Source organism: Erithacus rubecula (genome assembly GCF_903797595.1).
Source record: "Erithacus rubecula genome assembly, contig: SUPER_Z_unloc_2, whole genome shotgun sequence".
Lineage (NCBI taxonomy): Eukaryota > Metazoa > Chordata > Aves > Passeriformes > Muscicapidae > Erithacus > Erithacus rubecula.
The window spans coordinates 9,665,956-9,807,596 of NW_027635860.1; the positions used below are offsets into that span (position 1 = coordinate 9,665,956).

At 36.1% G+C, this 141,641-nt stretch overlaps 1 protein-coding gene across 1 annotated transcript; it reads right to left on the reverse strand.

Moving 5' to 3' along the window:
- Positions 1-14,689: 14,689 nt before the first annotated feature.
- On the reverse strand, positions 14,690-120,654 carry VPS13A (vacuolar protein sorting 13 homolog A). The gene is made up of 73 exons (XM_079331223.1): positions 120,473-120,654; positions 112,153-112,196; positions 111,591-111,633; positions 110,639-110,734; positions 110,254-110,355; positions 109,504-109,613; positions 109,191-109,250; positions 108,095-108,154; positions 107,801-107,881; positions 107,308-107,365; positions 105,224-105,351; positions 104,909-105,015; positions 103,441-103,612; positions 103,030-103,092; positions 101,237-101,369; positions 100,539-100,633; positions 99,607-99,749; positions 98,111-98,312; positions 97,914-98,028; positions 94,375-94,511; positions 90,564-90,696; positions 89,644-89,761; positions 85,915-86,053; positions 81,862-81,946; positions 79,985-80,157; positions 78,429-78,585; positions 78,035-78,114; positions 77,741-77,800; positions 77,507-77,663; positions 76,958-77,074; positions 76,773-76,876; positions 76,185-76,352; positions 75,243-75,550; positions 74,398-74,545; positions 73,310-73,457; positions 66,199-66,323; positions 65,315-65,484; positions 64,505-64,725; positions 63,143-63,375; positions 60,195-60,287; positions 59,381-59,737; positions 58,523-58,624; positions 56,997-57,155; positions 56,617-56,878; positions 55,586-55,746; positions 54,400-54,503; positions 53,449-53,743; positions 51,924-52,319; positions 51,033-51,137; positions 50,794-50,940; positions 47,352-47,390; positions 46,249-46,377; positions 45,433-45,563; positions 43,872-44,001; positions 43,289-43,524; positions 41,158-41,311; positions 40,157-40,303; positions 39,465-39,546; positions 38,170-38,239; positions 37,467-37,575; positions 36,993-37,106; positions 35,615-35,760; positions 35,417-35,498; positions 34,635-34,748; positions 34,138-34,213; positions 33,873-34,036; positions 33,456-33,501; positions 33,076-33,199; positions 32,038-32,152; positions 21,679-21,764; positions 20,958-21,081; positions 19,493-19,567; positions 14,690-17,539 (listed from the first exon to the last, which is right to left on the reverse strand). The coding sequence occupies exons 1-73, from the start codon at positions 120,570-120,572 to the stop codon at positions 17,489-17,491; spliced, it is 9,618 nt and encodes a 3,205-aa protein (XP_079187349.1). The 5' UTR covers positions 120,573-120,654; the 3' UTR covers positions 14,690-17,488.
- Positions 120,655-141,641: the final 20,987 nt, after the last annotated feature.

Here is a 141,641-nt window from a genome sequence, read left to right on the forward strand (position 1 = left end):
TTCTCCCACTGGAAAAGTTTGCTCCACACACAGGGCTGTACATGCAGGCTTTTGGATCTGTGAACCTTGTTACTTTCAAGGAAGGAAATCAAGGCATGGACGAATTTCCTAATCTTAGCCGGCTGCATTTTTGTGTTTTGTTTCAATTTGATATGAATGTTATCTAATCACAACTTTTTTTTCTCCCTGAATTTGTTTCCTTCCTTTCAGGAATTTACACATATTGTACCTTCAGAGACCTATTCATATTTTTCCTGATTCACTATGAATCTGAAAGAATTCTGTTATAGTCAGTAGTGGGATACATGTACAAACCGAGTCAGAAAACACTAGTAAATTTCTTCTTGATTGAGCACATATTTAGTGAATGTTGTTACTTGGAAACATGTTTCTTTTTCTTAGTAGAATTTTTCTTTAATTTACTGTGACTAATTAAAATAAGACTTTTCTATTGTTTTGTAAGGCTGGAATAAATTTAATAAGTATTAGGTCTGGTTTCTTAAGCAAGAAATATTCTGTGATCACACTGGGCATGACTGCCTTTCTTCACTCTTTGCAGGTTTTAAACCCATTGACATGTGTCAGCCCAAGTTACAGAGGAGAGAGATGTCAAATGTAATTAAGTTCTGGCAGATTTTCTGATAGAATTATTGCAAGTGTATTGGCGAAGGAAAAGGAAGTGACAAGAAAGTATTGAACAAAAGAGGCATATTTTGTTAGTTCTTGTGTATCTAGACCTATTCCTCTGATTTGACCTTTGAAAAAATAACAGACATTAATTTGTATCTTCACTAAACTTAGTTGCATTTTCTCATAGTACACTGTAAGAAAACCAGGAGCTATGTAGAGGATTAACTGGATTAAATTCTGTAACTAAAAGTCTGCATTCCAGGGTTGGATAATTAGAATAACTTATTCAGGAAAAAAGACAATTTCTGGTATGCACATATATTCTATGTTTTAAGGGGAATGAAAATTCAGTTTCATTCATTTTTTTAAGCACTGCTAGAAAACCAGATAGGAAAATAATCCCTTTAATTTTTCATGTCATGTTACTTAACAGTGGTATGTTACTGCATTGCTTACTATATATGGTTATTCTAATGCTGTTATTTTTTGCTAGGCTTTGAAATAGCATGGATTGAAACCTGTATTACTGCAGAAATTTGTTAGGGCTAGTCTAACTAAAACAAAATAAGGAATAAGGAATATCAGAATGTGTTCGCTTTTTAACATGCCCTTCTGATTTTCTGGAAGCCATCCTTGAGCAGCAAATCCTAAGGGAATACAAGACTAAGTTCTCTCTCTAGAAAACTTTCATACAAACAGAATAGAGACAAATGGAATTGATTCTTCTAATGATTGCCTGATATAAGTGATCAAAGTCAATTATAAATTTTGGCATCACAGCCACAAATATCCCTGAATAGAACCTTCTCGAATAGTTGACATCTTCTTGACATATCACTGCTTGAAGTTGCTGAAATGGGATCAATTGGAACCAAAGAACAGACTATCTGGGGAAGTGAGAGAGGTTTGTGAGGGTAAAGACTATGGAGCAAATTCCTCAAGTATTTATGCACAATATGAATTGTGATATATTGTGACTTTTCAACAAAATATACACTTTTTCTTTCCTTGTGAATGCTGCACGCTCTTGAAAAAAGGTGTGACATTAGTACATGAATGACATCTGTCAGATTCTGCACCGGGAATGCAGCAATGCTGGATGGGCAGATTGGGGAATTGGATGCTGGAGAGCAGAGCCATGGAAAGGCACCTGGGGGTCCTGGTCAGTGGCAAGCTGAACCTGAGCCAGCAGTGCCCTGGAGCCAGGAGGGACAACCCTGTCCTGGGGACATCAGGGACAGCAACACAGCTGGGCAAGGGAGGGGATTGTCCTGCTCTGCTCTGAGCTGGGGCAGCCTCACCTCCAGTGCTGGGGGCAGTTTGGGCACTGCAATATGAGAGAGGCATTAAACTGCCAGAGTGTCCAAAGGAGGGTGCAAAGGTGGTGAAAGGCCTCGAGGGGAAGCTGTGTGAGGAGTGACTGAGATCATTTGGTCTGCTCAGCCTGAAGGAGACTGAGAACAGACCTCACTGCAGGATCCCACTGTCTGGTGAGAGGAACAGCAGGGCCAGGCTCTAAGTTCTGCTCTGTGCTGACCCGAAGTTGGGACAGGACAGGTTTAAGTTGGCTATTAGGAATTCCTCCGGAGTGTGGTTGGGCACTAGGACAGATCTCCAGTGAAATGGTCGCAGTACCAGCTTTAGAGAGGTCAGGAAGTGTTTTGATGGTGTTGTCAGGCTCACTGTGTGACTCTTCAGGCTGTCCTTTGCAGGACCAGGAGCTTGACTTCAACAATCCTTGTGGGTCCCTTCTGACTCAGGATATTCTATGATTCTAGCTTTTGTCTGCTTCTCTAACAATATGCTAAATTCCTTACCTCTGAGCAGGTCTGTACTAAAGAAAGAATATTTCTTTAAAATATGAGTAATCTAGCAGTGTTGAAATAGAATTAACTGATGTGTAGTCAGTTACACTCGATATCTTCACATTTCCACTGTTGAAAAAACACAGTGGCAGTGGAGTAAAAGCTAACCTAATTCAGGCAGAATGTCCTGTAAGAATGTCAGTGTTTGGCATTTGCTCAATGACAGGAAACACCCTTTTTGTGCTCTTTCAGTACTATTTCATGTAGTGCTGACTAGACTAATGTGGTGGGCTGACCTTGGCTGGATGCCAGGTTACCACCAAGCTTTTCTACCATTTCACAGCTGAACAGAGAAGGGAAAATCAGATGGAAAACCTCTCATTAATTGAGATAAAGCAGTTTATTGAAGCAAAAGCAAGGTTTGTGTGCACATAAGCAAAGTGAAAAAAACCCTTATTTTCCATTTTGCCATCTGCAAGTCATGTTCAGTGTTCAACTTCTTCCTGGGAAGCAGGACTCCACAGTGAGTAGAGGTTTCTCCAGAAGGCAAACATTGTAAACAACAAGTGTCCTCATTCCCCCTCCTTCCCTTAATTTATATCTGAGAGGCATCCTGTGGTATGGAGTGTCTCTTTGGTCAGTTTGGGTCAGCTGCCTAGCTGTGTCCCCTCCCAGGACCTTGTCCATTCCCACTCTGTTGATGGGGCAAAATGATCAGAGACATGGCTGATGCTGTGCCACCTTTTTCCACCTTCAGTTGAAGGAGTTGTAAAGAGTAAAATGATCTCTCCTGAGCCTCTCCAGGCTAAACAACCCCAACTCCTTTAGCCATTTCTTACCGGATTTGTGTGTCGGACTTGCCCAACTCTGTTCCCCTTCTCTGGACACCCCCTCAATGTCTGTTCTGCAGTGAGGGGCCCAAAACTAAGCACAGGATTTGGCCTTGCCAGCACTGAGGGCTGGCAAGATAAAGAACATTTTATCTGGTGCTGCTGGCTACACTATTGCTGGTACAGGCCAGGATGCCACTGGACTTCTTGGCCACCTGGACACACATATTCACTGGCTCATATTCAGCCACTGTCAACCAGTACTGCCAGGCACTTTTCCTCTGGACAGCTTTCCAGCCACTCTACCTCCAGCACTGCTTGGGTTTCTATTTAATATCTAGTTTCCTAGGAAATAGGACAGAGGTGCAAGGTATCAAACCAGATACTCTTCGTTTCTGAGCATGGAGAATCAAACCCCCCTAAAAAGAATCTTTACTGAAATAATAGCATTACATATAGCAGCTGGAGATAAAATGTATTCATATATCTTCAAAAATTATATTATTTCACTTTCAGTGTTATTCATTTGTTGCTTTAAAAGATTGTTTTTACTGTGAGTTGTATTTCATATTATACTCATCACCTGGAATTTATGCCTTTCTTGTCACACAAAGCAAGGGAAGGCTGCTTTTACCCAGTGGTATTATGCAGCAATTCCCTGAGCCTCCCCTCTGGCTCCTAGGCTAGCTCAGTACCAGGAGAGGGCTTGGAATCCTGCAGGAATGAGATAAAAGACCAAAAGAGGCTCTTCTTCCTGAGATGATCCAAGCTTTTTTCCTGAAGGGGTCCAGGGAAGAAGAGAGCATGCATGGGGAACATGGGAGTATTAAACCTAAGGTGAGGGGCAGAGAAACCCTGGATCACAGCCAATCAGGTCCAGACAGGGAAAAAAGGTGAGGGGGGAAGGGTTAAACCCTGTAACAGACCATGGGGGAATCACAGGAGAAACCATTTCAGTGCAAAATATAGACCAAATCACTGAAATGTAACAGTATTACTGATTGAAGTGAAAAAGAAATAATCCAGACCCCTCCTGGTTATTTTGTTTCTTTTTTATATCACTTTTTGATGAAAACAGATGTACAACTGGATCTTGCAGTGGTGCTTTTTATTCATCATCAATTGCCCTTTTATTGCAGAATTAAATTTGATTCCCACCAGAGAGTAATATAACACTTTTAAAAGACACTAATAGGTATTTAGCATTCAATTTAAGTTAGATAGAGATTTTGAGTTTATCTGCCAAATGATTTTGCCACTGTCTTTATTGCACATGATCAGTTTTCTTCCCAGGACTATAGTTTTTGGAGGTTTTAGTTTGGTTTCATTTCTAATGTGTTTTTAATTTCTAATGGCACGAGCATATTCTCCTACTTCCGTGTATTCAAAGCTATTTACCCTTATTTTGTCACTTGTATTCTTTCCTCTACCTACACCAAGTCATGGAAAAGTTGAGGTCTACAAAAAACCCCCAAAAACCAGCCTGAAGTAAGGCAACTTTGGCATGGATATTTACAGTATAAAAATGTTACAGCATGTTAAATGTGACTCTTGCTGTTCCTGCTTATACTGTGTTTACAGAGAGCGTGTTATGTTATATGTATTTCAATTAAGAGTTAATTCTGGAATTAATTTGTGGCTTGTATTTCATTAACAAAAGTTTCTGCCAAGAAGTGACATTAGCATGTGCTGGTTTTTATTTTCCCTTTGTTCCTTGGTTTGCTCTGTAATGATCATAGATTTGCTTTGAGCCCTTTCTTTTCCTTCCATAGAGCAGCTACTGCTCATGTGTTTACGGTGTTGCATATTTCCATCAGGTCTCTTGGGCTAACTTCTTAGGGGTGAGACTTCTATAAAATTCCAATCTTGATGTAAATTTTCAGGATATTTAAACTCCTTTCATGATACACAGCTGGTGATGCCAAAAGATATTTGTTAAAATGTGAATTTGTGCTATTACTAAGTGTTGACAAGATTTAATAACCCTTTTCTAGACTTGCTAGTTTCGAGATTCCAGAGCAAAACAGCAAAAATCCTGTGAGCCTTGTGGGACATCTTATCTCATTCAGTTACCCTTTAGAGTATTTAACAAGAGGGGGGGAAAGGGACATTTGAGCATTTTAGCACACTAAGTTAAAGGGCTACAGAGCTATGGATTCGCATTAACCCTCAAAAGCTCTTCAGTGGAAGTGATACAACAATGTAAAAAACAAAAAATCAGTTAGCAGGTTAGCAGGACTGGTTCTTTTATCCTGGAGGAGCTGTGAATACAGCTTGGGCATTTACTTAATTTTACAATGGTTTAGAGATTTTTCAGTTCAGTTGCAATTATTTGTCTTAATCATGAATGCAATACAGAAAACCTGTAACAGCTTTATCTTATATCAAAGACTGAGATTCTATTTTATTTAAAACTAGATCTGAAACAAGCAATCAATTTCCAATTATAATCCACACTGGTATCTTCTAGCACGCCAACACAATTTTTTAGAAAAAGAATTTATTTCAATAATTACAGTAGTCAGGCTGATACAGCTGGCATTGCACTGGTCTTACAAAGAATGTTTCCTGTCAGTAGTAAATCATCACACACACCCACAAACACAAGGGCAAGCACAAGCACTCAAACAAAACACTGTGACACCTCCCTCTTGGTTAAAATGCTGATACTCCCCCATATAAAAATCTAGAGGACTCTCCTGCTGCCCAGTTCTAAGGACTTCCTGCTGCTTCTAAAGACATTTTAGAGTGTGGTGGACATCAATCCTCTCTTCCATCAGGTCCTGGCTGGATTATTGTAGGCTCTATCCTAGTGTTATGCATACTTGTTTATCCTGAGGACTTCATTTTAAGGAGCATGAAAATTCATATATCTTGCTTTCAAATACTATTATTCACTATAATTCACACAACAAGCATTTTTATTAATAGCATGCCTATTTACTGAGAGTGAGGAGAATATATCCACAAGTTTATTCTATAATCATTTGGTGCTTTGAGTAATTTTTCACTTCATTGTAGGATTTTTTCTTTAATTATAGCATGAGACTAGCTGTCTGTGTCAAACTCTTTTTGTTATCTTCTGTCAAATTGATGATTAATCCTGATGTTATATGGCACTGGGCCATGTAAGATGACTGGGGTTTGCAGATGTAGATGCTCATGAAATAATTATTTTCACAAGATCCTGATTACAAAGCTGGTTCTGCAGCTGCAATTACATGAAACCTCCTTAGATGTGCAAAGTTTTAGTATAGAATGAAGTCACAGTCAACCCCAGTCAAAATGTGCCCTTTCATGACACCGCCCTTTACTTTCTCTACAGAAGGATTTCTGTTTTGTGTCTTCAGTAAATTGAAGGAACAGTAACTCATAATCAAAATTATTCTTCACATCTTTCTCCTGGTAAGACTGAAAATATGGACAAAATGTACTGTCAGGACACAGGGCCTCTAACCTTTCTAGTCAGTGCTGATATAACACATGATTTGTGCTATTGCTGAGCAGGTTTTACACAGAGACAGAGCCTTTTCTGCTTTCTATTCCCCCACACTGAGGAGGCAGCTGGGAGGCTGGGGGGAGATAGTTTTCTATCTTTAACCTTTCCAATTCTCTCCCCAGTTGTACTGGGGGTGGGAGTGAGTGAATTTGTGGTTCACATCTCTCATGTAAATTAGATATTTCACAGTATTTTGTTCATATATGCACAGCCAGCCCTTTGGGACCCTCATCTAGGAGGTAAGTTATTGGCAGAGGGGATGGAATGAGCAGGAGTCTCAAGGCAGAAAAATTAGCTGACTCAGCATAGTGCTGTCCCAGCTCTGCAGGACACTCTCTTCTAATCACAACTCTCCTGTTACAATAGTCAGAAGGTTTGGAAAAAATGTGGTTATGCCTGGTCCTCCACAGACCCAGGAATTCACTGCTCCAGATCCAAACCAGCTCTGTATGTACCACTATTATTTGTGTCTTCAATAAGAGGTAGAGAAGAAAGCTTATTTCATTTTTGAAAAACAAAGACAAGCTGAGGCAATCAAGGAATTCTGGGAAGATTCAGGAAGTCAGTCTACGATTGGGGAAACAGCTTTAAACTGAAAGAAAATAGGTTTAGACTAGATATAAGAATGAAGTTGCTGACTAGTTTTTACAACTCCTATCCCTGGTCTTCAAGGCCATCCTGGAGGATTTTGAGCAACCTCGTCTAGCGGAACATGCTCTTGCCCATGGTAGGGGTGTTGAAACTACGTCTTTAAAATCCTAAACATGTTTCATTATTCTATTGATTCAAAAATTCTACAACAGAGGGAATAGCACCTCTTAGACTCCTCTAAGAAGTAATTATCATGCCTAATTATAGAAACAAGCAAGACTTAAAGAAGTTAATCACAGAATTGTTTCATTTTGAAGAAACTATGAAGATCATCATGTCCAAACCATGTCTCAAGGTCCCACTTCTGCACAGCATTCAAACACCTGCAGGGTTCATGACCCAACCACTTCCCTGGGCAGCCTGTGCTCTGAAAACATTTTTAGTTAAGAATTTTTTCCTTATATACAATATTAAACTCCCCTGGTGCAAATCAAGGCAATTTTGTCTTGTCCTGTCACTTGCTATTTGGAAGAAGAAGATGACCCCACCTCACCACAGCCCCCATTCAAAGGGATGTAGAATTCAAAGGGATGTAGAATGCAATAAGAAAGTTATCCCCCTGAGCCTCCTTTCCTCAAGGCTAGACAGGTTTTGTGCTCCAGACCCTTTACCTCCTCTGTTCCCTTTCTCTGGAGGAGCCCAAAACCAAACACAGGATTCCAGGTGTGGCCTCCACAGTCTTGACTAGAGGGGACAATCCCTTTCCTGGCCCTGCCATTCACACTATTTCTGATACAGGCCAGAATGCCATTGGCCACCTGCTGGTTCATAAAGAAGAGATGGTTTTACTCTGATTTAATTGGTTATACCTTTTTCTATGCAGAGGTACCTGTCAGTGGTATACAGAAAACTTTAAGCTGGAGACATGAAACGAACTAATTTTAGGCTTTCTAAACATACTAGAACCATTCCTCCCAATTCTGAGATCAACGCAGCTTGTACATAACTGAATTTCCTTTGGAGAAAATAATGAAAAGAAGCTGTAAAAAACATAGTCACAACAAGCAGACAGGTCAAATATTTCAGTTATATGAAATGTTTTGCATATAAATAAGAATGAAGATAAGTTTCTCCCCCAGTTTTCAAATAATTTAATTGTTGAGGGGGCATAGGAAGCAGGGGGAGCTTTATTTTGATAACAAAAAATTTACATTTCTATTTCTGTCAAGGCTAAGAAGTAACAGGGTTAAATATCAGCAAGGAATATTTACATTATGCATTTATGTTAAAATTTAACTTAAAACAGTTACATATAGGCAATCTGCTCCTCTGTGTCAAGAATTATCATTCTTGTAATTTGTTTGTCTACATTTTCCCTAATGATCCTACATTGAGGAAGAAGGATGCCATTTAACAGTTTACCATAGCATTACTTTCTAAGAAATCAGTCACAATAAGTAATTAGTTTAATTTTGAATTTTATTAAACTTTCCTTTTATAGTTACTTACAGATGAAATCTCAATAGTTTCCTATATTACTAAGAGGAGGAATTTTCTTATTCTTAAGAGAAAACTTTTCTGAGCAAGTGGTTACACTGTTTCTTATTCAGAAGCCCAAAGGTGAGGGATGCTGGGGCAGCAAGGGAAGAATACATCAAAATCTCTGCTTTCCCATAAAAGGAAAAGAGAAAGTAGTGCTTAAATCCAGGTGTAAGATTTGGAATACACCTATTTCTTGTTCTAATCCTCCTAGGACTTCTACCCTTTTTAGGGTTTGGATGATCTAATGTTGACGTCTAGTGGTGGGAAGATAAATTGCAGAGCAGAATCTTGCCCTGCTCTCACACACGCATTTTATTGAGGCACAGGAATGTCATCCTAAGATTTCAAACCAGACATTAAAACCATAAGACGTGTGGAGCTGAGGAGAGTAACATTAAGAATAACAGCTTAGAGAAAATAAATTAATTATCTTTTATATTAAAAAATATTTAAGTCTGAAGCATTCGTTTTCAGCCTTTCACTTTACTGTGTGATATAAACAGTATGGATGAAGAGACTGGGATAGAGTACTGTTGGCAGACATAACTAGACTGATACTTAAATTTTTCTTCAGATCTTAATCCATATGTTTATTTTGGGGCAATAGCAAAGATTATTCAAGCAAAACTTAAAGGGTTCTATTGTTTAGTGTTAGCAACAACTGGGAAAAGGCCATGCACCACTGAATTTCTATTTAGCTTCTTCTGTGGGAACACTATAGTGCTTGCTGGTTAGTACTTTGTCTTTGAGTCTGTGTGATTCATTTATGACAATGCCTTCATCATGTTTCTGTTGGGTGTATTACCTTTGAAGTTATTTCACTGGCCTTGGTCATATGGTTATGTCCTCATTTGTGCCAACTTGCTAAGGTATTCTTGGAGTAGTACTGCCAGCTACAGGAACTTTTAAGTGTCCTTCTTATTTAGAAAATACTTTACTTAGGTAAGATGACCTTCCAAATGATTCATGATATAATTGTGAAAGTATTTCCTTCTGTGGTCCTTTAAGCTTTCACATTCAATGAGTGTTGGATGTAAGTTTCCATTCATTTTACTATCTAAAGTTAACAGTCACTTGAATGGTGTTTCAAAACTTTTTTTTTTTTTTTTTCAGATTTACATTACATGAAAAAAAGCTTTCCAATTCAAGAAGCCCAATTATTGTGCATGCGGAACTAGTATTTAATTAAATTTTGGATGATGGAGAGGGGTGCTGCAGAGGCAAGGTATTTGTAGTAACCTGAGTACTCCTATTGGAATGTAGTTCAATTCCATTTAGAGCTAACAGTTTCTGTCTCCTGACTGTAGCTGTTTGGAAAAGAGGGCCCAAATAGAGATGCTAAAGCCTGGAAGTATGTTTGCAGCTTCCAGTTAGACAAAGTTATGGAAGCAAGCTGGAGACACTGAGAGAAGCAGGAGGGGCAACAAAAAAAGCAAAAAATCACAAAAGTAGATGCTTCTATTCTTCCTGCCATATAATAATTTAAATAATTAAAAGGAAAATTATATTCAGTGGACTTGAGAGAAAAAGTCAAAGTTATAAATGCAGTCTGAATAATTTTCCTTAATAAGTGTTACTGTTGCTTTACCTCACCAAAAAATTAAGTATCCTATTACATAATACAGGATCATATTCTGCAAGACATGTATGAAGCTTCCACCTACACCAGGGGAGCTTCAGGAACAGGTGCCCAGGGATGTGGTGGGTGGAGTCATCATCCCTGGAGGTGTTCCCAGAAAAAACTGGATGTGTCATGCTCTAGTTGACAAGGCAATAATCAATCAAAGGTTGGATTTGATGATCTTGGAGGTCTTTTCTAACCTAAATTATTCTATGATTCTACATTGAATCTTACTAACAGAAACTAAAAATATTATATTAATTTATTAGCTATAGAGAAAACACATGTTCCCCCCTTGGCAAAAGAGAATCCTATTTACTCTACGTCTTTTAAAAAACTTTATTTCTCTTATGGTCACAGTGCAGCAAACCATTAATATATGCTGGATAATTTTAGTAGGCTGTTGGAAAAAATCACTTTGACCTGTAAGGTTTGCTTGTGGAAAAAGCATACTCCACACATTTCAGAAAGCAGTGTTGCAAATAGCTTTTGTTCCATTTACAAAATGAAGAGGGTACTATGTCTTTATGGTAATTTGACATTTAAATAATACAAAATTAGCCTGTTTACTGTCCATATTTTTCTTCCTTAACACATAGCTTTTAACTGTTCAAAATCACAAATTGTGCTTTGGACTATGATTAAAAGAAGAACTCAAAGTCATTTACGGAGATGGAAGGAGGATTTATATTTACTGAAGAAATATGCAATAAAAGAATTTTAAAGAATTAGTTTTAAAGTTTACTTTTAATGTATTTAAAATATTGTGTTCATATTTTCCATCTCATTTTTGCCTGAGAGTTATTTTTTGGCAGATGTAAGAATCAGGTGTATTTAGAGGAATGTACATAGCTACATTGCTCTCCAGTTAGTATTTTCTTCAGTTTTTTTTTAAATTTAGCATTTACAGCCATAGCTTATAAAATTTTAAATAGTATTGCCTTAAAAATAACAAGTTAGGGTTTCTAAGGGTGTTAGACATTTTTAGGTTCTTGTTCTGAGCAATGTAGTTGAAAGTCTAGGGTAAGCCTATCATGCTTTATAGAAGTACCTCTCTGTAGTCTTGATAGACCAAGTCCTTGCATGTTCTAATAGTCATTACAAAATATTAATTATTGGTGACTCTCTCATATCACTACCTTTTTGTTCAAATGCTTTACAGTAACACTTTTCTCATAGGGCAAGGCACTTAACAATGTTCCCACAGCATTCACTGCCATGGAAGCTGAAAAGACTACCCCACAGGTACCTGTGATCAACTAGGCCTTAAATTCCTCCAAGTCACTAACATAACTTGCACTTTGCATTTCCCCTGCCATTAAGCTTCATGGGTAATTTCCCATACCTTATAGATCAGTAAAGGTCATTCTTTAGAAAATTGCCAGCCATTCTCATACTTCCTACGCTTCCTGCCCAACTACAAACAGCTCCTCTAAAGATGCCAACATACTAATAGCACAGTCAGTTCTCCTTCACTGGGTGAACAATTCGCAGACAAAATAATAAAGACATGAGGGCAATTTTGAAAGCTGTTCTTACCATGCAAAACTCACAGAGGTTACTGGCACTGGATCAGCTCGCCAAGCAACACTGGTGCATACAGCATGTTAACAAAATGGCCTTGTAAGGGCAGTAATTAACCTCAAAAGATGTGCTGAGGTTCTCCAGTGCTTAAATACATGAAAGCACCATTTTTTCTAAGGGAAAATAATATAGCAGTAGTTTTTACTATCAGCATAAGATAGCAATTTCTGTATAGCACAGAAAAAAAATAAAGTTCTACTGACTTTTCATTTTGAGTAGTGCTTTTGTGTATGCCTCCAGGTGATAGCTCTCACAGCTCAGTCCTGGGAAAAGCACACCCTGACCTTTCTCTGCTCATAAAAGATGTTTGCAGTTTCACATATTAAACAATACAGATCCCTTTTTCCCAGCAGTACAGAAAACAGTGTGCTTCCAGAAGAAAACACTCTGTAACATTTGACTCACCTGCTTTTTCTTTAGTGTTGGAAAAGCAGGAGAAGCCCCTTCTTAACAATGGTTTTATGTTTTTAAGGAGGTGAAGGACACTGACCTCTAACACTGCATCCATACTAGTGAATGGCAGTTCTCTATGCTGAGGGAACAGTGAAGAACACCCTGGGATGAAGGACACAGAGCCACTTGCTGAATGAAAGGCAGTCAAGGTGGGGTGGCAGAAAGCACAGAAAGCATACGAAGCATAGAGGAAAGCATACTAAAGGCGCCATGCCTGGACTGCTTGATCCAATTTTGAGCCCCTGGAACTTAACAGAAAAATATATTTAAACTCTCACAGATTTCCTCTGTGAGTCAAGATTTGCAGATTATGTGAGTGGGACATCTGCACCAAGAACGTGGGAGCCTGGCTTTGCTGGAGTAGGAGTTTTGCAGATGGTAGGACTGTTACCTGCAGGGCCCATGAGCACAAGATTGCTTTATTGTCACACTCTACAGCTGACAATCAAAAGCAAACATGAAGGCACTTACTAAGATAAACCTCTGCACTTAGTTCTCAATCTGCTTGATGCAACAAGGAGTGAACATGCACAAAGATAAACACTTGGAGACATTCAGCAAAAAGAGAATTTCATTTTCCCCCCTTTTTTCCTATTAGTGTCCTACCTCATCATGTTTGTTCTGGCATTCACATGTTTCAACTTTTGATGTACCATGACAAGTTAAAAAAAATTACATAACACATTCTTTTACTTCTTGTGGAACAGACTTAAAACAAATTCACTCTTCCCTTGAGGTATTACAAACATATTTAGAATTCTTGTTCCAAATTTGCCATGAAGACAATCAAATCCAAATTATAAAGTCTTGTGTGTGTGGTCAGTGAATTTTAGATTCTCGCAGTCACAGAAGCAAAACTTGTGACCAAGATCATAGCTGTACAGATTAGATAAAACTTTGTCTCCTAGGTGATGCATAGATGTACTTGCATATACTGGGCAAAAAATTCCCAAGTCTGCAGGTAAGAATAATTTTGTAAAATGTTGAAGATAACAAATAGCTAACAGCATACATACAGAATCTTTACTTGAGAGGATAAAAAAAAAAAAAAAAAAAAAAAAGATTTCACAAGAATTGAGTTATTCTATGTGCAAGCACAGGCTCAGTAGAGGATGCATTGAGACCACCTCTGAATAGGACTTGGAGGCACTGGCAGATGAGAAGCTGGAGATGACCTAGCCAAGTGCATTTGCAGCCCAGAAATCCAAATATATCCTGGGCTGCATCCAAAGCAGTGTGGCCAGAAGGCAGGGGAGGGGATCCTGCCCCTCTATTCTAGTTTCAGGAGACTGCACCTGGAGTGCTGTGCCAGTTCTGTGGCTCTCAACAGAAGACACAGACCTCCTGGAGATGGTCCAGAGGAAAGCCAGGAAGATGATCTGAGGGCTGGAGCAGCTCTTTTATGAAGACGGAGTTTGGGAGATTAAGCCTGGGAAGGTAAGATTCTGGGGACGATGTGGCAGCCTTGTGTACCTAAAGGGGACCCACAGGACAGTTCAGGAGGAACTTCTGCTGCCAAGAGCATGTAGTTACAGGACGAGCGGGAATGGCTTCAGATTAAGAGAGTAGGTTTAGACTAAGGTATCAGAAAGAAATTCCTTCCTGTGAGGATGGCAAATCACTGCAATAGGCTGCCCTGGGATGTTGTGCACTCTCCATCCCTGGAACTATTCAAGGCTAGGCTAGATGGGACTGTGAGCAACCTGGTCTAGCGTCCCTGCCCACAGCAGGCAGGCAAGAACCAAGTAATCTGTAAGGACCCTTTCAACCCAAACCATTTCACTATTCTATCATCTGGCAACATCACTAAGTTTTTTTCAATACACCAACAGAAGAAAAAAAACCAAAAAAACCCCCAAAAAAACCAAAAAAAAACCACCAAAGAAACTCCCACACCTCCAAAAAAAATTTTAAAAAGAAATTATATGTGTGGATCCAGCTACTAAAAACTTGTCTTAAAACAATAAACCAAATGTAAATTCTAAAAATTCTAATTCTGTTTTCCTGAGACAGCTGCAACAGAAGTTTGCCCATATGTTCTCAGAGACAGGATTTGGCTTGACCTATGAAATTCTGAGTAATGGTATTACCTGTTAATTAAAGCAGTACATAAAGAAGACAAGTAACACTCATATTTCAGTCAAATAAAATTCAGTTTCACTTTATTCAAGATTAAGAAGTGGGGGATAGGATGGGGTAGAAACCAAGAGAGCCATGCCATGAAAGCCATGCAACTGAACAAAAAAAGTGCAACAATCAGACTTACAAATGCTTCAGCAATTTCTTAGAGGTAATTGTAACCCTTAGCAAACCAAGAACCCAAATGACGTTTCTCAAATGTATTAAGGTTACATAACAGTCAGAAGAGGAGCAGTTTTTCAGCACTTCAGTAAAGGCCAAGATACACTTTCAAACACCACAGTGGGCAGAACTAAATGCCTACATTTCAGTTTTTATCGAGATCCCCTTTTCTAGTTGCATATACACTTTCAATAAAAATTAACACACCTACTCAGCCTTCTTGTTGAAAAAATATGCATATTGCAATAAGGAATGAGGCACAGCAGAGTAGACATCTCATACAACCTGCAGTAATCTAGAAAATTATGCAATGGCGCAAGTCCAAATACCTTTCTCTTCCCCCTGGGGTGGATATATATTTAAAGGAGACAACTGGTGTTTGCCAAGAAATGGCAAAATCCTTTCATGACTGTATGGAGAAAGCTTTATTAAAAACAAAAAGAAGAAAAACAAAAAAACCCCCCAAAAACCAACAAAGTCAAAAGACACAAATTACAGACTAGAAAAGGGACCTACAGAAAACCATACTTTCATTGCAAGTGGAAACCAAGGGACATGGAAGAGAAGTCCCACACTGACTTCTGGACATTTTAGACCCTGTCTTAAGGCTTAGTTAGAAGAAGACCAAAATATTTAATAGTTTTTAGGAAAAAATGCCTTTCTGGGGGAATTGTTATGTTTTCCAAAACATGAGATGCTTAACCACAAATATGAACATTTAAAATAAATCCTTCAACATTAACGAGTTAAATTGCTTAAAAACTACTGAAGAACCGGCTGAGATTTCAGAATCGGAGTTTGTTGACAAAATAAATGCTAGAAATAATTGAAATAGAGGCTCTGTGGAGAGGAAATACTTAGAATCAGGTAAATGGAAAACCTACACCCAAATGGGAATGTACAAAGTACAAGATATATTGTAAGTGAAATTTGTAGCAAGTACACAGTGAATGTTGGGGGTGCAGAGATCACAACTTATCAAGAACATTATGAGACTATTAAACGAATATCATGCCCAAGACAGAAATGACAGATGAAAAACAAGTGACAGATAAAGAATAATACTCAGTGCACCTGAAACCACCACTTATCTAAGGCAAAGTATGGAAGTTTGGCATGGTATAACCTGAGTTAATACTCTTGGTATGTACTTGGTGTACAAAATGATTGGAGTAACACCATCATTATAATAGTTTTGAATCCCCTTATAATATTTTTATTCAATTTAAAATTTATGGGGAAAAATGCAAGATTACCTGTATTTTGTAACCTGCTAAATGGTTACTCAACACCAATGGCAAGACTTACAGTAAATTAAGTATCTGCAACTACAGATTACATGCTAGTTGTTTTAGATTTACAATAACAGAAAAAATTGGATACTTCAAGCATCACCAGCAATATTAGAATTCTATCCTGTTGCTATAAATATCCCAAACTAATGTTTGGAAATAATATTTTGGCAGTATGTGCTTTCTATATGTACAAGATATTTTGAAGACTTTGATATGGGAATTTATGGAAACCTTCATGTAACACTATAATTTCATGTATGTTTTGTATCAACTGCAGTAAACAGCCATTCAACAATACTATTACTACTACATCTAAGAAATAAATAGAATTGCAGATATCCAAGCTAATAAAATGCTGCTGCCTGGGTATGAAACAAATTTCAGCAGGTAAGAAAAGTTAATAAAAGCAACTGTGACATATTATATTTATTATTTAATATAAATTTGACTTCAATAGTCACTTGCTTAGCACACAATATTGTGTAATTCAAGGCATTTGTATTTGGTATGCAACAGTGCACTTATAACCCCATAAACTCCTTCTCGAGCTGCAAGACTGTTACTAACTTCTATTCAAAATAATAGGCTTTTATTAATATCTTTAGTGCAGAGGTAATTCTCCCCAATATGCATTTTTGTAAACCATTACATTTTCTGTAATAATTGATAGAGGTGCTGCAACGTTTCCTTGAATAGGATATAAAAAAGTTTACACTAAAAGTGATACTGTACTGTAAATTAATTGTGACCTGGTCCATTCATTTACAAAAAGCCCTAGTACTGTCAACTAAGCAGACACTTGTGACCTAAATTCAAATTCTCTGATCAGTAGCCTCCTTCTCATATTTTAGTTGTAACATTGATGATTAAGTTAACATTTCCTTTCACAAAGAATTTTGTATTTCAACACAACCTCAAGTCACATTAAAACCAAAACAAAGTATGTACTGATTTCCACAGTCAAATCAAAACTTTAAGATTTGCTCCAAATAGTATCATAAGAATAATTCCATAGTTCAATTTCAGTATCAAAGGTTAAGACAAACTCACTTTATACTGCTTATATAAAAAATGAAATCTGAAATTCTTACATTAAAAAATCAAGCAAACCAAGACAAAACTTGGCAGGTTTTTTTTCTATCATTACATAATTTTTTTTAAGCTAACATAATTTACTTTTGCAATATAGACTGTTGTGACTGTAGTTAATAACTGGACAAATCTTCCCTCCCTCTTGTTTTTGCTTTTGTTGATGATATTCAAACAGTTCTGCTTGTGAAAGAGGAAATAAAAGGTAGCTGTTCAGTGTTCTTAATATCTTGGTGCTTCTCCAGTCATTACAATTTTGGCTGATTTTCTCGTACTTCTTCTAGTTTAGAAAGGATCCACTGTGTTAAGAAAAAAGTAAAAATTAAAATCTTTCTGCGATACAAAACAGACAAAGCATCTGAAAACAAGACTAGTTTTTATCACTGCCTTTACTACCTACTACTACTGCTACTACTGTTCTTTTCCTAACCAAGTTTTAGCACAGTATCAGAAATTCTTCTGTAGAGTATAAACCCTTGGCTTTCTAAAATGAAAATGGAGTCATTTAAGCTCCAGTATTTGACATTTGATACCATGTCTAATTAAACTTGTTTCTTGGTCTGCACTTCAAGAATTAAGATTTTCCTCCTACTGCTGTGTAGGGGTAAAGATGGATATGTTATTCAGCATTGTCAGAAATGGCAGAAACGCTAAAAATTTATTTAATCCTGTAAAAGTTCACTTGCAGTGAACTCAGAAATTCAGTTTGGAGGATTCCAAACCAGTATGGCTCTGACTTTCATGTTCCCTGCGATAGAAACAAATAATCTGAGTGAAAAAAGAAGACAACATTCAACCCCCATTCTGGGTCTGCTTTCATCTACAACTCCAGACAAATCACAGATGACAACAAAGAAGAAGCAAAGATCATAATAGACAGAAGACAATAATAGGTTGCAGCAGTGTGATAAGTTACTTAGGAAAAAAGCTTTCTTTAACTATATCTTGTTTCTTTTAAGGAATTTAATATTGGAATGTTTACAGTACATAGAAGTGAAATTATTTTCCCAAGAGTGTTAAAGAAAAAAAAAAAAAAAGAGGGTTGGGGGAAAGAGCATTGAGATGGAAATCTAGAGTAGGACATGAAGTTATATCAAGGGTCTGCCATAAAAAAATATGTATACCTCTTTGAAGAAAGATGAGTGGATCATTAAAAATCAGAACCTGTTACTGCAACAGCTTCCATTTCCTCATATGAACATTTGTGTTGGATTTGTGAGGTTCTTGGGACTCTCTAATATTTTTGTGAAAGGTGTGCTCAAGACTTGTAATAGGAAGTTCTAATTTCACTTTTGGAATTGTTCCTGATTTAGGTGGGGCATAGATGGGATTCCTTTCCCAGAGAGTCTAATGACCTCAGCACTGCCCACCCTTGTTCCACTACAGAAAAAACCAGAAAACTTCAGTACCTCCAAAGATTACAGACAAGTCAAATTCAGCACAGGGCCCTTTCTGATGTAAGAGTTACTTGCTATAATTTACCTGCAACTAGAAACTACCCTCACAAAGACAAAAGCAACATAAACTGATGAGAAGATGCAAAAGCAGCTTAAACTAATGAGAGAATGCAACTTTTGCAAGCTGTCTCAAACCACGACCCCAGGGAACCACACCCCACTGAAATATACACAAGACTCAGCCATTTTTTGTGAAAATTACTAGCTACACTAGCTAACTAGTCTGACATGTAGCTACCTTATAGTTCTGGTAGAAGGTCGGAACTGTTCCTACCATCTGTTGTACTCAAAACTATGGATGTCAAAATGAAGATGCTATACAGAAAATGTGTATAACACCTTTAGCAGCAATATCATATATCAAATAAACTACTGGTATTTTTATTAAGGATTTTCTTAATTCTTAAAAAACCCTGCATTTTAAAGAACAGAGCAGTAACATTCCACCCCTGTCCACCACCTAAAACAAAACAAGAAGTAGTTTACAAATATTTTTGTTCTATTAAATTGTACTATTTTAATTCATATTCTAGATTGTTTAGTTTTTGTTAGCATTACTTTCAATCAATCTTTTGTCAGACTGCTGTAATTCAGAAGATTTAGGGAGAGAAAAGTCTAGTGCTGGAATTGAGTATTTTTGAAACTCAGTACTGAGTAGATTATTGCTATTTCCATGATTGTAACAGATATGTGGAAATACTGAATTTTAAATACACAGTTTCAGGTTAAAAGTATTTCTGTCACACTTTTAAAGTCAAATTTATCACTATAATTTTAATTGTATTTTTACTTTACCTTAGCATCCTCTGGACTTCTAAAATTAATAATTTTTCCAAATTCTTTGGCATGGAAGACAGACTTAACTCGTTCCTAAAGAAAAACAAAATTCAAAATTGAAGTTAGTTACTTCAGGTTTTAAGACTGCAATGCTATTTATTATCAAGGCAGACATAATGGTTCAAACAGCCACATGTATCAAGAATAGTCATCTGAGTATGTTTGCATCCCATGCACATACCCTGAGAGAGACCATTTTCTGCATGAAAGCATAGTAGAGTGAACACTCCAGCAGTAACAGACTCCCCTTTTTACTATGGAGTCCCTGGATAAGGGTCTATAAACGTGTGTAGGAATGGAAGGCACATAATGTACATGTGGTAACAAAATCCATTACTCCCCAAGGTTTTAATTTGCAATTCTCCTTCAAGTCATTACTTGAGTGGACATTCCACCAATACTGACTTGCAAGTAGCGGACATAGGTAGTGAAAACAGAAACTTAGGCTTTCTTAGAAAGAAAAACATAAGGAGTTATTTGCAAAATATAGTTTTCAACCACAGATTTCAATAAAGGGCATATTGCAGACATGTTAATGGATTCTGAAATGACTGCTGTGTAGGGGTAAAGATGGATATGTTATTCAGCATTGTCTGAAATGGCAGAAATGCTAAGAATTATTTCATCCTGTAAAAGTTCACTTGCAGTCAGAAATCCAGTTTGGAGGATTCCAAACCAATATGGCTCTGCCTTTCATGCTCTCTGCAATAGAAACAAATAATCTGAGTGAAAAACTGAATGATGTTGTGCACCATCAAGATCGTCCTGACAACCAATATGTGTAATTACACACGTGAAGTTTATTAAAAACATAAACAAAACACTGACAGACAAATTTATTGAATGAAACTAACTTCAGTTAACATATCAATATGAATTTAAGACCATTTTTAATAAACCACTCTGTAAACAGTCATTGGTGGTCATCTTTCTCCTTATGTCCTTTACCACCTTAGCAGGGAAAGGAATTTTAAGGATTTTTTTTTAAGGAAAAATTGTAACTAAGAGCAACATTCTTCAACTTGCATTGAGAGGGAAAAATACATGTCATTATGGTCATTCTTGTAGACAATAAAACCTTATTATATGCCCCAGAGAGCATAAGAATCTGCAATCTTCTGAACTTTTTGTTGTAACAGCATTTTCCAGACTATGAATACACTATGGACTGGTGCATACAAAAAAAAAAGAATTCCTACAGCTCAAGGAATAATCTCATCTGCAAACACCAAGTCACCATGCTGCTTAAAACGGCCAGAGACTAGTTATCTGAGGAGTTAACCGTGCCAAATTTCAACTCCTTTCTCTGAGTGCATCTTAAATACAAAGGAGATCAAGAATTCAGAGAGTGAGCAGAAAGTCAAAGCTCAATTTCATAAACAGTAACACAACAAGACAACAGAATAGAGTATGAGCAACATACCTTGGCTTCAATGCGCAATCTTCGACCATCAACAATGAATGGCTCTTTGGTAAATTCATCGTAAGTGTATTGCCATTCACATGTCAGCTGTCCAAATGCCCCTTTTGTCACAAATAACACACCACTAGGCACCAGAAAATAAAAGTAGTTTTAAAAATTACTTTAATTTTAAAATACTTAGAAGTTATCATGTTTCCCTTGCTCTAGTGAATTCATCATTGCAAAATAGGTTTAATCTCATGATCTCTAACTACACAGCACACTTTCCAAAAGAGTGAATTTTGAAACACCCACTAACATTTAAAATACTCCATTTCATAGCAAAACTGTAACACTATGTAAAGCTACATTTGAGAAGGATGCCTCACACTCCACTGCTAGACAATGACTGTTCTTGTATAATCCTTTCTTTCCTTCAACACATCATTGCAAGCAAATTCCACAGTTCAGTTGATTTTAGCCTAACCCAGTTTATAACAAATTCTTCTCAGCTAAAGAAATCTTAAAAATCAGTATTTCTTTCACTTCTTGGATAGGAAAGAAGCAACACTGAACACTCTCCTGCTGAACAGTGACACTGTTGAAGATGATTGCCAGCACATTAGGCACACCTTCCCCATTATTTTGTCTACGTATACAGTGACAGTGCAGTTACTGATCAGCAATCAATCAATGCACATCTGGATGACTGTTTTAATTAATCAGAGGCAAAACTGTTTACCTTTTTGTTACCATTAAGAGATCTGTACTGTTGACCATAGCATGTGCAATATATCTGAGTTTTGCAAATCTTCCATTTTCAATTTTCTAAAAGAGATAAAAGTTTTATAGTTTTGAATATGCTAGAAATGTACTAATTTTGTGCTTTAAAAGTATTTATGCTACAAAAATATAAACTGTAACAAAACACATACTTTAAAATAAAAGGCTACTTTCATAAAATCATTATATAACTAATATATTAATAGCTAATGTTCATAACTACTTGGTTGCCATTAATACACCTATGTAAACAGAAATCAATCCTAACCAAAACTGACATGAAACAATATAATTTCTCAAAAAATTCCAGGACTCAGTTCTCTACATACTTTTGGTATACAATGAACTTCTAACTAACACATTTCTAAGACAACAAACAAAACAACAAAACAGAATTCCTTTCCTGTTTTATTTCATTGCCTCCAAAATATTGACTAACAAACTCTGAGAATAAATCTATACCTAACTGAATATAAGCACCATTATCACAAAGACAGTGGGACTTAGAATAATGCACTTGAGGTAACACTTAGCATTCCTCTATATTCTTTTGTTTCCCCATAAACTTAACCATTCCCTACAATTAATTTGAATATTGTAGCAGAATACTTTTAATGAGCAATATATTTTAAATATTGATGACATTTGATGACATATTGATGAGCAGATTAATAGCTTTTTAAAAACAAAGCCCTGTACCTTTCACATGACTTGGCAACCACTGGATTTCTGACTTTCTGAGCAGTGAGTGATTGAACTAGTGGTCAAATTAATGCTGCTGCTTCTTGGTTTGGAATAGCAACATGATGGCTTGCATGCTTTCCAGCTGCTACAACTTGGAAGCAACACCAGATTAGAAAGAACTGGTATGATTCAATAAAGACTTAACTACAAATCTGTAGCTTCAGATATGTATGGCAAAGTTTTTAAAATATTTAGATTAGTTCTTAAAACAGTTAAGAAAGCAAAGCCATTTAACGTGTGTTTCCCAACAGAGTAAAATGATGCATACATTTAATTAGTTAAAACCCCTCAATTTTGACTGCATGGATAATTCCATTCACCCGAGCAGACATTTTAAAAATTATGTCTTTCCTAATGATACTGATTCTTTTGTAACTAAAATGCATGAATAGTTGAGTAGCAGGCTACTCTAAAGAGAGCTTTCCAAAAAGCTCTTCGAAAGTTCAAATTATTTCTCTTTCCCCAGCTCTGATAGGCTACAAAATCACAGCTATTGTTCATGCGCCTACTTATGTAAGTCATTTCTTGCATTTATTTCTGCAAGAGCTAGTGTCAGGAGCAGGATGAATTCAGCAAGAAGAATGGCATAAGAAACAAAGGAACAAAGGGCTTGGAAAAATAAACTACTTTTTTTAAAAATTTTTGGAAACTTCTTATTCAAGTTTTATCGAGGTGTTGCTGTGCCTCTGAAATGTGTCTCTCCCTGCCTCTTGTATTAAAACCTTGGACTCAAATAAAAAAATAACTAAATAAACTCTCTAAAATGTAGCCCCTACAATGTTCCAGTATATAACACATTGGATGGTTAGAAGACAGAGGAGGCTGTATGGACAGACTCTGGACAGCATGGATAGGAGACCCAACCCACAGGACAGGCTAGTGATCTAGGTCTGTGCTCTGATGGACTAGTGGCCTAGAAGAAAAGACAGCGAAATAGAGGAGAAGGCTGGCAAGAAATTAAAGAAATAACATTTGGAAAGAGCAAGGGTGGTTCACAATAGGTATAAAATACACTTAACTGCCAGACACTGCAACAATGACACAAATTTCTCTTACTGACCAAATACATAAATATCACATAGAATGACCAGTATCTCTGTTCCATTCAAAGTAAGTACAGGGTAAAAGTTTTTAGCAATTTAGCCTTATTAGGATGAAGAGGATTTCTCATGTTGGAGAAAAAAACTTGCTTGTGTTTTGCATAGCACTGAAGTAAGGCTCTCAATCAAAATAATAATTTTCCTTTAATTGGGACTTAGGAAAGGGGTGTTCCTCATTCTGTCTTCTCATTAGCTTGCTAGCTAATTTTCAACAAAATATGTCCCCCTGCTGTAACTAACTCACTTTACAGATAAAAAATTGGGAATTGTGAAATTTATTATGGAAGTATATTACATATTGCACAAGTGACAAGCTTAAACAGAAGCTATTCTATCATATACCAAATTTCACAAGAAGTGTTTCATGCTGTTATGATTCCTAAATGTGTGATTTGTGGAGCTCAAAAACATTGTGGGCGTGTGGCATACACCAAGATAACTAGTCCTCACTGTTAGCATAAGGCAAAAATCAAACTCAAAAATCAAAATTATCTGTGTTTATAGTTTTGTAAACAACAGGAGTTAACTGGGAAATAAAACACATGGAAATGCTGCACAGACTATTTACAAAGAGAACACTTGCCAATGTTAAGCACCAACTATTTTTAAATTTTCTGCCTTTGGATTTCTCTACTCTATATTTACAATCTTTATTTCTTTTAGCATTAGACTTATACCTATTCATTAGAAATCATACAGGGAGACTGCTGACAATTCTTATAACAAGCTCTCTAGCGCACTCTGCTACCAAAGTGCCTTACACAACTCAAACATAAAACGATATACAATTGATCACTCAATACAGATGCATATACAGTTCTCAAAACTTCTTATGGTATGTAGCTACTGTTTGGAGAAAGACAGCAACTTGGATTACTGTCAGGTGATGCAAAACTATGAAAGATAACATTGATCACATTCTTTGTTTAGTGTTAGTTTCAACATTGTAATAAAACACATACAAATTTTTAAAAACACAATGTCTGTATTTCAAATTAAAAACACTTTAATAATCTGATTAAGTATACGCAAATCTATTTTGAAAAAGACACTTCAGAAGCTGCAAAGCATGAAGTAACACAAGAAGAGATGCCCTCCTTTGCAAATTATTAACTGTAGTACAATTATTTAGATGCCACTGCAGTAATCTAGCAGTAAATGTGATCAGTTATGCATATATATGCATATATTCTCAATGTCTTAAAAATTATATCTCTGCACTTGGAGAGACTTCTAACCACACCACATCCTCTTAATGCAATGAGAAGCAAGCAGAGAGGCCTTCGACAATATTAGAAGTGATACAGAGCAAAATTAAGTTAGTAGAGGCAAAAATTAAAATCTATGATTCTTCAGATTCTACAAAATGTTAGTAGTATGTGTGATCCTTAAGTCAGAATGTTTGATATCCTTCTTGAACTCATCTCAGATGAAACAGTATGTAAAAAATCACTGAAAAGGCTGTTACTGCTAAAACAGTGGTTATAAATCTGCTGTTCTCTCTTGATGTTCAGATTAACTTTCATCTCAACTACCAGTGTATTTCCCTATGAACTGATTACTGTTCAAATGTGTGAATTATGAAGGCAATCCACTGCTGTTGCTAGAAACTCCAACCCTGAATGCATCTTTCAGCTCAAATTATAAGGTAACTTTTTAAAAAGCTGTAGAAGTGCTAATTTCAGCAGGCTAACCTGCCCAGTCTTCCCCACAGAAACATTCAATAGTTCTAAGTAGTTCCCAGGTGACTTTTTAGATGTAGGATGAATGAGTGTGAAAAAAGGGGAAAAACTGTTAAAGAAAAAATAACATGTAAACCAGTAATTTTTTGCCATGCAAAATTCTCTCATCATTTATGAATAATAACCACCGATAATCCCGTATTACCTACATCCTCATTTCAGTTATCCTAACGTACAATATCATTATACAAAATGTAAAGCAATGTGCCATGTCCATGTTGTGTTAGTGTCTGTATTCAGGATTCCATTTAGCCATGCTGAACTCTGAAATCAACTTGGTTTTATTAAAATCAATGGGAATTTTTGGTCATGGTTAACATTTAAATCTAAGGCCACATTATGCAAGACAATAAAAATTAGGACAATAGATTTCATTCAAAATGTAAAACTCTTACTTCACAACAAAAATATAAATTGCCTATGCTGACTGGCAGAATTATCTTAATAAATTTTTGATCTGAATACACAGGAGAATTTGTTCAAGCAGCTGAAATGGAAAAAATATACTGATCTACACTTTCATCATGATGACTACATGTAGACTGCCAACACAACCAAAACTCTTGGATTCATACCATTTGAAGCATGACTACAGCATCAGCAAGGAAATTAAAGAATACTGTCTTTAAGCTTCATTCACAATCCAGTTAAAATGAAACTGTGTAGTGCAAGCTTCCAGGCTCCTCTGGAACAACCCTATTTAGCTGTTTTCAAATAGATTCCCATAAATGTCTTTTATTTGGAACTGGACAATGCCTATGCAATAGTATCCAAATGTTGCATATTTAAGTGGTAAGGATCTTAATTTTTCCTTTAAACTACATGAACAAGGTTATCCAAAGCAGGACAGGTCATGACATCTGTGTCTCAGTAAAGGGACCAGCAACTAGATGGCATGCATGACTGGTAAGAGTCTGGACAAGGTCAAATAAAAATGAAGTTACTCTGAACTTCATAAAGAATACAATTTTATGAAGTGAAACCTTAGTTTTAGGACTTAGGATATGGATGTTTATGTTTTGATTTGAACCCAAGCTCAAGAGTAGTGAGGGAAAGACAGAAAGGATTAGAATGACATATTTTTCTGACTCAGACTTTCTTCCTGGCAGACCAAAATGTAACTCCTAAGGAACACAGGCCTGCTCAAATCACTTTAACATCCTACCTGATATGAAGATACCTGATGCTCATGACCAAAAATAATCACTAAACCAAAAGCTGAACAACATCAATACAACAGGATATGGTACTGAAGCACAGCTTTGAAGGACTGCCTTCTCTGAAGCAACGTAATTGTGCAGCACCTTACGCAACACAGTATAAGTATCCTCACAGAATCACACATTATAAAAGCAAATTTAAAATAACAGTACAAAAAATATTCTGCGTATGTTTTGAAGTTGGGTAGACACTGACACAGAGAACCAAAGACTTGCATGGCACACTGCTGATGACTTAGCTTCAAAAGAACAAAACCAGTCTTGCAGTTTTATTTCCTGCCAAGACCTTGCATATCTATTGCTTCTGGAAATGATTAATAACAATTAATGCATAAGCTGTCTACTAAATGATCCCTGAAACTGTATGAAGTATCCCCTGTCACTGACTTATTTCTACAGAGCATCTTGAGAAAACCAGACCACCAGAAAGCCTGAACAAAATTGTAAAGGTAAAGAGCACAACCAGTTATTCACCTCAGCAAGGAGGAAGTTATACAAGTTACTGAAGGAGTAGAAATTAATTCCTGGGAAAAGGTGCATTGTTCATTTGTCAAAAGCACAAAATTTAGCAATCTGAGACAAAAGGAGGGCATTTAGACCTGGAGTTTTCAGGGACAGTACTGGACTTAATTCAGCAGTTAAAAAGGGAAGGGATGCAGGAAGTGAAAAGTTAAAAAAGGGAAGGGATGCAGGAAGTGAAAAGTTAAACTGTTAAAATACTTTAAATTGAAGAAAACAAAATTGAAAATATAATCTCTCTTTTTTGCTATGTTTGTTTTCCTTAGGGATTTAAAGTATCTCAAAGTGTTTTGGGGTTTTTGTTTTAGTTCTGGAATTTTTTTCCATTCTAAAAGAACATCAGTTTCTGCTGCTAGATGTCACAGCTTTTTGTTCCATAATCTAAAGAGAAATTAAGTACTAATATCCCAGATGATAAAATTTTTTTTTTATCCAAATCCCCATATCCACAGATTCAATTCTTTTTCCATGCATATTCAGAGATGCCTAGACTAAAGAGAATAACAAGTAAAATACTTGTACAAAATTACTATATTTTCTATTAACACAACAACTTCCAAACCAGAGAAATAGAACTATACTCCACCAAAGAGACAAAATATTCTAGGGCATATAAACATATTTTCCAACTCCAACTGGGAAATTTTGTTAGTTTTGTTTGGCTTCTTTTTTTTTAGTTAACATTCTACAACCTTTTAATCTAGCAAGTAAAGAACAAACTCCTTTCAGTTACACTGCAGTGTAACTTGAATTAGTAATATCTGATGCAGAAATACTACAATTCATGCCTAATTTTACCTCCATATTATGCATAAACTTGCAGGATTGTAAGTTAAGGTAATTTAAAAGCTAGGTCGATTTTTGTTAAAGATATTATTACATTTCTAAAACTATTTTTGAATGAGGAAGAAATACGCTTTTCTCACAAAATTTATATGCATTTTCTAGGAAGACTGGTCATTACAAAAGAAAACCAATTTCAGAGGATGAAAAAAGAAATGCAGTAAAACAGCAAAAAGGAAAAAGATAATGTTAACTGATATTATTCCAAATTTTCAATACCCAGTGAAGCTAATTAAATGTCAGAGAATCTTTTCATTATGTTATACCTAACAATTTCCCCAACTGTTTGATATCATGTCTTTTTTAAGAACTGAAGAGCAAAATTATTTCCTATGCTCTCAAGGAAATATAGGAGATCTATTTGTATTTGAAAAATTCAAAATCTGCCCCACAGCATTTTGGGCAGCAACTACAATTCAGCCTTTCATCTGTTTCTGCAAGGCATCCTTTTGAGGTGACAGCATTACAAAACAACTAGCAACACACAATCTGTAGCAATCATAAGCATCAGCAATTTCAGCTGAAACTACCTCCCTAATTTAGTTTGTCCCCCTTTTGTTCCATGACATTCAAGGCAAAGGGTAATTGCCCAACAGATCAACCTATACAGCAGTTTTTGAATGAACAGTGCCAGAATAAGCAATCTTAACAATTTCAACAGTTCTTCCCCCAGAATTTTGATAAATGGAAGCCAACAGATAATGAAAGATGCAACATTACCTTGTTAAATATGCAAGCATTTCAGAAGTTCTTATTGTTTTATGCTGACTGTTCAGATGGCAGAAGAATTAGTTCTCATTATAATACTTACAGGTACAGAATTATCTATTACAAGATATCTTTAAAGTGCTACACAAAAATCTGAATTTAATAACAAACCACAAAAAAAGAACAAGAAAATTGTGCAAGTATTTAAGTGAATATAGAATAAATATTTTTTTAAGAAACCAGAAACTTGCAAATGTATTTGGCAGAATTTATAATACCAAACTGAAGTCAATCATTATTGACAGTTTCCCCTCACCCCCCATGTCTAGGTAAATTAAAAAACTAAACACTTTTGAGTATTATGTACGTTTTATTACACAGCATCTTGAAGAACTGCTTGTATTCTTTACACCTGTCTTTGGTTTTTAATGATGTTTAGTTCTGGGGTGGATTTTTCTGGGGTTTTTTTTGTTGCTATGAAAATAAAAATATTGGCTTATGAAACAAATAATTTATAATCAAGATAAAGAAAATAAATAATTTAAGGATACCAGAAGATACACAAAGTAAGTATTACAAAATTATGGTAAAGCACATGATGAATGGAAAACTAAATAGTTTATGATAATATTTCTTGAAAAATGTATGTATGTTATCTATTAAGTACCTTTAAAAGCCATGAAGTGTTCTTATGCTATCTAGTTCCAGGAAACACGTGAAACAATGTTGGAACAGAACAGATGAATCCATTTTAGATACACTTTAGACATGTTTATTGTTATAGGAAAAGCAGACAAAATACTTTTGAAATAGTAATCGAATAAAACAGTCAAACAGCATTTTAACACCAATAAGGACTGTACAAATCAGTAAAGTTTTACTAAACACATTTAAAGCAATAAACCCTGTTAAACACTTATATAAATGCAAAAATATTAAACACAGCTGATAAAAATACATCTGGAAATAAACTCTAAGTCACGGTACTACTAATTTCTTCATATTATTCAATATTATTTTACCTAATGTCTGGTTTTATCTGTGAGACTATCTTTATTATATTATTTGCTTGTTTGCCTAGCACTCATCATAATACAGTTTATTATCCCCACAATTTTTCACAGTTTGAGAAGCAAGAATTTAGCATCACAAATCCCCGATTTCTCAGCAGGAATTAGAGCAGCAATATTTAAAACTTAAACGTCAAAAGAATGTGACAAAGCCCATGTATATCTGTTACAATCCACATTATCCTAACTGTCATCATCATCACTACTACTGTGAGCCATAGTCCACTCTTTGTAGGCCTGCCTTTTCTGAAAGCATGGTAAGGAAAGAAGAAAGCAGAAGTATTAGTTAAAAGAACTAGTTAAAAGCCTGGAAAGCTTGTTAATGAAAGGAAAATAAAACCACAGAAAACAAAGAAATTCTGAAGTCATAACCTAAGTTTAGGGCATAGTATGAGCACACAAAATAACTTATATTCTATTTCCTTTGATCAGCATATAAAATCTCAAAATCACCAAAAGAAGTTTTATTCCAACCTAACCCTACAATCTTTTGAAAAGCTACAATACAGTGACCGCAGTAGTACCAGTCACCAGACCTGTATGCAAAGATGCATTGCAAAAGGGAGAGAAATATTTTTCCATAAGAAAATATTATTCTATTCAAACTCCTTCAAAGAGTCGACATGCAATACACCCAGTCTCATGCAAAACAAAGTAACAGCTATAGAATCACAAACACTAAGAACTAAAAACATTAGTATACTTAAGGGTTAAATTAAGACACCAAGTATCCTATACCAGAATTTACTATCTGGGGAAAAAAATAAGCAAATCCCTATTTTCTTATTTGATTGTCTACAGGGAGATGTGTGTACTCTGCTTAGAACTTTGAAAACATTTCTTGAAGAGTAATTATGCCTTACAATCATCAATAGCAAAAACTAATATGAAGCTAACAATTCTTCAGTTTTAGCTACTTCTACAAGGTGACCCCCATCACAAAATACCAAAGGCATTACAAGGCCACACCTTAGTGTTTAAGTTGGATAATGGAACGTATTGTACTCAGCCATACAATACAGAAAAATTAGAATCACATGCTACATGGCAGATTTTTATAAAGGTTTCTCAGGAAAAAAAAAAATACAAACCCAAACAAATTTAAGAAGCAAAAGCAATTGAAAGTCTACTCATTAGTCCTGACTGCTGGCTAGCATTTGCTTTAGGAATATACTTTAAAACAGACAAAGGGATGTTTAAAAATTTATTTTCTTAACAAAAAGAGGATAAAGATTAGTAACAAATTTATTCTGTCCATTAGTAGTAGCTTCAAACTACCAGAGGGCAGAGGGTAGTTAAGGCAATACTGCTTTATAACACCACTTATAAATTGGAGAGCACAGGTTAAAGCCATCTCATCACAAGAAAGGCACAGTTACACTATTTACTATCAAAGCACTACACCACCAGTGAATGCAACAATGAACACAGCTAAGGTGTCCTTAACAGATCAATCATGTTCTATCAGAAAATGAATGACAAACTAATGAAATGCAGGAGAAAAAAAACCAAGAGTGGAACTCCACATGGAACAAACAGCTGTGGCAATAATCAAAATAGTAATAAAATGCTCTCCAAAGGCTACTGCATTTTTATTTATTTCTCCAGAAAGGTTATTCTAGTGACATTTTATGACATTTTCATGGCACACTGTGAATCCTTCCCTGCGTATTTTTAAAACTGCTTAAATTTATACAATCACTAATTACTACTTTATTTATAATAGAAAGAAGTTTTATTCCTAACAAAAGGAAAAAACAGAAACTCAGTAAGCTGTGTGTGTCACAACTGAAATTATTTCCCTTTCTGAGGGCAATTTTTTGAGTCAAATTTGCTTAAATGGCAGATGAATCATTAAAAAGTGCTGTTCAGCACATACTTCCTGCAAACAATATTCCAGAACTGGTTATGTTCTTCCAATGGCTTCAGTATGACATAAATACAACTATTTCTAAGTGTCTTTAAAATGCTGTTTCACACAGAATTGAGACTTAAAAAGTCATTGTTTAAGCTACGTTATTATAAAATTACTGGAAAAAGCTAAGTGTATTTATCAACATTTTTCACAAAAAAAAAAATTTAAAGGCATAAAACCTTTCATTTGCACATATAAACCTTCTTCTTTTTTCAGAATGCTCTGTGCATAAAGTTTTATAGATATATTGATTTACTTTACGGTGTTTTCCTCAAAAGTTGTATCACAGCAGCCAAATCCCCAATGTGGCTATATGCCTAAGAAATTAAATTAAATTTCTTGACTACTGAGTTATTAGGTAAGAAGTGAATGGGAACTTAAGAAGTGGGAAATTCTAAAGTATTTATTTCTACGTGAGTTTAAATGTATGGCAAAAGTTATCTTTCATTTTCTTCACCTGTAACATCTGACTTCCAGTTCCATCTCGTAATCTGTAAGGTCTAATAACTCCATCTTCACCAAAGAAGCGAGGTGGTCGCAGGCTTATCACATCTTCTGATGAATCTGCAACCCTGACAAAACAGAAAATTTAAGATACAGGTCAATATCTCCACTCACCTATACTTTTTAGCTAAGGAAACAAATTATTTTATATACAAATGAAATTCAAGCACTTGTACAACAACTGCTGTTGTCTATATATGCATTTTTGTATTGTAACACATTACATGAAACAGTACTAGACTCAGAAATCTATTTTTGAGAATCACTATTACCAAATTAGATGGCACAGAGTAGCACACACGTGCAAATACTTAGGTAGTGTCCAACTACTGCACTTCAAAATTTCAAAAGTAAAGACAACTGTACCATATAGAACTTCCAATCTGATATTTTTCTTGCATTTCTCTCCTAAATAACTTAAAGAAGAAAACAAAAGAGACTGGCTGGCATTTGTATGGTAACAGAAGTGATCCAACTCACTAAGAAGAGGGCCACTGAACAATTGCATTTAAAGTTACTAAGTGCCCCCTTTAAACACTGTCTCCTCCTTACTGCACATAACAGTGAGAGATCATCTTCAGGAACGAATTTATTTAAAGAGAGACTATCACAGTATTTAAATGTATCTAAACATAGTTCTGAGACTGGTATCTAGTGATCTTGGAACTTATAAAGTAGTAACAGTATATAAAGCAACTTAGAACACATCTGAGAAGTCCTTTTTTTCCCTAATTGTTTGGGGTAAAAGTTAAAAATCATCAATTGAAGGAAATCTCTTTGCTGAAATATTTAAACTAGTTCTTTCAGTAATGCTTGAAATACCTGAGATTTGTGTGTGTGGTTTTAAAATTATATCAAGTATGTATTTTGTTAAAGAGTCAACTATTTATTACATAGATAAAGCAGAAGCGGTGAAAAGACACAAGGTACTACTAGTACTACTATTGTCTCTTTCATACCACATGATATTCTATAAACTTATTTTACTTACTTTTTAATACCCTGAAATGTGCTGCTTGCCATATCTATGATTCCACCAGTGGGCCTAGCTACTGCTCCCACTAAGCCTTTTCCAACGCCTTTGAAAAAACCAGCTGCTCCTTCTTCCTGAGCTCCTAAAAGCATTAAAAGCAGTAGATCACTATAAACCACAGTTTCTCTTAAAATCTTACCAAGTTTTATTACCATTTAATTACAAATCTGTTTGTTACACAACTATGTATCTCCACACAAAGTTCATATAAACGACATTTAAACTCTAAGTGAGCAGGAATATAAAATTTTGACAGTTTGTAACTGCGATTTACAACAGCACATCAAATCAAGAATTTACCATTGTGTGAACAGTTAATGTATCAAGACCAAACTTACCTCTTATTGGTTTTGTAACTATTCCTGTGATCCCACTGACAAAACCCTACCAAGATAAACAAAACAGACATTACAAATATGCTTCCATATAGTATTTTTCATTTCTAACACCTTTTTCTACTTCACTGGTGAATGACCTCAAAGTACATGTGTTGGAAGTATCCTAGAATTTACTATAAGCTAAGAGAATTCGAGGCATCTGCTTCACAGTTTCTACCTTCTTTTCTACCCTCTTGCATTTTTCTATAGAACTATCAGTCAGTTGTAGCTATACACCTGAAAAACCAAAATTAAAATTAAGAAATTAACAAAAAACTAACTAAACAAATTTGAAAACCAAAAACTCTCTGGTGAACACAAGAAGAGCCTAGTATTCTTGCCTGCACAAAATTAATTAATTTTTGTTTTCCTCCTTACAGAAACTAGTCCTTTTCCACCACGAGTGATACCCTCTCTCAGACCAGTGGGTTGTTTATTCATGGCTTCTCTCCTTTTTTGCTGGTAATCCTCATCCATAGTTATTGCAGCTACTCCTTTTGCCATAGCACCTGTGATTCTCGAGGCAGCTCCCGCTAATCCACCTATTGGAATATAAACCAAATTAAAATTTCAATGCAATTTACAAATACTCACCTCTATTTTTTACTATTAGGCAAACTACCATCATGGTGCTGAAACTTACCCACAGCTCCCCCTACGAGGGCTTTAAACCCTAGTGCCATTCCTTCTATAAATTCCTCAGGACCCTGGATGGCTCCCTATGAGAAAAAAAAGGTACATTAACGACAAGCTTCGAATAGTGCGCATTAAATGCTTTTAAATCTTACATTTTTTATTGTGATTTATATGTATCAAAGAGGACAACAGCATGACACTGTGTGATAAAGTGTAAAAGCACCCACAAAAGCTCCTGTGACAGAAGGACAGACAATTTTAGAATACTTATTAATTCCCTGGACTCTGCTTACTTTGAAGGATTTATTTTAAGGTATGAATGGTCTTTTGGAAGTTAAGCTAAATGGACTTTTCTGTCCTTTTTAATCTAACTTGATTTTTCCAGGTATTTTCATTTGGAATTTTCAATTCTAAATCTAAATTTAAAACCAAACCCAGTATCAATATAGATTTTCAATACAATGTACATCTATCTACTTATAAAAGGGCAGTAGAGAATTTTACCTGGTATGGTTCATAGAAGAAAGCTTCTACTCCTTCAGACAAGCCTCTTATGAATCCAAATGGATTGCCCAACACATCAAGGCCAAGAATAAGAATATACATCTGTTTAATTGCCTAAAATGATAATAGTTACTTGTGAAAATATTTCCTAAACTACACTAAAACAAAGGCAAAGAGTTTACTATCTCAGATTAAAAGAGGTAAAGAAACATGAGTTCAATATAAAACCTCATAATTATGCAGAAAAGTAGAAGTACTTGTACTAATAAGATGAGAATATCAGTAAGTAAACCATATTTTGTCAGCCAAGAAACAAAGTTACTTAGAAGCATTTCAGAGCCCCTTATTACTAATGATGGATGGATAGTAGAGGACTAATTCTTTTACACAAAGGTATTTTTGTTGGATTCTCTCCACTGGATGACAGGACTTTCAACAGTATACAAAAGCCAAGAAGGGGCCACGATTCATTTAGTACTAATGTCCAAGAAAATGCCTTAGTATTTTAATGCTAATCACGTTCCATCAGAGCTCCATCGTGTTTGCTTTCCCTCTCTGTTGCAGCAAGCTGTTTTGTTATCCATGACACTTGGCAAGGCAATAAAATTCTATTAATGTGTAATTGGTTTGTATGCTTTTACTTAGCCTTTGTACATAGATACAAGGATGAAAGTAATTTTATTTCATTTAACAGAATCCAAAGTGCACAGTAACAGTTTCAAAATATAAATTTATCAAAATATTGACATATTCTTATTCTTATTTCTTATTTTTATTCTTACCTGTTTTGAATAATGCCTTATAACTGATGATTGGAGCTGCTGTGTATTACAGAAGCGATACTGGAGCTCAAAAAATGCCAACCTAAAAAGAGAGAAGAGAGAAAAAGTAAGTCCTTACTATGCAGAGCAAAATAACCCAACTTATGTAATATTGGTGTAGTTTTGATTGTCATTTTTACATTTGTACTTTTAACCTACTTAAAGACAATATCTTGCACATCTGTAAGGGTGGCCCCTATACTCTTCAGCAGGAGATTCAAGGACTGAAATGGTATCAATTCGTTCTTTCTTTCCTCTTTGTTACTATCTTCTCCACCTGTACTGAGTGAAAAGCTCAAGTGTAACTGAAGGAGAAAAACAAGATTAAAAATAACATGGTTAGTTGTTAAATGCACAGTATTTCTATCTTTCACATTATTTAAAAATTGAGTTAATTTCTAGTCTGACTGAAACAGAATACACAAATACATAATGTAGGCCAAAAAAAAGCCCACTGACATTCAAAGCTGAAGTGAAGAATTTAAACTACCTTTAAGAAAACAAGAACTTGAAATTGCTTACTCATGTTTTCAGAGAAGGCTTCTGGATTCTTTTAGCTATAATTTAGATTATTAACTTATTTTTAAAACATTTAGTTTCTCTAAATTATACTCAACATCAAAGCAGACAGAAAATGACAACACAGCACATTGTCCAAGCAAGAATGTAACATAAAAGCCTGAGAAAAAATGATTACTAACACAAGTTTTGCAGGTGCCAAATAACAACTGGAAATATAGGAAATATAGGCATACAGGAAAAACCCTACCTGTGCACACTTGAAAAAACCAAAGCATTTGTCTCAAAGAAATCAGAACAGAAAAACATTTAGGGAAATTGCTCTAATGGATTTTGTGGCACAAAATGTTACACATCTATCCACAGTTTTCAAAATCAGATTAAAGGAAGTTATGCCTGTTTCTGATTCTTTGAAGAGAATGTCATGCAACATTCATTGTTATAACAGAGCTTAACTATGGCTCATTTCAGTGACACACAGCTCACCTTGCAGAATCATTGTCACTCAATGCATAATCACTAAAAAAAATCTTTTTCTAAAACTTCAAGCCCATTTATTCCATCCTACTTCCTCTCTGCAATTTTTCTTGTCAAATATAATTTCTATATCTCACAAGATACTTCAAAGAGGTGGAACTCACTCTCTTAAGAATTGGTATAGAGCTTATCCCAGTTGTAATAATGTCAGCTATACATTAACCTCCTATCCTGGCTGTATATGTTTTTTAGAAATTACATCATTCTCTAATCCATAATACACTGTGTGCACACAAACCAGAGCATTTTTCAAGAAACTCTTATATTATTAAATGAAAAAAAAATTACTTATGAAGAAATTCACAGGAATGCAATAGCAAGTTAGTGGTTGTAACAATGAAAGTACTTTCCTAAAAAGTACTAAAAAATGTACCCTTTTTTTAATCAGCTGTTTTAACCTTCATTTTCATTGCCTACTATCCTGCATGAGACTAAAAATTTCCAGAGAACAAACTCAGTCTGCAATTTAGAAAAGGAATACCTTAATTGGAGACACGTGGAAGTACTCATACAAGCTGATTTGTGATGTGTCCATTGATGACACACTCATTAGTTCTTCTTGAAGAGATTCAACATCCTTTTTGAAACGCTGTAGCTGTAAACGCATTTGAAAAACATATTTCTTCAAAATTTGGAGTATATAAAACTACTAGTCATTTGTCACTGATACACTGACTAATACAACTTATACTCTCCTATGTATAAACACCTCTCATTGTCCCGGCATCATAAGGTTTAAAGTCTTCTTTGCATTGCATACAAGATGAGCATAAAAGAAAGATTCTACTACCTGTCTCAGGTAACAGTAATGAAAAACCTCATAGCTTCATATTATTCCCAGATACACAGAAATTAACCATTGATATGGACACAGAAAATTAGGGTTTTTTTAAAGACAAGTTGAATATGTACAAATTTAAAATCTATTTAACTTTAAAAAACAAAAGGTTTCTACCTCTTCTTGGTCACTTGGCACATCAGTCTGTGCAAAGAATTCACCAATGGCATATAGGAAACCAAGATCTAATCTGAGATCCATCTCTTGAATCAGAACCTTAAAATACCTACACATGAAACAAAAAATAATTATTAAGTGTTCTACAAAAATGCTTAACACTTAAGGCTTAGTATAGGGTATTTAGACCACTTGCACAAGTTCAGGTACTGGTTTTGATGGTTTTTTTTTAGTGTGGGTTTTGGTTTTGAGGGGTTGTTTTATGTGTGTGTTTGTATTTTGTTGTTGGTTTTCTTTTTTTATTTGTTTTGTGGTTTTTTTTGAGGGACTCATCTTTGCTGGTGAAGAAAAGGCTTCCCACTTAGACATAAGTTACATTTCCAAGTAACCAGAATGATTTTAAACACATAGCAGCATTTAACACTGTATAAAGCACCACTATACATAAGATTTTTTTTTTTCTAAATAAATATGACTAAATAGATGCATTAAAAAGACATCTAAAAATCCTTGATTTACTCTTCAGTTATGTGGATAATAAAGGACACTGAGCTTTCATCTCTGTTAAAATGCTCTGAATTTCCAGGACTGAGTTTATGTTAAAATTACCTTTCATTATGTTAATCATCTATAATAATTTTATTTTAAAGTCTGATTAAACATATCCAATAGCAATAGAGATGGAACATTTCAGAATACTTACTTAATATGAGATATTTGTGAGTGTCCTGCAGTTCTCATGACAATACTGACATCAGTAAACGGTTTCGGCGCTATGAAGTTGTCAAATAATAAGATATCAGCACAGACTGTTATATATACATAACTTCCTAAGATTTTTTAATGAAAATGTCATATTCATTCAGAGTTCTCAATCCTGTACATCAGGATTACATAATGGATATGACTGGCAAACAACTAAGACAGGGAAAAGAGCAGGAACGGAAAGTAATAGGAAGACAAGGACAAAATGGAACATCAAAATGCTATTTAACTGAAAATGCATAATTTTCATTTAAAAGCAAATTAATATTGATATAATCTTAGACTTATGTAATTTCCTTAGATGTCAGATTTTCCAATGGCTGGTGCAAAAATGCAAACTAAATAAACAAAATAGAATTCTGCAGATTCATGCACTGTAGTTTAAAACTGATCACACTTAGAACGAGCAACTGAGTGTTCTTTGTCTCAATCCAGAATCCCTTTTGATATTACTCAGGTTTTCCAAGTGACTTTGGTGTGAAAAAATTACCTAAAGACTCCAGTTCACAACAGAGTATAGTGACGCTAAGTTCTATGCTCCAAGTGATGGGGAATACTACTCAAAAACCATACAAAAACATAATTTGCCATCTGGAGAGATTACAAATGGTGCTTCACCTAACAACTTTGAGCTGAGGCACATTTCTTTTCTTACTAGTTGAGATTACTTCAGATAGGTTGCTAGATCATGCATTGCATGATACTAGATCAGTAGGGACATAGTGCAAGTCTAAAAATGAGAAATTAATCCTGACTGCCCCAAAACTCCAAATACAAGTAGCAGAGAAACAGTGCAACAGATTCACTACCATCAAAAATAAAAAGATTTATCTTATGAACAGACAAGTCTTCTTATATATTAGTTAGCATTAAATTTTAGTGGTGGTCTGAACTGAAAACCTCCTTTTAAACTTATGTAACTTTCATGTTATATGTTCTCCAAAATCAATGGAGTAAAATGTCAAAAAGATGCTCTTAAAAGGTATTATAATGACAAATAACAGTTTATTTTTTTCTATTAATTTTTAGTTGCTGAAATAGTTTTCTGTGTATCTTCTTTGTAGAGGTAACTGCTTCCTTACTGCTACCATTCTCATTTGTATTATCTGTAGCCAGAAAGCCCATGCAGACTTCAACTGATAAAAGTGATAAATCTGATAAAACGGTTAACTTCAGTACAAGCAAGTTATTTTGTTATTTTAAAAGGAAGGATTATGTTAAACTAGAACAAACCTGAATCCAAGGTGATGGACTTTGGAGGTTTAATAGGATAGAACACAAAGGGAAATATGGCTCCAGGAATCTGGTTTTGTATCTAGTAGGGGTAAGGACAGGACAAGGTGCAGCAAATTAGCTTTTCAATAGTGAAATATTTTAAAATCAGGAAAAACTCTAGAGATATGATCATTATCTGTGGCCTTTCACAAATCCAAAAGGAGAAAAAAGCCACTACTGTACTTAAAATATATCTATTTTCAAAATCTAATATCCAATTCTAATAATTTAGAAAAGCTTTTTTAAACTGGTAGTAATAAATGGTCCACAAAAGTTTTGCAAAGGATTTGTTTTTAAAATCTTGAGCATAGCAAGACAAGAAATTTCACCTCTCTTTCTGCTTGTTATACAGAAATGCTCCAAGAAAATGCAAGTATGAATGCAAAATATTTTTTCAGTCAAATTTAAGTAAATTCTTTTCATATGTCATTTTTTTAACAAAAGTCATAGTTATTTTCCTTTTTTCCAAAAAGCATTTAAGTAGTATTTTAAAAAATTGAGAAGCACTGATGTAAAAGCCAATGATTACAATTAAATTGAAAACAATTAAATTGAAAATGAGAAATCCAAACAATTCTAGAAATGAATCCAAGTTTCCATAAAAGTTGCTCTTTGAGAATAAATAACATCTACATTTTCACATGACTCACTTGGATCCTGTAAATTTGAATTCTGAAAGACTTCTGATGTGTAGAGGAACTGTATTCCACTTTTAAAGCTGGTAGATAATTTCTTCTGATAGGAATCTCATTTGGCTGTTGAATCGTCATGTTAGTTCCGTTAGGAGTTAAACATACCTATTGAATTATTAAAGAAAATTTAGTATGCCAAGTGTTTTAAAATCCTGCTTTATAGAATATACTTTAAAATTTACATTGTTTGTCAATATTGTAAAGCTCAGCAATAGAAATTCTGCCGCTTTTAAGTTATATGTCACACTTTTCCTTCATTTAAAGCAAACAAATTTTGCCTTAAATTTCAGTAGAAACAAAATTACACAATGGTGCATTATTTGGGGGTTACTATCATTTAACACATAGTTATCTAGAGGAAAAGCTGAACAGTGTAATGACCATGAATGGCTGAGATAAAGAGCTGGATTACTTATCTATTCAGTGTTTATTTTCCTACAGAACATTTCTAGAGAGTGTCTAGAATTTAACCATAGACAAGGACTGAGCATTTAGATCATAATGTACTTCTACATTCCAGAATAATTTCTGAAATTTCATTTTCAATTCTATGTGGTTGAATGATAGCTAAATCATGCCACAACAAATACAGGATTTCAGGCTAAAACAAACCAACCAACCAACCTTATATTAACACATTTACTGGTATAAGATATGAACCAAATGCAAAGCTTCCTTACTGTAGTTTTATGCTAATGTAGTAACACCACTTCCAAAAATGTTACATTTCAATTTCAAAGTCAGGCACTAACAATAAAAGGTCTGTAGGAAGACACTGAAAGTTTGTGGAATTTCTCCTGCATTTTTTAAACTGAGATCAAGAAGTGTTTCAAATGGTGTAGGTAAATCAATCATCTCAAATTTCACCGTATTTTTTTATCAAAGGCATCAAAATTAATGTATTATCTTTTTCTTGTGCATATATATAAGCAATAGCAATAGAGAACTATCAGTATTACCAAAACATTGGATTCCAACTCAATAATCTTGTTTTCTGAAGGACTTAGCTCACTGTAATCTCTGAATTCTTGTTCTAATTTATCAATTTGCTTAACACTCATTGGTCTCCATCTTGACTTCTTCTTGGGTTTTGTCTCCCACACCACATCAGAACTTTGAAAACAAAGCAAAGAACGAAAAGAGAAGGATTAGCTTTTTGAAAACACACCAACTAGTGTGACTTGTAATAGCTTGTAAATAGGGAATAAGAAACCACAACATAAAGCATTACTGTAGCAAATAGAAGCACCCAAATCATGCACTGCCTTCTTGGTACTAAGCAGTAGCCAGTCTCTGCAATATGATGAAGGAAAAAAAACCAAACTAACAAGTCTGTGTAACTCCCCATTTCACAAGGAAGGGTTCATAGTGATACTCAAGGAAGTTCAATTTCAGCAGTACTGCCATCCGTTGTTCTACAATCTCAATGTAGTTTTTGCTTATAGTCCTGCATTTTTTTGGCATTTTAAATTTACTACAAACTGAGAAGCTCAAGTCAAAACAAAAATGCCTCTGGCACTGTGTCATTTTTTTGACAACTTGTTCATTTATGTTTTTAATCTAAAAGCAATAGGTGGTGAATTTGTTTTACATATTTCCTCTATTTCATGGTGGGAGTTTTGGGTTTGTTTCTTGACTGTTTTTTAAAAAACATTATCCTTTCTTGGGTGTCTCAGTTTTGTTAATGCAAATAATTAATCAAACTTAAATGGCATTAGACATTTTTCCACTGCTTTTGTGAGAAGCTCTGTGCCAGATTTCACCTTATAGTCAAACTTAAAGCACAGAACAGGACACAAACCAAAACTATATCATGCAGGTAAGAAGGTCCTCCTTTCCACAAATTACTGTAGAGCCTACAAAAATACAGCTTTCCAGACACAGCCACATCTGTGTCTGTTCAGACACATCAACGGCAGAAAAGAGAAAATGAGCTGAAGTTCAAAGCAACAAAAAAAACCTACAAAAAAGAGTATTATCTCGATTGCTGACAGTTTCCTTTTTTTTTTTTTTTTTCTTTCCACCTTTCTTGGCTTTGTTTTTGAGTTTGGGGGCTTTTGTTTTTGTTGCTGCCAAAGAAAAGAAGCCAATTTCAGCAGTACTGCCATCTATTTGCAAGAAGTTTGACATCTCAGAGTTTGACAAGGAAACAAAACTAACTATAAGCACTGCTAGAGTGATGACTACAGATGACTGCTTTAAAAGAAAAACCGATTTAGTGAAATCTCAACACTTCTGCAAATCTTGGCAATTAGCTGCCACTTTTAATGGAGTCTTTCCACTGTCTGAATATCAGAGCACTGTTTCTCAGGTGAGGGCAGGGACTGGAATTTTTTTTCTGAATTATGAATGTGATTACGTGAAGCCCATGTGTATGAGAAGTTCACGCTTGTTTGTTTTTTAGTAGAGTGGAAAGAATTAATCGAGAAAAACAATCTCACTCTGTCAACCTCATTACTGTGAATAATAATAGGTGTGTGGATTATGGCAATTATATTCAAGTGTCCCTTGATGATTCCAAAGAGCCCTGTTTAAATACATGACAGCACATACTTCCAAAGCATTACATAATTTATTTTCTGCTTCTCTGTTATGAAATGTTATAGTAGGAAACTCAAGCAGTAAAGCACTGTATCACCATACTTAATCAACCAAACCTAAAGGGATCTACAAGCTTTTGCACCAAAATTTCCAGTGTAGAATTCAGCTGTTTCTGTAAGGAAGATAACAAAACCCACTGACACAAACCATTCACAGACCTTACTCCTTAAAACTCTATTATCACTTCTCAAACTAAGTAAACAGGTAATATTTTCTGTTCAGTGTATTGGGAAGTCTGCCATACAGAGTTACAAATACACACTCCAAAACCACATACATCTAAATACACTTAGCATATGCATTAGTGCAAAACACAATGAAAACATTTCTCTTGCTAGCAGGAAAATATAGTGATTAGGTTTGAATATTAACCCAGACCTCTTTTGCTCTTTCAGCACAAGCCAAAATAAAATTCACAGTGAATTTAAACATTAAAGTTAAACACTTAAACTGAAGTTAAACATCTCAGACCGTTGCACACAAAGTTACCTTGTAATTCCAATGTAGGATACCTCCTGTTTTGTGTAATTATTAACCAACGAAATTCCAACATCTTGCAAAGACAGTATGATTTCTTGTTCTGCTAGCTCTGCTTTTACACTTTCATATGTCAATTTAAATACATTCTCATCTTCAGTGATCAGGACAATACGCTGCAAACCTTCATAAAACGACATGAAATAGACCGCTTTTCTAGAATCCACAGTGAGTATGTCCATTTTGTCCTAAAAACAAGAGAGGAAAAATTTTTACACCTCTATTAATCATTGTACTTCACAAAAAATACCTGGTGTCTTAGCAACACAACAGAAGAAGAAATTCTTTTAAGGTACAGGGAAAACAGCAATTACAAAGTTTTATGACAGCCTCTCATCACACTCTGAGGCTTTTCAACTGAAGTCTGTGTACTGCCACAAGCTCCAACAAAGTGCTGTTACTCTTCAGTGTTTGGAACTCACATATGAAACTGCTGATTATATTCATTAAATACAAAGTTTCAGACATACACTGATGAACAGACATATAAAAAATTAGACACCATTAAAAGGAGATTTTGATTAAAAAATAATACCTCTTTTGGGCCGATTTCCTCAGTTCTATTTCCACATCTCCATTTTAATTTCTTAGATCCTGTTGGATCTGCCCAAGTATACAATACTGCCATATTTGGCTGAAGATAGTCTTCTAGTTCACTGAGGGAACTGGAACAAAGTAATTTTAAATTGAAGTATCAATTAATATTTTGTGTCATTTGCATTGTAGTATTTCAACACTAATTATATTTTCAAGTAATGTAAACAGAACAAAAATAACCTTATGCATGAAAAAACATGCACAAAAACATTCTCAGAATGATAATGAGGATTTGTACTTGAAAATACATACATATACTTAAAGAATAAGGTATACACAGTAGATTTTACATACTCATTTTCTTATCCATTTTGTGATCAGCATTTTCAGACAAATGTGTTTTAAACTCCGTCCCCCTTCCCATACCTTTAAAAGCTTGGAGAATTGTCTTCAACAGCTCTCTGCAAAGAGTTACCCCAGAAGAGGAAGAGGAGAGATGCTGATCTCTGTTTGCTGGGATTCAGTGATTTGAGCCATTCCCCTGCATCCATGCTGTGCCAGGGGAGGTTTAGACTGGACATTAGGAAGATGTTCTTTCAAAATACTGGGACAGGCTTTCTTGAGAGGCAGGAGATGCCCCAAGCCCTTGACTTGGACAATACCCTTAATAACATGCTTTAACTTTTGATCAGACCTGAAGTGGTCAGGCAGTTGGACTAAATGATTGGACCTTCCACTCTAAATATTGTAACCTGTTCTAATTAAATTGACACTAGGGATGTTCACAATTAATCTAAAAAGATAAAATTTACTAATCTTTACAGCGAAAAACCATACCAAACAATCATTCCTCAGGCAAACAGGAAGCAAACAGGATGACTAGCAACTCTTACACTTTCCAAATAAAAATCTTTAAACAACACTGCTCTGACTGACTGAAGGGAAAAAAAGATAGGTTGTTTGGCTTTTAAAAAGAAATAGTTCAAGAATGCTGCAGGTATACACTTCTCAGCATTGCATACTATCTGCATACAGCGGCAAAGCATTATAAAGACATTACAGATAGAAAATAGAGTAACTGTGTGCAAGTGCAGAAGTGAATATTCACTCACTGTAAAAAACTAGTATTTGTTAAAATTATCTTTGTTTCATCCTGGCTTGGCAAAATTTATATAACTACCTCTCACAGCCCCATCTCACATAACTTTAACCCATTCTTCCAGCTAAATCTCTTTCGTTACTTATTCTGTACAGTCAGTATCTGCACAATTCCAGAAAAGCACATCCCTTGCCCCCCACCAGGAATGTTGCTGTCACAAGCCCACAAAAATCATACAAGAGACATCACAAAACAGCTCACTTGTAGAACTACCTAGCACAATAAAACATTGATAACAATTCATTGTCTTAAATTTACCAAGCAAGAGATTTTTGAGTGCTCTGACAAAATTTGACAGCCATTACTTTTAAACAGGCTTCTTTATGCAGGCTTTCAATACACAAAATTACAGTTCACAGTCTCCATGCGAACACCCACAATAAACCTTTTCAATACGTACCTTTGTCCATACTCAATATCCTCTTTGGTGTGGTTTATCAACAGAAATGGAGCTGCACCATCATGGTAATTGGAAAAGGTAATCACCTTAGAATGTTCAGTCATATTAACATCCACTGCAATTCCTCCAAGCTATCAGTTATAAAAATTATAAAAATTAGTAATAGTGGAATGGACTTCCAGCAAAGCAAATGTAATTTAGATACTCTGAAAAACTTTTCCTCTCATTATAAGAAGAAACTATCATGGAGTAAAACTAGTCATTTTACCAGATACTCAAAATATTTCCTTGATCTAAATACCAGATAGCACGTACTGCACACAGTAATTTAAACTATGCAGGAGTTCTGTTCTGTGGAAAGTTAGACTGGTAGTAGAGTAACCTTCTTTGTTACAAGCATACACATTCATGTCCTCCAGAACATTATACTACAAAAGCCACTCATCTATTTAAAAACTACTGTTAGGTGATACTATCTACTACATACAAGTAAATTTATTGGAGTCAAAGTCACTTTTCAGAGCGACTCAGTGTTACTTTAGAACTTACATTAATACTTCTCACAAAGAATACTCGAAAAACAATCTCTATTTTAGCTCCTGTAGAAGTGCTCCCCAGAGAAGCACCTAAAACAGAATACCTACTTATATCTGTACACACACAAAAAAAGATAGCACAAGAATGCATTTGCATAAAAATTCCTAAGCTAAGGTTTTGCAACTCAATATTGCATGGGAAAACAAAGTTTTGAGAACAAAAATGAAAAAGTGATTTATGCTGTTATATCTAACATGTAAAAACGGAAGGCAATGTTACCTTATTGTCCAAATGCAATAAAAGACAGTTTTCTTGCTGATCAAAATTTATCTTCTTTGGAGGGAGATCAGAATTTTCAACTCTAACAAGCAGTTTGTTGGCATCATTTTCAGGCCAAAAGGGAATGCACTAGAAAAGAAAAATCACAAATTTCAAAGTGATAATGCAATTGAGGTGTTAAATGCCATTCACATTAGCCCAAAATTAATCTACTAAATTTCATCCAAAAGTGTACCAATTAGGATCAGAAACCTTATTAAAAAACCCTAGAAGTTATTACTTACCTGAATACAAAACATTGAAAGCAAGTCAAGAAGTAATTCAGACTACTGTCAAGAAAGGAATTAAGGAGCTAAAGAGGAAACAGCAAAACTTCATATTCACAAAAAGAAGTACATTTAAAATATATAAAATCCAGGGTATAAAATAGCTACAACATTGAAAATGCCAAGCTTGGTAAACTAAGAGACAAAACTGTTATTCCATTAGCAGACCTCCTTCCAAAAAAGTATAAATTTCAAATCAATCTTACATTGAAAAGGAATGACAAAATGAGAATAAATGCCACCCCAGAGTGACTTGAGTACACAAGACATCAGCTACCAGCAGTCCTTCTGAAAGTGTTTCACGTATATTTAAAAGTACATATACAACACAGGTGTGTGGGTACACAACACACAGTACAGAGCCTTAGGCAGCTAAATCAGAGAGCATGCTCTGCTACTCACATTCACAACTGAAATCATAACCATTAGAGATTTAAAAATCTGAAAGGCAATCTTTCTTCAACAGTTACTTGCTAAATAGAAATAACCAGGAGACAGAGAAGACAAAGTTTTAATTTTAACTAATGAAAAGTCTCTAATTAACTAATAGTCCTGCCATGAGAAGAAGCTATGATGAACAGTAACTGTCAGCTATCAACAGCCAAAGTCTTTTCAGACAGACATTCTTTCCTGTACTTCAAACTGTTGACATGCAGCATCCAAAATTTTAGAACCATTTTTCTCTAACATATTTTAAGAAATGAGACATCGATATTTAATTGCATCTGAATCCTAGAGTCAATTCTCCAGTGGTGAAAGACTATTTCACCAACTTACCATGCCACTAAGTTCCCTTTCCCATTGTTTCTCACACCACAGGAAGCAGGAAGACAAAGGAAAAAAATATAGTTAAACGGTATGATTGAAGGTGTTATTTACATCAACATTTATCCCACAGACAAAGGAAATTTAAACTGTGTTGTAAGCTACAATAAAACACAGCACGTAAGTCAGTCTCAAAGTGGAACTAATTGAGCCCAGAGGAAATTCAAGGAGAATCAGTCAACAGCAAATGGAAGTTTAAAATCCAAATTAAGTAAGTGAAAAGGATTGGCTAAACAAGACATTACTTAATCAAGTACAGAGAATTGAATTTTTTTAGTAGCAGACTTTAGCCACAGATTGTGTCACATAATGTTGTTTTCAAGCCTTTTACCACACGCTTGCTAAGCTCTTCACTAGATGTTATATTTATACAACAATTCTGCTTCCACAGTGGGATCTTTAATTTATATTTAGCAGTGACCTTATGAACAGTCTTCAGTAATGTTTTCTTTCTCTAAGGATAGTTGTTGATCAACTGTTTTGCACTATACAAATTTAAGACTGTCCTTAGCAAGCCACTGCACACTAATCACATTCCAACCAACTCTGTTGGCATATATGAAGAACAATAGATTTTTCTAAAAATAGTGATTAAGGTTTCTGATACAGGGAAGACATCTCAGAGATTAATTCTATATAATAATTGCTTTCTTTCCTGAAAAGACATGATATCTGTTACTCAGAAAGAAAAGTGATTTAAAAAAAAATCAGCAGGAAAGTCTCTGCTTAACTTAAAATGACAAGAAATAGAATAGTGGGAGAAAGGAGCAAGTCAATATATGCATTAACATTTCTTCAAGCTGCTTTGTGTTTTGAATATCAACCTAATGTAAGAGACTTATGTAAGAAATACTCAAAAGAAAACAAAAGCACAGGCATGAACCAAAAAAAAAAAAAATTAAAAAATCTAGACTAGCAGAATAGCAGAGCTCCCCATCTCAACAACAAGATCAGATCAAAACCTGCTCCTGGAAATTATTCTGCATTAAGAACAGAGATAGACCTAAGACAGACCAATACAGGCTTGACATAATCTATATTTAGAAAAGATGAAAAACATATTGGATTAGGCAACTGAGTGATAAAAGAATAGCCCTGGCAGACCAAGTTGTCAAAACATGGATTTTTAGAGATTGCCTACCAAAGGGAAAAATATTGACACATTGTGAAAATAGACTTTAGAAGGGGATACAGATTCTTCTGTTGACCTGCACTGCTCTACTTGGTAAACTGCCATATCTAATCTTTTAGAAGTTTTTAGGAGTCATCCTATGATCTGTGAGTATTCCCTAGATACTTTATTACCAAAAAGACTAAAATTTATTAATACAGTTACAAAACACCTAAGAACACTGACATTTGTGGGGCCAAATCCTGTAGGCCTACAAATAAAACAGCCAACATAGGAGACCTAGAGATTATATATGCAGAATGTATTTCATAACTATTACCTTTCAGTAGTTTTTGCAGAAATTTCAGAACTTTCTGCTAATATTTTGACTTACTCTAATAGCAAAGATATATCAAATATAAACCACAAAACAAGAAATAATACCATCTGACCATACTTTCTAGGAGTAAGAAATTAGATATGAAGGTGCCCATATCACTACACATACACTATTATAGTGATATCGTCGTTTCAGATCTTTATCAATAAACTAGATCAGAAACCATACATGTAAAGCACTTTAAAACTATTTAAGGCCAAGCAAAAGTTTGGTTCAGAGGAACATAGAAAATTAGGAAATAGAACAAACAGGTAGGCTTATGTTGTTGAGTAAAAGCAAAGAAACTTTTTTTGAAAATTATAAGCATCATGGAAAGCTGAACTGACTTCAACATCTAAAGGTCTAAACATCTTTACGCACACTTAACAAAAATTACAATGGAACAACATATAAATTTTAGTAATTAAAATAATGCTACTTAAATGACATGTAGATAATATACACAGCTAAGGAGCATATACTGAAGATACCAAAAAAGTAATAGAACGATCTAGTTAGGAATCTCACTGAATATATTCTTTTAACTTTTGCAATTTGGTTTGCAAGCATTTTTAGTAACTAATTAGACTATTTATAATGCTGATATTGAGGTGCTGGAGTGTGCCCAAAGAATGGCAATGGTGCTGCTAAAGGGTTTGGAGCACAAGTCCTATGAGGAATGGCTGAGGGAGCTGGGATTGTTTAGCCTGCAGAAAAGGAGGCTCAGAGGCCACTTTATCACACTCTAAAACTTGCCTGAAAGGAAGACGTAGCAAAGTGGGGGCTGGTCTCCAAGCATCAGACCAAAGGAAACAGCCTCAGATTGCTCCAGAGGACATTTAAGGTGGCTATGAGGTAAATTTTCTAAACTAAAGGGCAAGTCTGGCATTAGAATGACTGTCCAGTGAAGTGGTGAAATTGCTATTACTGGAAGTGTTAAAAAATTCATGGATATGGCATTTGGGCATCTATTTTTGTGGTGACATATTTACGGTAGCACCAGGTTTGTGGCTTGACTTGATACATTATCTTAGAAATCTTTTCCAAGTCTAACAATCTTATACTTCTAGGATTCTAAAGGAAATCAGCTGAGCCTTCAACCACACTATCCATCTGGCTAAACCCCGTTTTGGATAATGCTCTTGTCAAGGGGGAAGGGGAAGAATCTCACTCTTCACAAAAGGCACTACAAATCACTTTCACCTTTAAGAAACCTCCAACACTGCCCCACATAAGTGCTGGTTTTCCTAAATGCCCTGTAGAAAGGCATGATGGCCCCAAAATCCAACACACATACAAAAATAATTGTGTGATACCGTAGTGCCAACAGCCAAGATGCACACTGTCTGCAACAGTTTCTGCAGCACAGACAAAAGCCCTAAGCCCATTTTCATAACACTAGGCCTGAGGGCCAGGGATCCCTTTTTGGAAAGCATGCACTGAACACTTAAAAGCAGTAGTGAGATTAAATCCTGAAGAAGCATTTGGATCTCTCTGAACTGATCCACACGATGGAGTTTCTTCCCATACCAAGGTGGCTTTATGCATACCAAGCCAGCCAAAATACCCTACCACATACTACTGCTGAACTGAACAGAAGCTCTAGTGCAACTGCAGAGAGATAATACAGTGATAATATAGTATAGCAGAGGTCTTCTTCGCATACTATTTACGACACAGGGTGACTGAATAAAAAATTCTAAATACAATGTAAACCAGCCCCACAGTGTCCTAACGCAACACTGAAAAATGGCAAAGGACATGGACGGCTTATACAAAAAGCATGGTATAGTCAAGCATTGTTGCTGAACACTACATACAGCTCATGTTTTCCTTCAGTGAGTGTTCAAACCAGTTTTTTTCTTTAGAGACACAACTTGGAATAGGTTCTATTATAAGTTTACCTGTTGCAAAACAATGGGAATCCACTTTTCCTTGCCTTCTTCAGCTACTTCCAAAGTATATTTACTTCTATTTGAAATCATAAAAAATGGAGTGAAGGTTACAATTCTAGTAATATTGAAACTGCTGTTGTGTATGGTGATACCAACCTGTGAACAGAAAGACATTATTTCAAGTACACTTTTTACACCCCATTTATATCACCCGAAAATAATGCATTTGAAAGATAAATTTAACTCACTTGGTATTCCTTTTTGTGACTCTTGCATTTCACAGAACCATGACTTCCAACAGTGTCCAGTGAAAACTGATCAGAGAGTTCACTGTCAGTTACTCTCAGCTGCACCTGTGAACAAGCACCCTAAATTAATTCTCAATTTACAAGTCACTGACAACATTTAAAGTTGTATATACATATATATATAAAGTAAGCATAAACATAACTTTCAAATAGAAACACCAGTACTTCCATGTAAGACATAACAACTGCCAGAATTATCTCACAAATGTATTTTTTACCATGCTTAGTTATGACCCATGTGAAATAAGCATTTTAAGTGTAAGAATTTCCAGAGGAAGATTCCTTAAAAAACATAGTAATCAAAATTTCAATGGAAAGTCAATGCACTCTTTTAATCTCTCTCATATCATTCATCCATCAATAACATTAAAATTAAAAAACTCAGAAAACTCAAATAGTGAATTTAACCTTAGCATCCTGTGAACCCAGAGCCAATCTACCAACCACAACTGCAAGTATTAATTTTTTCACAGAGCATTCACTGTTAAGTACCACAGCTTTACATTTCCTACACAATTTCTATGTCTTACCTGGAATAAGAACCTTAATTGATCCAGTATAAATGCAAAAGGAATTTGTTTTATTTAGAAAACACTTCTCAGTGAACTTCTTTCAAAGGATCTGAGGATCTCTTCCATAACAACACCTCTGATAATGTAAATTTCCTATCTCAAGCATCTTTGACACACACTTATTTCAAACATTGTTTTTAGACAGAGATTTTATAGGTTTCAATCCCCTTACAGAGCATAGGATAGAGAAAATACATTTTAAAAAGTAAAAATGCATTTATACAACAACACAAGTTGTCAAGTTTGCAAAATACAATACCTTATTATTTTGAAGGAAGTTTTTAGGCTGAAAAGAAAAAAGGAGGGGCTTTTTGTAATCTGGAGGATGCTTGCGGTGAATACCATCCGCTTTGTATTGTAACATTCGACCGGTTTTATTCACCATCCAGTAGGGACTGTGAATTGCTATTATCATCTGCCCAGTTGTGTAGGTCACATGAACAGCAATATCCAGTTCAGTCTTATCCAGCTCTGTGGCACAGTGAAATGTTGTGAAGCTGATATCAGGCAGATTGCTTTTTATATGGTACTCGCTTCTCCAGTTTTGATCAAGGTAGTTAAGCAACTGCAAATCTAGTTTTGTTTGGTCCAAGACTGCATTATGAATCTGGGCAGAACATCCATCTTGTAGAGTGTCATATTTGTTCCCATTTCCCTTAAAAAGACAAGCAGACACCGAACAGGATATACTTAATCACACACAAAATTCATATCAACTTGTATTTTTTGCCTAGCTTTAAAAATTAAGATACAAGCTTTTAAGATACAAGACACAATTTTAAAATAATTTTTGTCCCTTTTAACTATGTTACTTCCCTCAAGATCTAGTTTAATACAACATTTTGCCAAGAGAACTTTAATGCATTGTCATCAATATCCAAATCGAAAAACCCACCTGTCACCAAATTCAAACACACTAATATTCTTAAACGACAAATTTCCTCAACACAGTATTTTCTTCACTAAATTTAAATTTGTGAAAAACATACAGACCCTTTTGCTTCCATACATTTGGTACAAGCCACAGACTCCAGTCCTAGTAATTGTTTATTTGTGATGAAGCTTTACTATTAGATTCTAATATTTGAGTTCAAACACTAAATATTAAGACCATCTGAAAAAAATCTGTCTCCCAACTTTATGTCTATTATCCTAAGCGACATCAGTGGGGCACAATTATACCAGATGCATAGAATGAAATACACAGTGCTAAGGAATCAGTGTCTGTGCTGCATGTTTTAGGTATTTTACTCAAGACTATCTCTCATCTGGCACTGGAAAGAATGCCTATTAACAGTCAAAGTGCATATGATGGTTTAATTTCATCTGGAAAGAATCTGAAGTCTGGCACTGGGCTGTTGGCAAAAAGGTAGGCCTATGAGAACTTGTTAAAAGCATGCTGCTGCTGAAAGTCAGTGACTGCACATAAAATGCTAACATAGGGGGATCCACTTGAGGCAGTCTCCACAGAAAAAGGTGCATTATTTAATTAGGCTGAAGTTGCACTCGGGCAACTGACTTCCACAGGGCCCAACTGGTATAGTGGTTTTATTTCGCATGTATCTGAAGTATGCCTTAATGACACCACATTTCACATTCTGTGATATAATATTTCAGTTCTGGAAATACAGACCTTACTGGACTATGTAAGACTTGCCCTTATAAGATCTGTGAACTTGCTTCAGAAATATTCCACCAAAACCCCTTTGTTTTAATTTCCATTTCAACCAGCCTTCACATTTTAAGTGGGAAAGACCACTACAATTCAAGCACTATGAACATACCTCTACAGAATAAGTAATTTGGTAAGGAAGAAGATTGCGGAGAAGAACAGAAGGCCATAAATGAACAACGTATGGAAAATCCCATTCATCTTCTGCACCTAATGAAGCTGTCAATGAATCTTTTTCAGGAACAATATTGATAATAAGTGATTGGTTAGTTGATGTCACAGATTGGCATTTCCTTTGCAATAAGCTGTCAACATTTTTCATAATTTCATCAAACGTAATTCCTTCACACATATCATATTCTCCCACTCCGTTTTCATTGGCTAATGGTTGCAAACTCAATACGGATCTGTAAATGAAAACATTTGTAGATACTTAACATTTGACTGAATGTTTCAGTTATAAAAAGTACTATGCAACAGGGATATTCTAATATTATTTTTATTTTGAAAGATTTCCAGGAGTAGATCATTGCCTGCCTTTATCTTGATTAAACCAGGAATTGAATGATGGACTGGATCCCAAAATTTCATACTATTGTAATGGTAGGGATTTCAAAATACTTCCACAATTCAACAATGAAACAGTAGAAAGAGGAATTAAATAGGAAGAAGGAGGAATTAAATAGGAAGAAGGAGGAAGGAAGGAGGAAGGAAGGATGAACAAACAGGCACCACCTAAAATTCTTCATCTTGTTCCCCACCTATTGCTATACTATAAAAACCTTAAATTTAAAACCATCACTATGTGAAAGCACACACTTTCAATTCACCACATATTTATGATTTTAACTTATTATTCATATTTAGAAGTTGTTTCCAAGGCCTTAAGTCAAAAGCAATATTCTCCAGGGGGTCCATGCCTGAAAGCACAGAAAGCACACCCCAGGTTTTTGGGATCCAAAATTAGGTAGCAAGAGTAAACAATTTTTAAGCATAATTACATGCATACAATAATCAATAATGTATAAACGTATTCTACAAAAAAAAATTTACAATAAAGTACCTGTAAGAGGAAAAGGGTATGTTGAACTCATTCGCTGGTGAAGCAGTCCCTAAACATCTTCCTTCTTCAAAAACATTTAACGGGATTGAAAAGTGATTCCTTATCTATGTAAAACAAAAATCCAGCAACACACATTAGAAAAAACTGTAAAGACAAAGTATAATTTGAACTTAATAAAGCAAAGATGAGAAGTCTTGTTTTTCATCTTACCCATATACCGTTCAATGTCAGTATCTCAGAAGAACTGTATCTAAAACAGTAAATCTTTCTAAATGATCTGGCTGTGCAGTTTAATGCTACATTTTATTTATTAAATAAATATACTAACTGCAAAATGCTTTTCAAGGAGAGTCAACAAGACTTTGAAAAACCAAAGACAAGTAAATCTCAACTACATGGTGACTTTCCAAACAGTGGTCTCCTAAAAATATAATAGATACAAGGTCCAAAAATCCATATAGTGAAAGTGTAAGGGAAGTCAGAAGTTTATGATTAAATAATTAATGTCCATTATGGGGCACATAGTTATCTATTCTGCAAATATTCCTTTTCATTTATTTCAAGGTAAATTTAATGGCATTAATTAGCAGTTAGTAAAAAAAAATAGAAAGTAATCAAACAGTAAAATTTTGTTATTCATCAAGTCATAAACCCCTTTGAGTGAAAAAAAGCAACTGAAATGTAATGGGAAAAATATCTCTATAAAACTGTAATATCTGATTCAGCACTGCAGCTATAAACCATGTAATGTCTATCAAAAATACAATTTAATCAAAAGACATATACACTCAAAGGTCTCACTTTTCAACTGACATTAAACTTGAAAAAATATATCAATTGTGCAGGATGAAGAAAATTAAATAACCTGACTGAAGAATAGCTTGAGGAACCAAGGTAAGATTAAAAGAAGTTTGATCACTTCATACAAAGCAAATAGTTCAAAATTCGAGTCAATATTAGTTAACATTACTAATAAATTATCCTGATCCAAAAATCTGATTGACGTCCACCCGCATCCAACCCACCTCTCACTTTGCAAATGCTTTTTTTATTCTTGAACAATCAAACACAAAGAAAAGTTATATGGACCAATCAGGTAAGTTTTAAGACATATTTTTAATGTTTATTTAAAGACGACAGGATCATTTTCATTCATTAAAAAATTAAATGTAGGATATATAATGACCTGAATAGGAGAACGTATAGTTATTATCTTGCTTCCTTCCACAGTGTCAATTTGACTGACAATGGACCTCTCAACACCTGATTCCTCGTGTCTCACTTTGTAAATACATCGACCCACTTTAGTCAATGGAATCTTTTCCACAGTAGAATGATTATGCGGACCTAGAATTTACAAGATGAAACATGAAACACTCAAAAGAAGAATAAAGAAATAGTTGAAAGACAAAAACATGCATTCAATACAATTTCCTGTATCATTCAATCTAATAATAAAAAACCACCCCCCGGATGAAGTAGAATCAGCGCTCTTAATATGCTGCTCTTGCAGTGTTACTAAGGAAACAACAAAGATTCTTTTCTTACCACAAGGAAAAGAGTAAATGAGATCATCATTCAAATATTTAAGTGGGTTTTGATACGGCAAATAAAATTAGTGCCTCACAGGAAATGTTTACAAGATGTAACGGCTTATTAACAAAGTACAGGTCTCATATTGTAAAAAACAATTCAACTAATACATTATATAGTTGAGACTGAAAAACTGCCAGTTGCTACAATAAATCAACTCAAATTGTAAAGACGTACACCATTAAAAATAGCTAAATTTTAATTTTAACTTTAGCTATGGTTTGTTTAAAACTATTTAAAACAATCTTTTTATAAACAGCCATCTTAAGAGTAATTTTTGTTAACATACATATGATTTCAATTTTGAAACACAAATTATTTTGAGCAGCTGAATCCTGCAATAACATATAAATTCAAACAAGTATCTGACTGCAATAAAGGTTATTACATGAATAATTTATCATAGTAAAAAACCTATGCTGCAAAAATTAACAGGTATGATAAACATAACATTAAGCTGTAAAGGGTAAAGCAGGATTTCAAATACTGCCACGCATCTAGAAGTCAAAGAGACACTTCTTTCATGTTATGCTGTCCTTCAAAATTTATTGACCTGTACAAGATATTGTATTAAGCATGATAAGTATTTAGAAAAACAGAAGATGCATGAGCTTTGGAACTTACAGATCTGAATGTAAAATCTCTTGCTACTCATTGTTGTCATTGCTGTGAACTGGTCACTCTCATCTCTAGTTCTCACAAATTCCATATTTAAACTCTCTTTGTCTTCCAAATGAAATAGTTTTGCTCCAAACTTAACATTAAGGACACTAAAGGAATCACTAGGTGAGACTGTGATGGGAACTCCTAAAGAATTTATTATTACAAATGGTGCTCGGTCCTTTTTGAAGATGTCTGAAGTTTGACTAGCAGCTTCAGCAAATGCCTAGAAAGCAAAGAATCGATACAAAACATAATCATAATGAGTAAGGCTTCACCAAGATGATCTCTGCAAGTATTCATCTAGCACTTCTTACACCGCACAGTTAAGAAATTTTTCTTACCGTGCCCAAGTTGCTTAACATCTGCAGTCCTAACTTGGACAGTGTGATGTTGAGCTGGTCTTTTGAGGAAACATTTATTACTGTCTTATATTCTGGAACTTTGTAGCTCTCTTCTTCCTCATCATCTGATTCAAACAGCGCTTTTTTAGCCTTCTTCATCTGAAAGGAGATGTTTAAAGAATTCTTATCTGACCACTCATTCTGTAGAAGAAAGTTTCACTTCAAGACTCTCTGTGTCCCTCTTTGCCATTTCTATGTCTTGGCATAGCTTTCAATTTTTTTGTTGTTTGTGTTTTCATTCTCAAATAAAAACCAAAGAATGAAAGAATAAGAAAAGAGACAAATCATATATTCAGGAAGTCAATGAAATTCCAGTAACAGTAGCTAAATTTATGATTGCTCAGAAGTAAAGAAAATATATACTAACTACTAATACATCCAGTAAATACTCCATGTTAACATTTGTCTTAACCTTGAGTAACACTGTGTAAAATGTTACTCATAATCGACTTCCTAATGTTAACAGTCCTCAAATTTAGTCTTTATGCGTTTCCAAATCAAATACCTATTTTGTTTTCATTTGTTGAAAGAAAAAATAATAAAAAAACTGATGAAATACATTTCTCTACCCTTCAACACTTCTGAAAATTATGTATTTCCAAATACTATATTTCATATCGGGGTGAGAAGACATGAGATTTGACTCACTATCTTCTACCTGTCTCCTGTATTTTGTCTTAGACCTTTCTGCAAAATTGTCAGGGGTATTTTTAATAGCAGTTTCTTAACTGCAGTATCTCAGTCCGTAGTCTTTATTCTTCTGAGGTTATTACTGTGAAAAGCTTTTGATAATGACAATTCTAGGAAAAGGGTGGGTCTTTACTTCTGAGCAAACTCTCAGGTTAAAAATACTTGAACAGTTTTGACAAAAGTCAGGAAACAATGAAATAAAACAGTTAAGACAGAAGACAAACAAAAGGTACCTCTCATCCTTTGGTAACAACCTTATCTAGTTTGAGACCAGAATCTAGACCATTTCCAGGAAAGTTGAAAATGAAGTGGTAAAAGCACAACTCCCAGAGTACTCTTTGTGCTACACAACAGCTATCAGTTTTTTCCAGCACAATTTTTGCTACACATACTATTGTGGAACAAGAGCAGTGGCTTGTCTTTCCAAAGTCTCTGAATGCATCATTAGCACATGGTCTATATGACAAACTGATATAAAGCTCTTACGATTACCCTGGTAATCTAGTAATCTGGTAAACTAACCTCAATATCTAATAAATACTCAATTTATTACTAGAATAAAATTTTGCCACCTGAAAGACAATATTTAACAGATCTGTGAATCTGGATTTTTCCTTGTATAAGAACTGGTTTCATCTACTACTTGGGAAAGAACTTTCAGTAACCAACAAGAAGATACAAAATTGTTAGATTAGTCTAGAAATGAAAGCTGAAGTGCATTTGTTTTTTCTAAGGTATCATAATGTTATATTTGAGTTCAGCTTTGAAAACTATACCTTGATATCAAGAGTCCATGGCTTGAATAAGTCAGTCTTCTCAACTTCCAGTGGTTCAAGCAAAGGTTCCCACACGCCAAACATCTCATTAAAATAATGCACCTATCAAAATACATAAATCAATTAGGAATTTACATAAAACTTAAGTTAAAAATTCAGATTTAGAAATATATTAATTATTTTAGTAATCTAAAATATTACTAATCACTAATTACTAATTTCAGCTGCTACTACAAAATGAAACAAATGCATTAGAGAAATAAATGAGACAGCTAAATCTCTACTATGAAGTGAGTTCTAAATAAGTAGCAAAAATTGTGACACAAAATACAATTTTGGCTTAAATAGCAGGTGCACTGGAATTCAAAAGCACTATAAATAAGGAAAAATCTACCTACAACAATCACTGAATTTTGTCACTAATTTCCAAATATGAGTCAGTTTGGATGTTTTATGAACTTGTACCACATTGGATTTTAAAGAAACAACACATTATATATTACTCTGTAATATTAACTGAAGATTGTTAGACTTTCAGACAGTTGCGATTCCAGCATTTAACACTGATGTAACAGCTCTTGAGGAACTTGCCAAGAGTGTCAACGAGAGGCTGCCTAACACCAATTACTGTGCCATTAATTAACATTTCAACTTCATGCATCAGATTTTCATTTAAATTCAGGTATCATGACCCCTCATTTCCCATCATGCTCCCCACAACACGTATCTGCAGGAGTTTAGTATCTAAAATATAGTGGCAATTTTTCTTTTATTGTCTAAACAACCTGTATGTAAGATTTAGACAATAGGGTTTAGCATCCTAGGAAAACTTCTGTTTCATTAGGCAAGACTGCTCACCTCTAGCTCAAGACGAGAATGTAAGTTGATTAGAGTACTCCAGTTCTTGACTTCCCCAACAAATGAGGACTTGGCTAAAAGCATTGGCACTGTTCTGTGCCCAACTCCAGCTTCAAGTGTTAGAAAAACAGACTCTATATTAATTTTCAAAGACTCTCCTGTGGGAACCAGCTCAGTCTTTGGATTTTTATCTTCATTTTCATTAGTCTCTTCAAGAAACCACAACTTCAGATTTTTTATATCTTTCTTATTCCACAAATCAGGAGGAATTTGACTAATCTCTTCATTCGTTGTTTCTGTAGTTTGATAAAGGGCTGATGTAATAGTGATTACAGTGTTGATGATTATTGGTGAAACCTACAAATATGAAATTGGAATAACTGGAAATGAGTATCTTTTACACAAACAGCTAGTTTCAGACACAAAAGCATAATGAGTACATTACAATAACAAAATACTTCCATTTTCTACAGGAATCTCATTCAAACATGCCTCCCTTCTACATAGTTCATTTTTTTCAGATTTGCAACCCCTGCCTTATTTCCAGATGGAAGCTTTGACATCATTCAGTGATTTATCCGAACACTTCAAAACTTATCTCTGCACACTAGCCATTTTATAAAACAGGGATTTCAAAACTGAAGCACAGTGACACAGTCGTTCACTTTCAATTTTATTCATTTTGACATGCTTCATTAGGTAGGTGACCTAATGATGAATTGGAATGATTCCCCACTTCAGTCATTCCTGAAGCAACTTCATAACCTGCTCAGTGGGAAGTAGAAAACTAAAAACACAATACAAGTCTACTTACTTCTATTGTAAGAGATTTAATGGTTAGATCGGCTGTCTGTGGATTAGTACTTGACTGTTTCATTTCGAAGAAGAAGTCACAAGGGTGCAATACCTACACAAAAAAGTAAAAACACATGTCATATAGAGAAAAATATTTTTTAAAAAAATTACTTTGAAATCATACACACAGAAAGTACTGAAAGAAAACTTAGCAATATTTGGCTCTTCAAAATGAAGTGAATTCTGAACACTAACATGTTGAAAGAAATAACAAGTATCCAGATGCATCATCTCATTCTCAATCATTAAAGATTGAAACATCAGCTACAGTAAAATACATCACACTTCCATAACTCCATTCTTATGGTAAAATCTGCAGATACCTTCAATGCACTGCACCCTCATGTCCCTGACTTTTAAGAACCAGTTTTTCAGTTGCAACACAGCAAGGACACAGTTACATTTTTCCTGAATATAATTGTTGGAATCACAATCACTCAGTTCCAACTTTGTTTTGCAATCAGTCTCTGAACATTTACACTTGCCAAAGCTTACCAAATCAGAGGTATGCCATAAACAAAACCAGAGCTATTCTATTAATACATAGAGAGCACGCAGATGTAATTAGACTCTACTGACACTGCACAGACAGGAAAATTCGCTTTCCAATCCCCATCTGAGATGATCAGTCTTTCAAAAACTCTAATTTCAAACCATATTGATTGTACAATCTTTTCTGACATCTCTGTCCATATCAGTTTGACGACACTTTTACCAAATGAGTTTGATCTAACATAAGTTTTTGTCCATAATATTATTTTTAACCTATTGCTCAAGTTACCTTTTTTCCTTACTCTGTATTACATTCAGGAATGAAAAATAACAGATTCCTCTTTAGACCAACACACATATAAGAAATACATAAAGACCCCTTCATTATTAATGCTATCTGGAGGTTAGTTTCCCTGCTTGGCATCTGGACATGACACTTGGGAATACTGTTTAGGGGTGACTGTGGTAGTGCTGGGTTGACAGTTGGAGTAAATGATCTTTCAGTTTTGATTATTTTGTCATCCAAAGGATAAATTCATCCAACCCAATTATTTTCTGTCTTAGGTTGCAATGTAAGGTGCATCCAAAAGTACATATTCTATTACCACCTTCATAAACTCTTAAAAGCAGGTGGGTCAGTGTTCCTTATCTCCTCTATGACTCATCCCTGGTAACTCCCCTCAGGACGATATCTTCTGAAAATGGGCCATGAATCCTCACTGCATGGCTGATAAAATTACATCACCCCAGTGTGAGTTGCTGCACCCAGCGGAGGAAACAAGCATTCCTATCTGGATATAATCTGAAGTTTGGAACACCACAAGTGGCCTTATCCACTTATTCCCAGAGGACAAGAGCTCCTTGATCACCACTGGACCTTCAGAGGAAGATCATATCCTTCCACAGGACCACTGCTTCAACAGAACAACATCTACCACTTCAAAAACATTGCAGCCACCATTTAATCAGACTGCTACCAAAACCCTGACTAACAGGGTGTCAGGTTGTATCCTGACTCTGACAGTGTTTCTGTATTACTGCATTTATTTTAATTTTCCTATTAAATTGTATTTCTGACTTGGAATCTCCCACTGGCTTGCTTTCAAACTAGTACACTTTCCCAGACTAAAATTAGATTGTTTACTGAAAACCTGGGTTCAGAAGTTTGCCTACACATGTTTTCAAAAGGAGCAGTTATGCTCCTACCTGCAGGTAACTTTTTTTTTTCCACTCTTCTCAAGAACTATCTGCATCTTTCAAGGAAGGTGCTGTTATAAGCACTAAAACTAGTGTACTCTGAAGTTTTTTTGCCATGTATAGCACAAGCATCCTGTCAGATTCAGGTCTTTCCCCACCCCTCCCCTGCCATTTCTAAAGTCTGAGATAAGAGATTCCATCAGAAGATAATCCTGTAAGAGGGACAACTTAGTGAAGCCTTCCAATAGCTTTCTACAAAGAAAGTAATGTTTATGCCACATTTGCCAGCTACAAAAACAGAAGTCGAACAACTTTGCATTGTATTGTGGCTATCAATGCTGGTGCATCACTTTCTAAATGACTAGAGTAACATTTTAGTGAAATTAAAGACTGTTTATACCCAAGGATTAAACTGAGGTGCTATGAAACTACCTGAAATTGAGACGAAAGGGGAGCCCCAGTCCTTTCTGCATATAGCTTTGGTCTTTCCTATATCACTCCATAAGTAAGCAGGCTTTAACAGAGAGCTAAAAAGATTTGCTCTTCACAATTCATCTGTGGTATGAGGACATAGGTAACTGTTGCATATACAGTCAATTTGAATTTTTTCTCTGATGCAACATTATCATCACAGAACTAACTGAGGAACAGTCTGCTGTAGAGGCAGAAAAGCTGTAAGAAACTCCAGGAGTCAATGCACTTCCACCTGGTCAGTAACTAACAAGTCTGATTCTGTTGCCAAAATACAAATAGGCAGTTTTAACATAATCTATGGACCTTAAAATAAAGGAATTTACAAACGGTATACAGTAAATAAAGTATTTCCTATATGCACTTTTTTTTTTTTTTGTGACACTATTATTCTCTTACATAGCTATTTAATACAAGGTTTTAGACTAATAGTACTACACTTACAATTTCACTGGCTTACATGGGATATGAAAGATAACTAACATTTTACTCCCTGGGGCTGCGAATTGTAGCTTGTTACACAAACCAAACCCCATTGTCACAGATCAAGATGATGCTTTAGGCATATCAGACAAAAGAAAACAAAATCAACAAAATGTTAGCCATAAAATTATACTTATACTGCAAATATGTACTACTATACTGGTATATACATCTGAATGATGAACATTTCAGATATGACTTGTATTTTAGTGGTATAAGTTAAACAGCACCTTTAAAATACACATTGAATGGTTGCAAACTTACCGTAGTAATGTTCTCTTTCCTTTCTTCTGGAAGAAATGGGCATGCTTTCATCTGTATCTCTCTAACAGCAGCTGTCATGTTGTACCTTTCAGGGCTACTTTTAATGAAGATCTCACACTGTGTTGCAACCACCAACGCAGGAGCATCTCTTCTCGTTAAATCGGCCACAAACACAATCTCTGGATTTTTAACAACAATGTTCATTTCCATCGTAGATACAGGCTGCACAGATGCTTCAGAAAGATAAATTACATTAGTTTAATTGTTCAAAGATTAAATTTCAATTACTCTCTTGTTGTGATTTAATTATTAACATAATTAATATCATAATCAATAATATTGATTACAATAATTATTTAATTCTTTATAACTTATAGGGAGGCCTTGACTATTTAGAGGTAAGATCTAGCATGACTAGTGCTAGGAAATCTGTAGATCACTGCAACTGACATTTCTAGGTCCTTCATTGCAGGCACAAAACCATTAAATTTCTAATTACTCTTGGGTATAACAAAAGACTTCAGGAAGCTTCTCTGTCAAAATGAAAAAGGTTAACAGTATCACCAATGTTACTATCTCTGGCATTAACAAATGTATCAGCTTCACTCCATAACTACATCTGCCAACTCTGAACACAGTCTTAAGAAAATGTTCGCTTATTTTCTGCTCTCTGGAGTAGCAAACCCTCATTTTTCCACAGGATAATAATGCAGCATTACTGATGCCTAATGCAAACATTTGTAATAAAAATATACTTTCATATAAGACTTCCTTATCTGTTCAGACTTTGATCATCAGTAAATAATCACAACAGGCCTGGCTGAGAGGGACACTCTCAACCACGATACTTAGGAAAATAATACCACAGAAACTGGTACTTGCTTTGGTATACATGATGAGAACTACCTGAAGCCCGGAAGTATAAGAGGAATATTTCCTGTTTTAATGGACCAATCTTTGATGTCAGGTACTCCAGCTAAAAGTCTGGTTTTTGATGTAGGAAGAAATGCAAATCAGCGGACAAATGACATGCCATTTTTAGGCAGGAATATCAGGCAGGCCGATTCCATGTGTAAGCACAATATAATACACTCTATTATTATTCCCATTTTATTTTAAACATACATTTTCTGATGTCTTCTTTCTCTAGTAAGACCAGACTTCATTTGGAAACTAAGACTAAAAGGTCATGAATCTGTTTCCATGATGCAAATCAAGCAATGACAACAGCTGCAAGCTGTTCCATACATATAAACATAGGAAATAGCATAAAAAGAGTATTGTATTTATTGCATACTATTACAACACCAAAATTAAGCTGATCTTCATATACAGATTTTAAACTATTTCTGGTGTATATACCTTGGTCCTTTACAGGCAACGACTGTTTGAGATTTGTCTGTGCAGCAGCACTTTCTGCTTTAGCCTTTAGGAATATGTCTGCTACAGTAAGTAGAAACTCCATACTTGCACAAAGATATATCTCTTGAACAATAACATCAAGAACAGTGCCATCTCTCCCCTGTTTGTAGTTTACATCCACCATAACCTTCTTTTCAAATCCATGTTTCATTTCCACCATTCTAAAAGATAATTAAGGAAGCATTTAATGAAACAATAAAAAGCCAGCCAAGAATACTGAAAAAACCAGTCAAGATTCTCATTCCAGATGCAATCCATTAACAAGACCAAATTTAAAAAGCAACACAAATAATTTTAGAACATGACTGATACAAACATTAGCACAAATTTTATATAACTTTAACTGGAATCCCATACACTGGTAATTAAAGGTGCTAGTAACAAGACAAACCATCGTATTTCCTGGTTTTCACATCAAAAGTACTACATTTTACTGAAGTTTGTTAGTATACATGAAACATCATCTCAGTCTTACTTAGAACTTCATTGAAGTGGAAAGTGAAATTGTTTTCTATGTACGTTTATTAAATTTGTATTTAAAGTTCAGTTTATTCCTTTTTTTTGTATTTAGCACTGGTCTCATAAACATACATTGAACAAAAGGCACATGAAACACATAAATCCACAGTAACATGCACTTTAAGAACTCAAACATTAAACAATTGCAGTTTTAACAGAATATAATAAAAACTGCAATGTTATAAACTTTGTCTAACTCTAATAAACAGCAAATTATGCAAAATTATAGACCTTGGTGTAGCCTTCTGGATCGACTGTCTTTTATCATCTAATGTACAATTTGCCAGTTTGACTGAAGCATTCATTGAACCATCTGATAACATTTTCAGAGCAGCTGACATGAGAACTAATTTAAACTCTGCAAGCTTCAAAAGGTCATCTCTCTGATCCAAACTGTTAACCTGTTTAAACGAAACATTTGTACATTGCATTACAGGTAGGAAAAAATAATACATAGGTGTGATACACAGTTTTATTCTAACTGATCATATTTTCAATAATAATAAATTAAATAAACCCACTATTAATTCAAAAGACAACCACAATCAACAACATACAAGAGATTCAAAGAGCAATGCTTTGCCATTCTATCATCTTTCTAAAGCAAGCTTACCTAAGTGAGAGATCTAAGTTACAAATAATAAATACAAACAATAAATACAAATAATAAATTACAAACTTTTAGTCAGAAATCTGGTGACAAATTTTGTATGTTTAAACCAAGATGAATATAAATGCACTCCTATTGACAAATTTAAGAATCTTTCTCCACCAGTTTGTGCCCATGTATCCATCTCTATGTGTAACTAATGAATATGTTTCATTCCTCTGCATATTTTTCTTCTCAAACTGTATTTTAAACTAATATAAATCCTCATCAGATATTTAGTCAGATGACAGAAGATGCCATGTATTTTGGCTACAACTGGCTATTTCCTATAGTATCTGCCAAAAGCAATTTAGCTAAAATAGCTGTTCTGTCATTTCCATCGCATTTGTTATTATTGCTGGAACACACTCTCTGTCATAAAATAAACTATTTTGGTTCGGACTTTCCAGGACTCTAAACAACCTTAAAGCTGCTGATTACTCTTAGTAACCAAAATTATACTTACCTGTTTTGAATTTGAACTATACAACACTAAAGTCAGTGAGTCAAATCTGAAGTCCAGTTTTAGTGTTGTTTTTATTTTCATAGGTGAATGCAATTCCACCACAGCTGATGTCACAACAGTTACACCTTTCAGGAATCAGAAAAATGGTTAATATTAAAAAAATTACCTGACTGCAAGTAAGGGAAAATACAAAACAAAACATCCTCACTTACAACCATAAAGAAAGCAACTTACCTTTTTCTCCACATGTAAATCCATCCACACTTAGTATGAGTTTATCATGCTTTATGTAACTACTTTTGGCAAAATCACACAATGTTTGAGAATATAAAACACTTTCCTTACATATTCTACAGGAGATTTTTACCATCTTTAAAACACAAATGTACTGCATGGTACTATACACAAGAGTGTTATGAAGAATACAAATTTATTTTCATTCTCTTTTGTTTATCTGCCACACTGCTGCTGGTTAATAAAGGAATTCAACAAAAGATGGCTTTCTTTACTTGCTTTTCTTTTTAGTATGTGCTAAACAGTCGATAGGCACCGACATATATTGAATACAAATACAAATTTCAGGGATTTCATCATTACAACAAACAGATCTAAATCAGAACAACAACAAAACCATCATATACAGGAAGGAGAGTAAAATGGAATTTTCCAAAGTCAGGGTGTTAACAAATGTAATCGACAGACTTTTAAGTGCTGCCTTGCATTACGGCTAGGAAAAAAAGACCCTTACATTACAAACTCACTACAGTGGCTCAGTTGCTCCTATTCATTATTATTACTGCCAGATATTGCTCAAACCGCAATGCCAAGATAATAGGTCCATACTTAATGGCAGCAGCACCAACAGCCAACAGCAGCGGCTACAGTTGCAGAGCCTGGTAGAGGGCTCCCAGAGTCAGGGAAACCAAGAGGTGGCAGAGACCTGGCAGGGCCCAGCTCTCACAAGTGAAGCCTTCACCTTGAGAGCCTTGCCAGAGCAACCCAGGGAGATTTAAACGGCTCTAGCAAGTATGAGCAACATGGAACATAGTGAAAAGGTGGGCAAACAGGACATGGCACATCAGAAAGATGTGGCACAGCTGCAGCAGTTCGTGTGGGCAGGGCATGCAGGAGGGCAGAGTGACCCCTCCCACCAGCTCCTGAGGAGAGCTCACCTGGTGGTTTTCACCTACCCCATGAGAACAGACACAACAGTGATCTCCACAAAGCCAAAAGCCATTGCTAGAAGGAGCATAGCAACCCAGACTGACCTCCCTCAGAAGCATGCATCTGGTCAGGCCTGCAGTTGCAGGGAGTGTTTGAGCTTGGCATTAGCAACGGAGGGCAAAAGAGACTAGAGTTCTGTACAGTGGGACCAGGTGGATAACCTGCCGAGCTTGGAGAGGAAGTGGAGAGCCTGAAGAGTACCACGGGGTCTGATAGAAAAAGACTGGTGAAAACCTCTGAGAGAAATGCAGGGGGTGGAAGCTCAGCACAAGTCAGAGGAACTCCAACACACTTGTCATCAGACAGAAGGAAGGGATCTGAAGGACAAGGAAACAGGTCCCTGCTGGGGGCCGCAGGAGAATCACCTTCCTTGCCTTCACAGGCAACCTTAGGAAATAGGTATGAGTCTTCAGAACCTGAGCATGAAGCAAATGATAATGAAGGTAAGGTCTACCTGGCAGGGTGCCCAGAGAAGGTCAGTCAACCAAATGCATCACAATTTCAGGTTAAGTAAGAGAAAAAGAAGAGTAATTGTTGTGACTCTCTTCTGAGAGGAACTGAGGGCCCTGTATGCCAGCTGGACCTATCCCACAGGGAAGTCTGCTGCCTACCTGGGGTTCAGGTAAGAAGTACCTTCAGGTAAGAAGAACATGGGACCTGGAACACGTTATGTTCTTTTCTGTCTTGTCAAGAAAATCATGCAGATGAACACCTTGGAATACAACTCTGTGTCACCATCAGAATCTTGGTTTTGTTCATCATGGTCAGTTTATAGAACACTGAGTCTGATGGCACCAACCAGGATCCTCCTGTCTCAGAGGGGAAAATGGACTTTATCTCAGGAGTTAGCAGGGCTTGTTGAGAGAGCTTTGAATTAGATTTGAAGGGGAACAAGAACAGAGCCACACTTGACAAGATAAGGTGTAGGAAGGGGAGAATGACAGTGATCACTCAAGCAGCAAAAGGAGACTTTAGAGGGAATACATTCAGTGAGTACAAGCATCCAAAGACAGTCACAAGAAAGACCGGGGGAACCCTTTGCACAATCAAATACTTCTATAATGTGCCTGTACACCAATGTACACCATATGGAAAACAATCACGAGAAACAAGACAAAGGACTTTGTGTAGACAAAGGACTTTGACCTAATTACAATCACAGAGATGTGGAAGGATAGCTCACATGACTGGAACACTGTTATGAAGGGTTATATTCTGTTTAGAAGAAAGATTCTATATGAGGAAACACCCAGAACGTATCAATCTCTGTCCTGCAGCGGACGATGAGCAAGTCAAAATTTTATGGGTCAGGGTAAAAGGGCAGACCAGTAGGGATGACACAGTTGTGGGTAATTGCTGCAGGCCACTCAAGCAGGTGAAGGAAGTGGATGAGGCCTTCAACATGCAGCACAAAGCAGCCTCAGAAACACAAAAACGGTTCTTGTGGAGGACTTTAACTACCCTGACATCTGCTGCAGAACCATCACTGTGAAACACAAACAGTCCAGCAGGTTCCTGAAAAGCATTTATCACAGCTCCCTGTCATCCTGTGGAGGATCCCACAAGGAATATTGCAGCTGCTTGACTTCACACTAACACTTGGAATGCATATACAGAGGTTGTCAGGGTAAGTTGAGACAATGAAGCCCAAGGCCCATCAGGAATTAGATCTGGCCAAGGATGTCAAGGAGAACAAGAAGGGCTTCTCTAATAACAAAAATAAAACTAAAGGTAGTGTGAGACTATTGCTAAATAGAGTGGGGACACTGATAACAGAATAAGCAGAGGAATTACTGTACATCTTTCCATCAGTCTTCACTGACTCCCAGGAATCTCTGACACAGGAGGCTATAGTAAAGGAATGTTGGAAGAAAGCCTTTCCCTTGATCAGGAAGGATCAGGTTAGAGAACACTTGTGCAGTTTTAACATCCACAAGACCATTTATGAATGCTGAGAGAGCTAACTGCACACAATCATCTTGGAAAGGTGGTGGTTAGGGAGTGATGCCTGGGGACTTGAAGGAACCAAATGTTATCCCAGTCTTCAAATAGAGCAGTGAAGGAAGACCCAAGGAAATACCAGCCACTGAGCCTCATTTCAATCCCTGCAAAGGTGATGGAGTACCCTTTTCGGGAGACCATCCCTATCCCCACAGAACATGAAAAGGTAGTCAGGAGTAGACAGCATGGATTCACCTAAGGGGAATAATGCTTGACCACCCTGAATGTCTTCTATAATGAAATAACTACCTGCATGGATGAGGTAGGAGCAGGGGTTATTGTCTCCAACAATAGACTTGACTCCAACAAGGCTTTCAATAATGCCTCTCACAATATCCTCACAGGCCAACTCAGCAAGTGCTGCCTGGATAAGTGGACAGTGAGGTAGACAAGGCAGAAAGTTATTGACAGGAAGTTCCAAACAGAATTTCTTTACTGTGCAGATGACCATACACTGGCACAGATCACCCAGAGAGGTTGTGGAGTCTCCATCACTGGAGATATTTAAGTAGTGTCTGGATACAATCCTGTGCCATGTGCTCTGGGATGACCTTGCTTGAGCAGGGAGGCTGACCTGCTGTGGTCTCTTCCAACATGACCCATTCTGTGAGATCCTCTAGATTGATTCAGTCCCCTGATTATTGTCCACTTCTGTTTCTTCAGGTAATAGCAATGGTGACATTGAGGAAAAAAGTCCTATAGCAATTAGAAAGGACTTCAGGATAACTGGTTAAAGGCACAGAAGCATAACATGGTGTTTTCCTTGATCCATCAGCAGCAGTGAAGAGCACTGAAATAAACAGGAGAACCCACCTGATGAACACATTGCTTGAAAGCTGGTGACATCAGAGGAATTTTCTTTCTGTGACTGTGAGACAACTGATGAAATACCAGGACCGCTGGGTACAGATGAGGCTCATCTTTCTCAAAGGGGTAAAAGGATTCTTGCCCATGAGTTGGCAGGGCTGATTAAGAGGGCTTTAAGCTAGATTTGTAGGAGGATGGGAATAAGACCAGGCTCACTTAAGATGAGCCTAGGTGTGGGATGCCAGGGCTATGAGTAAAATCCATAGCCCAGCTGAAGTGGCAACTCCATTGGCAACTACGCCAATGCACGTAATATGGGTTAAAATAGGAGGAGCTGGAGGCCACTGTGCAGCAGGAAAGCAATGATGGGATGACCAGAGTGCTGCACTGAAGGCTACAAGCTCTTCAGAAGGAGCAAGCAAGGAAAGAGAGGTGGCTCTGTACATTAGGAAGTGTTTGGACTTTACAGAGCTCAAGGATAGTGATGAGAAGGCTCAGTGCCTATAGGTGACAATCAGGGAGAAGGCTGAAAAGGCAGGTATCCTGGTGGGAGTCTGTTATAGACCACCCAACCAGGATGAGGAGGTAGCTGAACTATTCTACAATCAGAGGGCTGATGTTTCATGATTGTCATGAAATCCTGGCAAATTTTAACCAGTCAGATGCCTTCTGGAAATTTAACACAGCAGAGAGAAGGCAGTCTAGGAAATTCCTGGAGTGTCTGAAGATAACTTTCCAACACAGCTGGGAAGTGAGTCCACCAAGGGAGCTGCCCTGCTGGAACTGCTGCTTACAGAGAAGGGCTGGTGGGAGATGCTGTGGTTGGAGCAATCTTGAGCACAGTGACCATGTCACATGAATTTTCAATACTCTGGGGTGTCAACAAAATCTTGGACTTCTGGAGGGTGGACTTTGTCCTGTTCAGGACACTGGTTCAGAAAGTTCCTCGGGAATAAGCCCTTAAAACCAAAGGGGTCCAAGAAGTTTAGAAGTACTTTAAGAAGGACATCTTACAGGCACAGGACCAGACATTCTCTATGTGCTGGCTTGGTTGAACAGGGAGGAATTCAGGGGGAAAAAAATCCGAGTTTACGACCTTTGGAAGAAGGAGCAGGCAACTGGAAGAAGAGTACAAGGATGCTGTTAAGTCACACAGAGAGAAAATCAACAAGGTTAAAATTCAGTCAGAACACAATCTGACCACTGCTGTGAATGAAAATAAGTTTTTTTATAAATACATTAACAACAAAGAGTGGGCACAGGAATAATTTCCACCCATTATTGGATACGGACGGGTACGCTGCCACTAAGGATGGCTGCAGGAAAAGGCTGAGGTATTTCACGCCTTCTTTACTTCAGTCTTTAAGAGTGAAAATGATTATTCTCTGGGCAACTGGCCATCTGAGCTGGTAGAAAAGGTCAGAGAGCAGAATCCATGCTGCAATCCATGAGGAAGCAATAAGTGACTGCTGTGTCACTTAGACACTCATAAGTCTATGGAGGCAGACAGGATTCAACCTAGGGTGATGACAGAGCTGGCAGAGGAGCTCACCAAGTCACTCTTCATCATTTATCATCAGTCCTGGTTAACTGGAGAGGCCCAGATGAGTGGAAGTTGGCCAATATGATGCCCATCTACAAAAGAAAGATCCAGGGAACTGCAAGTCTGTCAGCTGGTCTCAGTGCTGAGGAAGGTTATGGAGCAGATCATCTTGAGTACAATAACATAGCACAAATTGGACAACCAAGGGATCGGGTCCAGGCAGAATGGTGTCAGAATAGGAAAGACAGCCCTGCTTGATTTCCTCTTTGACCAAATGACTCATCAAGTGAAATAGAGAAAGACTATGGATGTTGGCTACCTGTACATTAGTGAAGTCTTCGATACTTTTTCCCACAGAATTATCCTGGAGAAGCTGGGAGGCCAGGGCTTGGACAGATACACTCTTTGCTGAGTTAAACACTAGCTAGATTGCTGGACCTAGAGAGTGGTAGTGAATGGAATTATATCCAGTTGGCAGACAGTCACCAGTGGTGCTCTCCATAGCTCAATATTGGGACCAGTTCTGTATAATAATTTTATCAGGGATCTGGATAAGGGCATCAAGTGCCCCTCAGTCAGTTCACATATGACATCCAGTTTGGCAGGAATGTTGATATGTCGGAGCATTGGAAGGTTCTGCAGAGGGGTCTGGTCAGACTGGATAATAGGCTGAGGCCAGTAGCATGAAGTTCAACAAAGTGAAGTGCCAAACCCAGCACTTGGATCACAATAACCCCAGACAGTGGTACAGGCTGAGGACAAAGTGGCTGGAAAGCTGCTGAGGGGAAAATTACCCGAGAGTGCTAGTCAGTAGTGGCTGAACATGAGCCAGCTGTGCCCAGGTGGCCAATGTCATCCTGGTCTGCATCAGCAGTAGCGTGGCCAGCAGGACCAGTACAGTGATTGTCTCCCTGTACTCAGCCAGTACTCAAGTAAGACCATACTTCAAATCTCTTTCCAGTTCTCACAAAACAAAAGACCTTGAGGTCCTCAAACGTCCAGAGAAGGGCAATGGAACCACTGAATGGTCTGGAACATAAGTTATATGAGGAGTGGCTGAAGGAGCTGGAGATGTTTCAAGCTAGAGAAAAGGAAGCTCAGAGGGACCCTACTGCAGCCCACAACTACTTAAAATGAAGTTGTAGCAAGATGGGGGGCTGGTCTCTTTTCACAGACAGCTAGTGAGTAAGACGACAGGGTAAGATAATACAGCCTAAAGCTGAGACAGGGGAGGTTCAGTCTGGACATCAGGAAGGATTTCTGCTCAGGAAGGTGGTGAAGTCACCATCCCTACAAGTGTCAGTGGGACCTAAACATGGCATTTAGTGCTATGGTTAAGTTGACAGGGTGTTTTTTGGTCAAAGGCTACATTTCATGATCTTGGAGGTCTTTTGCAACATTAATTATTCTGTGATTCTACAATATTGGTATATACAAAGGAGTCTGGCATTCATTTTTAAATGCAATTCCAAAAGAAGCCATATATTGACAATAATACCTAAAAAAGCCAAATGATGTAATTTTGGAAGATATTACCTGCAGAGTGCTGAGTACCATGCATTTCACAAGAATGACTAGTTGATGCTTTTGATTCTTGCAAAGCTGTTGATGCACCAGAGCCTTCACCTGCGTTTTCATTTAGTGTCCTCAGTATTGTGGTAATATCTTCCTGACTGAGAATCAGCTTTAAAAAAGATTGGAATAGAAATCAGAACAACTCTGTTTGTGTAACTTTTGGTAAGTAAAATCTAAGCTTACGAATAAACAGATAAATCAAATTAATCTCATCTGAGTCCCTGTCTAGGATGCTGAACATTTTTTCTCAAATTCACACAATTCCTTACTGTAATTTCAAGAAATCAGAAGTCAGTCACACATTATTTTGTTTTCATCCACAAACTTTCGATACCAAGTTGCAATTTAGAAACTGGAATGTCAGAATATGTACACACACAGTTTAACTTACAAACTGTAAGTCAACTGTAAAATTTTTATCTGCATTTAGTCACAAGGCACTCTACCATAAGAGTTATTTCACAGTAATACTTTTGAGTTCTATTTCAAAATCTGGCAAATCAGTTTTCCTCACACACTTCACAACCTTCATATTTTTAATGTTAAACTTAAATTATGTTATGTTTAAATTTTAATTTATGCTAAATTTTGGTTTTTTATGCTAAATTTAAATTACCCTAGGATGAACCCCATCTGGTCCCATTGATCTGTGAGTGTCTATTTGGCACAGCAGGTCACCACTAACTATTCAGGCTTGTCATAGGTACAAATTCAGTACTGCTACTGAACAAACCAATAAACCACAACTTCTCCAATCTTTCAGTGAAAGACACTGACAGATAAAAATCTAGAATAGAACAAGCATTTTTAATTAGCAATAGTAATTCATAGTACAAAGTCTGCCTGGAGAATCACAGATGAAATACAGAGCTTAAATTAGAACAGAAATCTACTCATTTCCTTCTCCCCTATGAAACAACAAAATCTATTCTACCTCCGTATCTTGAAATCAAACAATACCTGAACTACTGAGCTGTGACTTTCATAGAGAAAAATGAATCTGTTTCCCACAAACATTTTAACACTTGCTTTCAGAAAAAACTGCTTACATTCATAGGCTTGAGTCTGCCAGATATTTCAATATCAGGAACTTCGTTATACCACGCAGCAGCTAAATTTCGTTCAACAGCTAATTCCAGACTGACTGGCTGCAGCAACTGTACTTCAGTTTGCAAAGAATCTTGCTCATAGTAAGATCTGTGAAAAGAAGCAAAATACTCTCAGCTTTCACATATTGCACACTCTTAAAAAAAAAAAAAAATCTGTTTTTTCCTCATCTTTTAAAATAATGCTATAAAACTGCCTTTATACTACTCCAAGTAGCTCTAGTAGACCTCTCTCCTTTGTAGGGAGGAGATATCAGGCACATACCAGGCATGCAACACACAAACATGTTGTAAGTCAGGACCTCTTACTTGCCCTCCAGGGGACAGCAATTTCTTCTTTCTTCAGTACTCTTCAACTGTGTTTGAAAAGCCCATTCTATTCCCTCTCTGCCCATGAACCCTCTGCACCAAGTTCCATTTTCAAAGTTCCTTATGGCTGTCTAAGTCACTACCTTTACTTCTATGCATAGCTTGAAAATCCCATCAAAACCAGTCTAACACAAATAGATATAGTCTGTCTTAAAATAATGAACAATGCATAAATCTATAGTACTACACAATTTACCCTGAACAAACATTTGCTTCTATTTAAAGATGTGCAGATTGATCTTTTTCCTAAACCATACATTTTCATTGCTTTAAATAACTATTAGTTGGCTGTTATATTTCAAGATAATAGTCTGTCAATCACCAATCATTACCTGATTATTTGACTACTCTTTGAAGCTTTCTAGCTGAAAAATCTCAAAGGGAATAAATGAATTTTAAAAATATTGATACTACATTACCTGTATAACTTCAGTTCACTCAATTTCACCGTCATAGAGTCAATAACAGGTGGGACACTACATCGCGTTTTTGTTTTAGCAATAAAGAATTGGTTCTTCACCGTGATTAGACCAAGATCAGCCACCAGGACATTTGCAGACATTGCTGACTGTGGAATTATCACAACAGGTGCTTTGATATTGATATCTAGCGCCGAACGGGAACTACGCTCTGCCAACCCTTTTACACCTGTAGCTGCTTTCTCTGCTGTTCGAACAGTTGCCTCAGTAAGAGCTTCCTTGGCAGCTTGAAAGTTATTTATAAAAGCCTAGGAAAAGAGTACAGATCTCAGGAATTAATTATTAAGAATTACAGTATTTCAAAACCACTAAGAATCATAGTCACTTAAATAGCAAACCATCCTAAGATGTTATTTTTTGCTATACATTTTGTCCAAATTCTTTCATAGGATAATCTTCCCTCAAATATGATAAATTATGCATATATAAAAATAAATTTCTATACTACATATTTGGAAAATTAGATGGTAATATAAATGACCTCATAATATGACTTCTAGGAATTACATTTTATTTAATCATATGAGCTGCAAAAGATTGATTTACTTAGTCGAATTTAAGAAAGGGCATGATTTTCATGGTTTCTTACTTATATTTCAGTGTTATAAATAATGAATGGTATGTATATTCAACATACAAGATGTCACAAATCATCTAAAAAAACCATTACCATTAACAACAGTAAACCTTTTCACTTACTCATCTGCTCCACAGAAACAAAGAAGAAAAATAAACAGCCCAAGTATTAATCCTTGTGAAGTTTTTACAATAGCGTATAAGAGCTCCTACATAAATAGACAACCTATAACACTCTTATCTCTTTCTTGCTCTGACAACTTCACCTGGATCCTAAGAAACAGCATCCAGAAAAATATAACTTACCAAAATAGATGAAACAAACTTGTTGACAAAAACTACTTGAATACACCCAACAGTTAGATAAATACGGTTGTCAACAACATCCATATTTGTATACGCAATGCCATCCGTAGCATTCACGTATGATACCATTCTGAAGTTGAAGACTTCTTTTCCTGTGATGTAAAGAGCCTTAGGAAGAAAAAAAAAAATAGTATCTTTACTGTAAAAACTTGCATACTAGAGAAACTTACCTTCAAAATAAAATGTAGTACCTCACAGCATTAAGACATTTTAGTTCAAGTGTCTTGACAATATACGACAAAAAAAATTGAATTTTAAAAATCAATTGAAATTGCTGAAAATATTCAGTTGACATCTCAACTTTGAATAATTCTCTTCACTAAAGTCAACTTAGTAAGAGGCACAATGAGTAACTAAATATCACAACTGCACAAATTAATATCAGTTTAATAATTACTGGTTGTGGGAGCAAAATCAATCTGTCACATAGAGATATGACTGAAAAAAGTCACAGTAGAGAGTAGAGCCTAAAAAGTTGAATTTAGCATCCATTAAAAAAAAAAATCAATTATACATGCATATAACTACCTTTTTATACAATGCTGACTCATCAGAATCCACAATAATGATGTTCTTCAATTTTGCAGTCACATCAGTTGCTGCTTTCTTCATGATCACTTGGCTATCCAGACCTCAAAAACAAGACATACAAAATCTATATACTATTATGGTTACAAAGTTTTGTACCTTTGTGATTAAAGTTTTGCCCCTACCTTCAATATGAATTTCAGCTATTCTGTGGCTTTTCTCTCTGATAAAAATACTCAAACATGACAAATCCGCACAGATAATGAGGTCAATAACATCTTCATACTTTGATTTTTTTGATGCTATGGGAAATAAAAAATAACAAAGTTAACATTCTTCAGCAAGGACATGTACAGTTTTGGTATCCCTTTGAACTGCAAAGGAAAGCAAGCAAGAGGTTAATGTTCCTCAAGTATAAGGTAATCACCATAAGGCCACCAAATGCATTAATTCATACCTGGAGAAAAACAATAAAAACCTGACAACAGTTTATGGGTTTTCTATTTACATTGACTTAGTGCCTCGAACACATAGCAAAGGTATGCCTTGACCTATATGTCAGAAAACTGTACATGGCTAAGGGCACAACCCTATAAATACATACAATTTTAAGCAAAATTTCTCATATCAAACATCACTGACAAGTTTGCAAAGACAGAAAACATATTTGTTTTATTCCTTATTTAAGTGAAGAGAGAGGAATGAAAAGAGAAAAAAATAATTTAGAAACTTACTTAATTTTTTAAGAACATCCTTTTTCTCCTCTGTTTTTTCATGGATTGGTTCTTCTGCAATTTTAGTTCCTTGTTTAGGTAAAAGATTATTCAGATAGTTGATAGCATTCAGCAGAGCTTCAGTATGCAAATGAACATCTAGAGAAGAAAAGTTCACCTAAAAGAAAAAATTTTGTTTATCCACATGCATCTCCTCCCAAACTGAGGAAATTATGTTATAAACAGGTATCATACCTTTATTTTCTGTAGAACATTTTGATAGACAGTCTTCAGTTCTGGTCCTTTAATATCAGTCTATTTCACCAAAAGTGCACATAAAACAAACAAATCAGAAGTTTGTAAATTCCATTTATGAAAGCTTATTTGTAAAACCACTACAATTTAAGATGTAAAAGTTATTCTGTTGAAAGAACAGACTTTGCATGTGACACTCAAGATATTAAAAACATCCATAAGTAACAACATGCATATTAATGTGATGTTTATGACATGCTTACAATTCAAAAGCAAAGTCTACTCTTTCCTAACCTTAATATACTCCAGAGTGAGAAGATCATCTTCTACATTATCCAATGTAGTAATTATGTAAACTGGCTTGTCATTATCATCTAAAAAAAAAAAAAAAAAGAAAAAATTTAAACTTTCTTTATCTAAACTGCCAACTAGGCTACTAGCTGTCATTACTGTTTAATCGCAAAACCTCTTTTGCAGATGTAAAATGGTTAAACATCTCTCTACAATCATCAGCACCAGAACATATTTACCAAAGCACTAATAAGACGATGAGGATTTACTTGCCTCCACACTGGATTTAACTTAGGATGCAAATCTTCCTTGTTTGACAAAAGATGTATAGAGTCTCTGAAGACAAATTGACAGTGTTCTTTATGAATAATTCCTTGACCAGATTACAAATGCTTACCAATATACTCTGGGCACAGAAGACCAACTTCACGAAGGAAAGCACTCCCAGTCATGTCAAATGTTCTCATTTTAAGTTCAGTACCTAAGCCCAAAATATCAAGCTGGAGCACAGGCAACTCAGTATCACCAGTAAGACGGCATAATGTAATTAAGACCTAAAAAAAAACCCCAAAACACACACCCAAAAGAAGTTAAAAAACCTCTTAAGTTTTTATACAGAATATAATACATTCACTTATATTTTATTAGTTAATGTCTATTTGTGTATTGTTAATTTAACTTTATACAGTAAATGCCTTGGAAAAAAATAGACAATTCTACAAGAAGTACTGGCTGCTGATATCATAACAAAAACTTCAAACATCCATGTATTTAATGCTAAAGTAACCATTGCACAAACTAAATTATCTTTTTTAAAAATACTGTACAGCAATGTTCAATACAGTCAAAACTAGCTTTTCAGTCAGCACAAAGTGTTTACTACTTTCACTGGAATTTCTCTGAATTTTTTCTGCTAAGAGATTCCCAAGCTGAATGTCTGGCAAGAGAATTTACTCCATTTTCACCAATGCATGACAATACTGTTGTTAAATAAATATGTGGCTGAGCTGTTGTATCCAGCTTTGACAACTGACAAATACATTTATTCTTCCTTAAAATATAATGCTGTCTAAAAACAAGGAAAATCAAAACAAAACCCAATAAGTAATCTCAAACTATGTGTCATTAGAAAATAATGCAAAACACAATATCCTCCTTTAAGACTAGTAGTTCTAAATAAGGTCATGTCAACACACGAACAGTACATTTCAATTTTATTTGTAGTAAAGATGTAGTATATAGCATGCTACAAGCTAGCTGTGGTGTGTTGAAGACATTTTGTGAGCTCTACCATAAAACAAAATTTGTAAAGTTAACTGAATTTGTACAATTTGTTTTGAAAATAAATTTAAAGTAAAATACCCTGAACTGCAGAAATAACAGTGGCACAGCCATGATAGTGTAATGACAAAGTTAATGATAGTATTGAGAGACAACCTCTTTTACTAGAAACTATACACTTAGCATTTGGATAAAATACTCTTTTTTCCCCCCATAGGCTTGAAACAGCAAGAACACAGAAAACTCTTACAATGAAGATGTTACAGATTTACATGTGTGGGCAACAGCATCTGGGGAAAACTAGAACCAAAAAATATGGTGCTTGTTACAACATAAAATATTAATGAAGTTTTCCCATTGGCCACAGTAGTATCTGCAAAGAAAGATGTCACAAATACATATTTAGCTAAAACAAATATGTAATGTAATTTCTGAGACATAGGTAAAGAAAATTCAGTGACAAAGTGAGTTGGGAAATGAAAAGGATAAATTGAAGCATTTCAGTGATGACAAGGATACAGAAGTACAACTATGACTTGGAAAAAACATTGAATATTTACAAGCTAAAATGGGGAATGAATATGTCTGCAGATATGGATTTATAAACACAACAAACATGGAAAAAATTAAAGTTCTGCTGTGCTTTGGGCAAATTTTAAAAGATAATTTTACCTCAGCTACTTCAAACTTCAGCTGGAAATCCGTCATATTTTTCAAAGATTCTTGTTTGTGTAGGGTTTTTCTCCTTGCACTGACAACCTTCTTGAGGGAATCAGCTGGGACTTCAAAAAATGGCACATCTTCCACAGGACTGCTTAGTGCATCATAAAATTCTTCTTCTGATTCTACAGATTAAATCCCAACAACATTACCTATGCAGTCAATTTACACAGCCATTATTTTACAGTACTACGACCTAGTTTTTATATCTATAAAAGCTTAAACATACAAGTATCTAGCTGACAACTAACAACCAACAAATTCAGTTTCCATAACCATCTCAAGTCCTGCCTCCACAACTTTACATCCCATCTACAGCTGCCTCCATCATGTCATCATAACTTCAGATCTCATCAGCTAATTCCGTCATTAGCATTCTCTTACTTTTGGCTTTGCAAAAGACAGCAAAAATGATGCTTGTCTTTGTCTTGCCTTTGGTGGGACTTAACAGCTTAATCTGGCTGCTGATTAGACTGTTGTTGACAACAGGACATTGACACGGGTCTCAATACCAGGCACTACTTGGGATTTCTGCCTGCTGTAGATCTCCCATTTCAGAGAGACTATCAAGAGCTATCAAGCTTTTAATCTACTTTACATTAGTGCAGAAATATAACCAAAATAAACAGATTGCAATGCCTTGTGAAGGTCTTCACCTAAAAACCATACACTGAAATATAGGGTAACTGTGTGGAAGAAAAATCCTTCTAAAAAAAACTCAACAAATTATATGAAGTATTTTGTAAAGCTTAAAAGCAGCCCTGAGTTCTTGGACGGTGAAGGATAGAGAATTTAAAAAAATCACTTAGAAGGACTGTATAGCTGTATGTATATTATAGATTAAAAACCAGATTTGAATCAAATCTAAATCTAGCTATTACTTTCTCAAATTACTTGTTGCAACAATGTATTCTCACTTCAGCCTGTTTTTTAAGAACTGAAAGACATTTCCACTCTACCTCTGGACACTTAAAGGAACTCATATAAAAACAGATGAAGATGTTCAAATACATATTTTTATACATCATGCATACACACTGAATTTTAAACTATAAAGTACACATAATAACTTTGCTGATAATTTTGCTTGTGTTTGCTAACCACACAAATCATTAACTTGAGAAAGGAGTAGTAGCCTGGTTTTCTGTTTCTCCAGTTGAGTGTTTTGGCATCACAAACATGACTGACACTGATATAATGAATATGACACTGATAAAATGAATAACACTGATATATTTGATTATTTTTCTAATGCAACTACTAGATGAAATGCTAGGATCTAGCTAAGCTGTTTTGAACAGCTAGGCAGTATTGAACACAACTGGTTGTCCCACAGTCAATCTTCTGCTTTACTCACTAGAAGTCAAAATGTTTGTTTATAAAAACACAGCAGTTTCTAACAGTCATCATTTCACTACTCATAATTTAAATCCACCTAAGTAGAAGAGAAATCCTTCACCATAAGAAAATAATTAAAACCATCATCAGAGGACTTATGTACATGCTAAAGTTAAAAATTTCATTCTACTTCAGATGCCTTCACAAAAATAAACCTATCATACCAAACAAAATTATCCTGCTATGCCCTCAGGAAGGGAATAACATAAAACAGAATACAGAATTTTATTTTTATGAGAAAATACTCAAGTAGTTTGTGCATGCAGTATGAATTATAAGCTAAACACAATATAACACTACTCATCCCTCAAGAACTTGAAACAAAGCCCCATATCCTTGCTTACAGCAAGAATATTAAATTAATTCAAAGAACTCAAAAACTTTCAGCTTGACCCACTTCTTAAGCAAGACTTTAAAACAGATTATATTACCTGACTCAGCAAATGAATGAAGATCCAAAACAGGACACATGCCTTGCGATACAAGTGGTGTTGAAAGCACAGGGGTCAGTACAGCCTGAAACAGGAGATAACATAATTTTTTTTTGTATTTATTGGTCATGCTATTGCATGCATATATGCTGCATCCAAGTTTTACAACTTAGGGAAATGTAATGTGCAAATCAACAAGTGTGCAACTTAAGTGCAAATCAGAGTTAAACACTTACATTACTAAAATTATAAGCATGGGGAAAAATTAGGCCTAAATATAGGTAGAAGCAGCAGATATTGCACTTGCATCTAACCAGAGGAAACACGAGGAATCACAGTGAAGGGTTCAAACATTCTACTTCATAGATCAAAAGATGGTCAGAAATGGCACATAATATGAAAAATCATAAAAGACAAAACCTAGTCCCTCAAAGGACTACAATACAGCAACTTCAGAGAACCAGAAAGATCAACGGCTCTTTACAAAAGCAATGTAAGTGCTGGGTGGGGAAAAATGAAAGAAGAGATACACAGAACATTAGAGCAAAGAGGACTGCTTTGTATTTCATAGAATCATAGAAGCATTTAGGTTAGAAAAGACTCTTCAGATTACCAAGTTCAACTGTAAAGCTACCACTGCCAGACATGATTTAGTGGCAAACATGAATGCCACATGTACAAGTCTTTTAAATAGCTGCAAGGATGGTGACTCATCTACTGGGCAGCCTCCTGCAATGCTTCACAATCATTTTGGTGAAAATTTCCTAATTTCCCATCTAAGCCTCCTCTGGAGCAATCTGAGGCTATTTATTTTTGTCCTGGCATGTTTTACCTGGGAGAAAAAACCAACACCTCAGTCTATCTTGCAGTGAAGAGCCCAAAACTGAGCATAGGATTCTAGGTGCAGCCTCACCAGTGCCAAAGACGGGGACAATCACTGCCTTGGCCCTACTGGTCACACTACAGGATGCCCTTGGCTGCCTTTGGCTCCAAGGGAACACACTGGCTCATGTTCAGTTGGCTGTTTACCAGCACTTCTAGTTCCTTTTCTGCTGGACAGCTTTCCAGCCACCCTGTCCCCAGCCTGTAACATTGCTTGGGGTTGTTGGGACCCCAGTGTGGGGCCTGGCACTTTACCTCATTGAATAGCACTGCTTCAGATATTAGCGAAAAAAAAAAAAACAACTGGTAAAGCACTGAGAGAAGGCCTCACAGTAGTTTCCATCTTTCTCACAAGAGGAAGCAGAGGGGAAGACACTGATCTCTCCTCTCTGGTAACCAGTGACAGGACTCGAGGGAACAGCATGAAGGGGTGTCAGGGAGGTTTACACTAGGAAAAGGTCCCTTACCAAGAATGTGTTGGTAACTGGAACAGCCTCCCAAGGGACGTGGTCACAGCACCAGCCTGGGAGAGTTCAAGTGTTTAGACAATGCTCTCAGGTATATGGTATGACACCTAGGGATGGCCCTGTGCAGAGCCAGGAGCTGGGCTTGTGATCCTTGTGGGTCCTTTCCAGTCAGGAATCTATGATTCTGAGTCTTCAATTGTAAAATGCAGTCATGCACAACCCAGAGTAGTAACTGAAAATATGTGAAACGCCACTAGAGTGCACTCTAGAACATGAATTCTCCACTCCACATGGTTGCATATATGACAGAATTCAGTTCTCTTAGTAAAGGTATCCAAATGATTCACCATCAAGTCTCAGAAAGCAATCTCAGCAATCTGAGTTTGTAAAGACCTCTCACCTGCAAGTTCCACATGCACATGTATTATACATGCGCCTCGCACAGGGTATCAAAGTAAGAGGAGAACTGTGCACTGTGTGCCCTTTCTTCTTGAGTGCCTTTGGCTCTGGACTACATGGCTGACAGCAGTTCTTTCCCCACATCACCACACTTTCTCCCCTCCCTTGTTACTGCACCTTTCAAAGCTCAATTATCCACAAAAATCACACTATCAATCTATATGCATTATGGCAACAAGAAACATTCATTTGAACATTGTTTCCAAGTCTACATTTTTCACCTGGCTCTCAACATTCCCACATCTCTCTTGGTCACCAGCCTATGTAATCTGACTTTACTGAATATATTCATGTCAACGAAGTATTTAAGAGCATTTAAGTGTCTTGTAACTGTGGAAGTGTCTCATCTGTAACAGTTCCACATTCTAAGAAAACAAGGAAGAAAACCTGTGAAATTTGACTTCATAGTACCAAATCATGAAAAATAGCCTTATACAGCAGTCTGAAAAAGGAATTCACATTCTTTTCAGTTCAGAAATTATGAGATGCTACCAAATTTCAGAGGAATTACAGTGGAAAGGATGAAAGCACGGGAGTATAGCTGCCACCGTCAAAGCACAAAATGCACTTAAATTAACTGAATTTAACACCAGCAATTAAAGTCTGCCAAGTTCTGAAGTAAATGGAAGCTTGAGCAGACAGGTTTAAGCGTAAATTTTGATATGGATTCACATATAATGCAATTATATTTATACTTGGTCCACAGTTTTTCCTCACCTCATCTAGTGTACATCACAACTAATGTACAGGTAATACTAATTATTTCAAGGTCACTTAAAATACTTCAGATGTCATAGTTGAATTCTGCAACTAAATTCAAGTACAGTCCATGTTATAAAGCACAGGACAATCATCTTATAAATGCAGATTCTATTTATGTAAAACTAAAGTCCCAATACCTACCCTCAAAAAAAGTTAATCTGTGATTAGTTGCACAACACAACAGAGACTAAGGCAGCTTTGTTTTTTTCTTGGGTATACTATTAGTATATGAGGAGTGAAAGAAGTCAGAATTAGCTAAAATTTTAATGGCACCACTGAAGAGACTGCAAGAATCACACAAAGAAAAACAGTCTTCAACTCTCCACATACTTCCAATTGGTATGCATGTCGAATTGTTGCATTTACTGTTAGTAAATATTACACTAATATAAGCTACAGAAAATACAAACTACAGCAACAGCATTCCATAACAGTGCAAAATAATTTGCACAAAGATGGAAATATAGTTATCAAATAATCTAAAAAAATCCCAAATACAAAGATGACCACTAGTCCTGTAGAACTAAGTGCATGGGTTACTAAATATAGATTGTTAGAAGTATTTACAAAGGACAGAAAAATGAATAGACAAATTTCATCTGACTTTTAAGATTTTACATATGTTCTAATGACAAGACTGCTTTATACATCTGTAAAACATAGCCAGATCACACAGACTAGTCATGTCCAAAATTAGCAACTGTGAGTTAATTTCCTAATTCAGTTAAGAACAGCTCAAAAGGTGAAATACATTTTTCTATATACTAAATAATATGAAGGGGACAAACTTCTGTTCTGAAGAAGGTATAAACCAGTGACTCAAACCATATTCCCCAAGGGGGTGGTGAAAGATCAAGAACCCCTCTCCAAAGTCCTGATCATTACAAGCACAAGGAAGAGCTGCACTGTGTAAAGGACTTGAAACGGGAAAAGCACTGAGGTCAGCTGAAAAAAACCCTGCTACTTCTGCCAGGCAGACATTGTTTATAAAACAGATAGCGAATATTTTTTGTTTGGCTTTTGAAACTCTCATCTAACATCACATAATACTTGAACTTCAAAAATTCCAGCATTTTAACGTTTTCTTCACTACACAAAACAGATGAACCCAAATTCTGCAACACTATGGTACACATGCGAATTTGAAGATACAATTAAACTAATCCTCAACAAAACTGAGTATGTTTGTTAGTCAAGATTATTATGAACTGCAATTTAATTCCTATAGTAGTAAAACTCTGAGGAGTTCTATTTTAAATCCAAACACTGGACAACTATTTCATTATTATTGGCTAAAGTTCATAATAAACTAACTAAATAGCAAGAAAATTTCTACAGCTTTAGAGAAAGAGCTAACTTTTCCAAGAGGCACTAAGTCAATGCTTGCTCGTCACTTTCTTGAGCACCTTTCAAAACTGGAATGCTAATACCAAAAAGGCATTTTTATTATAATTTTTAATGAAATCTCTTTTAAAAACCTTACCTCAGTCATTTTTGGAGGAGAGCTGGTAGCAGGGGCACTTTCTGGCTTAGGAATGCTATCAATTAGCTCCAAGATACTTGTCACCTTCTGGTCTGATATTTGGACAGAAAGTAAAGGCAACTGTCCTGACAGTTTGAACCTGTTTTTTAAAGAACCAAAGTCAAAAGTTCCACAGTTAATACATCTTAAATTTTTTCAATCAAACTTCACATTATTTTTCTTCTGAAAAACACAAGTCTTCCTGGTCAGAAAATTCTTCATCTAATCATTGTATGTAGTATATGTACACGCATGTGCATGTATATACATATGCAATCCTTCTGCTGCACACAAAAAAGCTGCTTGATAACAAATACCCACTTAGCAGGATAATTTATATTTCCATTTACTACCCTTTGGATGAGGACTACAAATGGTATTAATAACCACTCCTGGTTAGGTTACACACAGCATATTTTCCTTACAACCAGAAATTGCTCTCTCATGTTCATGCATTTAATTATTTCCAATAAATCACATAACTGAGCTTTTACATAAAAGAGAAGGTGAAGGTGTTTTTTTGCATATGAATGTTTAGGGCTCAAAACATAAAAAAAAGAATACAAAATACTTCCTAGAACTCATGTATAGTTAAGAAGACTATAGCAGTAGCCTAGATATCTAACATAGTAATAAACATATAACAATACAGGGTATAAAAGAGTAAAATAAACATTTTTAAAAATGAAAACAATAAAACATATTTTAAGTGTATTTGAACAGAATTTGGCAAAAAAATAAGTAGAATCACATCAAACACACTGGATTTTTAAATACTTAAAACACAAAACACAACTTGGCTTCTCATACAAGTGAGTGTAACAGATGTAAGCAGAAAATTTGCTCAAAGAACATATTGTTGTTTTATTACAACTTCTACTTAGAACAGATAAAGAAGTCTGTTCAACAGACAACAGGCAGCACGAGGTGCTTAATGCATAGTATGTAAGGAACAAGACAAGCTTGCTCCTCTTTTAATGAGCTTAACTCACATGTACTTCTTCAAAGTGACATAAAATATAACACTGAAGGAGACGTCAGAACAAAAAGCTCCATATTTTCAATCCATCTTAGTAACTTTGATACTTATGAATCTGAAAAAACAGCTTGTGACACTTAAGGAAGCACAATATTGTACACATTAAACTGTGACAATAACTAGTTTTCTTCCATTTAGAAACTTCTTTGCATCTTTAAACTTACAGGATTAATTTTTAACTACTCCTCTTATTCTTTATTTCAGTTCTATCAGAGGGAGATTTAAACTCCTTTTTTTTTTTCCCTTTCTCCCCTTTTTGTTCTTTCATTATTATGGAGAAGGTTAAGGTGGGTGTGTAACTACCAGGTTTGAAGGACCTCTCTCTCTCTCTACTGTGCATGTCAGTTGCTGGAGGAGCAATAGCAATTAAATATACAATAGCAATTCTCAGCTTCATTGCACTTAAACCTCTCTACAAAAATTTGTGTATGCTGTTGAGACATTTTTGATGACTGTTTGTACAACAGACAGCCCATACAGTTAGAAGGAAGATACAAAGCAGACAAGTGCAAATAATCTGGCTCTCTACACCGCTCTTTAAACAAAAGCTTTTAAGGTTTGGGAAAACTCTGTATAGAGAATCAATTACACCCCATTTGTAGAGACTGAGGAACGGAGAAGCTAAGTGCTTCGATTGACAAGGAAATCTGCAGAAACTTTCTTCAATTCAGTCTGGAATGCCACCATCAAAGCCCCAAATAGGTACATTCATTCACATTGGAATTTTTACGGTGTTTATAATTAATGCTATTATATAGGATGCTCTTAACATTGCTATCCTAATACTTTCTTCATACAACTTCAAAAACCATGACAGACTCAGATACCTTCTCCAGAAAAATAAAGGAACCATAAAACAGGATAAAACAAACATAAAAAAAATAAAAGCTTACACAGACTATAAAACTAGAGAATTGTATTAGTGCTTCCAAATGTGAAGTAACAGAAAGAAGTGTCCTATTACCAGAAATTAAAGAAATGCAGATGTTCATATCCAGAATGAAAGTCCATTTTAAGGATTAGGAAATATGAGTAGATGAAAACACAGATGAACAGAGAAAGTCCTTTGATACAGTAGTTATTAGCAAAATTACCTAAATTAGCATTCTCCTCAAGACAGCAACATAGAAATGTGCCTTTCTAAACAAAGTCAAGACAAAGCCTCGTAAATTCATTACTATCTTGAACAGAATAACAAAGAACAATGAGTTCAATGATCACAGAAAAACATACAAAGAATCAAAAAATAAAGACACACAATCATCTGCTTCTCAGATGACTAAATGCAAAACAGGGGCCTTCCAAACTAAGAAACTAATTTGTAAAAATTTACTACATTAAACAACAACTCTGGTACTAGATTTTGCAGCAAAACTAACATCTTTCCACTCATTTTTCTCAACAGAACTATGCTATTCTATGCAGACAGTTCCAAATATTAAAACAGTTCCACATTTTAAAAAACTTAGAAAATTATACTGGACAGTATACATGACAATATTTACATGACAGTATACTTACAAAAAACAAAATATAAAGGAAAATATACATATACATTAAAAATACATTTTAAAAATATATATATATATTTATCTAACTGATGTGAGCATAATATCCTATTCAACTATACTAAAATTTACAGTTTGGGGGATTGTTGCTGACACAAAAGCTACATTTAACCTTTATCATTTGTGCCCAATGTGATATAGAGAAAAATTACACAGAAATTTCCAGAATCAGTTTGGACACATTAACTGCCAAAGCACACCTGGTAGCCAAGACAGTTAGACAGGTAGTACTGCAATACTGCAATATCTATACTCATTGAGAGAACACATCCTTAATCCAGGTTATACCTGTGTAATTTTTGAGAGATGTGAATTACACACCTACATTAAAATTATGTAATTCTGTTACATGACCATAGAAATGAAATCTCACTTTCTAACATAAAAGATATTCCTGTGAATTGCATTAGCCTTATTTGATCTTCTTCACCAAACAAAGAAAGAATAAGGAGGGAAAACATTAGGATGTTTTGTAAGCATCAAAATTCAGAATCTGGCCTCCCAGGTTTCCAGAAAGTGGCAGCATTACAAAATGCAATCATTCATTGTTATTGACAGTATTCATAATTTTCTTCTGATTAGTACAATTTCCATAACTAACAAGATTTTGCTAAACAACCCTAGGTGCAAGCTCAAGGCATTAGAGCTGCTTCTTGGAGAAGTGATCCAGAGCAATAAGGCAAGTCAAAAGAGGGGGAGTATAATAACACATTACTTTTCAAAATATTTTTTTGGTATTTATAGAACTGATTTTAAATTCCGATTTTTAGCTCCTTGGTGTTTTCAATGAGAACTGAAATGTAGCTATTAGGAAGGCTGAATTAGAAGAGGCAATACTATCTTTAATAAAAATTTTTAAATATGTTTAACATACTAATATAACATTCTATTGCCTTTTCAGTATCTCAAAATTACTTTAAATTTATTTCCTATTTTTCTAGATAAATGCATTTTACTTCTTAGATTTACATATATCCAACTCTAAAGTGCATAGTTATGACTAGATCTTAATTTTTTCCCCTCTTTTTCCCCCCTCAAGAAAGTCATGAACCATAAAATTTCAAAACTGGGAAAAATACATACCTAGGCATTCTTGCATCTGTAACAACCATAGCCCTGCTAAATTCCAGGTTTACATCCAAGGGCTGCAAGATACACTGAGGTGAATTTTTCAGCTTCCGAGCTTCTCGCCAGTTCTCATCTAGAAGAACAGATAAAATCTACTTGAAACGCTGAAAGATTCCTTCTCAGTGCACACCACAAAATTCAAGTATCTGATATTAATATATATTGCTAAAAATTCAGGTGCCACAATCTCTTTTACAGTTCTATCAACATATGTATTTACACATGATCCGAAGTTCAGACACACAAGGATAATTAATAATTTCTTCTATTCTTCTCCACACAGCTATCCCATCCATGGGGAGACTTCTAAAGACCCAATTCTTAACATGCATGGTACTGGGAGTTTAGAGTCTGGATTCTCCCCTAGAAGCAAAGGATTAAGAATCAAATGCTTAAATTTTCTGATTATGACTCACTCTATGTTGCTAGTTTCCAAAATACTCAAGTTTCCTTTGATACCTCATTGAAGTAAATTGATTCTGATTCTTGATGTAGTTTGATTCCCATCAATTTTTTATCCTCAAAAAAATGATCAAACCTACAACTACTATGGATTCTGCTTTAAATCTGGAGAAAAGCAAAGGTACTGAAGGAAAATACCACAAACTAAGTAACTACAGTCTTACATTTATTATGCAAGAAATCAAATAAGATGTCTTCAACAAAAAAAAAATTATTATAAACTTGCTAAGATTGGAATTGAAGTCTTAAAGGTATGTTTCGGAAATTCATGACACATTCACAGTATTGAATTCAGAACACTTATATTTGAAGAAGTACATTCCAAAAGACTCTCCACTGCTTTAGCTAAAAATATGAGGCAAAACAACCACATTATATTTAGTCAAAGAAAAATTACTTTCATGAATACTTACCATGTTTGCTGTACAGTAACTGCATACTGCTGAGCTGGACATCAAAACTGTCATAAGCTCTTGACATTATATCTTCAATAGAGGTTTGTCCTACCTTGATTTGTGATAAATCAGAACGTCTTTTGCTTGTCATCTTGTAACAGGCAAAAAAAAACCAAAACACAAAATCATAAATCAATTTCAGAAATACTCAGAGCATTAACTTTACAAGTATTTGTTCCTAGCACAACAAAGGATTCAGTCTTTACTATAGGTCACAGAGTCTTACAACTATCACAGCACAGCAAATATCTAAAATTTCTAGCCTGCACCAAAACAAAAAACAGAGTATTAACACCATTTCTTCCTCAAAGAAACAAAAAGCAAATTAAAATATACTATATACTCTACACTGAATAATTTTCTTTAGTAAGTCACTTATACTCCAAAGCATAAAGCCTCAAATGCTTTGTAATCACTTTGTAATCAGAATAATCAGAATTTTTATATAAAAATATTACTTTAATAAACAACTCAGACACGTGACATTTATTTCTGAACCCTGCCGAATTCAGTTGTTAGAGACAAAAAGATGATTTGGACTGTTCATGAGCAATGTCCTTCCTTTAGTATCAGTCAATATTCCTTTGATTAAGCTTTGGGACACTCATACTTCTTTTCTATTTCACATTTGAATGTGCCTTCTCTGATGTGCATCTCTGGATTCATACTCAGTTTTACCAAACTCAAGTACTATCCAAAAGAAGTAAAAGAGGTTCAAAAACTACGAACTAAGACACAGCATTTATTTTTCAGTACTGCTGGACTTCAAGTACTTTGTAACTTATATGTTAAAAATAACTTGGAAATGCAAATTCAGAATTACTAAATTAATTACCCTATTTATCTACTGAGACACAGTTTTAATTTTACATGCCATTTTTCCTCCTGGGGCTTGATCTTTTCCAGTATGCAACTGAGGGAAAAAAACTGTTTTGTGTTAGGCATAGTCATTCAACAAATGACCCACCTCTCACTTAAGCATATGTCACTCAGAATTACTAATCATACCCTGAGAGGCAACTGAATTTTCTGTTATGGTGTTTGTAACTTCTGTTAAATCAGAAGAACCAATCTAGGAGTTGCATTCACTACAAAAATTACTCATCCAGTTCAGGAAAAAGACCTCACAGGCACACTGAAGTCAGATTCTGAAATGTGTTCTTCTATGTAATTCTTCCAAGAGTAATCTTGTATATGTGGAAAAGGGAGTGGGCTATTAGATCTATTATTAGATACAGGAGGCTGTCTCAAGCACACAATCAACTACAAAGTGCCAACTCTACAAACTGCCTACAAATGATCAACATTCAAAAGAGATGATGGAATTTTTTGTCACTGAAACAACTTGGATTTACAAACAGACCACATAATTGTTAGTATTTACAGAGCAATCTCCTTAACTAATTCTACTTTCTGAGGCAATACAACTCACTCTTTTTAAACATGACCTATTGCATGCACCTGCACCGAGGCAGACCCTGTTACTAAAGCATGGTACCACCACAATTGATGTGCCTGATCAGAGCTCTGGTGAGAACATGCTGCCACCCAGGTGCCAGGCTGCAGGATGTGCCCAACTCTTTTGCCAACACATGACATCAGCAGTGAGCACACCTGTGGGAGGTGTGCCCAGGTAGAAAATCCCTCTGCTTAGTAAAACAGCTCAGGGAGGAGGGCAGCAGGTTGAGCTGGCTGACAGCTGTCTGAATGTAAGCCAGTGAGTGCCCAGGCGACCAGAAGCAATAGTGTGGCCAGCAGAACAAGGGAAGAGATTGTACTTGGCACTGGTGAGGCTAAACTCTGAACACTGTATTTTATTTGGGGCTCCTCACAGCAACAAAGACATTGGGGTGCTGGAACATGTCCAGAGAATTGCAACAGAGCTGTGGAGGGATCTGGAGTACAAGTCCTGTGAGGAGTAGCCAAAGGAGCTGGAGTTCTTTAGTCTGGAGAAAACAAGGCAGAGAGGGGCCCTTACCTTAAAGCTACCCATAAGGAGTCTGTAGCTCTTGAGGATGTAGGTGGGGAGTTAGTCTCTTACTCCAAGCAAGCAACTAAACATGCAAAAACAGCCTCAAGTTGTACCAGGAATGGTTTAGAATGGATATTAGGAAAAACTTCTTCATTGGAAGGGTTACCACGCAGGGATATAGTTGAGTCATTGAATCCAGAGGAATTGAGAAGCCATGTACACATGGCACTTAGAGACATAATTTAGTGGTAGACTTGGCAGTACTGAGTTAACAGCTGAACTCAAGGATCCCTACAGTCTTTTCCAATCAAATTGATTTAGTCGTTCTGTGATCAATATAGGCTGCTGACGGTGGAATTGAGAGTTGCTCTATGGAGTAGGGTCTGGGAGTGCTGGTGGATGAAAAGCTGGATAATACCTGGCAAAGTGCACTTACAGCCCTGAAAAACAAACATATCTTGGGTTTCATCTAAAGCAGTGTGACTAGCAAGGCAAAGGAGGGGATCCTGTCCCTCTACTCTGCTCCGCACCTGCAGTACTGCAACCTGTGCAAGCAGGTCCAGAAAAGGGCCAGAAAAGTGAGGGACGGAACACATCTAAGAAAAAGATGCAGAGAGTTGGTGCTGTTCAGCCTGAAAAAGAGAAGGCTCTGGGGAAAATTTTCAGCAGCCTTTCAGTATTTAAAGTGGGCCAAAAAAAAAAAGATGGTAACAGACTTTACAAGGACCTGTTCTGAAAAGTCAAGGGGTAACACTTTAAAACTAAGAGTAGATATAAACTAGATATAAGGAATTTTCTTACAATGAGAGTGGCACAATACAGGTACAAGTTGCCCAGAGAAGGAGTGCATGCCCATGCCCATCCCTGGGAACATTCAAGGTCAGGATAGACAGGTGGGTGAGGAACCAGATCTAGTTAAAGATGTCTCTGCTCATTGCAGGGAGGTTAAACTCAATGACCTTTAAAGATCTCTTCCAAGCCAAATCATTCAGTAATTCTAACTGAAATCACATGTTTAGAAAGTAATTATGCAAAAATTGCACAAAAAACTAACTCTCTTTAGCACGATTTTAAGATTTGAAACACATTTTTACTAAAAAACACACAGCAATCTAAACAGATAGTAAGTGACAGAACCAATCTTACCTAGAGTAAAAAAAAAGTTAAAAAAAAGTAAATTGCCTGTACACATGTAAGACCATTTATCCTTAAGAACACTAGTCCATCAGTGAGTAAGAAGATTGCTAATAATCTGGACAAAGTCTCTTATTTTATTTGAAAGTCTATTCCTCTTTCATAGTGATAAATTATAATTTTACATACTTCATGCAAGGGGAAAGTCAAAAAGATAAATCAATATCTCAAACATACCTCCAATTTTATCCAAATTATCTTAAAAATTGCCAATATGTTTACTTTCCTCATTTTGAAGTAAATTCGGTGATTAAAGGGTATGTAATAATATGAAAAATAAGAATATAATCAAAAGTAAGAAAGAAGTTCACTACTTTATATTATAAGGCAATGTAAAAAAATATTAGATATTTTCCATGTAACAGTCCAAAGTATCAACAGTAGTTTCATACTAGGAAAGGAATATTTTCTAGCAATTCTTTTGCACTGAATGAATCCAATGAAAAGAGTTCAGTAACTTCTGTCTTGACTAGAAAGCACTTAAAAATAAATACCTAATACATACACTACAAGAAGTACTTTCACTTAATCACTACCACAAAACTCCTATTAAGAAATTTTTTTTTTTTTTTTGGTAAATTACTGCATTACATAAATACATACTTTAAAACTACCAAGATCCAGAAGCAGTAAATTTGACGAATGATCATAGAATCCGTTTTGTGGAACAATGATGTATGAAGCCATGAGGTTTATTTTGAGGTCAAGAACTTTCTGAGTTTCAATAATATACAACAAACCTGAAAAAAATAATACAATTATTAAATATAAACAAATAAAAGCAATTCATACAGAACCTATGGAATTAAAAGAAAATGATAAAAAGAAAATCAGATCTAATTTTAAATAAACTCTATATGCTAGACAACATATGTACCTATGTTCTTCATAATTTTTATGATTTTTTTTATTATTATTCATTATAGATATTCCTTAAAGAAGCACCAAGTAGATGAAATGATGATAGCAAACAGTGCTAACCAACAAGTATAGACAACAACATGATATATACAAACTAAAAAGGTTTCCCACTGAGGAGAGATGAAACGAGAACTGAAAGTGAACTGCAACTCTTAAATTACTGACTTAATCCACTATATCCCATAGATTTAGAAATTCAATTGCTACAGAATTTCTTCTTGGGAGTATCCAACTACACTGGTCAAACTGCTAGTGTTTGTTGATACTGAGATACACAAGTTTACACTAATTCTGCTGACAAACCTCTCCATCCTGAGATACTGAAGATATATTTTAAAAGATTATTTATTTGTGTATGTTTAAAAATCATGCAATTAGTTGGGAAAATCAGACAGTCATAAGATTTAAGAACAAAAACTGCTTTTTTGCTTGGCTGAAGAGGAATGAATGGTATTGCTTTAAGTTAGCTCCAGAGACTGCCTTATGATGCAGCTACAACACACAAAGTATTTATCATTTACAACAAGCTGATAACCACAGAAGTAGAGATAATGAATTATGAAGATGACAACATGTCAGTCAACACATCCACTGGTAAGAAAACAATTAAAACTGTTACATTATCAAAGGCTGTCCTCCTGTCACAGGTGAGCTAGACTAATCAGCAAAGAACTGGATGGCAACTACATTTCAGGATTTGCAAGAGAAAACAATTTAGAATAATAAAAAGAGCAAGACTTTTTCAGTTTGCACTGCCCAGTTGAATTTGAGTGATGTAGAAAGGTCAAGCAAATATTTTCTTGTTTCTTTTATTTGGGAAGAAAATGTAGTGGAATCCATAAACTGAACTCTGGTAAACCAAGCTTGAGAGTGTCTTATAGGATTAAAAATTCTAAGTATTCCAGTGTCACAGGTTCCTTCAATTTTGCAGTTCACATTTCCCCTGCATTTTCCAGTGTTGGGGGTTGAGTGTTTTTCTGTTACTGTGTCAATTGAAAGAATTTTTCCCATTATCATGCCAATGGAGCTGGCCGGGTTACACCCAGGGTCTCTGATGGGTCCAGACAAAGGGGTAGGTGGGAACGGCGCAGGGGCCTCTGAGGTTTCCGGGAGGGCACTCGCGTTTCCGGCGAGCTCGGAGGAGGACGCCTGGGATCGTTCAGCCACGCGGCCGAGCACAGGAGAGCCAGACCCTCTGCGATCACCTGCCCTGCATCTGCCCCGTTCCAGCCTCCTGCCTCTGCGGACACAGCTGATCCCCCGGACACACACGGTGAGCGAGGAGCCGCCGCTCCAGCCCGTTCCCACCCGAGACCGGCGTGGCCGCTGCCGCCCCACCCCCCCACTCCTGCCACCATTCCCGCCTGCTGTTCGGCAAATCCGGGCTCTGGACTAAGCACAGAAACAGCGTGCTTGCATCTAAAGGGACTGACACCGAGTTATCTATTCTGTTCTGTTAGCAATTTTAACAACTGCTGTTGTTTTCTGCTTGTACAGTTAGATATATTAATAAAAGAGCTGTTATTCCCACCCCCTTATCTCTGCCTCAGAGTCCTTGATTCAAACAATTTTAATACTTGAGGGGGAGTGAAACCAAAGCCTCTGTTTCAAAGGGAAACTTCTGCCCTTACTGGCAGACACCTGTCCTTTCAAACCAGGACATCCAGCTATGTTCTATTGCTTCTAAGAAAAGTAGAAAGACCTCATTTTTGAGGACCACAGGTCTTAAGACATTAATTACATGTATATGTTTCCATTTTTCTTATTCTACCTCAGAGATTAGCATAGTCCCCTGCAATAGAATATTCTGCAGATCAAGTACTTTTTCCCTGGCAATTCTCTAAGACTCAGATGTACCGCATATTTTCAGACTTCCCCATCAAATTTTTCATTTGTAACTGGAACAAGGTTTTAGGTTACTCTGGGCAACTCAGCGTTCTTGTGAGGGTACAAACAGTATTGGATAAACCTCTACAGTAATGATATGCTTAAACTGTTATAAACATGGAACAAGATTTCATATTTCCACAAAAAAACTAATTATGATCCCAATCACTACATTTGGTGTTAATGAGCACGGAATCAATCTGAGCAAATTTCATCTCAGAAATGAACAATGAACCGTTACATCAATATACTCAATACTCAAAAATGCTCAAGAAATTCCTGAAAGAAAAGACAAGCAAGCTGATACATATAATTCTGGTTAATCTGACATTAATGCTAAATTAAGTAGTTCACTCAATGAAGAACTAATGAATAAAAATACTATTGAAGCTTGATTTCCCTCCCAATACTGACCTGATAAACGCAATCAATTAAATAAACATTTTGCTTGAGTTTTCTTTAAATCTTTATCACCTGAGTATTCAGATTTTTTATATTTATAATTTAATTATTAATAGGTTATAAAATTGAAAGAGGTTTAAGACAACAGCCATTGTTTGACTCTTTCCTTTTCAAAAAAATTATTTTTATATGAAATCGCTCCTCTGCATCTACTCCCATCCACAGAGATAGGATGATGGACACATCTCTGATTTATAAAGCCTCAGACATCCTTACTGGAACAAATTAATTCCACAGATCTCAGTGTTAGTCTTCACAGTATTCAGCATTTGCATTCATGTCTTAAAACATAAGCTCTCTAGAGATAAACAGGATGTAAGGAAAATTAGTGAAATGGCTGTAAAACTGAGCAGCTGAAAGGCAGATAAATATAGTTTATATAACTTGAACTGAGTCAATCAAAATCAATATTCATCAAGAAAGTCAGAAAATCAAAAACACCCATACAAAGGCATGATGTTCTGAAAAACAAGAAATCTGAAAAGGATTTAGAGGTTAACTTAGAGGACTAACATCTCCGAATCAGTATTTGAGGCATATTAAATAACTAAGGCCTTTCACATATCACATGAACAAAACAGAAGATGTAAGAAACTCTTTTAACTCTGCATGGAGTAAAATACGGAAAGACCACCTATGGCTTGGGAGCACATTTACAAATAAGTAGAAATAATTGAAGTTTAGAAAGATACAAACATAAAATTATTCAATACCTAGAATAAACACATCACAATGAGATTGAATAATTCAACTTATTTAGGTGGTGTGTTAGAAAGCTATGACACACATCTCCATAGGGGAAGACCTAGTTTAACACTTCTATGATCTAAAATTCCACTGAGTGTGTCATCAGAAGAGTATGCAGCACTTGCCTGTTGATGTTTTATCACGGAATTCTTCAAGTTTCATCAGGGTTGCTGATGTCAATTGCTCTAAATGTACATTTTTCGGAGGTCTGAAGAAATCCACTAAGCTGTTCACTGTTATCTGTTACAAAAAAACCCTCATGGTAAATTTACTATAAAGTAAGATTTTTGACAATTTATAGCTTATTCAAGTATTTACTTACTGCATCATATATTATTTCCAGTGGTTGTGATTCTACTCTAATTCTCTGATCTGCTTTCTCATCCAAAGGATTAGTCTCAAACATTATGCTTAAAAGTGAGGTACTTTCATCCGAATAGACCGTTCGAGAAGACAGGAGACGGGGTGTACACTTTCCTTGAGACATACCTGTAACTTCAAGTGAGGTGATTTTTGTTTCAAACCTGTAAAGAAATGCAAGCAGACTGTTCAGATAAAATATCCATCTGGCTAAGTACAATTAGATGGTAAGAGGATAAAAAATTAAATGGAAGAAAACAAAAACACAAATGAGTACAATAAATTTCTACCCCACCTTAACTTTAAAAAGCATATTCTAAGGATTTTATACATACATCCACGTGTTAACTGTTTTCCATTTCATTATCTTTTGTGCCTATTAACTGCCCCTGTCTAAGAACAAAAGGGTGTCCAAGCTATTTCCTGCATACAATTTTCATGAGGACAGGTGTCAGGGTAGGTAAGAGATGCAAAGGGGAATTCTTTAGTATGACCTCAGGAATGAGAAGGTATATTTATAGTGGGAAATAGACATAAAACAGAGAGAAAAGGCTTTTGGCACAGAGAAATGAAAGAAACAAAGATAAATAGCCTCATTACTCCAAGAGGTACTTTTTAGTTCTTGGATTTTTTTTTCAATATGCTATCCACTTCTGTAACAGCTTTCAGTTGAAGATTTTTTATTTCCTAGCAGTCTTAAGAAAAATATATCACTGTAAAAAAATGTAGTATCTTTTCCCTTTTTCTAAGTACAATAGCATTGTCAGGGCCATTTAGATACACAAGACTACCCTCAGAAAACACCAAAGCAAAACTTAAAAAAAAATTATGCATAAAACTAATCAAGATCAACAGTATCTTAATATCATACATGGATTGTACTTATATGTCTCAAAGTAGAGAGAACAAGATTTAAAAGAGGAGGGTTACCGTCTCCCAGAATTTTTAGGTCATTACATTTGAAATAAAATTGAAATATTTCAGTAGATGCTTTTCACATCCTACTGTGAGAGTACGAAACAAAGGAAAAAAACATCAGTTACATCTTTCTTTCTTCTACAAATCTAAAAGTGATCTGGGAACACAAGAACTTTCTAGTCATGTAAAGTGCCCAGAAACAAGTGGTTGCCAGGTCGCCTTGCTCAGTTTAAGATTCAAAAGGAAACTTATCAGTCACTTTTCAAAGCAAATAACAAGTTAGTAACTGGATTGTTTGCACATAACAATGACAAACTGAAAAAAAAAAGGAGTATATCCATATTAGCACAAAAAGCTCAGAGGATGCATAGAATCCAATCACAAAAAGAGTATCCATGATTCATCCCTTAGTTGTAAAAGGATTCCACTGCAAACTGCACAAGAAATGACACTTAAATACCATAGCACACCCTTAAAATGCCCACTAATCATCATCATCATTTCATGAAAGACAAAACCACTTTGATAGAGAAAGCTCACCTTATTGCTTGTGCACCTGGTCGTTGGGTAAATACTGTACTCAAGTCAGTTAATGCAAATTCTATTAGCTTAGGAGTTTGCTTGTTTTCTCTTATTGATATCGACATGCTTAGTAAGTTCACAGAGAACTTCATAGCTTCATACTAGATATGCCAGAAAAACAACACAGCATTAAAAAATACATTAATACACATCTTGATACAGTTCATGAAGAGATGAAAGTTACAACTGTATTTGAAACTATTGCTTTCATGTATAGCTTGTATCATACCTGGTGTAAAAGTCAACAAAGAGGCAAGGCTAAACTAAAGAGTACAGTATCCTTACAAGCCCTGCGTCTTTAATATCTTTACCACATTTCCTGATGTAGAACTAGAAAGCAGTTCATCATATTGTCCTTGGTATCTCACAGTAAGATCATTTATCATATTATTTCCAAATGATTCAAAATGTTGCTCTTTCCCATTATAATCCTTGAATTATCTTTCTTTATATAACCACTTATTCTGCCTCATCTACTTTCACTCATATTTTTAGATTCCAGTCACTTCCTTATCCTTTATTAAGATTACCTAGTGAATTTACTTAAAAAGCTTTTGAATATTGTAAGATCATCTATGAATACTTCAATATTTAAAGCACAATACACTACATCTATGCTCTTATTCTTGTTAAGACAAGAAAAACATTTTTTTTGCCATTTCAGAATACCCAAAAGTAAGCTTTAACCACTATACTGAAACTGCATCTATGGACGCTCTGTTACGCAGAAAACAGCATGCAGTAATTTCATTAAAAGGTATCAGAACAGTATTCAAATACAGAGACAGATCTTCAAGTAATTTAAAAACGATCTCCTATCATCTTTATAGATTTTTATTAGCAGATAAAGCTACCAATTATTCATTATCATATAGTCAGCTGTGACTTACAGATTTTGGAAGAGTTGGATCCACAGCTGTTTCACTATATCCAATTGCTGCATAAAGTTTAGCCTTCTCTTCTTGTGTCATCAATTCTTCAAGACCTGCCATATTTCAAGAGGTTAGTTAAACTCAGTATAGCTACCTGAAAAATGCAAATACTGTTATATATTTCCCTGTGCTTGATAGCACTATAATATACAGTAGATACTGTCAACATTACTGTCCTGAATTAGTAGAAGCAAATACCCTGGTGTTTAAAGCCAAGTCTTGTGAATATAAAGCATACTTTAAAATGCTCTTTTAGTTTTTTCCTAACCTGTTTTTATTTCCTAGCTTGTTAACAAAAGAGACAGCCTTTCTGATTTATTTTCTATTTCACTTTCTAAAGGTTATGTTCCATAACCTTTATCAGGTGCCACATAAATCAAACATACATTGTATGAAACAGTCCAATTTTAAAATGAATTGAAATAAAATTGTTTACATTCCATAAATTCTACTGTAGTGAATGCAGTTCAGAAGGAACTATGGAAGGAGTTGTACAATTGTACAGCACTGCTATGTGCAATTAACAATACATCAGCAAAAGAAAAGGCCAAGAGAAAATGTAAACAGCAATAATTTGATAACAAAGTTCCACTGCTACTGACCTAGGACTCTAATAGATTCCTAGTAACAGAAAAAATACCAGTAAATTATCATACTTGAACCCTTTATTTCTTGGTTTTTATCCTTTTTTTCACCCGACCAGCTCCACATCCAGCTAAACCAGCCACCAGAATTTTCATCATCTTGTTTTACTCCTGGCCTGTAGATTTTCAATCCAGCCTTAGTTGCCTTAAATGTAAAAAATATTCAGGTAAGTAATTACCTTCATGCTTTTTTCTCCCTTTTCCTAAGAAAAATATAGACTCAGGGCAGCTCTAACATACCAGAACATCATAGACAACCATTAAAGAGGTAAAATGTTGTTTTTTAGTTTCCCTTCTAGTCACTTTTTCAAATGCACAGTGCAATATTGGACTGATTTTGTTTTGCATAATAACTACCTTTACAAAAGAACAGAGCATGTAAAAGGTTAATTAATATTTCTTACATAGCAGATTTTTCTCTCCAGCTTTCACCATAAAATACTTTGAAATATATTCAGGTAATCAGTTAGCACATCTTTCAAGATGCACTTCTAACATTTTTCAATTACAACACTTAAAGCCCAAACAACAGAAAATTCATTTTCTTGCAACCTAGTTCTAATATTACAGAAATGTATCTTAAAACTAAGGATTTGAAGGCAGCCAGGAATGCAATATGACATAACCTTTTGAAGTAGTATAATCACACTGGGGAAAGGAAGAATAAAACTAGATAGGAAATATCTCACAATTTCCATCAAATTGCAAAAAGTTGGATGCTGGAGGAAAAAGATAAAAACCAAATGAGAACTAAAACAAAACCAAACCTTCCCCACCCCTTGAAAAGCACTGCCATTTGGACAAAATGGAGGGGAACAGTCATGAATGTTTCTTCTGGTTCTGTCAGTCTGGATAACAGTAACACAAACATCCAAATGAGGGTGCACATACAGATTTATAGAAGGAAAAATCACATTCATAGATTCCTCTTCCGAGTATTGAATTAGAAGCACAGTATTTGTGACTGGAGCAATTGCATTTATACTATATTCAATATACTTCACACACCAAAAAAAAAAAAAAAACCAACTCAAATTGCTTTCAAGCACTGCTATAAACCATAACTGATATATATAAAGTTTAATTATTAATTACTGCTTTCTTTCAGATTGCAAACTTCATATTCTACTTACTTTGAGGTGCCTTGATTATTAATGAAGATAGATCATAGATTTCAGAAAAACTATAAATATTTCACATCAGTGTCCTAGAAAGATGCTCAGACACTATGTATAAAATTAAGCAGTACACCAACCTAGGAAAACCAAGGCTAACAAATCAAGTGTAACTACTCAAGTCACACTATCTTGCCTAATTGCACTGATCTGCTTAAATGTACTCCACATTTGCTCTACTCTGAGTAACACTTGCGAATAGAAACACTGCAAAGAGTCAACATACTACAGGTGACTGCTCAATGTAACACAGTATCATAGAAAAAAGGAACAAACTAATAACCTAGACTGTTGTGGGTTGGAGGGAGGGACCCTCCACCTGACAGTTTTGGGTATAATTGTTTCCAATTTGACTTCAATCTTCCTTTGGCGACATTTGCCCAGCAGAAAGAGAAAACGATTTATCTCAGATCAGTAATTTTTAGGAAAGAGTACATGAAGTTATTTAATTTTTGGTTAATTAGAAGCTGAGAAACTAATTATGCCTTATAATAAAAAACCATGAACAAGGAAAATTGAAAGACTGCATGATACACAATTCAATCACCATAGCTAAAAGGCGTCTGCCTAAAATCTCCACAACCTCACGCTTCAGTTATTCATACACTCATTTAAATGATGCAGTTTTACCTCAAATTCTGCTTGTTGCCTTGCTAGAGTGATGTTAAAAATATCCAAGGTCTTTTCGTATCCCTAGAAGAGAGATAAGAAATTATTTTTGACAATTCCACAACTCAGTTTTACAGGAAACAACAGCAAGCAATTCAATTTATGCAATTCAAGTTAATTTGCTCAATCTGAGAACTTAAAACAAACCTGGGGGAAAAAAGCACATCAGCTTAAGATGTTCTTTACTGCAGTTTCTAATTTAAAGACTTACATCATGTGTTTATTAATACTACTCACAGAGAAAGGTAGTAACAAAGTTGCAAGTATGGCCACTGAAAATTTTAACACAGAACATTAGGAACATTTTAACATTTAAGCTTGAACAAGTATCAAGATGAACTATATTTCAGCCTTAAACAAGAAATTACTAACCTCCAATAATTTTAAGATTTCTTCATTAGGTTTTTTTGATGTTATCTTTGTTTTATACATCTCTTTATAGTTCTTCACTTGCTTCCTATGATGTGAAATATGTTCCCATGACCACATTTGGAGCTTAGGTTGAACATTTACTTCAAGGATGCCATGAAGAATGTATTTCCACCTAAAGGCAAAGACAAACATCGAGCTTATCTTTCTTTTGGTATATTGAAAAGACTCCTAAGGCTTTGCAGATTCTCTAAATACAACTTCAAGTTGCCAAGAGTGAAATCCCCTGACTGATATTGCACTTCTGACCAGCAGAAAAACCTAAGAATTTTACTCTTCTTCCCCACATAAAGTTGACAGATTGCCATTTTCTAAAATTCAAAGGTAACCATGTATGAAAAGTACCCACAAATCTATGCATGCACATGTGAGAATAACAAAAACGTATTTGTAAGGAAACTTCTGAAAGGAAATCAGATCCTTGTAATCTGTGTTGCAAAGGGTTGCCTTTGCAAGTTCTTGTAATACTGTCTAATATATAACATTTAAACGAATTTATAATACAAAAATACTATCAGATTTAAGTTCCTGATAATGATCTTCAAGACCTCAATTGCAGTTTTTCAAAGTGTTCTCAGCTTTGGTTTGCATCCTGGGGTGACTTTGTGATGTTGTATTGTATCCCCATTTGTCTGTTTAGCCCAGAAATAAGTTTTGTATCTTTAAGGCTGGATTTGAGAGTGAAGTGGGGATGGAGAAGCAGTGGAATGTCTGAGGTGGTTGTTTTCAAACCATGAAGACAGGAGCTCCATCGCTTTGTCTCCTGGACTGTGCTGCCATGGTGGACAGCAGGAGAGAGCTCTAAGAGGCTCTTTGCTTTCAGGTAGCTTCTGACTCACTGAAGCAGAGAAGGTCCCCGGAGCGTTTTTCCCTTTTTCCTGGCATTGTTTGAACCTGCTCTGCACTGGGGACCGGGGGAAGCACCAGGAGCTGGCACCTGTGGCCAGCAGGGCCTGGGCTGGGCAGTGCCATTTTCCATGGCCGGGGCCTGAGAACAGCCTGAGCTGAGCTGCCACCACAGCAGAGAGACTTCCTGAGTTTGTCATCTCCTCACAGCAGAAAGAGGTTTTCTTGTTTGGTATTGTTCATTTTTTGTGCTTTGCCTGTTGGATAAACAGGTTTTTCCACTTCTCTCTGAGGAAACTTCTTCCCAAACCAGTTGGGGGAGAGGTCGCCTGGGTTTGCTACCTGGGGGGCCCTTTGGAGGTTTTCTACCAAATTTGTCCTAAACCAGGACAGTTTGAGGTCCTCATCAACTCCTTACAATACTAGCTTAAGAAAAACTAATAAAAACAAAAGAGAAGACTCCCTTTCTGAAGGAAATGAGTTCTAACCCCCTTAAGTAAGAGGCAGTTCCTTGGTAATTATTTAAAGAACTAACATATTATTTTGAAAGTCTAAGGCTGCTTACCATATCTTGGCGTTGTTGTGCACTGGAACATCAGGTCTGTACTTCCTATATGGCAGATTTCGGGTCATCATATCAATAGACTCAAGAAGCTCCATAACACTGAAGTACTAGGCAAACAAATTCAAACTGACCATTATTATTTGAGAACAACAGATATCAAGGTTCTCTTTGAAAAAAAAAAATCAGTTACAAAGAAAAACAAGATAAAGTTAACAGATTATATACAAACATTATAAAATTTCAGACTGCCTTTCTTATTCCCACAAACTAACTTTTTTACTACATTACATATAATTTCAGAAAAATAGTTGGTACCTGTGGCTTATTGAATTCAACAGTTATATCCTGTAAGTTTATATCTAAATCTATTTTCGGTGATGAAAAGTCAACATCAGATCGAGGATTCATAAGGAGTTTGGCTTTAGCTGAAATTGGGCGGAATACTAAAAAACACAAGTTGATATAAAAAGTGCAATTAAATTATTTAAGATTGCAATAAATTATACATACACTTATCTTAAATTATGCCAGACTTGTAGTTTTTAAATGCTAGACTCAAAAAACATGAACTGCACCAACACTTCTTGAAACAGAATACAATCTACACTCAATTTTAAGTTTCACCCTGGTAACATTTATCAAACGATTTTTTGCAGCAGCATACACCAGCATAAACTTTCCAGCATGCTGAATTACATACAGATGATTGAATAAACAGTTTACACTTGTAACAAATGTAGTATTTCTTGGCTATGATGCATTCAGAGAACAAGACAGTTTCAAACACAGCATTTATTTTACCATAGGAACTCTTATTCCATAAGATTTTTTTTGTTTTGCTGTTACAAATGCTTTAGTCATTGACAAATTCACAAAAATGCTTAAAACCAAACATTCCATATTTCTAATTTCAAATAAGCATGGAACAAAATCAATATGCATTCTACATAAAAGTGAGGCACATCACAAGAAAAAAAATTCAGAGCAGAATTATCTGTTCCATAGTTTGGCAACATGAGGCATTAGAAGCTATGTTTAGTTCAATATTTTCATCTGTTTCAGCAATTGATCCAACAGTAAGAATTTTAGAGTTACTTGAGTTTGTGTAAATCCTATTTTTATCAAATATTATTATTATACTACTATTTTAACAAATACTACTATTTCATCTCAGCAAAAATACTGATATATTACCTACAAATCAAATACTCCAAATTCTCTGAAAGGTTCATACTAGTGGAAACATGCATTTCTGCAAGAAGACATTGTGAAGACATTTTAGCTACACCTCTATATGGTAGCATTTAAATTTGTTTTCTCCCTGTATTTAGCCTCCTAAACTTCAATTTTACAGTTTTTATGTATAAGTATAATGTTTATATTACATGAAGTGATAAAATTAGCATTCTTGCTTATTACCTTCCTATCAAAGTTTTGATGGAAAGAGTTTCCCCAAATTTTCATTTACCACAGAACACCAGCATGCTTAACATCTCTGATGGCATTGCTGAATTTTAAGATTGAAAATCTTTGATCCTAAACTTCACATACACCTATTTTTAACTTACTATATAAAGATTTAAACAATTTATAATGTTTAACACTGGTTTGCTTGCAAAAATAATCAAAGCCAGAGACTAAAAAAGATGGGTAAGAAATCAGAAGAAATTACTAGAGAGTTCTTTGTCAGTCAACATATGAGACTCTTTTAGGGGAAGGCAACAGCATAAAACTGACAGTGTGTTTTTTAATCCTGGCTATAGCTAACTGAGGACTTTCTTGCTGGAGAGCAAGCCACTTCCAAGGCTATTCAGACTTATGAACAATTTCTAAACAATCACACAGATGTACATGATAAACACAAACCATACATTTTCCATACAATGGAAAGCAAACTATCATCATGTTCGAGTGATGTCAATGCAACTTGCAGGCAATACTTAAGCAATACTCAAAGCAATTGCAATATTTTCACAAAAAAGAAGTTACTGTTTCAAAGTTGTGTCATTACCGTTTCCACCTCTCATTAGTAAAATACACTTTGCATAAAGCAGGAGACCTCAAAAACATACTCCAACTAATCTGAATTCATAAAACTTACACAGTGCGTATGTTATTGCTAAACTTCTTAAATAAAGGAATTAATCAATGGATGTTAAGAATGAGGATCTACGTATGACATTCTATTAGAAAGATACATGACTCAAGACTTACTTTTATCAAGGCTTTTTTAAGGCTGCCTATGCAATACATCATTCACTCTCAGAAAGACAGTAACACTTCCAGGCTTAAACTGCACTCCTTAGTAAGATTTTTGAGTAACAGCCAAAGTGACAACCTCTAAGATGCACTAAAAATTAGAATTAAGAATGCACATTACAATTACAAATAACACTTACCAAAATCATAACCGTCTGGAATCACGTTATGGCTGGCAACTCCCTGTTTTAAGTTAACCTACACACACAACAGAGTGAACAGGAAGTTGCATTTCTATTTCCAGATGAAGTTTTAAAAGTACAAAATGTTAGCATTTTTAAACAGTTCTCAGGTTATCTCTCTGACCCAAAGTAAAATTCAAAATACTCATCTATGTTTTAAACAGAATGACATGTCCATTTTGGCTAATAAAAATCACAGAATAGTGGTAAGATGACTATCAATTGTCTAAATTCTTTTACAGGCAGAAGACTGGCTTTTTTAACTTTCTCAGGCGGGTGTTATACTTCCAACACATAAAAGCCTTAATATATACTATTTTATCCTAATAAGGCTTTTAGTTAAAAACAATTGCCCAGGACGCTGACATGAAAAAAGCAGGCCTAAATGTGAAGCATGTTTTCTGCTTCCCAGTTTCAACTAGCTAGACCCACTATTTCATGCTTTACTTACCAATGATTCATCATAACCACCATGGTAGAACATCTCTGATTTCACATTCCAATAAGCAAAAAGGTTATCCAGTCGCACAAGCTGAAAATATAACAGAACATATGTATTAGTATCTACAAATTTAAATTATTTGGATTTCACAACGTCTGGATTAATAAAAATATTCAGATTGTTACTTTTGTCTATAGAAACTATACAGTTAAATGTTTTCTTGATCTTACTTTCTGTGGAACAAACTCTAATGCAGCTTGTTTTATTAGCAATTCTTTCCTTAGCATACAGTTTATACTGTACCTTGTAGAACAACTTGGCTGTTTCATCATGTAAACATGGATTCCAATTCTTATCTGAGGTCTGAAATGAGACAAAAATACTCTAATATCTATAATTCACCAACATGTTATAATTGAAACAAGCTACAAAAAAGAAAGTAACATCATCATAATTAAATGTAATGGAAAATAATAGGATACAATCTTCTGATTTAAGATGATTAATCCATTACTTTAAGTGAGAGCCTGAAAACGCTACTTCCCCCAAAAAACATGCAAATATATGTACACTGATAGGCTGCACACTAGAACCAAAGATAATATAAGATTCTGTTTTCAGTATTGCAAATGGTTTTTCTTTACACCAATAATATTTTTAGGCAGGCTCTTTGGACAGAGATAAACAAGGGATTGAATTCTTTTATAATTCTGGAAGCAATTAATTTTAGTTTGAGCCTAAGGAACACTCTTTAATGTGCTAGGAACAAGTATTCACAAAACCACCATTACATTCAATAAAGTAATATTTACTTAAGACATACTTTCTTTAAGACTAGCAAAAAAAAACCTACTGCAAAAGCAACTCAGCACAATCAACATATTTCTCTTACTACACAGTCTTCCAGAAAACAAAAATTCATACCGCCTGTGATTACTACTCTTTGCACCTTAAAGTGCAGTTCACAGATTAAAAAAACAACAAATTAGCTGCAGGTGAAAAAAAATGTCTTTTTTTTTTGCCTTTCTCACCATTCCCATTATCACACGGGTGACCTTTTTTCTTGGAAGTTCAAGTCAGTTTCAGTAAAATATTCAGAATGAACTGACCAAATCCAGCCAAGTGTATTGGAAACCACAAAATGTAGTAGGCAAAAGAATAAGAATTTCCTCCTAAAGATCTACTTTAATGCTGTCATTTTATCTTTAATGGCACACCCACCACAGTACTTACACTGAATTTGATAAACCAAGTAGTTCTCATTGTGCATTGCTGATGATTATAGGTATACTTTCCATTAGACAGTACATTACCAGAAAGCACAACACACAAAAGCACAACTTCACCTACTGGTATATATTAACATGCTTTTCAGACAAAAGGTGAGAAATAAAATTACCTGCAAACTTAGATTCTGAAGTGAAATCCCAAATGACAAGGGGTTATCACGATTTGTGATCTAATAGAACACAGGAAAGACAAAAATAAAGAATTATTTCACACTCCATAAGCATATATTTGGCTAAGAATTTAAGTATCTTTATGCTTTGGTCCAAGCTTTTTTTAGTTTGTTTGGCTTTTTAAATCAAACTAAGAAAATTCCACAACTTTACTAGTATTCTCTCAGCATGAAAAGCAACTAGACAAAATCAGACAGGTTCCCAATTTCATGTGCACAGCCTCCATATGCTGAGATACACAAAAGTACTTACATCATCTTCATAGCGAATATGGATGTTGGAGATTTTCAGCTGAAGATTTTTGATGACCTGAGTAACTAGCTTTTCTACAAAAGTGTCTTGTTTCTCTTCCTTTACTTTATCTATGTTAAAGGAAAACAATTATATATGTTTATATGCCAGTATTTTCAAAATTAGACAAAATAGTAACATAATAAATTTAGCATGGTGTTTGAATTTTCTATTACTTTGTACTCCAGTTGATTAAAAACATGTTTGCTCTGTATAACCTACATTTATATTGACAGATTTGAAGTTTTCCTAGCTTTACTACCTGCTGAGTGAAGAATCAGGTAGCTTAAAGTACAACCAGCATCCAACAATACTCAAGGTGAGCCAACTACATTTCTTGGAAGTTGAATTTAAAGATAAGAATTGAAGAAATTGAAGCAAACCTTTAAAAAGCTGTATTGGTAAAAATACTTTGATACTGGAAACAGTTTCTTATGAAAGATAAAGGAAAATATCAGGCAACACATGATACTAAAGAAATATTTCAAAAGCCCAATTTATAGCAGATCACATCAATGCCCAAATCTTTTTATTTTCAGAATGCTGGTTCTGCAATACCGATGGCTATTATACCTAAAAAAACATAACTAGTAGATTTTTAAGTAACAAGGAGAAAACAGTAATCTAGAACACTTTGACAAAGTTTGCATCTTTCTGGATTAAAATAAAGACAGAAGCAGAATAACTTCCATTAGCTTTTCCCACTCTTACCTTGGTCAGCTATCTTCTGCTTTGCTTCTTCTATTCTTTGCAATTCCCTTTGTCTTGCTTCCAAGAGGTGCCTGGCTTCTTTTTCAGCATCATATTTCAGGCCTAAACACATAATGTAAAAAAGTTTAATACCAAAAAAATCTTACCTATTTTTTAAAGAAACTGCTTCAGAAGTTATAATTCTTATATTTTTGGTAACAGTTACATAACAGCAAAAAAATTAGGTGATAAAATGTAACTTACTGAAAGACTTCCACTCCACTACTTAATTACAAGTGCTAAATATATCAACTAGGAATAAAGCTCATGAAAATAGTATCAACACATTCCAGATAATTCTGAAATCCCACCAATCTATAGTCACTCTTCCTATACATCAACTTACTGGCTGTGGGCACAATAAGCAAATAAACTCCATCAAGGACTGCCTCAACTGGTTGAGTATAAAGATTCTGCCATGGGATCTGTAGGTTAAGTTGACCTACAAACATGAAAGTATATCATTAAATAGTTGACAAGAAAAGAAATGCAAAGATAATTGATATTAAACACAAAATCTCTTAATTATTATACTAGACAGAAAATACTCCAGAGCATCAAAGACAAAAGATGCCTCAGTTGGGTTATATTTTCTTACACAAACAACATGAGAAGTTTTTCTGTGAGCAGAACTATCAAGTCTACAGTATTTCCTTATTCCTTTGAATTACATTCCTCCGTCTTAGCAGCAATTTCTCTCTCCTTGGAAATCCACTGCAGCACTCTCAGAAACAAGAAAAGCACATAGGCAGCTCATATATCATCAGCTAAATATTAGGTTTTGTGAACACAGGTTACAGTGTCTCTCCTTCACCCAAGTGCAAATTGTAATAAAATACTACATCAGTCACAGAAAATACATTATTACAGCTTTGATTTAAAGGAAATATAATGGCTTCAGGCTTAGTTTACTTTAAGAAACTACTACTTTGACAATACAATCAACTTGCAATGAGAAAATTTTATATTTTAGCTAAAGCAAGGAAGGAAGGAGATGAAAAGGCAAGTGAAAGGTAAAAATCAGTTGAGGAGTCTTATTAGACAAGGAATGAGATCCAGTCCTGCCCAACTGCTCATCTTTGCTGTGTTAGGCTATTTTCTCATTAATACTGAGATGATTAAAAAAGACTCCTGTATACTTTATCAAAAGGAGCTTCTTCAAAAAGTGTATTTTCATAAAAGACAAACTTCATAATGTACAAAATACACAAATCAATGAATATATATGGAAATTACTTGCTTAGAATGTACTTGCACTTAGAAACTCCTGCATGTGTACAAGACAAAATGCAGCTTACCAATATGTCCTGCTTTAACTTTAAATGGCACATCCAACTGACTCTGAAAAAAAGAGGTTTAGAAAATTTAAGCTCAATTCAGTGATTTGGTAATGTTCCAATGCAGGAAAAGATATCATGATAACCTTAACAAAGTTACCTATCCATCATAAAAAAAAAAACAACTCAGTATAATGGATAAGCAACCATTTCCTTGCCAATTAAGACTGTTATGCCATATTAGACGAAATACATTTCCAAAAACAAACACCTAGTTTCATGAGCTATAGGAGAAAAAAGGAAAAAAAAAAAAAAAAGTCTTTCAGAATTGCTTTTGACCTGAACATATTCTTTCAGAAATTGCTGACAGTTCTCTTTGGGGGAAAAAAATGTATAGACTTTCCTCTTTAAATTTAATCTCAAATTAATCAGATGATCTATATAGGTGAAGAGAAAGCAAAACAGTAAATTTCTACTTAAAAGAAAGTGCATCCTAAAATAAGAACTAAAAAATGCACATTAAACCTAAAACATAGCTCAGGAATCATTTTTGCAACTATAATTGTTATTTCCAGTAGCTTACCAATGCATTTTCTTTTATTTCCAGATTCTTCAGTGCTACAGCTCCTAAAAAGAAAAGAAGCCAACAAGTAAAACTGGATTAAGCAAAGTAGTAGTGGTACACACTTCAAATACCAAAGTCTGAATGAGTGGGTTACAGAAGCCTAGAAGATAAGGAGGCTAATGTATATGTCTCAAACACTAATGGAGGATAGCAATGGAGTCAACCAAGACTCATTGGTAAGAACATGCCATGAGAAAGAATGGGATGTGGCAGGAAAAGGTGGCCATACAGACACAAGCCAGAACTCTTCTTGGACAAAGGCCTATGTTCTGGCTCCTGAAGTAGAGCATAAGCAAAGGAATGATGTCAACCAGCAAGCATGGACTGTCAGCCTAAGGTCAATCCAATATGGAGGGATCAAGATCTCCAGAGACCCTCAAAGCCCCCTGACCCATTTCTGGAAAGGTCTAGAAGAATGAACTGTAGATGATAACTTATTTGCATAGTAAACAAGCAAATTAGCTCCGTGGCATGGAAACTTTAACTGTGTAAAGGTACCCACACCAAACCTGGGCACATATGCCCCAGGACCCTGGATACTCTATCTGCTGCACCAACGCTGGAGTCAGGACTGCCAACTTTTCTTCCTTTGTTTCTCTGTACTGCACTTTAATTTCCCTGTCCCTCTCTTCTCTTTCACCCATCCCTTATTCAAGATCTACCAACATGTGTTTATACCGCAAGAGACTAATTTACACCAATTTCTACACTGTGTGTATCATTTAATAATAAAACTTTGTACACTTTTACAGACACTCTGACTTTTGTTGCTCTTTTTTGACCACGGGTACCTTTCAATTCTGGGTGTACCCTTCCCCTTCACAGTGGGACACCCCAGTGGTTCATGACCTATGGTTCCCAAAACTTTTACTGTGGAAGAGATCCACAGCCTACACGTCAAATATCTATGAAAGATTATTAAGACCATGAAAAATTATTATTTTTCATGGACATACAAGCTTCATGAGACAAATACTCAAATACTATTTTGTAGAATAATTGATCTAAAATTATTCAAAATCAAAATGCTGGAAATCCCCATATCAACTTTGTAAGGACCCATTTTGAACAGTTAGCTTCTTTTTTCCTCAACCATCTGTTTCCTATGCTTGTAGAAATCTAGCAACAGTAAATGTGAGTGGAATTTTAGCCTCAAAAGATATTATTCTTTCCAGCTTTATTTATAGGCTTACAAAAATTCACAGGGAGTATTTCAGTATTCTAATTTTTTAAGAGAGAAATTCAGTATACTATGAACAAAGAAAATTTGAACTGCAAGATAATTTTTTCCATATACTTCACATCAAACACCTGCCATAACAAAAGGAATACAGGGACCAGAAAACTCATAACTTAAACATATACACAGTTCAAAGCAATGTCTTCTGCAAAATCTACAAGAAGAATGGAGCTTCTGTGATGGTTACTTTCAAATTAGTTGTATAGCATTAACATATGCACATGGAACAGACACCTGATACAGGTGAGCAGGAGCATAAATGAGATTCCAGAAACCAAAAGAAGATTACAGGCCTGGAAAGGAATACAACTTGAGGCTGCAAACAAAGATTTTAATTAATTGACCCAAAAATGGTTTTCTTTCAGGACGTATACTAGAAATAGCAAAATATATGGGGAAATGGGAGCTCCAATTGCAAGAATATTCTTGCAGTTATACAGTGCTAATGGCAATAAACAATTGTACAAAGTACCACCAATTTTGGGAAATTGGACCCAAATCTCAAAAGTGCACACATTAGAAGAGTTGACTCAAGTTGTTGAACTGATATGAAAGAGCTGCCCAGGTAAAATAATCCATCCATCTCATAGCACTGACAAAATACTATGAAGTTTTTAATGTTCTAATTTATTCATTGCAACAGTTTATAATCACTTTCCAGTAGAAGTCTATTCATCTGACATGTGTTAACATCAGCCTCTCCAGAAAAATACTACATGCAGAAGGATGCTTTTTCATAGCTGATGATACTGCTGCTCAGCCTTAAAATACACACACATTGCCAGGAACAACAGGAAAGTGGGGGGGAAAGGCAAAAAGAGCATTCCCAAAAGTAGTCTGTAACTACTCTAGGAACTAGAATGATATAGTCTTTGTAGGCAGTAACTAGGTGATAGTTTAAAATACCATTGGTTCAATTCCATTCTAAATTTATTCCCTGATAAAGCTCACCCTGCAGAGACTATTTTAACACTAAAAAACTCCTCTTTGCTTCTTCAAGAAGATATCACTAATTGTAATTGCATTCAGGGCACATAATTCCAATGGTATCCAGAGCAATGGTTCAGGTTCGTAACCAAGTTACCAGGTGCAATTTCTTCAGGTCAGTTGAGCCATGTTAAAAACATTCACAAGGAAACTGTAAGACTACGTGACACATGAAGCAGTTTGACTGGGTTGAGTTTCTTCACTTTCACTGACAGCTATGTAAACATTCCCTCTCATTTATCAAGATTCTGACACAGGCCACAGTTCCGCAGAGGCACAGTAACTCAAGCTGCAATAATTTGGCAGCCTGGATGCTTTCAAAACCAGAGTGCTGCAAAGTGAGGATTATCTTAAGCACTTACATACAATACTTTGTGATGGCAGAACTATTTCTCATTTTACCTGAGCACAACATAATGGCAGACAATAAACACAGAATCAATACTGTTTCAAACAGGAAGACTTTGAAATTTCTACATTGAATGCTGGGATTTCAAAGTGGGGTACATAATTCTTTACTGTTTTTCTTATGATTCACAATTTTTTAAAAATCACTCATGATTTTACAATTAAAAATTTAATATTTTAGTTAAGAATCACTAGATGAAATACACAATAATAGAACTCCAGGCATCAGAATTTTAGTATAAAATTACTGAAACATGTTTACTAAAACATAACAGTTTACTTACAAAAACCTTTATACGGTCTGATCACAGCAAATGGACCATCACGCACAAAAAAGGCTATTGAAGAGGCACTAGGTTTTGTGCAGTGATGTAACCTTTCTTTTCCCTATACTTGAGAGAGAGCCCAAGAGACTGACTAAACATTCCTGCAGTAAATAGGAAACATTTCCAAAGCCACCACATGGGCAAAGCTTGCAGCCAACTCTGATGCTCAGGATTTGAAATGCAGTTATTGACTATGGCACAATACTCTTTCATTACCAAAATATAGTCTCAACCATGTAGCCATTTCCCTTGCAATGAAATGTAGATCTAAATTCAACTACACTGAACCCTGACCATTCTCTTGGGGATGGGAGTCAAAAAACCAAAAGCCCCCACAAACAGAAGAAGGAAAACCAGGGAACAAACCCTAGTTACAGAATGTAACACCGTTAGTGAATTTGTCTTGGCGTACTGACAGTAGATTTTAATTGCAAAAATCAGAAAATACATCAAGATTTGATTGTCAGTTTTGCTGATGGTTGGTTTGCAGTTTTTTTGGCAGGGCTGATGTTCCTCTGTTGGGAGCATTGAGATATTTTGATGTCAGAAATGTATCCAATGCATGATTAAAAATTACCCAACCAAGCAACCTGAGAAACTGTATGTACAAATAGTTGGAGTTGTTTAAATATCTAGGACTAAATATGCAGGCTACCAGCCAAAACAATAATAAAAGCAAGAACAGTTATAAATATCTATAGCAAAGTCTAGAATTTATTTAGGCTACATTGTAAAGCAGATTTTTACATTTACTGATCCCTGAACAATGTGAATAATTCAACAAAATCAAACCACTGTCAAAATTCTAGAAGAATAGGCTTATAGTCTTAATTTTAGATACTCAAAATAACTTCATGAATTTGAGTGCATGAACCAACATCTGCTACAAAGGATTCAGCTTGCAAAAAGAGATCTAATAAACTATTTCATCAAAGAGGCCTAACCGAAATTTTGTTATGGTTGTAAACAAAAGATAAGGGGAAGGGGGGAGAAAATTAATCTACATTAAAATCCCAGATTTTACCTAATTAATCACTCTCTGCTGTCTTGTAAATAAAGAGGAAGGGGAAGGAAAGCAGATGAGAGATATATGAAATACGAGAACATGCAAATACCTTAGCCAGCAACTTATCAGTACCCAACATCCCTGTTCAAGTATTTTAACAAAATTTCTGGTTTTTCCAACAGCATTGTCAGCTTGAGAACTCCTCTGATCCCTTAACAAACAGCTGCCTTTGCTAGTCATTTCCCACTTGTGCTCATGCTGTTCATTATTTCTGTTTAAGCATACCCCCTAGAGACAAGTTGTAAACCTTTCAGTATCAGTGTCCGCCAAATACCTCATCTATTGACATCTATTGCAAAATCGATCATGAAGGACAGCAAAAACTACTAGATATTTTGCACCCCTCAAGAAAATTCAAATTACTATTATGTAAGTGGAGGGGAGGAGGTTGCACCTGCTATACCTCGACAAAGCAAGGTACACAGGAGTAATTGTCTTTCCCTACAACAGTTGTAGCCAAAAAAAAACTTAGTGTGCTCACAAACATGCCCATTATCTGCCTGTATCATCTTACTAATACAGCTGCCCCAAAAAGAGACACCAGCTACTATCCAAATAATAAGATGTGTTAAGTAAGACATGCTTGAGACATCACCTGATAAGCAAGTGTCCCAATCAACCGAGAATTAAGCTTTTTTAAGAGCAGTACAGAGGGTCTGATCAAGACACTGAAAAATTATTTAGACATAGTCAAAAGAAAATAATAGCATCATGAACTGTAATAAAACAATTGTATGGTTTCTCAGTTTCTCTGGAAACTTCACTGGCACTTCTTGTCAAAGGTTACTGTGGTAACATCTCTCATTGCTGCAAGCACCTTTTCAGGTATTTAACTTGACCAGGTCTAGAGCATCCAAAAATATCTAACACACGTTAACACTTATCTAACCTGTTATTCCAAGACAAGTATTTTGCACACTTGTTAACAGCTCATTGAAACTATCTTTCTTAGTGAACACCACACAAAAAGACGTTAAAAAGCACCGTCCATCCCAGCATCAGCCATCCAGTAGCTTTCTCTGATGGCTGCCTAACACAGTAGTCTTTTAGCTTGCTCCATATTGAGTTCCACAGGCATATAATTTTCTCCCATTACACATTTTTCTGAGCCTTGGCTTTTCCAGTATTGGCTTTACACATTCAAATTGCCATTTTTACCTCTGTAGGTGGACCTACCTTCAGCTTTCTGCACTGCTTTTTATATTTCAGTTTATTTATATCCAGCTCTTGCAACATTCTCAGCCATGAGTTTTCATATACCACATATTTTTTCAAGATTGACAGTATACATTTAAACCCTTCAATCTGAGGGGCTTTTAACAAGAAAAGAAGATCAAAGCATTTCCGTAATTATTAATTTGTTCATGTATTTTCTGGAGCAGCATCATCACATCATTTTACTATACTGATTGAATACAGAATAGTGTTAATACTGTGTGATGAGTTCTCTCATTTATCACCAAGCTTAATATTAAGCATGATCATTGGAAAGTCATAATAAAGCTCCCAATTTACAGAAGCTGAAATTATGCAAAATCAGGTTTTATACACATATTCAGTCCACAAACAGGTTACCAGCATTAATTTAACCAGGCTAGTATAAAATACCACAATTTGCTCCCTACAGTATTTTAAAATAAACCACTCTGATTTTTAGTCATTCAGAGGCAAAAAAATACATGCCTTTTAAAATTTAAGACTATATGTATATATATATATGTATATATATAGCACTTGTGGTGATTTGTAACAGGGAAAAAGAAAATCCAAACAACTTTTTTTTTTTTCTTTCAATTTGATGGTTTAGGACAATTTCATTTCAATAGTAAAATGATTTATGTAAAATTTAGCAGTCTTATCAAGACGCACAAACACTGTATGAAAACACACAGCTGTAATGGAAATGCTTTCAGAGCACAAAGAGAAGCATTAAAAGCTATTAAGTTTACACAAAATATGAAGGCAAAAATAGCACTTATTAAAAAAATGCCATAGATACAGAGTTTTAGTAATTAGCAAGCTAAAAAAATTATCCACAGACTTTAGGTCCCTACTGTGAGTGTAGGGATCTGCTAATCAATGATGCACTCCATATAAAAAGTGTCATTCTACTGTTGTTATTATTAACAGTTGCTGCCTTTTAGATAGCAGAATGCAATTTCTAGGTCCTTGGAGATATTTGAAATGAAAGAAATATTGCAGGCACACAGACCATTAAACACAATTTATGACAAAAAAAAAAAGCATCTTGTGGTAGACCAGGAAAAAAATAAAACACCACAGGTGATGCCTTACCAAAGCTACACAGCCGTTCTGAGGCTCTTAGAGCAAGACATAGGTAGGTCCATATATCAGTATATATTATAAACAAGTCAGCAGGCTACACAGAGAAAAAAATTATTCTAACATATAGGGACTAGAGAAGCAAGAAAATTAATTTAAATGAAAATATATTAGAGCCTCTTAAATATGAGAGCTTCTTGAATATGAAATAATAAAAAAGAAAATCAACTTTCACAGGTCTGGAAAAATATAACAGCTGAAAATCAAAACTTCCAAGTAAAATTGAGGGGGGTGTTTGTTTTTGTCTGAGTTGGTTTGTTTTGGGCTTTTTTTCGTTAGGTTTTTTTTTTTTTTTAACTGAGAAAATGTGCATCTAATCTGTTAGTAGTTGCTTCACAAAGGCATAAGCTGCCATGACTAACCATCAGCAACTCAGAGAGATGGAAAAAGAAGCTTTTACTTTATTTGTAATGTATAAACATTGCCCAAAAAATGTACAATGTTCCATATTTTTCATTACACATTCTGAAGAGAAAGAAGGAACTGAGGGTAACTTCAGAACTCCAGCACACAAATCAAGCAGTTAGTGTGACACAGTTTAGCTGAAAGGTGCAATTAGTCAAGCCTTTCAAACAAGACTCACCTAGTCAGTAAGAGATATGCAACATTAAGCCTTACTGCTATAGATCAAGCACTACATTGTTTCCAGCAGTTACATGTGCTGTTGCTGTGCCAAGACTCCTTATAGATACTGAACTTTACAAAGATGCTATAAATTCCTTCACTAACTGAAGGAAAATGACTGCAGAGATGAAACTAAATAAGGATGCCATTTCAGAAAACAAGCATGAAAACAAAAGCGTCCATGATGCAAAAAGCTCCAGCAGAAGCTTACAAAATCTGGTTAATGTGTATGAGTGCCTAGGAATGGAATTGCAGGTAGGCAAATACCTCGAGGATGTTTCACACCTACTGTATGAATGCACTCGTAAAAACACCCGGAGCCTCTGCGTTTGCTCTTGCTGATGCTGCAGACACCCGGGACGCACATTGGAAACTGAGCCAGCAGGGTCGCTGCAGAGGCATCTGCTCGGTGTCTGACAGACCCTCGGCGCTGTTTTCTTGTAGGGACCTCTCAAAGGGGACCTCACGGGCGCACATTCCGACACAACACTGCCTTCAGAACTGGCTTGTTAATTCAGTTCTACAGACCACTGCATACCTGGCCTGGCACAGCTGGGCACCGCCTCTGCAAACACCTAGGGCAACAACTTTAAGGCCCTTTATGGCTAAAAACAACAAATATTCCAGACCTACAAGATGACAGCGCCAAGAACAAACGGGATGTCACTGCCGTTCGGGGAGAGGCCACTAACCCCCAGGAATACTAAAAGCCTATCACGAAAACGCCGTCAAAACCCTTGGCGTTATGCACGGTTGCCCCTGAGCCAGTTCAGTTTCGCGTTCCCAGAGCCAGGTCAGGCTCCCGCCTCCAAGCTGCCCGCCCACCAATTCCCAAACTTTCCACGAGCACCAGAGACACCGCGGCCAGCCAAGGTCCGTCCCCAGCTAGGAGACAGCACGAGCAGCTCCATATGGAAAAACAACACAGGAGCGGCCGTTCATGCGCCTCCAGCCCTTCGCCCAGTTTCTCCTGCCCCCGTTCTGCAGCTCCTCCCGCTCCGCCGCCCCTCGCTGCCGCAGCCGGCTGCTCCTCGGACACCGCCTCCCCAGCCCGCCCTCCTGACCACCCCCGCGGCTATTTTTAAGCGGCCGGGCAAATGGAGAGGCGACAGAGCTGTCGTGTGAGCCGGCCTGGCCCAGCCCGGCCCGGCTCGGCAGCGCCCAGGAGGCACCGCCCGAGCCTCCTCCCTTGTGCGGGCGGCAGGGCGAGCCCGGCCGGGCAGGAAGGCACGCGGCGGCATGAGGGCAGGCAGGCGGCTCCCCCGCGGCGCTCCAGGCCCTTACCTCCCCAGATGCCCAGCTTCAGCTGAGAGCTGTCCACATTCACCACGTAGTCTCCGAGAAAACGGTTCAGGACGTCCGCGACCAGGGACTCAAACACCATCCTGCCCCCCGGCCGCTGCCCCCGCCGCCCGGCAGCAGCGCCACCGCCCCGGCTCCTGCCGCTCCCCGCCGGTCCGCCCCGCCCCGCCCCGCCCCGCCCCGCCGCTCGAGGGCCGGCCCGGCGCTGCCCCCGCCCCGCTGCGGGCGCGGCGAGGAAGGGGCGCGGCTTGTCCGCGGCTACGGCAGCCCGTGGGGGCTGCGCCTGCGGGGGCCTTTCCTTATCAGGGCTTTTCCTTCAGAGGCCATTGCCTCTCCTTATCAGGGCCTTTCCTTCAGAGGCCATTGCCTCTCCTTCGCAGGGCTGTTCCACACGCACGCTGGCTGCCCGCTCTTGTACGAGTTACCACAGAATGGGTCAGGTTGGAAGGGTCCACAGGAGCTGGTCCAGTCTCCCTGCTCAAGCAAGGTCATTCCGGAGTAAATTGCACAAGATTGCGACTATGTTGTTCTTGAATATCGCCAGTGGGGGAGACTCAGCAATCTCTCTAGGCAATCTCTCTGGGCAATCTGTCACTGCACAGTAAAGAAGCTATTCTTCGTGTTCAGGTGGAGCTTCCTGTACATCAGTTTCTATCCATCGCCTCTTGTGCTATTACTTGGCACCACCCAGCAGCGCCTGGATCCCCCTTTCTTGGCACCCTCCTTTCAGATACTCACAGACATTGATAAGGTCTCCTCTCAGTCAACTCTTCTCGAGGCTGAGCAGGCCCAACTCCCTCAACTTGCCCTCATAAGACAGGTACTCAAATTCCTTTTTCTTTTTGCTCTCCACTTAACCCATTGGTTTGTCCAAGGGATTTAAATGTGGCAGAGCCATAACAGATTTTTGAGTATTTTTCTCCCTCAGGCTAGGCAAATGTAGAAATTAGTGCATCTCTTGAGCATTAAAAAATGGCTGAGCTATTACTGGCATAATGGCAAAACCAGATTAGATTGAATTTATCTCTCCAAAGAGCTTGACTCCCAGGGTGTTTTCTGGCTTGGTGTCAGCTGAGTCACATGAAAGTAACTGGGCCATGTTAGCCCTGAGTGTCTGTGCTGAGGACCCCTGCAGTCACAAGGATTTTTAAGGAAACTTCCCAGTCTGACCTTTCACAAGAGTCCCTGACCTGGTGATGCCTGTGTCCCTGACACTCCCAGTGCCAGTGACTTTCACTGCTATGTCCGAAGGCCCTTCACAGCAAGTGGCTTCAATGTGTCACTGAAGTGAGCCAGCTGCTGGGCTTCTACACACCTCACGTTCTGTCAGTGTTGCTGAACCTTTGTATTCAATATAAAAATCATTAAACTGTTGAGGGAAAAGGAATGAGAAAACTGCCAGATGCTACAGACCTTTTCAATCCTTTTTACAGAAATAAAAGATTATTGCCTATCACTTCTGACCTTTCCTTTCACTATGGGATTTATAAACCTGCTTACCACAACCAGCCACACCACCTAATACGCAGAATAAAATAATTTGGAAAGAAGTATCTTGATATAAAGAAATACATTTTTATCAGAGATCATGTTCTTTATTAATACAAGGAAGGGGAAGGAGTGATACTGAAGAATGATAACAGAAGACAAAAAATGCACTGTCTTATTGAGGCTTAGGTTCCTCTGAAGTTTATTTGTATTATTTGAAAAAATTACAGCCTCCGCATTTCCAGTTCTTGGGTTTAGCATCTTTTTCTATTGAAAAACAGCAGTAGTAAAAAAAAAAAAAAATAATAATAATTGGACCAATAAAACCAAAATGTGATCAGCAGCTTGTGCATGCCAAATATAACTTTCCACGTATGTATATTAGTGTTCATGCACTAATACACATGCATGAGAATATATATGCAGCTGGCTCTCTATAAATTTCTTACACATATTTCTTATAAGCTGTCTCTAGAGAAAAGTGTGAGCACAAGGCTTTATTTTGTGCATCAATCACATAGTTATGGACAAGCTAGATGTTGAATTTACTCCTACCCATTTACAATTCCAAAGTTGGGCTGTGGCAGTATGTATCTTCAGGGTTATCTTCTACCAGTCAGTTTTCCAAAGTAACTTTAGTTGTAAGTCTACAGCTCCTTAGGGTGTGGCTAAAATTTCTTTGTCTTGTTCCCATATTCTGGAGAAGGTATTCTGAAATCAGGGGGGCAAGAATGTCCTAGATCAAGTATGATTTCTTTTGATCAAAGGGATACAATTTTTATTTTGCTATTGTAAAGAAGATTTTATGGTGTGATGGATTTTTTTGAATTTGCAAAGTGCAAATTTGCACAACAATCAGCTAGGCTTGAAGCACTCCACCTGAGAAAAACTGCTTACTGCCGATGAACTGCTAGGCCTAGGTAGGTGACCATGGGCAAGCATGTGTTTCCTTCTGGTGACTCTTACCTACTTGGAAATACTTAGTAACATTTGCAGACTCATGAAGGCACACGGTCACTGGAGTAACTCAGCACCTCACAGGTCTGCCAGGATGGAAGGACATCTTCAGGGCAAATGTCATTTTCCTGCTTCAGAACAATCACAAGTATCCTTCTCAGCCACATATTAGAATTCAGGAAAGGAGATTTGCTCATTAAAAAAAAAAAACAAAACAAAAAAAAACCCCACACAACAGAGTCCAGTGTAAAGGATGTTTCTCCCTGGTTTTACTCTCCTCAAAAAACTTTTGACACTAATTGCATAAGTGGGCAATCATGGCATACAGCCATGATTCTATGCATTTTCATGTTCATAAGTAGGAGTGTTCTTATCCTTGTTTCTTCCATGTTGCAGGTAGTGCTTTCAAAATGGTTTTCATTCAAAGAAGCGTGAAATGAAGTGAATAGAACAGGATGAACTGTGAAACTCCTTAGTGTGTCCCCAAAAACTCAAAAGCTTATCTTACAGGGCTTTCAAAAATTTTGAACTATTTCATGGAGAATTTTAGGATATAACTGCAGCAAAACCGCACACCACAGAGGTACCTTCTTTCTAAATCTTTTGGTCACCTGGTTTCAAATCTCCTTCAGAATTAGCTGAATCATGGTGGAGTGTTTGCTCTACTCACACAAACTTTTTCTCAAGACAAGGTGAAATGTCTTAGTTGTACAATCCTTCAATTACACATGCAGCAATGTAATTACTGCTGAACTGTGTAGTAATCTTAGTACATCAGTTGCAGTGGGCATGAACTGCTTACAAATTTTGAAACTGAAAGACAAAACCAGAATAGCTCATGCTATGCAATAAAAACTCCAAGGTCTTCTTATCAATAAAGCACTTCAGCTAAGTTTAAACCAGTTCTTGCTGTTCAAGGAACAAACTAGAGAGTAATTATATTCTTCCTGCCATCATCAAAGGAGTGGTTTGGTAAAATAGAAACTTTAGGAGTCCAGTAGCCTTTTTAACACTGTCACTGAGAAGACCCTGATCTTCAAGCTTTGTTCAAGATTGTAGTCTAGCATGGCAGAAGACAAAACACGTCTCTCTGTAATAGATTTGGCATGTTGGCAGATCTAGTTGATTAAAAAACTTACGAAGCATCGTACTTAACCTTATGAATACTGTCTTCGTACTTTGTTTAAATATATATAATTTACACCAGATATATGAATTTGAATTTCATTTTTCATTTGGTAAATCATTCATAAGTACTGAAAAGCGATATGACTTAGAAAGAAAATCAGAATTGGAAATACTTTGTTGGCATGTGGAAAGTAATACACATGTGTCTTACCATCTGGAAGTAGCATTGCAGAATAAATTTAAATCTGACATTGAGCATATTTTGTTATATGTCCATGCCTTTTTCTTTACTCATCAAAGTACTTGTCAGGCAGCACAAAGCATTACAAGCAAACCTCTGATTTCAGTCAAAACAAGTTTACTGTCAGAAATTATTGTTAATGAAAAAATTTTACCTTGATAAAGGGCACCATCTTCCCTTTGAGCAGATATGAAGTAACATAGATTGCTTACATTTCTAGTAGGCATGGTTCTGCTTTATTTTGAACAGAGGTAAACGGGATGAAACCCCTCAACTTCTCCCAAAAGTTCCAATGGAGTCTTACCTTACTTCTTTTCATTCTTAACTCTTGTTTATACTATTTTTTTACATTTTGGTGGAAATTGAGTAGCTATAGTAATACATCTTATTCAGTGAGGGCTGGCTGTATGGCTGGACCTTGGCAGCAGATATCTTAGTATAGTACCAAACACAACCTTGGGACAGGGACATGTGTCAGCCCAAGGAGAGTGATTTCACCACAGTTGGTTATCCACCAGCAAGACGTTTCTTTATCTCTCTTGGTTTTCAGCTGCTGTGTAGCTTATCAGCTAGGAAGTACCACCAAGTTCCTCCCTCCTCTGCAAGGGTGTCAACACAGCCTGGTCATGCTGTCCCACTCCACCCTTCCTTTAGTTCCCCTGAGACTGTGTTGTGTATGAGAGGTCAGATATGCTGGCTACATTCCATCCAGGGAATAGCAACTGTATTTTTCCCTGTGCTTTCTATACCATTATCTTTTTACACCATCATCTTCCCACACAAGCAGTATTCATGGATTTTGCAGTTTACCTATTGTTCTCAGAGTCGGCGTATATCCTGGGATTACAAGTGATGAAAAGAGTTTGAGATACTAATGTAGCATTGCTGTAAATTAAGAGCCTGCAAAAGGGGAGAGAAAAAAATCTGAATGGAGACTGAGACAATTTGGAGAGGTGCTACAGACATATAGTTGAGTTTTTTAAAAAAAAATCAATACAAAAAAGCCCATGCTGATGTACAGTTCCAAACCTATGGATTATGATTTCAGACAGACAAAAACTTTTGACACTTTTAAAATAATAGCAGTAATTTTTTCCATCAAATTGCTTTAAAGGATTTACAGTTTATGCATATATATATCATGAAAAACTGTTAGTCCATCCAAAAAATTCACAGATTAAGGATTCCTTCTTTGTTTTATACCTTTTGAGAGATACTGTCTCCACCCTTCTTGCTCCACTGCTTTTCTAGGTTTTGATTACTGAAGCCTGTCACAGCATCTTTTACTCTTTTTAAACATGCAGTTTCCCTGAAGCTCAAGCATTATCATATAAACAAAAAATTGGAGTTAACAGTGAAAAGGCAATGAGTGAAATGACTACGCAGTTTTAACACACATAGTACAACAATTGCTTCACTATGAAAGCGCTTGAAATGTTGAGACCTTTCATCCTTTGAATTGTTAGACCCATATCAAACCTATTCCTACTGTATTTCTACAGGATTTTGAGAGCCCCATTCTGAGCCTCACTTTTCTAGTGTAGATAAAATACAGGGAAAGAGCAAGTCTTAGTTCCAATTGAAAAAAAAAAAAACCCAAAAAAACTATAGAAAAGAAAGCAGCAAGTTTAGTAACTCACCTTAAAAGTGTCACTTCCCTGGACCATCACACATACTCTTAAGTCCCAAACAGTCAAGTTTTGCAATAGCATTTGTTTTACTTTCTGTTTTTGGAAGAGCAGCATTAGTGTCATTCCAAGTGATTCCCTTATTAGCAAAGTAAACAGATGTGTTGCTACTTATTCCAGTAGAGATGGCATCAGGACCCAAATAGAGCAACTTTGAATTAGAAAAATTCAAGTAATCTGTATTTGACATGGCAAATTTGCTCAGGAGAATGTGTAAATAAAATTATTCAGAGGATATTCAGATGCTATTGACAGAACTGCTAAGGGCACAGTACCTGATATTTTGTGTGACACAGACCTCTTTTTGACATAAAGGGAAGATATGTTATTTCCTTTGTTTCATGAAATCAATTCATAGAACTCATTGACCATCCTCATATTTTTATTTTTTTGTTCTAACACAGCTCTGTGTATTCAACCCCAGTGTACATTCCTGCTGTGCTACACAGACAAATATCCACAACATGCTGCATATCCTGCTAAACATGTGGAACTTTGCCTTTATTCATACATGATATATAATTATTGAACATCTTATTTGTGTTAAACACTAAGCACTGGTCTTTAATGAAGCCGACACTTCTGTACTGCATTCCCACTTCTATTGTGCTACTGAACCTCAGTCAGGGGACACCACTGTGCTTATGCAGCTGCACACTGGTAATGCTCAAGGTTGGTGGTAGTAGTAGTAATAGTAGTCAAACAGCAGTCTGTATACTAGATTTAGTCTTTAAGACTCTTGAGTATGCTAAGTTCATGCCTCAATGGGGGAAAATAGGAAGAGAGACAAGAGAAAAGATGTGTGGTGTCAGATCTGAAGATCAGCATATGGCTAAATATTTTCTCACCTGCTTCCAATGACCAAACATCAAGGTTTAATCCCAGCTGGCAACTAAGTACCACACACCTGCTCACTCACTCCCCTGTAGCAGGATGAAGGAGAGAATCACAAGTGAGAAAACTCATGAGCTGAGGAAAAGATGGTTTAATCAGTAAAGCACAAACCACGCACACAGGCAAAGCAAAGCAAGGAATTCATTCATCACTACCCATGGACAGACAGGTATTCAGCCATCTCCAAGAAGACAGGGCTCCATCACACATAACAGTGACATGGGAAGACAAATGAAACCACTCTGAAAGTCCCCCCTTTCTCCTTCTCCAACAGTGTATGGAGTGGAATATCCCTTTGGTCAGCTGGGTTCAGTTATCCTGGCTGGATCCTCTCCCGGCTCCTTGTGCATCCCCAGTCCACTCACTGGTGGGGTGCTGTGAGGAGCAGAAAAGGTCTTTACACTGTATAAGCCCTGCTTGGAAGTAAAGATCCTTGAGTTAGCAAAACACAAATCCAAAGCATAACCCTACGCTAGATATGGTGAAGAAAATTACTCCATGTCAGGCAAAACCAGCACACCAAACCAGAAATAAGACTCTTTATCATGAGGTGTGCATTGCTGGGATTGTTTTGCAGGAAAGAGAGTGACAAAGCTCAAATGCTAGTGAGAAGTCTTAACCGTAATAGAGACTCCAGATAGTAAAGCTGGCATTTGGCTTTTAGTTACATGATTGCGGGAGTCAGAGCAAATGAGCGATTTTGCTGGTTATGTGAAGGACACTTCGCATAAGGAGTGGGAGAGTTCTCCCTGTTATGTGATGGAGGTGGCACCATCTGGTGGCTGTACGGAGATTTCTGTGTTGTTTCCAACAAACACAATGTTGGATTGATGGGCTCAAGCATTTTATGATAGCTTATATTCAACAAATATCATATTACAGTTAATATTAATAACTTTAAATTATTTTATGTCCCTTTTCAAATGAGATGCACATGGAAAATGTGAATACTCACAACACAAAGGTAGTTGCATTTGAAGTTGGCCTTGGATAGTTGCAGTGGAATTGGTGTTTGGAAAGCAGCCTTGGCAGCATAGCAAGCATCTAGCATTGAATGGGTGTTGTCCATATGGCATTAGATAAAGACTGTGTGATTTTCCCATGTTGTTTATTCTCAGGTACCACATGAAAAGGGAAGACAAAACTGACTGCAAATACATTCTTGCAAGTTTATTTTGCAATATAGGATAAGTAAGACAATGTAGATACTAAAAATAATTTCTAGAAGCCTGGGGACTAATACCACATTTGTGTCATCTTTTGAAAAGTCATTGATATTGTAGTCCTTGGAGAGTCCCTAAAGACAAGCCCTTGCAAGTCAGTTTTCAAGGTAACATCTGAATGTGAGCTGTGACTATCCCTGCTGAAAAGGGGTGTCAACTTAGCAATCTCTGCTCGGTCCAGAGAAACAGGAGCTATCATTGCTATGTCTTATTTCCTAGTCTTTCCACACTGTTATTCACTCTGTGGTTCTAAATGAAGATACTTAGACTGCATGGATCAAATGGCAGATCTGAATCCTGCAGTTCCTCTGTATGATCTTTTTCATAAAAAATGGGTGTATGGGCACTTCCACTCCAATGGTCCTTCAGAGAGTCAGCAGTGCCCTGGCAACCAGGAGCACCAGCCATGCCGTGGGGGGCATCAGGCACAGCATCACAGCTGGGCAAAGGAGGGGATTGTCCTGCTCTGCTCTGAGCTGGGGTGGCATCGCCTCAAGTCCTCTGTGCAATTTTGCACTGCAATACAAGAAAGAAAGACATTAAACTACTAGAGAGTATCCAAAGAAGGACCACATAGTTGGTCTTCAGTCTTGAGGGGAAGCCATGTGTGGAGTGGTTGAGATCACTTGGTCTGTTCAGCCTGGAGGAGACAGAGGACAGCAGTAGTCTGTAACTTCCCCATGAAGGGGAGAGGAGGGACAGACATTGATATCTTCTCTCTGTGACTAGTGACACGACTCAAGGAAATAACATGAAGCTGAATCAGCAGGGTGTAGGTTGGATATAAGAAAAAGGTTCTTCACCCAGAGGGTGCTTGAGCACTGGAACAGACTCCCCAGAGAAGTGGTCACAGCACCAAGCCTCTCTGTCAAGAAGCATTTGTTCAATGCTTTTGCACATACAGCATGACTCCTTGGGGTGTCCTGCATGGGACCAGAAGTTGATGGTCCTGATGGATGCCTTCCAACCCAGCATATTCTATGGTTCTGTGATTCTCTGATTCTGAGTCAGCTTTCGTAAAGTTGTCACCCAGGTTTTTTATGAATCTTATGGCCTGAATTGTACCATCTGTGTGATGCTCCCAGTTGATTTCTGGCCAGCTGAGGGCTGCCATAAGGACAAGGGCAGTTGACTTGGAAGTGTCCTTTAGTTCCTCAAAGAATAATTAGTCAGCATTATCGTCCTGGCTGGGAGGTCTGTAGCAGACTCCCACAGTGACATCCACATTATTCATTAATCCCTTGATTCTTACTCAGTGTCTCTCAGCTGTGCCATTGCCAACTGTAAGCTTCATACATTCTGTTTTTGTCATTACATAAAATGTCACCTCCCAGCCTCTTCTGTCCTGCCTATAACCATTCAATAGGACACTCATATCCCCCCATAAAAGTGATTTATTGAAAATATTGTTTTCAAACTATACAGGGCAGGCTTGTAGTGACCACTACAAACCATGCTAAAGAAAATTATATGTTCATAAACGGTGGTATTTTATCATGCATGCATTTTGGATTCCCAGACCATTAACTTGGTTGTATGTGCACATTAGTTAATCTATTGTCCTAGAAATAAAGGTGCTAGTCCATTTGCAGATCTAGCTTATTTATAATTAACTGGCAAGCCCTTGTGTCATTGTTTTGTACTCCCATGTCTTCTGATGTTTTGAACCTCAGAATTTAGGGCCTTGTCTCCCATTTCATGCCTCTGCTCAATTCTAGTTGTCATGCCTCTGCTCAATTCTAGTTGATCTGGGCCTTGAAAGTTGCTGTAGAATTCTTCAAATCTCCCTTTCTACTTCCCCTTATACTGCATTAAGGTCGACCTTCAGTGTCCAAAAGCATAATGTACTCTGAGTGTCAAAAGGGCTTAAGCCCAAAATGTGTTTTACTTTGTTTAGGTGCTTTTGTTGCTAAATCTAGTTTTTACATAAATTTAAATTACCAATGCATATAATACATTAGAAAGACTATAGATGTCTATCATAAATGGCAGTATATAATAAAGTATATCTGTCACTGAAAACTTGCCAAATATATATTTTTTAGCATCTGTGCAACATAATTTCATTATCAGTATTTTTCCCTAATTCCTTTTTTATTATTGTTAAAACTTCATGTATGTTTTCCTGTAGAATTGGACCAGTGAGATATGAGCATTTTTATCAAATTGGAAAGTGGAGTAGTGGCATTTAATTTTGTGTTTTTATCAAAGAAGAATTTGGGTCCGAAGAGAAGTGGATTTTTAGGAAACCAGAAGATGGCAGCAAGTGTTGATTAGACTTTTGTTCCACTGAACCTCTTCACACCTTCAGAGCAAATCAATATCCTTTGTAATGTATGCATTTGCTTTGAATGTGACATGTAAGAGAAAAGAGCTAATTTACATTTGTATCAGTACCATTGTTCTTCCATAGGGAAGTAAGAGGGCTAATCCATTTCAAACAGATTTATCCATTTGAAAAGACTAATGCTGTGAGGGGCTGTCAGTGTGCATATACCAAAGAAATAATGCAATTATCTGTTGAACACATAAATACAAACCAACATGTATAATGACATTTTTTTCTTCTTATTGGCATATCTGGAGCTTTTTGCAGCACGTGTTTGCAAGATAGATGCTGTTTCTGAAGGCATATCAATGGTTGAAAGTATTAATGGTGATGGAAGATAACCTTTCATATTGATTTCAGGATAGTCAGAATGAGGGTACTGATTCCATGGATCTTGGTGGGAACACTTAAAACTGAGTTCTAATTTTTCTCAGTGTATCAGCCTGTTTCTAATTTGGCAGGGTTGATAGAACTGAACCAGCAGATAGAGGTACAAGAAGTTTAATATTTTCTTTCTGGATTTTAATTTGAGTACTGTATATAATGTTAGCTTGTGGAAAGGTAGGAAAAAACACAAACTATACCCTCTGCACAATTTAAGTAGAATACTACACTTGGCCAGAGCCACTCATTGGAATACTTTAAAATCCTTTTTGGAAATTGAGTACTGGGCCACACTTTAAGGCTAGGTTTAAGTAGATAGCTCAACAAGTCTTGGTAAAGCTCAGGACAGGAAAATGGTCCTGATTTAATGTAAGTTACCGTGGGGAGCGAGGAGAAAAATACTGTGAACCTCATGCTTCATTAAATAGTAGTTCTGCCATATAAGCATCCTTCAAAGTGTTTAAATTTAATTAATTTCAGTGTAACTATTTTGATGTAAGCATTAAGTATCACCAAAAGTGACCTGGAAACCACTTTGGAAACCGCTGTATATCTTGTCTAATCTGGGCCTTCATAAATGTGAAGAATCTTAATCTGTTTATTTTCTCTTCAGACAAACCATCCCGTAACTTTGATTGTCTATTGTCTTGATTTTATTTTTCTATTTTACCTGTTCAAGATATACATGAAACATGAGTGAATAGTGATATATTGATGGACTGAGTGATGTTTCCTGATATTCTTTTCCTATCAAATCATGATATCTGACTTGCTTTTCTGTATCTGCTGGTAGTCCAACAGGCATACAGTGAGGGAAGAAAAGGAAAGCAAAATGCAACAGTTGAACTGATAATTCTACATTTTTGTACATTGCATCATTATGGTCAGGAATTCATTTCACTTCTAAAGAGAACAGTTGTGAAACCTTTTGTTATTTTTCCTCTGTCCAATGGGGAGAGTAGTGGGGGGAAAAAAATTGACAAAACTCGTGAACTCCAAGGTGAACTAAGTGGCCATACTAAATTACAGGAAAAAGAAGAAAAAAGACCATATTAGTAGGATAGATGTTTGTAAGAAAGATTCTGTGTTATACTCATTGGAGAAATGTTGGTAAGAATTGCCAAGGGCTCTGAATGCCATCCAGCTGGCAGAAAAACAGATATAAAAACAGTGTTTTGAAACGTGTAAACATTCAAGTGTCTTATATGACAGCATCATGTATCAATATTATAAGATTGAAAAAAATAAGGATTGTTATACCTGGGTATAAAATATAGGTCTTGCTGAAAATTTGGTATTATTTATTTCCAAAATTAAATACAGTAGAGAAAGTACCACAATGTTTTAAATTAGTCTTTCAAAACCTTTCTGGTTTAGAGATAAGTTATCAGATTTAGACAGGAAGTAATTACATTTTTTTTTCTGCGAGTTAATTGGTTTGATCAATTGAATCAATTGGTTTGATTCTCTGGTTCACTGTGTGGTTGGTGAAACTGTGAGGAGCTTCTCTTGCTTCCTAATATAAAAATGCTGTAATAATGATTCTGAAATAAATCCATTATCTCCAGTAAAAATGCAGGTGTTCTTTGGTAATACATACTGTGACCAGCATTGTTTTTGGCAGCGTGGACGGTGAGATCAAGTGCACCCTCAGCAAGTTTCTCAACAGCACCAAGCTGTGTAGTATGTTGACATACTGGAAGGAATGGATGCCATTCAGAGTGACTGTGACAGGCTTCAGAGATGGGCTCATGCAAATCTCATGAAGTTCAATGAAGTAAAGTGCAGGGTCTTCTACCTGAGTTGGTGCAATACCAAGTATAAGCACAGTCTGAGTGGGAAATGGATTGAGGGCAGTCTGGAGAAGAAAGACTTGGGGGTGTCTGTGGACTAAAAGTCCATTGTGTGCCTACAGTCCAGAAAGTAAATTTTATCCTGGACTGCATCAAAGGCAGCCTGGCCAGCAGGGTGAGGGAGGGGAGTCTGTCCTGCTGCTCTGCTGAGACCCCACCTGCAGTGCTGCGTCCAGCTTGTGGTCTCCAACTCGAGAAAGACACATGTGCTGGAGCAAGTCCAGGGGACAACCATTAAATTGATCACAGGGCTCAAATACATCTCCCGTGACCACAAGCTGAGAGAGCTGAGGTTGTTCAATCTGGCAAAGAGAAGACTCAAGGGAGAGTTTGTAGCATCCTTACAGTACCTAAAGAGAGTCTGCCAGAGGGTGGTAGAGGGATTCTTTACAAGGGCGTGTAATAGTAGGACAAGAGGAAAGAACGTTTATGTTAGACATTGAAAGAAGTTCTTTACTTCTTAGGGTGGTGAGGCACTGGAACAGGTTGTGCAGAAAAGCTGTGAATTCCCAGTCCCTGGCAGTGTTCAAGGCCAGATTGGGTGGGGCTCTGAGCAATTTGGCCTGGTGAAAAGAATCAATTTCTTTGAAGCGTGCTTCTTGCGCCACAGTGGGTTCATAAAATCCATACGTTTTCTTAAGATATTTTCTAGTGCTGTTCAATCAACAGGTGAAACAAGAGATAGATAATTGCGAGTGAGTGTCAGGTAGTGTCAAGATTCCTAGTTCATAAAGTTGATAGATCTTTGTGTGATTACATTTGTGTCTTTACAGCTGACATGGTCTCTGCTCTCCCTCTTTACAAATCTTTAAAATAAGAACATTTATTACTCAACAAATACCACATCTACCCTAGCTCTGTTGCATTTGCTTCTGAGCAATTACAAAATTGAAGTAATGAAAGCAAGTTAGACCTTGATTTTGAAAGCATCTTTTTTCCATTAAGAAAAAAACCCTAAACGCATAATAAGTTCAAATCAGTGAAGCATGAGAACATCTTCATTGATTTCTTAACGATATGAATGATGAATTCTGATGTCTAGTAATGTTTCATTGTTCTGTCTCTTCTATTTTCAGTTTACCTTATCGATCATTACCATTATTACTCTCTAACACAGTTCTTTCCTATCCCCATTCAAATTAATTTCTTAGTACACTGTGGAATATAAAACCCCTGGAGAGTGATTCACTTTTATAGTATCACAATTGCCTTTTGGATTATTTAATTGGTAGGGTGATAATGGTATAAGGAAATGCACCAGAGCTTCTGTTGTTATTCAAAGACACACAAAACAGGTTTTACCACCTGAGAATATGATACATTTGAAAATAAATGTTAAAAATATTTAAAAATGCAGATGCTCCATTAAATGTATGCCAGTGACATTGAAACAAATTTATCATCTCTAGCTGCACTACTGGAAAAGACTATAAAAGATTTTTATCTTCGCAGAGTGTAAAGTGCCAAAACCCTAGAAGGCACCTTTGGCTAATATTAAAGCTCTTCTGCATTTTCTTGATACCAAGTTAATCTCAGTGAAGAGGTATACTTTAAAAAACAATACTATTATATGTACATTTGCATTTTTTTGCTTTTTTCCCAGCGTGTCAATTGCAAGAAATCTCAAGTCTACAGCCCAAATGTGTTTTAAAGCCTCGTGTTATTTTTTCATCTCTTTAGTAACATAGATTTTTCATTTTAAATACATTTCAGTTGCCCACATCCCAGCAAAACTTTGTTGCAAGCCATCAGTCATTTACACTTGCCATACAAAAATTCATGTCTTTACACAGCTACTGACTGCCTAAGATTTTCCTCCATTCTCTTTGTCTCTTCTTCAAGTATCTTTTCACTTATCTTGTTGGAATTCTTTCCTAAATATTCGAGGTTTCAAAAGCATGAGTGGAGTTCTCTTTTGTAGTTTAATAATTTATTTGCAGCTTCAGTGTTGGTGTCTCCTGCTAGGCAGCTGAGTGCTATACCAGTGCATAGATACAAATTGCAGTAACTTATCCTCAGATAGATGTGAGACCAAATTAAAAACAATATTATTAACCCTCTTGCTTTTAAAAGCAAAATCCTTTTCACTGTTTTATTTAAATAATTTCCATGTATTTTTGGTGAGGAAACAAATTTGGAAGTTCCACCTGTTGACTTTGTCAGAGGATCATGCTGTTGTCAGACTCCTGAATGACAGAGAAGTTATGCTGATAGGAATACCATAATGAAAATGGGTGAAGGCCTGATTACTTGCAATTTCCTTCTTTTTCACATAGTTCTTATTTCTCAGACATGTCGGCATTGTTATCCCAGCATTGTTAGGTGTTTGCAGGTTGTTTAATTACAAATATTGATAGTATGAAATAGTTGGCATTTGCTAAATCCCTAAGTTGCCTTTGTTTGATCCTTTGTAATAATGTTTTACCCCCATTCTGTGTTTATATGCATTTTTGGCAGTTCCTGCAGTCACTTTGCTCACAAAAGGATTTTGTTTGGTTGTGTATTCAGATATGACCCCTAGTTAATGAACTTGGAAGTAGTTGGCTCTGAAATACATTTGCTGGTACAGCCTTTAGACTGCAAAATGTATTCTTACCCAGCAGTGAAGCCTTACAAATTAGCATGCAGTGCTAATTTAACATCAATATTTAAGGATATTTATTATTCTTTCAATGTTCCCAAGTTTCAGCTGAGGAGTTACTTTATAATCTAACCTGACTGAGAAAAAAACAACTATTTATTTTGCACTATTGTATGGTCTTCCATGTAGCATGCATAGCTATTTGGCTTCTGGAGTTTATATAGTTTCTACTGCTATTGTGTATCAAGTAGTATCACCAAGAATCAAATTGCAGCTTGTTCAGGCAACAGGTAGTACTGCCTAACAGTGTGGAAAGACATGATTGTTGTCTGACACAACTCATGCCTGTCTTAAGAACTGTGACAGATAAACATATTAAGAAGAAGCTTGAATTTATGGTGATTTTTTTGTTGTTTGGCTTTTTTCCTGACACAACTTTACTGCTAAGTGCATGCAATGTTATATATTTGCTTTGGAAGTATTTAAACATGAGTTTCTTCCATGTGGATGCCAGCTGTTTCAAATGCAATATATTTTGTTGCATTTCCAACAAAAAAACCCAACAAGACCACATCTCTGAAAATTTGGGAATTTCATGTTGAGAAATGCCTTGCAGTTTGATTTATTTAGAATTCAGGTTTGCTTAAATTTGTTTTCTCTAAGACAAAAAAAAAACACCCCACAAAAAAACCCGTTCCTTTCCCTAAATTCTAAACATGCACATTTAAAACTCAATTACAGTGTAAGTGGCATTCATTCACTATAGCAATTTGAGCAACTTTCAGATTTGTTTTACAAAGAGAGAGAGTGAGTCAAAACTGAAGAAGACTTTAGCTGTTAAAAGTTGTTTGAAGCCCATTGAGCATGAACCAGACTACTGAATAATGCAGACAAGATAATGAACTGGAGACAAATGAGCCCAAGCCATCCCTGCTGAGTGCCAGGAGAATATGTTTGTTCGGTAGATTTATTATCTTAACATCTTTTTGCAGTGACCTGCAATTTAGGGAAAAAACACAAAATATTTATAATCTGTGTGTTTTTATTTGTAACTGCAAGACAATGTTACTTAGTATCTAAGGAAGATGTGGGTAGTTGTTTGTTAAAGATGGTAGAATCAGTTTGCTATGTTGTTCTTTCAGGTATATGAAAATAATTAAGAATTTGAATAAGAATCTCCTTCAATTATGTTCTTGGACGAGCTTTTAAGACTGGTAATTTATTTTCAGGGCAACAAACGCGGTAATTTCCGCAAAGGCTGTGTTTTGAGACAGTCTTCCTTTCACAGAAAACCTTGCTTTATAAACATTGTTACTGTTATTTGTTCCATGTCCTACTATTCTTAAAAAGAAGTGCAGGAAAGAGTTGCTTAATAGATGCCATAAGGACTTTCCTACAGAATTATTATGCAACCCTATTCTTGAGTTCTTAAAGCATTAATGGAACTGGCTGCATTAAGGTTCATTCATTGAGTATGTGCTGGGTGCAAACTCCTTCATTTTGCTCTTCAAAAGTAAAGAGTAATTAATAGTATTTTTATCCTCTTTTTTATTGATTTTCACCTCAGTGATACATTATTTGGAAAATGAAATATAGAATTTTAAACATTCAATTGCTTGCATATATTTATGTAGCTATAGAGCACATAATAAAACATTGAAAAGCATAAAGGCATTTGAGATTCAAATGTCATTTCCATATCTTTTTATTTTAACTCCATGAACTACATAATGTCCACTGCTTTATAGTATTTTCCTCTCTCAGGCAGCTCCTAGGTGTACACCATCTTCTCCAGTTCCCAGAAGTGCATCCTTCCCAGCATTGGGGCTTCTGGCCAAACAAAAGAAATGCAGTTAGATGTTGTACTAGTTAATGGTTCATCAGCAAGAGAGCTGGTCATGAAGGTTTGGAATCGGTCCAGGAGATAAGTTTTTGTCACATTCCACTGTACACAGAATCGTATTTCCATGAGCATATGAGATTAGGCCTGGGATTCTATGTTGTCAGAGAAAATCTGCTGCACAACGTCTCATTTTTTGAGAACATCATATAAATTATACTGTTTTGCAATTAAATCCCTAAATCTTCTTCCCTAGGCTTAGACACAGAAATTGTAAACAAGACATGTGCAAGAATTGCAATTGCACCTTTTTTTTTTTTTGCTATGAGATTTTTTTCTGCTGCTAACATTGAAAGAAATGGAGAATTGTCTCATTTCTTCACTACCCTTTCAACATCCAGTGAAACCTGAAATAATTCTACAATGAGGTTACTACCTTGGTAGACAAAGGGAGAGCAGTGAAAGATTATTTACATCAACTTTAGAAAGGCATATGACACTGTTTCTTGTAGCATCTTTATAAACAAGCTGGCAAAGTACTGGCTAGCAGAGTGGACAGTGAGACAGACTGGAAACAGGGTGAGTGGCCAGGCCCAAAATATTGTGATCACTGGGGGTTTACACAGTTGAAAATACTAGGATCTGTACTGTTTCACATGTCATCCAAGGCCTGGACAGAGTGTGCCCTTGGAAAGTTTGTAGAGGAAGCAAAACTGGGACAATTAGCATAAACATCAGAGGGATTTTGCCATGCTGGAGAATTGAACTGGGAATAATCTCAAAATGAGATTAAGCAAAAGGGGGTAAGAGAAAGATTTACCTTTTGAGAGAAATGCACCAGGACATTCTGTGGGCTGTTCAGCTGCAAAGTATCTTTGCAGAGAAAGACCTGAGGGTCAGTGGACACTGAGTTGAAGATGATCAAACAGCCTTGGGAACTGCAATATACCAACTGCTTTCAGCAGATTGAGTGAGGTGATCCTCTCAGGTCAGCGTGGGCAAGGTACATGTGGAGTTCTGGGTGCAGTGCTGGGCTCCCTAGTAAAGGAGAGATACAAACTTACTCAAGTAAGCCTGGTGCAGGGTCTAGAAGGTGATAAAGGAACTGAAACATCTTTCATGTGAGGAGAGATGGAGTGAGCTAGAACCGAACAACCTGGAGAGATAGGCTCAGGGAGATTTTAACATGTGTAAATGACATATGGGAGAGCTTCTTTTGCTGCTGCCCACTAGCAAAAAAAAATACTATAGGCACAAATTAAAAAAAACTTGAAGTTTCTTCTGAACATAAAAATATTTGCATATTATGAGGATGGCCAAACACCAGCAGAGTTTGCCTTGAGAGAATGTGGAGTTTTCTTATGTGAAGATATTCAAAACCACCTGGCCTCAGTCCTGGACAAAGACCTCTTGGTAACAATAGTTGAGCAGTAGATTCCAAGAGATGATCTTGAGAAGTCCTTCTCTGCCTTAATGGTTCTTTGATTCTGGCAGTTTTTGGGAAAGGTGAGAACAGTATGCTTTTTTCCTTGCTTACATGCAGTGAGTTTGCTGCTGGTTTTTTTGAATACTAAATTCTCTGGGTAGTGGTCATATAGGTATTTATGAGGGCCTGGTTTGGTGGTAGGAAGGAGGGAAGAAGAGAAGAACAAGGAAAAGGAAGATGTCTTTTGAGTTCATTCTTTGTTTATTCTGCACAGGGCTGTCACCAGTTTCTATCCATATGACACACATTTCACTTAATTAATGGCATTCAAGAAGTTCCTATGAGCCTGTATATACTGAGCAATTAATACATTTTAATATCCAAATGAGAAAATGTTATTTTATCTGTCACTTAATGTGCATTCATAAATAATCATGCATACAAAGATATTAAATCATGGAGAACAGTAATGAGTAATTTTCAAGTCCTGGCAACCAGCAGGATTCAATTGGAATATACTGTTTGGCCTGCTTGGCCTTATTAAAACTTTCAAAGAAGGGGCAGCATGTCCTTTTTAATCTGTTTCTCAATGAGCAGTAGTAAATAAATGAACATGAGATTGGTGGGTATGACAAATTAATATGCACACTGACAACTTATAAACACAGCATTGGTTAGGGAATTACTATATGAATATATACAAGCAATTACATGTTTTAAATTATTTATTTAATTTTCTAAATAATATACCACCAAAGTGGAAATTGATAAAGAGAATACAAATACAATATTATATCAACTTTTTACTGAACTTATTAAGTGGAGGGCCTCTTAATGAGGAAATTAATGAATGAAGCAGTTCATTATGGCTAAGCATTCTTTGTTGTCGTTAAGAATTTGCTGGCATAGACCTGTTATAGTCAGTTTAATTATGATTAATATCTTATCTTGAATTCCATCTCCATTCAGATCTGAGAAACAAATGCAAACTCTATTACATGATCAAAGTTCATAAAATAGGGTAAGCTGCTGATGACCTTATATTTTATTCATTTTCACATTCATATTTATCAGTTTTATAAGAACTAATGTCAATCTTTCAATAGTTTTAAAAAATACATTTATTCATGGTATGTTATACAATCTCTTGCTCTTCTTAGAAGCAGGATCCTCTGTTCAAGATGAACAGCTTTATTATCCTTTTTTCAAATGCAGAAACTACTATTTATTATCAATTTAAATAAAGATAATCTACTCTAACATTTACTCCAAGTAAGACTTACCAGACTGTCTAATTTAAATTTATTTTTTTTAGCCAAAGAACTCATAAACATCAGTGCAAATTGTCCTTCAGATGTAATCAAGGTTTAATCTGTCAGTTCTGTGGATTTTTTTTCCCTATGTGTGTGTCCATGAATTGATGAATGGGAAGTTAGTTTTTGGTTAGTTTGTGTTTCTAAGGATCTGTAACTAATAGCTGGCCCACAATTTCCAGTATTTGACAATATATGGAATCAATAAAGTCTCATCGACTGATGAGCTAATAGTTCAATCTAAAATGGTTCCCATGCTGTCTTTGGCTGTGTGGTACTGGTTACTTTAATATTATAATTTTATTCTCTAATTTTCTTCACAAAATACCTTAAAAATGTGATCAATCAGACTCTCCATCTGTAATTCCTCTTCCCTTCAAGCCTCCACCTTTCCAGAGAATTGTAAGTCTCAAAAGAATTAAATCTCTTTGGCTTTCATTAAACATGAAACTGAAAGAATTGGATGGTTTGTGATAACTGAAAGAAAAATTTGAGTCCACATATGAGTCATGGGCTCTAGAGAATGTAGAAAGCAAATCTGTAGTGTCCCACCTTCAGTGCTTCCATTGCTCACACAAAACTTTGTTTTGTCTTTCAGAGTTTCAAAACAAATTCTTTTGCCTTTCCTACAAAAATCAACATATAGGATGATTTGAAAACAAAAACCCAAAAAATTTTCACCTAGTTCTCATATGTATTAATATAAGCTAACAGCAATATGAAGATAAAAATACAGTCTTGTAGAACCTTTATAAGAGCCAGACTCTAAGGGGAATTGGGATCTGCAACTTCTTTCCTATGCAATTTATAATACTTCTTAAGATGTTATCAAAATGAAAATAGTGAATCCATACTGTACATCCTCTTTAACTAGAACGTTCTTTTCATATCAGTATTTGAGAATAGGGACTTGACCTACATAATTGAAAATTACTTTCCGTAAATTTCCCTGCATTGGGAAAATTTTCTTGATCACAAATACTTGTTCTGTGCTTTATTGGTTTTGTGATGTGCTCTTCTATGCCAAAATGTTATGAGTTCAGTTCAACTTGTCCCAACTGTGTTTGGAACCAGAATCTGCTGAAGTCCTTTAAATCATTCTCTAATGTGTGGGTTTTTTCCCAGAACTGAAGAATTTAGATTTTCCTAACCATTGAAAACAATCTTGCTCCATTTCAGATCCCTGCTATAACTAGAAACACAGGTATCTATCAATGTATAAATCTGTGAAGCCAAAGTAGTCTGTATGAGTGAAAGATTTGAAAATGATCTTTTAATTATTACTTCCTGTAGGTATTTGGGGTTGTATGTTAAAAAGGTGATGTAGATGAACATTATGTCTTTCAGCAGTCTCCACTACTGACTTCATGAGTCTGCCCTTTTGAAAAGCACCCTCTATCATATTTATGATGTCTTACTTAAAATGGGTATTAATCTAAGTCTGCTGGAGGCTTTATTGTGGCTGTCCCAGCAGTGAATCCCATAGCGACAACATTGGTTTGACCAATGATTTCTGTGTTTTATTGCTGACTTTGAAACTCCTTTCCAGGTCTTGTCTAACTCTTGTCATTCTCTCACACTCATCTTTCTTTCTTTCTTTCTTTCTTTCTTTCTTTCTTTCTTTCTTTCTTTCTTTCTTTCTTTCTTTCTTTCTTTCTTTCTTTCTTTCTTTCTTTCTTTCTTTCTTTCTTTCTTTCTTTCTTTCTTTCTTTCTTTCTTTCTTTCTTTCTTTCTTTCTTTCTTTCTTTCTTTCTTCTTCTTTCTTTCTTTCCTTTCTTTCTTTCTTTCTTTCTTTTCTTTCTTTCT

Coding starts and splice junctions, on each gene's coding strand:
- VPS13A (XM_079331223.1), bottom strand. CDS start 120,572: ATGGTGTTTGAGTCCCTGGTCGCGGACGTCCTGAACCGTTTTCTCGGA. Junction 110,735..111,590: donor AGTTAAAGCAGGACATATTG/GTAAGCTGCATT, acceptor TCATGTTTGTAG/GTCAACTTAACCTACAGATC. Junction 34,214..34,634: donor TCTTCTATGAACCATACCAG/GTAAAATTCTCT, acceptor TTTTTCTCATAG/GGAGCCATCCAGGGTCCTGA.